Below are 138,996 nucleotides of genomic sequence, written 5' to 3' on the forward strand. Positions count from 1 at the left end.
GATTACAATTTTAATAATATAAAAGTAAACATTTGTTTAATTATTATATTTAATATATTTTATTTATTAACTAATATTAATTTAATTTTCTATTAGTCAGATATATCAAAAAATTTATTTAATAAATAATGTATATGCACTTTACACTACACTTTCTATTGTGCACACTAACACAAACAAGTACTTGACACTGCTTTCTATTACGCACACTAACACAAATAAATATTTTACATTGCACTTTACATTACGCATATTAACACAAAGAAATATTTTACACAACATTTTCCATTGCGCACACTAACACAAACAAGTACTTTACATTCTCTCTCACTTTCCCCAAAGAAAATACTTTTCATTGTAATCCACTTTCCCTCCGTGTGCACTAACCCCTGAACATCAACTTTTCTCCTTAACATCAACTTTAATGAATTTCGGAAAATAAATTTTACAGGAAGAAGAATACTTCACAAGCCCAGCTCTGGTAAACTATTATAAGATCTAATCACAAGATTGCCCCCTTACTATTTCCATCTCTAAACAACAAGCGATTATATGGCATAAAAAATCTTCCGTAAGAACCCTAAAACAAACAGGTTTATCTTTAAATTCGAACTACTATCTGAGGACTATCTTCAAAATACGCAGCTCCATCTTCCTTTTGTGCGTGTTTGACGATTCCTTCTTCTTCTCCTCCCAAACCTTCTGCTATTTGTTTGAGAACAAACTCTTCCACCGCTGTCATCTCCTTTAAAGACTCTTCAAAAGCAGCTACTAACTCCGGATCAAATATGACTCGTTCCTTGCTATTGTTGCGTTTTAACGGAACTGGTAAGCTGAAATTACCGAACTTGGGGGTCATATAATCGCTAGTGGGGTACGTCTGACTCCCAAGGTCGAGCCACTCCCCAAGACTTCCGACGGCAGGTGTACTGGTGCTCGTTGGAATGCTGAGGGAGGTTAGCTCCTTTGCCTTGGCCTTTCTTCCAAAACCTTTCTCCTTTCCGTTCTCGGCAGTACCGTCAGTGCTTCCATCTTCCTGAGCTTGACACGGATGGCCTTCAGATGACACAGCAACACCCAAATCTGCACTGCTCATCTCTTCTTCCTTATGTTCATGTGTATCGTTGACTTCTTGGTTGTCCTTGACTGGAAATATCTTTGTTACTACAGGAATCTCATGTTCTTTGCCTTCTGCTTGAGACCATAGATTGTTTTCCACGAATTTATCATCAAACTCTTGAAGAGTATCAACACTTCTAGAACGGGTATGCCTCCCTCTGTCGTGGGATTGAACCAACGCATCGAATTCTTCCACGGTGTGGAAACTTCTGCAACGCACGTCAAGCCTTGTACTCCGCGTTATTAATCGATCTCCTTCATCTTTCTCTTCTTCAAGGCCCTCCATCAATTCCCAAGCGTTGATTCTCTCGGGTTTGGACGCTTCAAGACATGGCTCTGAATTGGTTTGAAATTCTTGAGGCTGGACTCTTGTTTGAAGCTTCTTCGTCACTGTATCAGCCGTAGAGACGAGAGAGAGGAATTGATCTTCCCCCTTATTAGAGATAAACAGGTCCTCTAGTACTGGGAAACCATTGACCCTCCTCTTGAAGCTCTGTCTGAATTCTTCCTTGAAGCTGCTCGATCTTGTCACAATTTTTGAAGAGATGCATCCCATCCTTGATACTACAAGTATCTGTTACTCGAGACGTTCCAACAAGTTCTGCAGAGAGGAGAACGAAATAGAATGAGATTCATAACTTGTATCATCGCAGACTCTTCAAATCATTAATTATCACGTCGGTCAAGATGATCAGCCAGCATGATGTAAGGAAAGAGGGTCCCATTTTTTACATAATTAAACAAAATAGGTACCTAACATTTCAATAGAATAATCAAAGTACATTTGTATTAATGTGGACGAGAGCCAACAGGGTTGGGCAGACCGACAGAAACTTAAAGATGAGACAAATTCATGGAAGCACACCGCTGGCAGCCTTTATGGTTGCTCTCTCTTTCACGTTACAGAGGTACAGTGGGTGCACGCATTGGTGGGCTATAGATTAGAGACCAAAAGATTGAACGAGGGCGAAGACTTTGACTAACATCCCATACGCCACGAGTTCGGAGGAAACAAGTTAAAAAGGAGAAGGATACGGTGAGATGCACTTAATACGGAACATTCTGTCATCATTTTGATTAGAGCTGCTCGTGTGCCCCGACGGGAATAATTTGCACTCCTTAAACTTTTTTGAATATGAAATCACAACTCTTATTGCATCTGAAACTCGGAAAACATATTGATGGTCCGTGTCCTATTAATGGATCTGGGTGACTCATTTCACCGTCTTGTGTTGCAGAGACAAAAAGCTAAAATTATTCAATACAAACAGTAGTTGGAAAATATAAAGGCGGAAAAGTTCGTGTGAAGAAAGATGTAGAAACAGAGATAATCATGCAGTAGCTTCCATGCATTTAAGAAAAAAAAAAAAACCAAAATCCTGAGATTTTGAAGAAAGCGTTGTCTGTCAACACGAAAAATTCAGAGACGAGAGCGAAAGAGAGATCCATACCACCTCTTATTAATTTAATTGGCTAGTTCCGTTCACGTCTCCTGTAATATCCTTCCGTGTGTTCAGATCAAATTACTGTTCTTCAATCTGAGAAAATGAAGAAGAAAAACCAATTAGCTTCCTAGTACAACAAATCGATCGACCGAGCCACCATTTCTATTCCGCTAAAAACAGCAAAACCAAACGGCACAGGAGTCATCGCAAACCTGTAATCATCAAGAACAACAAAACTAACAATTTTCACTAGGTAACAGAGACAGCTTTGATTACCTCTCGAAAAAGCTTCAGTATTTCATCTCCGCAGAATCCCGAATACAGAAACCAAGCTGCTCTCAATGGCGTACACCGTTATCTTCAGAACATCGGAATGGAAGCCGTGGACGAATTTGAAGTCTGACTTTGAGCACGACTGAAAATTCCTGACTCCATGCCTTACTTCCTCCTCACAGCAGTAGTTAGTCTTCCTGTAGTCCGTAATGCCCAAAATGTTAGCGAAAATTGCAAAATTACCTCATAAATTAGGTATTTTAGGTATGATAAAATAAACCGCTGACGGCGGGAAAGGCGAAATTGTCGTGGGGAGCATTTTATAGGGTCGTTCGCCATGGCTTTTGATCGATCAGGGCCATTGAATAAGATCTGCACGGTGCAGATGAATGAGAACGTGAGGACATTATGCCACGAGATATAAATAAATTCCGTGGAAGCAAGTAATGTCCCTCTGATTTCTCCGCGGGTTTCATGTGACACGTGTATATTAAAAAATATTTCACTAGTTATTTTTATAGTTATTTATTAACATAAATACCCTCCTACATTCAACTACTTACTACGTTTATACATTCGGGCTAAATATGGGCCTATGGCCAGACCTTTGCTGTCACCGTATCCGCCGTCAAGGCGTTATAGCACAACACGTAGCATCGTCACCTTCCGCTTCTTTTTGGCTACTCTCTAGGTCTCGTAGACCTTCTTTTCCTCATTTTACAGAAGGGGTTGCCTGCGAACCGCACGACCTCTTGGAAGGTAAAAGGCTTAACACAGGCTCTCTTGCAGCAATTCGAGGGGGATGAAAGCCATTCTATATAATCCATGGCGTTTTTCTTTAGAGTCATCCATGAAATGCCAAGAGCTTTTCCTCAATCTCCGGTTGCCACCGTTTGTTCTCGTCTTTCTACGAGGTAAACTTTGAATGGCATTTCTCCTGCTTCAGATCTGCAAGTTTGATTGTTTTGAAGTTCGCTCTCATGATAATTTATTTAGGATCGTCTTTGCATTTACGTTCTTCATTCAAAATTCCCTTGGTTTTGATTAAACGTTTGATTAGTACTTTGTACACTTTTTAAGGCTGTTCCAAGCTCGTTTAGATGAACCTGAGCACCGTAGTTTGTTATTTATTTCTCGAATTTTCTTTCATAATACTGTTCAAAATTGGCAATTCGTTGCATTAGTGAATTTAATACATTTAGTGTGATTTGCTAATCAAATATATTTCATTGTCTTTCATACTAAGATTTTGAGTTCTGACAATGAAAGCTCCATTTTCTTTTTGTTCTATTTCTTTTTCTGGAGCAAAGTGAATTTAGCTTAACCATTTGAAGCTACCGGTCCTGGTTTATTACTTTTCTCTTCTTTTTTTGTTTAATGCATTTCTCTATCTTTTTTTTTTTTTAAGCAAATCGAGTTTTTTTTTTCTTTCTGTATCCAGCTCGACTTTGTGATTTTGTTGGTTTGCTTAGTCTTCAGAAAATTATTGCTTTTTATAAGATAGATGCCTGGCTCCCCTGCACTCTCCGTTTTCAAGATCAAAGAAAGTAATGCTCTCGGTTATCTGGTGATTCGAGGAGTTGAGTCCAAAAATAATGATTGAAACATTTTTCCTGTAGAGAACCTTAAAAAAAAATCATTATAGAACTCTGCTGGTGCAAAGAAGTTTGATTGTGAGCTGAGAATCTTGATGTTTTGCAATTGTGCATGACTTGCGTATTTTCTGAAGCATGAAAGTTTAGAATCGTTACAACAACCAATTTGTTAAACCTTCTGTATGGAATAGTCTTTTGAGTGCGGGTGTAGAAACTTTTTGATGAATTTCTGGAGTCAAATCATTGTTGAAAATGATATCTGAGCAAAAACTACAATGCTCTTTTTTTCAGTTTCCTCTGCCACTTATAATTTCTATGGAGGGATTTCATTAGCCTGAAACTGTTGAACATGAACACATCTGAGAGGCCGCTTGTTGTTATTTTATTGACCTAACTTCCTCACACACTGCAAGAGGAGTTTGCTGTGCAAATGATCTCCTTCTTCAATGCTACCAGACCCTCCATCTGTGGCATGGTTGTGAACTGACCATTAAAATTTGTAAAACTCAATGTTTCAATCAGAGGCTTGGGATGTCCAAGAGGATGATTTCAGTGTGTGTTCTATTTACAGTTTGTGCGTTGTACATGGCCATTGTGGCCCATAAAAACCATTAAAAAGAAGTTTTGTGGCCCATAAAACTTATATTTGAAGTGTTTCAAGGTCCAATGTATTTTCATTTAAGCTTCACCTTAGAAGGATCAGTGCAAACTTTAGTTGGTAAAATGAGTGATTGTTAGAAACATAATCAGTTCAAGTGATTTAGTGCCAGTTAGGCAGATTCTACGATTTTGTGTCAAAATATGCAGCAAACTTGATCTCTGGGTGTGGATAATTGGACTAGGGATTTTGTCACTGATAAACATGGGTCTTACCTACTTCAATAATGATTTCCACATTCATTGAGGTTGATGTAATGGGCAGGTTACTCACTTTGTATTTGCATAATCTCTGATTTTGATATTTTATTTTGATCGCTTAATCTTTTTGTCATTTATTTTATTCATCAGCAGTATCTGAAAAACATTTTTGTCTGATTGGCCCTATTTGTGTTAATAACATTGGACATTTTTGTGCAGGTGGTCTTTGATATTTTCCTCTAGTATAGATCATAGCATACCATGCTTCTCTTTGGTACCGATAACAATATTTTCTTCACAATTTTCAACACATGTAACCCCACCACCAACAAGCTATTCTTTAGCTAAGTTGGGCCAAGAACTCTCTACTTCTGTATATTCCCCAGTATCTTTTTTATCGATCCCAAGATCTTATTTATACAAGTGTCCCAGTTCATGGCTCAAATGGCAACATTGTTACTATACAAGCAATGCACGTGTAACTCTGAAAGAAGACAATGACGTTGTTAGATTTTGTATTGATAAACCAGCACCCAATGAAAGAGCTCTACAGAAAGAGAAGAAATTTAAGCGAGCAAAGATGTCCAAGAAGGCGAAGATAAATGAACTAAGATTGTACCGCCTTAAGGCCAAAAAGAAAATGAGGTCTCCAAATCCTGAAGTTAGAATTAGGTACAAACTCGAAAAGGTTGGGTACTTCTGACCTCATTTCTCTTGTGTTGGGCTTATCCATTTCAGTATAATTAAGATGTTTCTGCTACAGGTTAAACGGAAAGAAGAATGGTTAATTGAGAAGCTGAGGAAATTTGAGAATCCCAAACTCCCACAGCAGGTATATGACCCAGAAATTTTGACTGAAGAAGAGAGATTTTTCCTCAAACGTACTGGTGAGAAAAAGAAGAATTATGTACCGGTCGGGAAACGAGGTGTTTTTGGTGGTGTGGTTCTTAACATGCATCTCCATTGGAAGAAACATGAAACTGTGAAGGTTGTTTGTAAGCCATGCAAACCAGGACAAGTTTATCAGTATGCAGACGAACTAGCGAGGCTCAGTAAAGGCATTGTGATAGATATAAAACCTGATAACACGATAATATTCTATCGGGGAAAGAATTATGCACAGCCAGATGTTATGTCACCTCCGGATACCCTATCCAAGGCAAAGGTAACGTATTCATTTTAACTGTTCATTATAACGTATTTTTGGGAATGCTTTTGGGACTCGTGATTTTAACAGCAACTGCCTCTCATTCAGTCTTAAAACAATGTCAAATCAACAAGTGTTTTAGTGGTGTATGTTTCTTCATGCTTGCAGGCCTTGGAGAAGTATAAGTTTGAACAATCCTTGGAGCACACAAGCCAGTTCATTGAGAAGCTGGAAAAAGAGCTGGAAGATTACCACAAGCATGTAGCTCTTTATAAACAGACCAAAGAAGTCTCAACTGAAAAAGCCACTGAGAGACTGTAATGTTACCTCTGTCTTTATGGGTCCGATATCCTTTCCTTTTCAGTTGGGCCCCTGGTGGATAAGTTCATAGTGGCAACCTTGTTGTTATTAGAGCTGCTTGCTTAAATAGGGAAACCTGAAACCTAAAACGAAAACAAAAAAAAAATTGGGAAGTTTATGGATACCAGGGGAACAGCTACCCTGATTCTAACTACACCTGATTAGTGTCTCATTAGTGTCGTAGTTCATTCCTGATTTTGTCTAGGAAATAAGGCATTGGCTTTTTTCCTAGACAAGTTACAATATACAAAGATCTTGTTAGATTTAGGGGTATGACAATTCTGAGGCGGCTTTAGAAGCCCTGGTTTTTTAAGCATGGTTTGTAATTTTAGTATTTTTATTTAATTGGAATTTAAAATTTGAAAAATATGAAGACGCACCCCATTTTCTGAGATAAAATTTAAGGGATCTTATTTGAAGAAACCCTTAAATGCTAAAAAGTAAAATAGAAAAGCCATGAAGGCCTATTTTGCCCATCAAATAATTGAATTAATTAATTAATTAATTTAAAAAATAAATATAAATAATACTTATATATAAGTTTCTTTTCTCCTGAATAATTGACCTCCAAAACTTGTCCTCTCACTACAAATTATCGGTCAGCTATCATGATCTGAGGATCCGGAGGTTTAATGATTAAATTAACGTGTTAAGCAACAAACCCCAAATGAGATAAGCATAATCCACAACCTGAACATTTTCAAAGTCCCCACTAACACAATAAAAAAAATAAAAAAAAAGCAAAATCAAGAGAAAATCATACAATGTGATGGAGAATTACCCTCCTTGAAAATCATTCTCATCATTATCAAGTGCTTTTCTCTCTCACCTTCCAGCTGCACCGTATAAGGCAGCAGACACCTCCTCCACTAGTCACCAGCTGATTTGCTGGTGACTCTCTGCTTTTCCCACTCGAAGCTTCCCAGTCAGCCCCAAGTGTACATGTCATTCACTTTCAGAAAGCAAGTGTAAGTGTGAGCAGCATTAACGCCTTCTGTTCTTCACTTTAAAAGAAAGCCCCAGTGGTCTAGTGGGTGTTTTTTTTCTTCAACCATCTGTTTGGCTTCTAGCTCTCTTCAACTTTTTTTGGGAGGTTTATTTAAATTAAAGCTGTAGCTAATTGGTTTCTTGAGGAATCATGAACAGGTTATTGGGGTTTGCATGTGGCAGAAAGGATTAAAAAGGTTCACTTTTCCTTCATACTGATCAACATCTCCTTTGTTTTTAATTTTTTCAAACGGTGGTGGATTTGTTAATATGTTTTCTGTAGATGTCTGGATGTGGATACCATTTTCCCTGCCAATTGTCTGACTGTAAAATGGAAGATCCATATCATTGCCATTCTATTAAACTATGATAAACGGAAAAGAAGCCTATAATTCCACCTTTCATGGTATGAGAAGTTTCATGAGCTGTGAAAAAGGAAAAGGGTTGCTTTACAAATCCGAGGAAGAAGTCTTCTGTAACACCAACACCAGTTTCATAAAAATGGACTCAGCTTCGGAGATGATATCAGAGATCGGATTGATTTTAACTGTAATTTTTTATATATAAATACGGATGTAAATAGATGAAATGTTCGAATAAAAGAGAGAATTTACCGAAATTTCTACATATTTTCGACTCGTAAACTGAGTTAGTGATAAACGTGTTGATCACGATTCCATGACTCCGACTTGGGGTGAGTTGACTGCAATTTATGAGGGGACGGGTTGAGTTAGGGACAGACTTGCCCATCGTAAGAAACATAAGACAGTAGCTTGGAAAGGAAAATTGTCGTTGAAGAAACTGACATGTTCTGAGGGTCCTACCAAATGATTTGAATTCGATTGATACAGGGCCCACATAACTAACAGGTCAGCAGAATCAGCTAGCAATATTGCCAACATGAAAAAGCCCGGGAAAAGTTCAAAGATAAAAGTCTAAAAGACCAGAATGATGGCCTTTTAAGGGTCCGTAATCAGGGCTGGTCTTTGGTCCAATTTCCAGAGCAAAGTCCAAAGTGTCAAAAAGAGTACACAGATAAAGAGAAAAACCTGCAATTTTTAAGCTTGTTGGCTTGTGGGATTTGGAGCTCTAGCCAACAAGATCTGAGCCAGGGTTCCCCTCCCGATGCCATTTCACTCTGTTCCTTCTGACCGGCCATTGGCTTCTGTGTGGAGTTTGAGAACCTCCATTAAAATAAGCAGTTCAAACGGCAACACATACAACAAAAGTAAACAATCCTACATAAAAGAATGTGAAATACCCACCCATTCACTCTCCCTCATCTCTCTTTCCGATCACTACTTGAATGTATTATAATCTCATTTACAGATCAAACCCATGCAGCAGATTCCCTGTCCCTTGAGTTTACAGCTTGGTTGGATCGTAGAGACAGAGAGAGACACACACAGAGAGGCATGGGTTGTTTCCTGCAAAAAGAGTTCCACTTCTTTCCTGGAAGCAGATGAAGAGATCCAAAAGCAATGTGTGGTTTACGAGTACTCATTTGTACTTTCTGGGTCTTCTTCTGATGAGTCATTGATAATCTGCTTCTGCTATCTGCTTCTGCTGCGACTTTGTTTTTCCCTTCAGTGAACTGAAACCAGTGGAACTCTATCGTCATCCTGTCCTGCTGTACATATTTGATAAATGAGAACCGATTATTTGATTTTAGCAGCAACTTATTTTCTGAAAAAAGAAATAAAGATCCTTTGATATTTTCCGTTTTATCCCTTTTTCTTTGGATACTGGTGTTGTTTCTCTGATCCGATCCATCAATCTATCAGAGGACACTTTCATCTGTCTGATTCTTCCCTTGCATTTATTTGGTGGTGGGTCTTTGCTCTGACCCGCCATTCTTCTACCACTGTCAATTCAAATGTAACGAGAGAACAAAACAAAGTGCAATTGTATTGATTTTCTTTCGCGCAAATGATTTCTGAGAGCCAAGAAGTAGACAAGAGGGTGGGCAGATCACCTCCCCGTGCTTCAAAGAACCCGGTTTTTGCCACACAGAGGAAATGTGAACTTGCCTTCTCCGCAACTTAATCTCTCCTGTTTCCGAATTTCTGAGTATTTGTTTCCATTGGTTTTATTAAAATCCATGGCTGCACCTTCGTTACCAGAATCTCTGCAGGAGCCACCTCCTCAGGAGCTCGACACCCTGACCAAGCCTCTAAAAATAAAAATCGCGAGCTCCAGCGCTTATTCAGGTGAGAAGTCTGCACCCATTTCTCCAGGTTTGTTGTCTCCTCACATAAAACTCTCCCATGAATCACCTGTATACTACTCTCCTTCAATCATCTCTCCTCCGTCCTCTGCCTTCGTCTCGGCATTACAGTCACCTTACATCTCTCCGAGGGCCTCAATTGTACCAGCGCCACCGGACAACCCCACCCCACCTACCCCAATCTCTTACTGTGGCTCCCAGTCCGATGACGTTCCAAGCACATCTTACACCCCCCCACCGGAGAGGCACGATTTCTCTGATGACCCATCTGATCAGAAAGCAAAGTTTGCTACTTGTATTCCAGGTACGGAGGCCGCTCCACCTCGTATATCTTTCTCTTTCCCTGTCCCACGAATTTCCTTCGCCAAAGGCTCGGTTTCTCCTGCATCTAATGCCAAACTCAGAAGCTGTGATGTTTACATAGGCTATCATGGGCAGAGCCTTAGCCTTGTACGTTTCTGTAAATGGCTGAAATCGGAGCTTGAGATTCACGGAATTGCTTCTTTTGTTGCTGCTAGAGCCAAATACTCGGATGCTCAAAGCCATGAGATTGCCGACCGAATCATCTGCTCCGCAACTTTTGGGATCATTGTAGTGACTGCAGCGAGCTTTTTGAACCCTCTGAGTATCGAAGAGATCAGAGTTTTTGCTCAAAAGAAGAATCTTATCCCTCTTCTGTTTGATACCGATCCAAGCGAAATTGCCAAGCTTCTTGATCGTAATTCAGATAACAAGGAATGTAGAGAAGCCATTGACGGATTGATGAAGTGTCAAGAATTCAAGCTGGAAGCCAATGATACGAACTGGAGAAACTGTATATCCAGAGCCGTCGGGATCTTAAAATCGAAACTTGGTAGGAAAAGTTGTGGTGAAAAGGAGTTCGAAGGTTCGGAAGAGATTCCATTTCCAAGAAACAGGTTTTTTGTGGGCAGAGAGAAGGAGCTACTGGAGATTGAATCCTCTTTCTTTGGGTCTAATGACTGCCTGGAAAATGATAATTCATCAAGGAGAGTATCAAATGGTTTTTCGGATGGTTTTGCAGATGAAGACAGTGATACGGATAGGACGCGAGGAAGATACATCAGTTTGGAGATGAGAAAATGCAAAGAGCCAACTTTGGAGGCTTGGATTGATCCAGTAATTGAGCTGAGTAACAAAGGAAGCCCACCGAAGCAGAGGCTGAAACACAAGAAGTCCAAGAGCTACAAAAGCAACTATAACTCGAATGTGGTTTGCATCAGTGGGGATTCAGGCATCGGAAAAACCGAGCTGGCCTTAGAGTTTGCTTACAGATACTCGCAGAGATACAAGATGGTTTTGTGGGTTGGTGGGGAAGCCAGGTACTTCAGGCAGAACATATTAAACTTATCCTTAAATTTGGGATTAGACGTCAGTGCTGAAGCAGAGAAGGAGAGAGGCAGGATCAGAAGCTTTAATGAACAAGAATTTGATGCCTTTCAGAGGGTGAAAAGAGATCTCTTCAGGGATATACCTTACTTGCTCATTATAGACAATCTTGAAACAGAGAAGGAATGGTGGGAAGGGAAGGATTTGCATGATTTGATTCCTAGAAACACAGGGGCGACCCATGTAATTGTTACAACTCGATTAACAAAGGTAATGAACTTCGAACCGACACAGCTCATGCCATTATCTTTAACAGATGCAATGGTTTTGCTCAAGGGAAAGAGGAGGAAGGACTACAACAGTTATGAACTAGATGTTCTCAAAAAATTCGACGAGAGATTGGGACGGATGAGCTTTGGGTTGTGGTTGGTAGGATCCATGCTCTCAGAGCTAGTCATTTCTCCTTCTGCTCTATTCGACGCCATAAGCCGAATCCCAGTCAGTGAAACTGTATGCTCTCTTAATGGTGGCGAGGAGCTTTTCTGCAGAAACAATCCTTTCCTGTTAAAGACTTTGGAGTTCTGCTTTGCAGTTTTGGATCAGATCAATACAAGAAGTAACCTTGCTTTGAGAATGGTACTTGCCGGCGCGTGGTTCGCTCCGGCACCCACCCCGGTGGCTCTCATAGCAGCTGCAGCTAAGAAGATACCGACCAAGGGGAAGGGCTTTGATCAATGGAAAACATTGCTTGCTAAGGCCTTCTGTTCAACCTGTTGTTTGGTACCCCAAGCTCGGAGGAGTGAGTCAGAATCCGCTCTCTTGTTAGTAAAACTAGGCCTAGCAAGAAGAAGTAATCGGCAATCCGGTGGTTGGATCCAATTCCACGAGATCACCCAAATTTTTGCTAAAAGAAAGGGAGGTTTGCCTGCAGCCAAGGCCACAGTTCATAGTGTTGGCAAAACTGGGAATCCAGCAGTGAACTCGGATCACCTCTGGGCCTCTACCTTTCTGGTTTTCGGTTTCAAATCTGAACCCCCACTAGTCCAACTAAAAGCAATTGACATGGTTGTGTTCATAAAAAAGACTGCTCTTCCTTTGGCAATTAGATCATTCATGACATTTTCAAGGTGCAATTCAGCTTTGGAGCTTCTGAAGGTGTGTACTAATGTGCTCGAAGAAGTCGAAAAGTCTTTCGTTTCACAGATACAAGACTGGTGCCATGGGTCACTATGCTGGAAACAAAGATTACAGTCTGCTCACAGGGTGGACGAGTATGTGTGGCAGGATGTTACATTGTTAAAAGCCACCTTGCTTGAAACCAGAGCTAAGCTACTTCTGAGAGGAGGCCATTTCGACAGTGGGGAAGAGCTCTGTAGAACTTGCATTAGTATCAGGACAGTTATGCTTGGTCACAACCATGCTCAGACCCAAGCAGCACAAGAGACACTCGCCAAATTAGTGAGGTTGAGGAGTAAGATTTGAAGTTCTTCCCACGATTAATCATCTGGTCTTATAATTGGGTTTGGAGCGACAAATCGTTCTCTTTACATGCATAGAAACCCTTTCAAATTAAATCTGTAAAATTCCAGTTGCGGAATTGTATACTGTAATCTTACTTGAGGTGAAGGGTAGATACATCATTTCTTTGTTAAGAAGATGATTTTTACAAGCTTTCATCAGTAAGAAAAGGTTCTGGGTGATTGTTGGGGCTCTACAGTCTATACTGCAACGGCTTATTTGTTTCAGTCAAGATGCTGTTTCCCAGAAGTCAAGTGCTTCTGGTTCTCCGTCATGTTTAGTAGTTTTCACTTTTCCCACGTTACTTTCGGCCGTGGCCATCCCTTGGCGTGGCCAAATAGGAGCAGAAAAGCTTTCAGAAACAACAATCAAAGAAACAGTTTGTCGGACTGGGTGGTGTTCGTCTTCTTTTCCTTTACCTGTTCTATTGCTTTCATGGAGGAATGGTTTCAGATGTTAGCAAAATCGAGGAAGTCGTGCACTCGCCAGGCTGCTGACTGCCGAGGCGAATGCGAGCAGAAAGTGATGATTCCATGGCCGTGCCGGCCCTTGGAAGCGCACATCACTGTCCGCATGGACGAGGACTGCGACAAATTGGACCAGCGGCTTGTATTGAATACACACGGAAATAAAAAAGAATAGAAGAACTAAAATATTTATAAATTTATTATAAATAAAAGTCTATAGATAATATTAGAAATTTTGTAAAGGCTCTATGATAAAACCTCCTTGGAAAGGTCCTTATCTTTCATGCACAATGTTAGAAATTTTTGAGAGACAAGGGGAAATAAGGCAAAAAGAAGAAGGGTAGGTGAGAGGGGAATAAGGGAGAAAAGATAAGAAAGAGAAAGAGGGAGAATAAGGGAGAAACGATAAGAAAGAGAGAGGGAGAATAGGGCTAAAGCTCGAGTAAGAGAGGAAAAAAGAGCAAGACAGTAAAAGAAATAAAGGCTTAGGTATACTTGCCCTTGCCAGGTTTCTTTCTTATAATTGCTCAAATACATCAATAGGAGGTTGGCACCTCCTCTCTTTCTTGCTTGGCACCCAAGGCATGTTAAAATTTCCATTTCACCCCTCCAACAGTACATCATAACTCCTAAATTAGCTTCTAATACTACAAAAATTATGAACTCTATCACTTCAACAATAAAAATGCATCAATCAAACCTAAAAAAAGTAATTAGTGAACATTGAAAAAAAAATGGCAAGACCAAACACATTACCCATTTCCACCTTTGTGGAGGAAAGAAATCCAATATCATTCTCTCCATTCTCTCTCGTTTACTCTTATACTACATGTTAAAAGCTCGATTTGCTTATTTTCTCTTGTTTAGATGCCTATGGAAAATGAGAGAGAAAATATAGTTTCTCTTGTTTGGATGCACGTGAGAAATGAAATTTTCTCTTAAGTTTCTTTTTTTTTCTCTCCAAATTCCATCATTTTGTGAGAGAAATTTTATTAACTAAGAAAAAAGGTGATTTTCTCTTATTTTCTTTCTTCCTAATGATTATCTGCTGCCAAAAAAATAAAAAATAACCTTCTCTCTCCTTTTTTGTTATTTTATTTTATTTTCTTTTGGCTCCAAACAGACCCTAATGCTACTGGAAGTGAAAGGAAAATGGTCCCATACATTCAAGTATCCAACATAACTCATTAAATTGGAGCTATTAAGCCACTCAAACTTGACATATTTTGCAGAGCTAGAATAGAGGGCAAGACAACTGCTTAGATGTTCACATATGACGCCAAGTCAGCACATCTGCTCCAGCTAAACTAGATATTGAAGCAACATTTAAACTTAGTAGTGTTCAAAAAGAGTGCTATAAAGAAACTACCAATTGTTACTCAAGATGTTCCTCACAGGCAATGCACAAAAGCAATAAATATTCAGCCATTTCTAATCTGAGATGTTTGGTACATAATGAGTTTGCAATATCCATAAAAAAACACTGATCCACATCAATGGAAAATAGCTCCACTCCATTTGGTCATTGAAGAAGTATAATTATTGACGCCAGTGGAAAACATTTTATACCTATCTGAGTGCTCACATCCACCTGATAAAGTGACGAGTGACAACAATATACTGAAAAAGATAAAAATGTCACTAGGCTTCTCCTTGTAATCCGCTAATGAGATTCTATTACATTTTGCATATTATGCAGTGCAGTTTCAGAATCTAGTCAATGACAATGGCATCTGATTAGTAGTTTAATCCAACCTACACTTACGACTCAACGACCTTATATCCCATAGCATCCAAGTGATCATTGCATTCATAGAACATCCTGCTCTCATCAAGTTTCCCATGCCAAGAAATATACATGGCAAGCATCTTCAAAAGAAAAAAAGGACAAAGAATCATAAGCATTCATTCTCTTTCATTTTCTCCACAATCAGTTTTGAAATTTTTGAGTGTCGCTACCGGCCATTCCCAAACTACAATAAATGCAAGCAAGGATAAGAAAAAACTGCCCAATTAGCACTAATGACAGATTTGGCTAATGCAGCATATGGCATACACCAGAGTGCAGAGTAGTATAGATTTAAATTTGTTGCTTGAGATACCCAAATATAATCCAAATTTACCCATTTTTTGTTCTTTCATAATCTGAAAATCACTTTTGAATTTTGGATAGATCCACTTGCTCATTTTCATTTCCAGTTGAAGGACCAAATTGAACAGAGAAAGAGAACGAGCCAAACACACAAGATCCTCAATGAGGTAACAACTCATGCTCAATTAGAAGTCAGCAAAGTAGGAAACAACTAATTCAGAAAGTCACATTCAGTTACAAGACGGGACTTCCCTTTCCCAGGATAATGCAGGTTTCATGAACTCATCCACGTTGTGTTCAATTTAACATGTTTCTCCAAAGATATCATTGAACTAATGATGTACAAGGATCACTGCTTTCTAACACAAAACGAGTAGCAGCTAAAAAATACATTCAGGAAGAAAGAAGGGAAATACACACTCACACATTACATACAAAGACAGACAAAAGGAAAGAAATGAGACATTAACCTCTACCGAAAGAGTATAGAGAAAGCATCCATGAAAGACAAAAGGAAATAAATGAGACATTAACCTCTACCAAACGAGTATAGAGAAAGCATCCATGAAAGACAAAGATCACATTCCATCTCAGGACCCAAGAGTCTAAAACATCAACCCAATGGGCTCAAATAGAGCGTGACAGGGAACCATAACGCTGAACATTACCTCGTCACAACACCTTACAAGCACAAGGAAGATTATAGTGTGAGATTTCTGATCAGCTTTTAAAATAAAACTAGAAAACTACTTGTAGGAGCAAATTAATCTCCAAAAAAATTTAAATAAAAAAAGAGCACAATGCTAAAAACTGAAGTACTCAGAAGCGAATGCCAAGAGGAGAAAATGCAAGAGAAGGGTATTCTCAGAAGGAAGCAAGAGACAATTGCATGAGTTGATTGCAAGAAAGGAGAAGAGATTACAGAAAGAGAAGTAACTGTTGAAGATTCATTAAGCAAGGGAGAGAGATCCGAGTGCAAGAAAAGGAGTCTTCTTTGGCTTCAACAGAGGTAGAGCAAGGTTTCTTAAAGATTTGTCCGATGAGAGAGGAGAGATTTGAACCCAAAAAAGAGTATTCTTAGGCTTCCATTGTGTTAGCAAAATGGCGCCTTCTCTGACTTCAAATGGAGGTAGGGATAAGGGTCGAGAGAATGAGGAAAGCCCAGTAAAAATTTCTCCATTCTTTAGTTTTCTAATATTTTTTCTCCGAATTCCAGCATTTTAGGAGAGAAAATCCTATAGCATAGAGGGAAAGCTCCTTTCTCTTGTATTTTTTTTCCTGTTTAGGACTCTGTGCTGCCAATCTGTGGAAAATGATTTTCTCTCCTCGTTTTTTTTTCCTATTCTGTGGCTGCCAAACATGCCTGAGGGTGACAGATGTCTAATCACCAACATCTTTCACAAATTGTGTTGAGAAAAATCTCCATGGTAAAACCTTCATATGTATAACCTAAAGAAAAGTTAACAGAAATGGGACAACAGTTGGCAAGTGTGTGCCATCAAGAAGAAAAGGAAGAACACAAGCAAGCAGAATTAACATCTTCCTTTTTCTGACTCTTTGACATCAAACAAACTTCAGTGAAGATATACAACTGTTAGATATATAGGCAATACATAACTCTTTTCTCTAAAATAAAGAAAATATATACTGACGTAAAGCACAACTAGACTACTTCAAGCATACCACCTAAAGAACAACCCATTTTTCTTTTAATCAATTTCTCTAACTTGGAGAAGATGATCTATCGCCCCAACCCAGTACATAAGTTCCAATCAGGCTTTTATCCAATCAAACCTGCAAAAAATTGTCTTTTATTCGTAAAAGAGAACCATGAACAGACATCATTGGAATTCCAGTGCCAACTACTGTAATAAGATTCCTAAAGCAAAGCAGACCAAGTTAAGATCAAGTAGATCAAATTAAACAAAAAGAATCCGCCCAATCTTTACAAAGTTGCCCAAAAAACTGATCATCTTTGCAGAAAAGAGCATAACTGAGCACATGACCTAGCTTGCAGACACCCAGAAAAGCTTAAAGGGTGAAATGGAATTGATTAGAAAAGAAAATGAACTTAAGGCAAATACAAAGGCATAACAACTATTTTCACAAAGTGCTCTCCAACAGGTTATCAGTCAAAAGCATTTTAAAGAACGAACTCTTCACTGGACCAGCCATGAGAGATGCAGCAATGTGATTGACACGATCATGTAGGAGTTTTAAGTGGCATGCAATTGCCTGTTTGTTGAACCTCTTTACGTAATTTAAGCGACAGAGATAACAGTTTGCCTTTGGTACTAAGCTTCCTATTTGCTCTAAAGAATAAAGAGATAAGGCTTGTTGAGACAAGAAGTTGAATGTTCCTGATAGTGCCTTCAGTTTCAGAATTTGGGGGCAGAGAAGGTAGTTGAAGAAAGATTTAAAAGTATGACAACAATAACAGGGACAAATAAACAGTCTTATTTCTCAAGTGGTGAAAAGCATTAGAAGACTGGCTTATTTGCTAGTCATATGTTTGTTTTTATCCAAGAACTTGCTCGAGGGTGACACAAGCTACTCAATACTCTCCTCATAGGAGATTTCAGCAGCTAAAAAGTTTCAAAATTGACAATTAAAATGCTACTCATGAGCAGTAAAAAACAAAAAAAGATGAAATAAAATGGATAATCTGCAAACGAAATAGACCAGATGCTTCCCAAAAGTAGTCAAAATCCATAATCATTTGATGAAAAACCTAATTCATCATACCACAGTATCTATCTCTTCAGTCATATAACTGCTACTTAAACGAAAGTTGCAGTAATTCTGGAAATAATAATTCACAACATCTGCACTCTTTTAAAAATAATTATTTGAATAACCATTAACAGAGTATCTACACTCTACATTAGAGTCCACTTCAAACACTCAGAACACTCAAGGTCCAGATTAAAAGTTGAAACTGCAATACAGTTTGAGAAGGAATAAAATAAAAAATCATCACTCTGTTTGTCCATGGTGAGAAAAATCCAAACTCGCCAATGTCAAGTTCATGAACAAGAAGCGACAACGCTTTCTGTCCTAATTTTCACTAGTCGATAAGCAGCTGCAGACAAAATTCCAACTGTCCGAAGGTGATGTCCAACACACCCTTCATCCCTTAAGTATTATCCAATGACTTGATCTAGATCCATCAAGTAGACCATTCTAATTCACCAGACTCTGCTACATATAGCTGCCAATCTTAACTCCGAGAAACCTTTTCCGATATTCAAGTAATTTCAGAAAGCTTCAACTGAAAATCCATCGGATCAATCCGAAACACACAATTCAAGCCAGCATCATCTCCAAAACAAAGAAATAAACAAAATTCAGCAAAACTTGGGACCGGTTAATCTCCCCAAGCCTAAATCTGTTTTCACGAGATGTCATCGCCACTGAAAAAACCTGGTTGTCCATATGTACGTCTGCCCTAATTCGTATTCCACGTATTACCATTTTGCCCCGGAGCAATCAGACCTCTGGAAACCGCTTCCTGCTCATTCAAAAACAATCCCTCGTCGTTTCTCAGAAACCCATGAACAGCTACAATCAGCCCTCCGATAGCGAGACCACCGGCCAACGTTCCTAAGCTTCCCGTAGACCAAACAGCTAGGACAGAAACCGCTACCAACGCAGCCAGCACAAAGGTATCGGTAACGTGCCGCCCCCACAGGAGAAGAGGATCCTCGCGGAAGAAGTACAAGACGAGCCATAGAAGAAAGATCGCAGAAATAAAGAGAAGAGAGAAAGGCGACTCGAAAAACAGAAGAGAGACGAGGACGCAAGAGAAAGTGAGGACAGCGTAATTTAGACGAAAATGCGAGAGATTATTGAATAAACGGCGTTTGGCAGATGAAAGAGAGGGAGGGGGAGAGAGTTCGGCAACGGCGAAGAATTCCGGCAGAGGACGGAAGAAAGAGAAGGAGGAGGTAAGATTGTGAAGTGAACGGGAAATGACGTCCGCGCCGGCGATCGGTATGGTTGTGTAAGTGGGAGGCGGGCGAGGGGGAGATGGGGTGGCGGAGGCAGGCAGCATTTTGGGGTTTCTGAGGTTGACTAGTTTGACCGGCCGATCCCTGGCAAGCTTGCGAAGAGGTAATGGCGTGTCAGAGGGAACGTACTTAATGTGGGTCCATGCCGAAAGATGCTAAGAAATTATGAGTAGTTTAATAAATTATGTTATTATTATTTTTTAGAATAATAATAATTAAATTCTATATATAACCTGGTTGCCCCGCCCAGGTCATTTGGGTTTTTCTGTTTTCCCAGGTTTTGGTCCGATTGATCGGTTCAACTGCGGACCTGACCCAGAATAAATCATGCACAACGTGTGGGACCGGATTGCACGTGTTCCTTCAGCCAAGGAAGAGTGTTATAATGGTCATTTGACGTAATTTTTTAGAGAATGGGCGGGAACAGTGCCTGTTTAAACAAAACTTGAGAATGCCTAAAACTACTAAAATACTCTTAACTATAAGCTATTTGACGTCATTGAATGATAATTTTAATTGGCATTATGCCATTACAATAGGGCTATTTCAGTCAAGGCATCAGACAGCTCAGATTTACGCCACGTGGAAGGCGTTGTTGCCGTCGAGACGACAGAAACGAAGAATTAGGGATTCCCTTTCCAAATTTGTTGTGACCAATTTCCATTCTCATTAAAGGTGTAAATCAAACAATGACCCCTTACTTGCCTTCTTATTACAGATTTACCTTCCCTTCTTTACTGAACCATCATCTGACCAAGAGTTGACAATCAGGTTTCATCGAGTGGGCCCTATCATAGCTCTAATCGAATATCTGGCCGTTAAAAAATATTATAAATAAGAAAATATACAATAGTCCATAAAAATATTACTGATTCAATTTCGGTCCACAAAGATTTTCTTTCTACAATAATCTCCAATCTCAATCCCATTTGCCGTGCCACGATTTACTCAAAAAGATTTGGGCTTTTCACTTTTGGCATCGCGTGGGCTTTCAATGAGAATCATGTGAAATTATGGGCTGGCAAACAACTTTTGAATCCAAGTCATCAACTATCCTCACCAACCTTCAAATGGCAATTCCGCAATTGTAGCAACAAAAGGAGGTCGCCACTCAGCTGCTACTTCTGCGAAACAAATTAAAGAGTTCGATTTCTCCGCCGTTTTTCCTGGCATTTTCAACAATAAACGAGTTGTGTTCATCCTTTCTCCGGTCCCTCCACTCTCAATTGAAAGGAGGAAATGGCGGATTAGTTTCATTACATTCATTTGCGTCTTAAATTTTGGCATTCAAATGTTTGACAGATTCAGTAACTTGGTTGACTCGTTCGGCTTTCCACCGTTTTCATCAAGTCACTAATTAACGAGCTGGAAGATGTTGATCTTCTAACCCTAGTTTCTTCCTTCCTTCTCGATTTTCTTTCCGGTGAAAATGGCGACTGCGGCTTTCAAATCTAACACAAAGAGAACGCCGATTGGTTCGACGTCTACTGCTGAAGACGCTGGTTCTTCCAATCGAGCTGGACTTCACCGCCGGTCCAGGAGCCTGAGCCGCTATTCCGGGAGGTGTCCACCGCCTGAGCCTGATAGCGAACGCCCTGCGCCCAGGGGCAGGTTTGTAAATACTCTCAGAGGGTCGGGATTCCCTGAGATTAACCTTGATGATCTTGCTGATGAGTTTTTTGCCGCCAAAGAAGATGGTGAGAGGGGTCGGCTGGGTCGCAGAGTCTCCTCCGCGGGACTCAACGGTGATGCTACTGTCAGGAGGAGCAGGTCGGTGTCCCGGAGCCATGGGAAGGGCAACCCTGCTAACATCTTAGCCAATAAAGGCGTTTCTGATACTTACTCACGGAGACGTCGCTCTGTTTCGGTTGCGCGTTACCAGCAGAGTGATTCAGAGGTGCCTGACTTCAGCTCCTACATTTACATTCTCTGTTTTCCGTTTATATTATTTTATTCGTTATGGTTTTCAACTACAAGCAATGGGACGTTCATTTGTGTAACAACGTGCTATTGTTGATCATTGTAGTTATAAAAAATAGGCCAAACTTCTCTGTATCTGATGCGCCATTCACAGGGGGGAGGTTACCAATCTACATGGTCCTTACGAAGTAGTTATTGGTTTTTATTTTCTGTATGTTTATATCTGGAGGGCATCTGAGTTACCAACCTAGAATTAAATTAAATCAATGACGAACTGGAATATAATTCAATGACGAACAATATGAAGTTTGTTTGAGAAAAGGTATAATAAGAGGTTATGATATGAATCCCATTAGAATGTAGAAGTCGTTAGCTGCTTGTGGAGCTAAAATTAAATCATTCTGCTGTTGCCAAAAAATCTACATCCCGATACCATGGCCTATAAACTTTATAAATTGTTATGGCGATTCTCTGCTTTATTCCATCGTAAGTGTTTTGCTACCAATAGCTGTTAACACAGTTGTTAACGAAGAAGACATACAGTACAATTACTATAACTTCTTTTACAAATTTCATATAAAAGTCATTGCTTTGATATTTTTTTACTTGGACAGAGTGACCGGGACCGTTCTCGCGATTCAAGCAATCATGAGAAAATAAAGATTCTTGGTAGCGGAAACTGCCAGAGATCCACAATGGGTAATCAAACAATTCCAAAGTGTGCATTGAGAAGGTCTCTGAGTCAAATAAATCTGTTGCCCTCTCATGATGGATACTCGGTAAGCAAGGTAGTTGTTCTTTTCATGTGGAGTCAGTTTTATTTATTAGAAGATGGCAGATGAATGAATATGAGATATAGACTGGTGAAAATTTGATTTGACCAGCTTCCAGCATTCTCATTCTCATTGTTGATCTCCTTCCATTTTTTCACTTAGATTGATAGATGTTGCAAAAATTACCTGAATCAAGTGCCATTTCTTCAACTTTTTCAGAGCTACTCATCTGCTTTAACTGATGATGAAGCACCAGATGCTTTTCAGAAAAATGGGTATGAAAAGACAATTCGTGCAGTTTATGCTCAGAAGGTTTGTGCTGTCTTTTCAGCTTGCTGAGAAATTTAAGTGATGGTTTGGAAGCTCTGACGCTGGGTCACTATTTCTTTTTGGTAAATTAGTCAGAGCATCCCTGTGGAGAGGCAGTTGGCACAGGTTTGTTTGAAGCAATGAGAAAAGAAGTTAGACATGCTGTCAATGAAATCAGGACAGAGCTTGAAGAAGTATGTTACTGATGCATTTACATGTTGACACTTAGGCTTGATTATCTCATCCCAAGTTTTACTGTGCATCTTGTGATTCTATTGGGAGTTTACTTGTGCATGCATGTAAAGGTAAAATAAAAAGTGAAGTAGTGTTTATTTTCCACTCATTATTGCAGCACTGGTTTCCATAAACTAACTTCTAGGTTGTAACATTGTTATGTTATCATTGTCAGACTTAATTGTTTCATATCACAATATTTATTTTATTTATATGCTAGTTCAGTGCTTGCAGAATATTTAATTTTGGGAATGCTGTAGCGAAGTGGTTGTGTGTGATGCAATAAAGTTTATTGCTAGAATTGTGACTTGTTTGTTGCAATCTCAGTTAAAACCTTAATGTGCTGATTATGGACAAAAGGTGGAAGGGTACAATCTTAATGTGTTCAGGGAGTCTTTTGATATACAGTTTTGCATCATTGTGGCAAAGAGCCATAGGCACTTTGTTTTGGTCAATGAGCATTGAGAGGGCAAATGATAATGATTGTGTTGATTTCTGAAAATTGTTGTCTGTGCCATTTCTTTCTCTAAAAGACTCTCTGGCTCCTTTCATTTTTTTGCTGGAGCTATGATCCATCTTTTTCATTGTCTGACACCCGTGGTGTGTATTCCCAAAATTTCAGGCTATGGTGAAAACAAAACCAACCATATCGATAAATGGAGATAACTTGCAGTCTGATGACTCAGATGTTTCTCTGGCTATCAGTGAGATGAGAAAGAATTATTCCATGAAACTAGAAAAGGTATAGATGGGTTTTGTTTGTTTCATACAATCATATTGTGGCTCAAGGATTCGTATACCCCATAATTTGAATGAAACCACTGTCGATTTGGTACTGCTTACTCTATTCCCTTGATTAATTTTGTTGAATAATAAGCTGAGTCGTTGTCAGTCAAAGAACAAGTCATACCTTGAAATTTTTTAAACTGGTTTTTTGTTTGTAATTTATTGTGTTGCTAAAAACATTTCTGCAACCTGATGATAATATTGAATTCATTTAATTTTCTAGTCCGAGAAGCGTAAGCAGGATCTTTTGGCTGAACTAGCTGCTGAAGAGCAACAAAGTTGTGAGATTTCTAAAATTGTCAGGGAGTTGCTTCCCGAGCCAAGGAAAACACCTGAGAATACATCAAAGGCTAGAAAGGTAATAATATTGTTCGAATTCGGGCACTTGTTGTAACTAGTTTTTTCTATATGATTTCCTGATGTGTGTTTAATAGTTTAATTTTTCATTATGAAAATGGAATTTTGATACTTTCTTTTAATTGCTCATATATTTGGTCAAATATCTGAAAATCTAGTTGCCAAAAACTGAATTCTGTAGTTTGTCTGTGTTTTGATACCAGTACCTTATACTAAAAGGTGGGCATGGTTGACTGCCCAGTGCTCATATCTGATTATTCTTGTTGTTTCAAGAGTTTGGTTTGGTAGAGTATGTAATAGTAAACGAGGTATGGAACATGCTGTGTCTGGAAATAGTTTTGAAAGTTTTCTGGAAAATTTTCTAAGTCAGAATAGTACATTTCTGAGAATGTTCTCTTTAATAGAAAAATATTTTAATCAATCTCCCAAGTAAACTGCTGTTTGAGGATTGAAAGTTTGACAATGTATTGTTATGTTAGCAGAGGAGCAATGACAGAGTGAGAATGTCCAGGAGATTGACTGAAGAGGCAGAGAAGTATTTAGAGGATTTCATCTCAAATGTTGAAGATACTGACTTCTCATCAATCGATGGAGAAAAAAGTGATACAGGTTCAACATTAAGAGGAAGCACAAAGTCAAAGGATCCTTTACGTAGATTTGGGAAAACAGAAATGGGCGAAACTCCAGAACATGCTGGCTCTATACCTGTTGAAATGGATGGGGTCCTTTTGCCTTGGTTGCAGTGGGAAACGAGCAATGATAATACACCTATTGTATGCAAGAGCAAGGATGCGCCTGCGAGTTTAAGGGGCGGCTTGAATGATTCAGTTCAGGTATTTGTCTCTCCCAATCTTATATATGATGTCTTTCACTAAGTCACTACTCGCAACTTCTTCCATAGTGATCATTAAGGTTCTTCTAGTTGGGTTGGACGATGGTATAAATCTGTAGATTAAATTTTAACCACACACTGGAGTTCCTGTCAACCTATTTTATGCTACCTGAACCGAAAAACATTGGCTTATTCTCCGATTCATCCATTTAAGTTCATATAATCTTATTGTCATAAGAATTTTGCATGTAGGACGAGAGCATGGGAGATAGTAATGGTCACTGTTTCACTTCTAGTCTTGGGAGTTGGAGCCCCAATTGTGAAGTCACTTCTGCCGATTCTGGAAACAAGACAAGTTGTAGATTTGCTGGAGGTGTTTCATGCCTAACTCGGCAAATGCCAAGTGGACAAAGAGGTTCGTCGTTCAACTTCAATGAATACATGAATCTCCAAGGAGCAGATGATCTTCTTTTTGAGAAGTTCAGGCAAAGAAGTAGAATAGATTATGGTGGTCTCATCCTCTGCGCAAGAACATTTCTCTAGCCTTCTTAATCACTCTTTTTATACTTTTAGGTATATTGTAGCTTGTAAATAGAGACACTTGGGGTTGAAATATTCCTCAAAATATATCTAATTCAAAGTTTAACTCAATCATTTACAAGTTCACAGACAGTTCATCAATCATCTAATATTACTTCATTTATTACCTTTCCATGAATGATTTTTTTTAGTTTTCTTAAAATTTTATAATAGCTTAACGTTACCTTTCCATGAATCGATCATCTACTCTCTTTTTTTTTTTTTTTCTATTTGGGTCGCTATAATTTGTGGTCATCCTGAGATGAGATGGTTCAATCAGACATCGCCTGACTTCATAGCTAGAAATCTAATTAGCAATAACCAATGTTTATCATCATAATAATCATTATAGATCGTAGTAGCATATTTGATGGGATTCACTCTATTATTGGTTTGGTTTAAGTTAACTCAAACTCCTAACTAAATTAATAAGAAAAAAATCAAAACCCAGTGGATCATTCTACTCTGGACGCTTTGGCTACTGAACATTAAATTGGTCCACCCGATTAGATGGCTAATGGGAAAAAGAAAAAAAAAAACCTTCATTGGAACACAGATTCTCTGTGTTTCCAGAAACAGAGAGCTCCAAACAGAAACAATAAGGTTCTATGCTCCCCTCCCCTTTCCGAATGCTGGTTAGCATTGTTTGATGGAAACAAAGCCAACATTGTTCGCCCTCATTGAAGATAGGGAAGGAAAAAAATGAAGGTGAAAGTGGTTTTAGAAAGATATTGGTCTCAAAATCTTATTTTTACCAAGTTTTAGTGATAATAAATATTTAAAACTAACCAAATGTTTTCAATGAAGTTTGAACAAGTTTTGAAGCTTAATTTATGCCCCAAAAGTAGAAAGAACAGGAGCTCAAACAAGTTTAAAAAGTGTTGAAGCAGAAAGGTATCTAAATGAAAGTCGATCAAACAAGCTTTAAGCATTTGAACAAAATTTAGAAGTAAAAAAGCTCTGGAATAAATAAGGTTTCTGGAACATAAGAGTTTCAGAGCAAAAGTTGTCTGAACAAAGTAGAAAGAGAGCACAAACTTTCTAGAATGTAAAAGTTGTTCAAACAAGATTGTTCTGACACACAAAGCTGATTCTTAGACTTCGATTTGGGTTTTATTATTCTCTAACCTACCCTTGTGTTTAGCAGTTCAAACTTTACATTTTAAATATTTTTTATAGAATTTTTCATCCAATATTATGGGGTTTCATGGAAAGCAAAAAATATTTCATTTTTTTTTTTTCTAGGGGTTCCAAATAGACCCTATGACATTTGGGCCTCCTTGATCTCTAAGGAGATTGATTGTGTTTTATCCCTAGCCATTTACCTGTAGATCAAGGAAAATGATTTTTAGGCAAGATGGAATGTTGGAGTTGTGTTTACTATAATAGGACTACATTTTTTAATATGACAACTACTCTGTTACCTCTCAAAGAAGGATATCATTAGGATTTTGTTATAAACACCTTAGGATCAGCTAATAAAATAGTCAAATGAAAGTTGGGGGCTTCCAGTCTCATACAAGCCACATATCTCCAAGGAATATCAGGGTCCTCTAGAAATACTACTGGCCTACATTGCATCTCTTCATCAGTGTACTCAAAACCCAAACCACAAGATCCCTTATCCAATGAATCTAGGCATGTGTCATCACCTAGTTGGCCAGGTTTATCAAATCTCATCTCTAGAAGAGCCACCTCATATCTCTCTCAGATTTTCTCGGACCCACTCCCTTCCTTCAGACCATATTTCACCAGTTTTTTTCAGAGATTTTCTCCATTCTAACAGACTCAGAAGTCAGTGACACGACACGAAGTAAAGAAAACATATCAAATGGCAGCAACACAGGCTCTTGTATCGGTCGCTTCTAGCAGCTCTTCAATGGAGGCAGGACGCCAACTTTTAGGAGGGAGACCTCTTCAAACAGCACCCTCTAGATTCGTTGGATCACCCAGAAGATCTTCTTTTGCTGTCAGGGCTGCTGCCACTCCTCCCGTAAAGGTCAGTTCCAAAAACCCACTTCGAGGTTTGCCTCTTTTGAATTAATTTGCCTTTGATAATTGATCCGAGGCATCACTCATTGATTCCAAGCCATGACATGAATCTCTTGCATATTTCTCTGGGTTTACATGAAATCTTGTTTTCTCTCAGCAAGGAGCAGACAGACAACTCTGGTTCGCATCGAAACAGAGCCTTTCATATTTGGATGGAACGTAAGTCCAGAACACCTCTGTTTAATTAATAAACATTGGAAAACCTTCTTCTTAAAGATTTGTTCCCTGTGTGTAGTCTTCCAGGCGACTACGGGTTCGATCCGCTAGGCCTGTCGGACCCAGAAGGAACCGGAGGCTTCATCGAACCGAAATGGCTGGCCTACGGTGAAGTCATCAACGGCCGATACGCCATGCTCGGAGCCGTCGGCGCAATCGCACCTGAAATTTTTGGCAAACTGGGTCTCATTCCCGCGGAAACCGCACTCCCCTGGTTCAGGACCGGCGTCATCCCCCCAGCCGGCACATACAACTACTGGGCCGACCCGTACACTCTCTTCGTCTTTGAGATGGCTTTGATGGGCTTCGCCGAGCACAGAAGGTTTCAGGACTGGGCCAATCCAGGATCCATGGGTAAACAATACTTCCTGGGACTAGAGAAGGGCCTTGGTGGATCGGGAGACCCAGCATACCCAGGCGGACCGTTCTTCAACCCTCTAGGGTTTGGTAAAGATGAGAAATCCTTCAAGGATTTGAAGCTTAAGGAGGTTAAGAACGGGAGGTTGGCCATGTTAGCCATCTTGGGTTACTTTGTGCAAGGGCTGGTTACAGGGGTTGGACCCTTCCAGAATCTGTTGGACCACTTGGCTGACCCTGTCAACAACAATGTCTTGACCAGCCTCAAATTCCACTGAGCTTTGCCGTGTCATTTGTTTAATTCCCTTCTCTACTGTAACATGTTGTGAAGATAAGCATAATTTTGGGTATTTACCTGTATGACATGTTAAGACTCATGAGACTTCAGATTTTTAATTGATACTCCTCTCAGACAGATTTGGTTCAGCAGCTTAATCAAGGCCTGCATCTCAAAGTAGAAAATGAAAATTCAAACTCTCTATAAATTAATAAGTGACTGATAATTTTCAATATATAGGATGTGTGGAAGAAGAATAAAAAGTTTGGTGCTAATTAAGTACAAGAACATAATCTTTTTAACCAAGATTATGTAAGATTATGCTAACAATCCCCTCATACATGGACTTTCACAAAGCGCCAAGACAGGGATGAGATTCCCCTAATGCACCAGCCTGGTAGTAAAATGAAAGGGTTACCAGGTTAAGGGTCCTCTGCCCCTCATTCTTCGTGTTTTTACAAATTTACAAGAGTTGAATCTGTTCGAGAAATGAGGCAGAGGGAGGGGAGCCTAAAAAATCTACACAGCATCAGATAAGAAGGGTTGTCAATTGCTTGAATTCTATCTCAATCTCCCCCAATCATGTAACTTCTAGGCGTCCATTTGATTTTTCTTGCAAAAATTCAAAATGCTTTCGTGTAAAACAGAAGGTTGAAGCTCAAAGATGATTTCCCATGATCCAAGTTTCTAATAAATTTCCATTATTCGGGACGAAAGAACAATTTCAACCTGAATTCAGATAAGACAATGTTATCAAACGCTAAAATAATGAACTATCATATGAAAGACATAAAAACATTTACCTCCGTCATTCTTTTCAATTTTTCCCATCTGCGGTGGATCCGCAGATAAGAGAGATCGATCAGCCAATTGCCAGATTCAGCATGAACCGAATCATCTTTTGTGATCATCATTGACACAGTTCCGTTGAAAGCAATCCTATTCTCAGATCCAAAATGCTGAAATTCAAATCCAATCTATTTGAAAATTTGAACGAACCTTACTTAGAATCCAATCCTAAATGTTCTCTTATAATCGTTCCCCCAAAACTACGTCCCCGAATCAAAAACAGAATATTTTCCTTAAATCTGTAAGAAATTTTCTCAAAAACTCCGGCGGATCCGTATTCTTTAGATGTTTTTGAGAATTGTTTCGTTCCATACCTTCGCATCTGACGGGCCCCGGCCGCGGGAACAGCTGTCGAGACAGCTCGTACGTTACGATTTACAGAGAGCGAAGGAACCCGAGCGCAGAGGACGACAGTCGACAGCGAAGGAACCAGGCCAGATGATTAATATCTCGACCCTGACCGGAAAGAGAGGAAATCCGACGGCCAGGATTCCATACACGAATCGCCAAGCCAAGGCTCACAGTACGAATTCCTCAAATGACGTGGGAGACTATAATTAGTCCACGTAAGTTATACTTCTTCCATAGAGTTACGGGGCTGTCGACCTTTTTTCATGCAACACACATTCCACAAGCCGATGACAAAAGGGGAAAAGAAAGAAGAGAGACACAGAGATAATGAAGATCCAACGGCAGGTGTTGCTTTATATTCATAATGGAGATCCAACGGCTATTTTTTCCTCTTCTTTTGACCAGCGTCGTCACCTTCTGTCTTTGCCTCTGCGAAATCATTCTGGGGGACTCATTTTTCAAACTCCCACCATCTATTTCACAGTCTTACTTGTCTTTTAGACTTCAGAGTTCAAGAATTTACTTTCGACCAAGCCGTCGCTTTGTTTTTCGTTTTTTTCACTTCTGTCTTCAGACATCTCTCCTCTCTTTTCTCTTCTCTCTTTCTATTGTCGCCTTTACTTCATTCTTGATGTTCTCTTCTTCTGCAGTGCCGTAACGGCTACATTTCAGGACTGTAACTCACGGACGGCTTTTCGTAGTGGATTTACAGGCTTTAAAGCTTGATGGGTTCTTGTCATCCTCGCCAGCTGATGCCCCTACTTGCTCGTCAACCATTTCATCTTTCAGATTTATCTGGTCCCATGATTTTCTGCACCACTACAGACGCTGTTTCATGGGTGAAGTTCACTGAGAATTGCAGAATTACTGAGTTTTTGCCATTCATAGCTCCTGGGTTTTACTCCCGGACAAGATTGATCAAGTGCTACGCCAGCTTGGGTTCTTGTCATAACTGATACAGCTTTTTTTGTTTTTTTTTTTTGTGCAAAAAACCAATAATACGTACCAACTTTTTTCACGAGGACTCAAGAAAATTTGTTTGGGGTGGCGATGCAATAAAACTCTTCCTATCTAAAAAGCTTCGCACAAGCTTGTTTCAAGAAATGATAGCATAGAATATACTCATCAGTAAGGAATTTCAATCGCATTGACGAATCTATGGTCCAGAATGTGTGGTTAGAATTCGCGGTATCTAGCCGATAAAAGCTTGCTCAATCTGTGTTATCGTATCGATCAATTTTATGGGAAATAACTGATGATCGAAATCGCTCGTATATTATCATGCCTTCCAAGAACACAAGTGACCAGAAAGGAACGCGTCCTCTTTCGTTGCATGCATGGTGGAGATACAGCAGGACAACCAAACTCGTACTGACGGGTTTCTCATTTCAGACCAGTTCAATCTCTTGAACAAGGACAGATTTTGCAAGATGACTTTCGCAAAAATATATATATATATACATAACGTGACCACCAATTTAAAAGCTTTCACTTTTGTACATTTGAGAGAAGGAAGTTTATATATATGTATTGAATGTTTCAATGGCCAGAGCTCTAAAGTCTAAACTGAAGACAGTAACTTCGCTGTAAAATAGAAAATCAGATGAGATATAAGAAAGAAAATGCTCCCAGTAAAAGATTGATCAGATTCATAAATTATTGAAGAGTCCACAAAACAAGCTTCTTACAGCCGCAACTTTTTTGCTGACACCAGCCTCAAAACTCTATGAATCTGATAGAGATTTCAGTACTTCAAAACAAATACGATCTCTGCTCAAAAACTGCAAGTACGATTAAAATTTTCACCTGCTCCATCTCTGTCAAAATGTTTCGTTCTTCCGAGAACCATTTTACAGTTTAGTTCTAAGCACAATCTTTCAAAGTTCACCAGTCATTTCCCAATAGAAAGGCCCTAACCTTTCTGGTTTGCAAGTTCAAAGAGCTACCAGATTTAAGATATACAACTGAACTGACACTTCAGCCTGTTTCCCCATGCATTTCCATTATTTCGTCGACTTGGGGCTAGAAGTATAATAAACTGTTGAGTTTAAATAACCTGTGGAGGAAAGTAGGAAAGGGCTCTGTGGAAAGACACCTGAGCCTTCAGGGTTACCTCGCATTGTAGATGTAGCATTGGCTCTGGGACAAGACATTAAAAAGCTCGGCTTAGGCCCAGACGGTTCCCTTAAGAAAGTGTCCTGCATCGAGTAAGAAGAAAATGCCTTTGCTGGCCTTGAATTACAGTTGGAAGCTGAAGGTGACAAAATGGCTCCCAAACCCAGCTGGGAACCTGCAGGTCCTGCACTCATTCTTGGATCTGGTTCAAGTTCAGGGGAGTCATCAATGACAATAACTTCTCTACTGGATCTGGTAACTTGATGAAGAGCACTTCTCTCAACATTGTATGCAAACCCAGATTGAGAGCTGAACCTTCTACTCATTCTCTTCTGCTGAGCCAAAGAATCACAGTTAGCCTTAGATCCATAAGCAAGAGCAGGCCCCGCAAAACTGCCTACCCACATCTCCTGAGGCGGTGCAGGTAGCTCCTGAGAGCTGTTATGACCTCTAAAACTGCTTGAAAGACCAGTACTGACATTTGATGATAAACTGCACGTATCCTGGCCATAGACCACTGAACCATCTGCAGACTGGTGGTATAGTGCAGAACTGTCTTGATTTAAAGCACTGCCAGTAGAAAACCCAAGAAGAGTCAGATATTTTGCATTTGGATGATCTGTCATAGTACCAAGAGAGGACTTCTGGAGCTGTACAGGCTCATCTTCATCCCTGTTAACCACCATTAAGTTCTTTCCCATTAACCTCAGGACTGGACTAGATGTTGATTGAGAAAGCAACTGAGATGATGAGGGACTAGCTAAACCAAAATCACCACAATTATAAAATTTCCTGGAAGTATCCAAATGCAACTTATTAGTAGCCAAGGGAGATTCACGGGTTGGAGAATTGATTTTTGAACTTGGGAATGAGGCAACAGGAGAAGCAATTTCTGGCCTATTATTGTTGATACCCAAAATCATTTGTTTTCCTTTTGGGATAACGCCTGACGCGGAGGTGCTTTGCCTAAAGAACTGTGATTCTGGATGCACGCGAGAATTATTCTCCTTCCTCGAGCAACAACATGGCTGATCATCTGAAATCTTTTTAAGATCATTGCTTGATGCGATTGTAATTTTCAGATTATCCCTATCAATATTCATACTTCTTTCTACTCCACCTATGTTAGAAGAGAACAGCATTGTAGAACTGCGGATCATATCAACAGCTTCTACAAGTTCAGCAGTACCATCTGAGCAGCTTCCACTTACCTTATCCTGAACAGGTGGGGGTGATATGGATCTTGGTCTGCAACTGGGAGAGTCTGTTGAAGTTGCAGAAACTGCAGATGGAGAAGGATCTCTAGGCTTCTCAGTATCTTGAGTGGACTGCACATTTCTTGCTGCAAACAAAGAGTTTCCATGCAGAACCTCATAACCCATATCCTCAAAACTTGGTAAACACAATTCTGATCCTTGAATGGGCATAGCATCACTATCACAGCCTGTGTTTTGCGCTTCAGAGAGAGAGCCTTCATCCACTCCATGATCCAATTCTGCCGTCTGAGAACTTATACCTGTACCATAATCATGGGAATGCATCTCTTTCTGCCCATAATATCTCTGAGTGTTGTGGTCAACCGAAATAGCAGACCCAGAAGCTGCAACCGTAAGTACATTCCCAAGCAAGTGAGTTGAATCAGATTGCATAACTGAATGATTGGCTGATCCATCATCCCCAGACATTTCAGAGTCACAAGGGGCATCTGCACAAGCTGTCTCAACAGGAAACACTGGAGAGGCATCCTCACCCACCATGGCCTCTTCAGCTAATGATGCTGAGTGATCAGATTCGAATGAAAGAGAACCACCAGCTTCAGAGTCAAGTTTTTCGGGGCCAGAAAACGCTGATGAACCCTCTGGAGTACTTGCAACAATCTTGTCTCCGTCAGATGTTTCAGCGAAGAGCTCTTCTACCTCACGCTCCTTAACATTCTCCAAATGAGACAATTTATTAGTATTGTGCATCTTGTTAAGTCTTTTGGGTCGAGATCCCATTAGTTCATCTGCAGGAGGTGGCCTCATTTGGTGACCCCTTTGATCCATAAATTTATCTTTACAGGACTTCTTAAAGGCTTGTTTCTTTTCATTCCATTTGTTTGCTTTGATTGGTGGAGATGATTTTCCTAATAAATCAGACTTCCTTAAGCTTGAAATTCTCCGTGTGTTTAATGAGAAATGATGATCCTCAACATTTGCATCAACCTCAACTCCTTTGCTCCTAGGAGATGATACATAATTTCCAGGAGATCTTGCTAATTTTGGTATACTACGATCAGCAATTGAAGGACCTTTCGTTGACACATCAACATCACTCTCAGGTGAAGGATGAGACGTTCCTTCCTCACCATCCACTACAATTGATGAACCTAGAAGGGTCTCTTCTCTCCTGCTTTTAGGATAAGACAATGAATTCTCAGGCCTCCTTGAAAGTCTCAGAATATGACTTCTTTGAATTGAAGAATGATTGCTCTCATGCAATGGATCCCGAGGCATTGGACCTTTCTCACTAGACTTTTTTGAGAGACCCGTTCTTTTGGAACACACCCATTGCCTTAGACTTCCAGGAGGTCCCGTAGCTTGTTCTGGGTCTCGGGCTTTAAGCAATTGAAATAAAGATTCACGCTTCTCTTGATTCTTTGCCTGATGATTTTCTGTTGCTTTAAGAATCTGATAATCAAGATGCGTTCCCCAAACTTAATATCTTGACAAAAAGAGTAAATCTACCAGAATAATGGATAATTACGCTGGCAACATGTCTAAGAAACGACATGCTTCTGTCTATCAATTGAAAAAAAAAAATATCAAAGAGAAAAAAAAAAAAATCTTTGAATAGATAATCACATACCTCGCCCTTATACAGCTTCATCGAGCAGAATTTCTTGCTCTGGGACTTTGTCTTGAAAGTTTTAGAACCTCTGAAACCAGGTAGCCTCTTCTTGCCAGCAGGAATATTCCGATCATCCACCACAACTGGAGTTTGTGTATCATTAAATCTCGAAAGTATTCGAATTTTTGTACCACTCGAATCCACATAGACTGCACTGTCGTTCTCGTCATCACAGAAATCAGTCGGGCCCCACCGTGGTCTTTTGTTCTCATGACAAGTCTCTCCATTGGGTGCTGCTGAGCTAGAATCAGTAGCCCTGGTCAACCCATTTCTCCTTTCAAGCTCCTCCAATGTGCAGCGTGGGGCAGTTGCACAGATATCCACCATGGATCTCTTCTTCCTGGGTTTCACCTTATGAGGTTTATTAAATTTAGTCACCACCCGTTGCCCTGTTGATTCTTCTGAGAGGCACTGATCAATATGAGCATTCAAAGTGGTGTTCGATGTGGATGAGAAAGTTTTACAAACAGGGCAAAGTTTTAACGCCATGGGGTCCACTACGGAGCAAGAATTTGAGATTATCTCTTCTGTCCGGCTCGACTCCGAAACACCCCCCAACTTTACAATCAGCCGTCGCTTATTTTCCTGTGGCTCAGAAGAATTTCGTGACTTCTCAGAAAGAATTACTGGATTATCGGATTTTTTGTTGATTTCGGGTACTAAACAAGAAAGTCTATTGGTGCAAATGGAGTTAAATTCAGCTTGAGCATGAGCAGCAACTGTTATTGTGCTCTCTTCTTCCCCACCTGCCTCAGATAAACCCGAGGATTTTGATAATTTACCCGATTTTCCATCACCTTGATTATCTTCCTGTAGAAACGGAGAATGCTCTTTATCTGAATTTTCTAAAACCCAAGGATCAGAAGATTTGGCTTCGATATTATCAACTCTGGAATCCAAAAAATTGTTGGCATCTTTATCACCGTCCAAATCAACTTCAGTTGAAGCTCTCTCCTCGCCTTCTGTGCTAAGGATCAGTTGATCAGACTCTGAGGGTGTACCGGAAGACTGACCTCTTACGGAATCAGGAGGTTCAAATGGTGGCAGTAATTCTTTTACGCCATGCTTCAGGCAAAGCTGTAGAAACCGAGGAGGAAATGGCCAATTCGTTCCTATATCCTTGCTCCGTGAAGTGAAAACATAGTTCCTGCATATGCAACAACGCAAACAGATAAAATTAGAAGGAGTATCATAAACATCCGTCGATTGAATGATACAAAACTTTTATAGAATTACAGAACTCTCAACGGACTGATAAGACCGAGTTTATATCGTATGCAGAAACGCATAAAAGAAATCGATTCAGCTAACATGGCTTTAAAAAAGTCTCCTCCGTGCTCCTCAAATTAGAAGTACCCACAAAAATTATTCAACTCGGTATTATCAGTCTTAACTCGCGAAATCTGTCTTATATCAGGAGATGGTTGAAGATAATTTTTAACTTCTTGGCCTTAAATCTTGTAAATCTGACCCACATCTCCCGCAGATGACATGAAATGATAAGGGAGGTAAAAGCTGAAAGAAAGAAACATCTCCAGAACACTGCTAAGATATGCAACGAAACCACCTCCGATAACTCCCATCATCCGCACAGAAAGAAAATCAACAATAGTTTTTTATCAGGTTGAAGAAACTACAACGTATCTGCTGAGGGAGAAAAAATGAAAAAGGATAAGATCAATAGCAGGGAAAAAGAGTCGATTACAGATGGGTGATCTCCATCTACCCACTTTGATTCAAAGATGTGACCTTTATCAGTAAAAGCTTACATATGTAAGCTCCTATATGTGAGTAGATAGATTGAAGAGTCGAAAAATATATTACCTTATAGAGAAAAGTCCTGGTTTTTCCGGATCTGCCTCCTGTAAGGCAAATTTCTCAGTAGCTCTTTCATCACCTTTCAATCCAGAAATGTTGTAAGAACATGAGGGATCTGGAAGGTTTTCAACGGATAACATCTGAGAGAGGCTTCTCCTTTTTTGTTTTGTTATTCTCAACAGTCCCAAGAGCTTTACTGCAATTGGGCCTGACCTTATACTTGGTCTCCAGCATAACCAAAGGCCACAGAATCCAACCCAATCTAAAAGAACAAGGTTAGACCTTTAATCAAGTTGATTTTGATCCCTGCAGGTAATCGAAAGGAATATCATAAATTCTTAAAACCCAAAGAAAAGAAACTAGCTCCTACAACATTATTTTATGTAAACATAAACACGAGATATGTTCATGGATATAGATCAAACGCATGATATCCACAACAACGGACCGGGAAGAAGAGATTTAATCAGGCTTCCCCGGTGTTATTTTATGTGGAAATCAAAGGTAGAAAGTAAAGGGGGAAAAACGATCGCCAAATACCAGCGTATGAGACCTGAAGCAGAGAGAGGAAAAAGTTCATATCAAATAAAACGTGGAAAGAAAGATCAGACTTCTGAGAGAACTAAAGGAAAGGGAAAGCATGCAATGAAATCTTACGGAGAGAAGAAAGAAAGCAAACTACGCAAGAAGGAAATCGCAAGGCAAAGACGAGATGTCATACATCGGAAGTCCGGTCAGAGAAAATCGACGGAGAAACTCTCCAATAGATGGAAAGAAAAAGCTAAAGATCAAGCCCAGAGAGTTTTAGGGAGAGGAACGACGCTTATGTGAAAACGAAAAGTCATATGCCATCTTCCATGCCTTCCAAGAAGGGTATTGACAGCTAACTCTGACAGAAACGAAGCGAAGAAGTTGAATTTCAAAAACTTGGCGTTATCGCAAACAAATCTGACCAGGACCCAAAACCAGATATACGGGGAAAACACTCAGGAGAGTCACGGAAGAAGCAGATTCGAGCAAGAAAAAGCTTTCGTTAAGAAAACTCACTAGCTGAAGTCCGATAAAGCCCAGATAAAGGGGCGGAAACAATTACAAAATCTAGACAAGAATCCCATAGAAAACCAGAGATATTATCGCAAATCCATCAGACACCTCGACCAAGTCCCCAGCCCAAAAAGGAAGGACCGGAAAAATCGAAAAAAAATGTAAATGAAAAAAGAAAAGGAAAACCCAGATGTTAAAGACATAAAATCATACAAACCTCTCCCTCCGAAGCATATTTCCCCTGGGTTTACCAAAGAAAGCAGGAAAAATGAGCAGAAACGGCGAATTCCACGGACGACAAAGGACAGAGAAGTAGAAAAGAAAACAAGAAAGAAACGCGGCACCGGGGAGAAAGGAGAAGAGAGAGAGAGTCGGTCTCCACCTACAGTGGGAAAAATAGCACCACCCCCACACACATCAAAGGCATCTGGTTCTCGCTCCACCAAAAGCAGTTTGTACAAATACAGGAACCTCCGGGAGGAGAGAGAAAGAGATGCAAGGGTTTTATCCAGAGACCTGTCCTATCCTATACCTACTCTAAGAGCCTTTTCCTGAAGATTTCACGAAGTGTGGAAAAGAAAAAAGAAAAAGTATAATATTTTGCCCCTGCTTTTCCGTGAAACTTCCTCACTGCCATCATCTGTTAGAAATTTTACTAAAAGACAACATCGTTTTTTAGGTAGACCAGGTTAGCCTCAATTTCCCCTAAAACTATCTCACTCGCTTCGCATTCCGGTCATCGGGTCGCGTTTTACGAGGAACATAACCCAACACGATTAAAAAACCCAGTTTGGGATTTTTAAAGCCCAAAAACAAAACCACAACCGAACCGAACTCATCCTATATAAACATATAAAACAAGGTTAAGACGGTGTGGGCACGTATTTGGTTTAAGTAAGTCAAGGTTTATAGGAATGCAGTGGGAATGACTCAATCAGAGTTAGGTTTGGTGATTCGTGTTTTTTGGGATTCAAGTTTTAGGGTTAGGGATCAGGTTCGGGTTCAAATGGTAAACCCGACCCGCCTCATGCTCACCCCTACCTACCCTCCTTATAAATTTATTAGTGTAGAAAAGTTTTTCGATAATACAAGCACTTGCACAAATTGATTTATAAATAAGACCTCATATATATGAGGGTATTATAGTCATTCTAAAATTACAAAATAAACTCTCTACCAAAAAATTAATAGGAAAGGTCACAATCGTCCTTTCAAAATCGAAGGCGAGTAAAGGGTACTTCCGGAATTAAAAGTATCGAAAAGCCTCAATGTCTACATACATCGATACATGAATATATAAAAAAAAAAAAACCGAAATATTTTAATATTTCCCTACATTTGACAGCTTTTAATATATTAATCCGATTGGCTTTGTCCCCGCTTAAACTATTTTCCGTCGCATCCCTCCACTAATGCAAACCTTTTCTTTCCGCACTCTCCCAGCGTTCTCGAAAAGTTAAAATAATCCACCAATTTTCCTCAAATTTCAAAAACTCGATAATTGGATTTCCCTGTGCAATTTCCCAACCACGTCAGCACGGTTTGAAAAAAGCGACGCCCTTTTGGTTAGAGACTCGACTTTTCAGGATTCGGATTTCCACGACTCCCCTCTTTACCTTCAACGAAACAGACACGTCCTACGTCCATGTCCTCCCCATTACGACGAGGGCCCCCCCCCCTCCCTCAAAACATTAAAGCTAACCTGCTACGAAATGACCAAAAAGGCCATGGCAACAGCGCCGACGATATTTTGGTCGAAACGAGTGGTGGGTGTTATTCAAACGCGCAGGCCAGACTTGGGTTTAGAACTTGTATTAAATTATAATTGATAAAAGGATAATATTATATAATATCAAGTTATATCGTAATAAATGTGGGAACTGACCTTATAATAATCTAATATTTTTAATATAAATAAAATATAAATTATTAATAAAAAATGATGGTAAAAGATTCAGTAATTAGAAAATCACATTAGTTAATTACAATATTTTGGGTCAATAGTCTTTTCTAAATCTACATGCCTTTCTCGTAAATTAAAAGGACAGGATTCTTATAGAAAATCAATTGAATCATATTTTATGTTAAAATATATGTTTACTTTAAATTAATTTTATATAATAAATTCCCTTTTTATTTATATAAATTTCTTATTTTTAATATTATATTTAATGACTATTTTATGAGTGAGAATTTAGACATTGTAAAATTAATAATTTGATTAACATTTGGATATTATAAAAGTAAGGATTTTTTTAATCATATTATTTTTATATATTTAATTAAATAATTAATCTTATTTTTATTTATTTATTTAAAGCAAGTTAAAATATGTTTTTGTTGATTTAAAATATATGTTAGATGGGTTATTAACTCGACCAATGAGTCCAAGCCATTATTGATGGTTCTGGTACTTCGGTAATAACAAAAAATATCTTTTACATGAAAGTAATTTGACTCGGCGAAGAGCAACGGGACCCACTCATGATCTTATAGTTTTAACAGTTACGATTAATATAATTTGGTGGGTTTCGTGTGCTCGATGTTCGGTGGCTTAACATTTCCAAAGTAATAATCATTAACGCTAAAAACTCAATTAAATTAAGTATTTAACTTTAAATAGCGGCCATCCATCGCCTTCGTCCTCCTCCTCCTCTCTTGTCCTTATCCCCCCGTTGTGTCTCTTCACTTGGAAACGCGCGCGAAAGAGCCCACTAGATGAAAGCGCACGTGCTACGATTCCCAGACGGGCCCACGACACGTCATCAAGAGAAGGCGACAGGACGCGTGGTTCGATGAGATGGCCGTGCACAGCCAATCGCCACGTGTCAGGTTCGGGGACTTTCCAGCTCTCTGATTATAATAGAACGACGTTTTGAGATTCTTTGAGTGGAAAAATAACGGCGTTTGGAGAGAATCGGGTCAGAGGTAGAAAGTTTGACCGTCAGGATCGCGTAAATTAGAGAGAAAAAATACGGTATTAAATGAAAAAATACGGTAGAGCGTCGACTTTTTCCTGTCATATCAGGTTGGAAGTAAAAAGTAAAGAGAACATAATGATTGTGAGATTTGAATGTACTCTGACAGTACAGCCCAAGAATAAAAAGAGTAATTTCTAGAGAAAAAAGATGAATTGGTCCGAAATGACAACAAATGTTACAACTAATAGTTTTGCTTAGACACATTCAAAAGTGGACAATGACACGTAACGTGCCGATGTGGGGGGGAGTTCGGTTGCATTACCCTTCGTAGATGGCCCCTTCTCTTCATAGAAGTGATGATGACTTGTAGCCACTTTCGATTGCTGTGGTTGGATCCCATGGTCAGGATTGTTTTTACATTTTCCGTTCTCTTCATGGGCCCACGTCCTGATTGACAAAAATGACAATACCAACAATTGGATCGACGATCATGAATAAAGCTTTTAAAAAAGGCACACTAGCTTGTCCCCACAAATTGGTACAATTTTTTTGGCTTCTAGAGGCTACAGCTGTCAAACTGTGGGCCATCATGGGCCCGGACGATACTTTTTCATAGTAAGACTATGAATATTAAACATTACTCGTATTGTCGTGTCCGTTCCTTTTCTTGGTTTTTTGCCATTTTAAAAAGGAAGGCCCATTAGTTTGGCCCATGCTTTATTTTATTTGATTACCCACTTTTGTCCTCTCTCCCTTACTTGTAAGTTAATTAATCAATTCACTCTTTTACCTCAAAACCCGGAGAAAAAGTCCCATTGTTTCGGGTTTGAGAATGGAGTAAACAGGATTACTATTAGATGTAACCACAGTTTTTGCATTGATTGAGAGTAGCATTTATATATACCAAAAGGGAAGATAATCACTTATCAAGATAATATCTTAATGAGATCGTACCCAATAACCACGAATTTGAGTAAAAAGTGAGAGACTTGAATTTGGGAGGAGATTTGTAGTGAGAGTTTTCGATGGACAGTGTTTGGAACTATCGATGTACCCAAAGAGAACATACCTAATAAAGACGAATTTGAGCCAAGAGGGAGATATTGAATTTGGGGAGGGATTTGTAGTGAGGGTTTTCGGTAGACAGGGTTTGGAACCATCAATGTACCCGAGGAGATCATATCTTATAAGGACAAATTTGAGGAAAAAATGAGGAGTTTGAATTTGGAGAGAGATTTGCAGTGAGCTGGAATTGAAGATGACGTCGGGCAATAAGAGAGGAGTCAGTCGGACGAGGGGCGAGGCAAAGACATGAATTGTTGGAAGTGAACAAACAAAAAAATTAGAAGAAGGTAGATGTAGAGGATTAATCAATATGCTCTGATACCATATAAGATATTGATCTGAACTACATATTTGCATTGATTGAGAGTGATATTTATATGCAATTTACAACAGAAAAGATAAATATAATCATGAAAATCTTATCTCCTAAACAGAAGGGAAAATAATCCCTTATCTCATGTGTGTTTGCATAAACGGCTCAAATAATTATATCCTCAACGAGTGGCAAGTGGCAGTCATTACTTCACTAATTTAGTTTCACTTCATTACCATGTATGCTCTTTACCTTCCTATAAGCTTGCAAATGTTAACAAGCAAGAATCACGATCTATTATTTTGACAACATAACTAAGGAAAAGACGGAGAAGAACAATACCCATTGCTAGCATGGGACTTCTCTTTTCTGAGTAGAGTTTCTCATCAGTTGATTGACTGAGAATGCCTTCAAGCTAGGTGCTCGTTTAAACTAATTGTAGTACTTCTCCTCGCTTATTGACGTCAATGACCTTTTTTCTTTTGGAATACTTTTTTATTCTCCATTTTATTTGGTCTTAACACACCGATCGATTCAGCTCCTTCTACTCCTAGACTCGCTTTAGGATTTTAGGCTTGAAAATTGAACTTTGATGGTAGCCGTCAATTCTTACATGTGGACACTACCCACAGGCCGACTGTATAAATGGAGCTTCTCCGATTCAAAGAATGCGACATGGACATGATACCAATCCTCTACAAGAATCTCCCCTACACGTCGAATCTCTCCTCCTATTCTTGGTGCATGCGAGATTCTCCTAAAAATTTTTAAAGGAATTTTATTATATTATCCAATTTTTAAAAATAATAACATAAATAACCAAATTTTCAACTTAATATTATAAATACCCAACTTTGACTGGTCAACTTTGTATGTGTACAGTCAAATATGACAAGTAAACTTTGACAACTTACATGGTGACACGTCAACACCCAAAGAGTATAATATCACCTGCCAAGTCATCTGAGAACCATATTATCCTCCACGTAAGTCTCCACGTCATTTTAATTTTTTTCTCATATTTTCTTTTCACGATTGATTTAAGTTTTGGAGAGTAGTGAATCCGACGATGGAGATGATGATGGGACGCCGAGACGGCTACGACGCTCATCGACACCCGCCGGCGGCGAATCCAATTCTCGAGTTTTCCACGTCGTAGGCAACTCTGAAGGTTTGTTGCTGCCGGTTTCCTATTATGGACACGAGTCCGGTGGCCCCGGCGAACGCTAAGCAAGTGACGCCCCCGTCGACGTCGATCATTGTGTTCCGAGGGGTTAGCTTCATCTCCGCTCCGCCCTCGAACACCAGCCGCACCTCCGGGACCACCATTGTCCTCGCCGTTCCTGCGAAACAGGTGTCCAGGATAGAGAACGGCTCCGCTTGCCTGTACCTCCCCATCGCCTTCACGAACGCCTTCTGGAACGCGGAGTAGACGGCCGCCGACAGACGGGTAATGACTGTGCCGGAGTCGATGATCGTCGGGGTACGCGTATATACGGCTGTCGACAGCGGTAGGGCTTTACCAGCTACGGTTATACGGGCAAAACGTATAAAATACAGCGTCTTCTCTCGCGGTTGCGTGTACATAGGGGTGAATCTGTAGAGTGATGGATTGAAGCCAAGCTTTCCGATCGACAAAGACCCCGATGACGTCTCAGTAGGTAGACAGTATGAAAATACGCTACCGTATGTCGAGCTCAGTTGACCCAGCAGAGAGAGCCTGTTGCGAGCAAGACCGATCAGGCCGGCTGTTTGGCCGAACAAACCTTGATTGTCCTGTCCGCACCCGTATACGAATCCCCGTAAAGCCAGTGTAGAAGATACATTCAACGTATCTCGGCTGAGATAGCCCACGGAGAACGAAGTGTCGCCGTAGCTGGCTGCGTATATGCATGTATTCTTTTTACTGCAAGCAGGAGCGTTGAGTGTGGCTGCTTGCAGGCTCGAACACTCGAGACTTCCACACTGTAAAGATTTGTAGGTGCGAGACTGTGAAGGATTAAATCTGGGTCCGATCTGGGAGTGGCAGAAGACTTTGCAGGGCTCGCACTGGACCCAGTTGAGGGAGCTGCCCGTGTCCGCCACCATGATGAAGGATTTCGGGGGAGTGCCCAACCCGAGCTCGACGACGTAGTTGCCGATCCCCAACGATTCACCGGGAGTCAGGGGGACGTTGACGGACTCCGGCTGCAGATCGCTGGAGTTGGGTTTGGTGGATTTGGTTAGACGGCTGTGAGTTAGCCTGTAATCCAAGTTTTTGATCCGAGCTTCGTCGCGTTTGAGAATATCGGAGATCGCTGGCGGCGGCAAGGTGACCGGTGAGCATGGACCGTGAACATGATGAAGGGTGAGATGAATGCCGGAACTGTTGAAGATTTGCAAATCTGCAAAAACGGAAAAAAAAAAACTTGATAGAATCATGCGATAATGCGTGGATGTATAACGCCTATATACGCAGTATTTTAAGTCCATACAGAGCCTAAAATAAAAGAAGGTTGTCTGTGAGAACAGCTTTTTTAAAAGGCAGCTTCAGGATTTGAAATGCAAAAGTGAGCTTTTATCTTCTGCTTGTCTAAGCTGCTGCTCTCAAATCAGAAGATAGAAAGGAGAAGATGATCACGCATCTCTTCAAAAATATAAAAAACTTGCAATTAACAAAAACTTATCCACCCAACTACTAAAATTGAGGACTAAAAATGGAAGAATATAACAGAAAAAGTTGGCAGTAGAGAGAAGCAAAAAGGTCGAGAAGTATACCTTGCCGAGCGGAGCATGACTTCTGGGAAGTATTATTATCTAGAAGAGGAGATGCTGTTCTCAGAAGAAACGAGAACAGAAGGATGAAAAACAACTCCATTGTAGAATCCGACTGCGGAGTTGTCCTATATGAAATGTATTTATATAGAGACGATTAAGCCACTTCCTTGCTTGAGAAATCAAACTAATTAGAGCAGTAATTCACCACGAGTCTGAAAATTTCAGTTCTTCGATCAGAGCAAGGCAATGATATCTTTTCAAAGAGTAAAAACTACCCAATTAACTGCTCTTCTTTATTATTAATAATTTTTTTCTGAACTGATAGAGGGAATGTGCCGCACTGGAAGTAATAACTGCGTCTACTTTATCAAAAAGCAAGATATATATATATATATAGGCAGACAGTTCAAGTGATTTAATTGTAGCGCCTACTGCTTAGAGAAGGATCTCAGTAAAAGAAGTATTTATCAGGCCAACTGCATCTGACTGCTTTTAGCTAGAAACAAAGCAAAGGAGCAACTGACCTTTCTTCTTCTCCTTCTTCTTTCCCCCCACCCCCCCCCAAACAATAAGTAAAGATTTTCATCTGAAAACAACAAAATAGACTTTTTCCTTAAAAAAATGGAATGGAATTGAAATATTCCTTTGTTGTAAGGCACTCTTGATCCCCACTTCTTCCTAGAGAATTGATGGGTTCCATTGATGGGGGGGGGGGGGGGGGGGGGATTCTCGATTAACCTCTAAATTTGTAATTTTATGGAAGATCCAAAATAATAAACTAATTCCCTAAATGATAATCTAAGGTCCTTAACCTGATAGTGTGCACTATAAGTGGCGAGTGAAAGTGAAGTAATTCACTTTTACTCATTCTTAAGTAAAAGGAGAGAAATCTTTCTCTAACGCTAGTGAATTCACTTTCACTCGCACGCACACTCGATCTCTCACTCTTGTTCTACTCATTCTGCCTTCTCACTCTTGCATTTGGAAATAATAAAATTAATTATTTTTATTTTATATATTTAATTATTATTTTTATTAAATTTTAAATTATTAATTAAGTTAAACAAGTTTAAATTTATCTTAGTTAATTAAAAGAATTGTTAAATAAAATTATTTGATCAAAATTAAATCTATCAAAATAATTTTATATAATAAATACTCTTTTTAAATATAATTTTACATTTTAATATTATATTTTATTTCTATTTTAAGAGTGAGAATTTAGATATTAAAATAGTAGCAATTTTATTAAGTATTTGGATATTATAAAAGTAAGTATTTGTTTGATCATTTTTTTATATTTAACTAAATAAATAATTATTTACTTAATTTATTATTTATTAATTTAAAACAAGTAAAAAATTATTTTAGATTAGTAGCAAAAATATCTAAAATAAAAGTTAAAACTATTAAAGTAAATTTATATTAAAAATACCCTTTTTTATTTATATAAATTCCTTATTTTTAATATTGTATTTTATGATTATTTTAAGAGTGAGAATTTAGATATTACAAAAGTAATAATTTGATTAAGTATTTGGATATTAAAAATAAGGATTTATTAATCATTTTATTTTTATATATTTAAATAAATAAATAATCTTAAAATACTTTTTATTAATTAATTAATTTAAAACAAGTAAAAATTTATTTTAGCTTAGTAGCAAAAATATCTAAAATAAAAGTTAAAACTATTAAAGTAAATTTATATTAAAAATACCCTTTTTTATTTATATAAATTCCTTATTTTTAATATTGTATTTTATGATTATTTTAAGAGTGAGAATTTAGATATTACAAAAGTAATAATTTGATTAAGTATTTGGATATTAAAAATAAGGATTTATTAATCATTTTATTTTTATATATTTAAATACATAAATAATCTTAAATTACTTTTTATTAATTAATTAATTTAAATCAAGTTAAAATATATTTTAGTTTAGTTAAATAAAACTATCTTATAATATTATATCTATAAAAGTAATTTTATATAATAAAATACCATTTTTTTTACATAAATTTATGATTTTTAATATTATATTTAACAAATATTTTAAGAGTGAGAATTTAGATATTATAAAAGTACAGTTATTATTTATTATTTATTAATTCAGATAAGTTAAAATTTATCTTAACTTATTTATAGAAAAGTTAAATAAAAATATTTTATAAAAATTAAATCTCTTAAAATATTTTATTAATAAATTTCTAATATACTTTCCACTATACTTTCCATTGCGCATACTAATATAGAAAAATAATTCACTTTCGCTACATTCAAAAGAAGAATCCAACTTTAACAGAGCTTATAATTAGGCCTCCACCCAAAATTGTAATTAATATATGAAAGGAAATGTGCTCTAACTCAATGGCCTGCATTCTCATTCCTTCAGACCGCACAGCCGTCCTGAAGTACCCCGGAAACTGTTCATATTACGGAAAAACACAGAACTGGCAAGGAAAAGTCATCCCATCAAGAATGGCAGTTGGCTATTGCTTTATCTCATTGATGATTTAATTTGATGTTATCAACAACGCCAGTGAGAGTGTAGACTCTTTAAATATTTTCAATATTTGGTTTGATTGGAGTCATATAAATGAAAAAAAAGTGGAGAGTTGTGATGTACAAGACACTGATTGTCCATGGATGGAACTATTTCAACAGAAACTGACCCACTGCCAAAGGTCCTGATTACATCGCAAACATTTTCAGGTTTTTCTATTCTGGACGATAAAGTTAACAAACGATGATAATACTTGAGAGAAAATGGAGTTTTTCGGTGGTTAGGAAATGGTAGTGCACGTGAAATGTTTCCACCATAATAATTTGAAGCAAAGAGTAAGTTGATTCGAGCAAGATATTCTATTCCCAGAAACAACACCAGAATTTCACACGCAGGCTAAAATTTGGAAACAGCAGAGCAGTGACTCCATGAATTTGTAGAATAGTCAAAAGAAATTTAATAATAAAAGTATTAGTTTGGCCTTGGGGGTGTTTTAGTGGGATCACAGAAAGCATAATTTCAGTTGATTAAAGAGCATGAATGTTGTCGAGGATTTCAGTAATGGCGCAATTGAATGTAGCTGGTGGGAGTTTGAAGGATTCTACTTACCCTGACTTTGGAAACGTCCCAGTGAAGAAATCCTGAATGAAAAACATCAAGGCCAGCCCTGTAAACTACTTTCAATCGTTTTCTTCTGCTTTTCCTATTTAATGAGTCAATCATACCCTTTTATCTTAAATGAAGGCCACTGGTGTTATTTCAATCTTACGGCTAGCAGCCAAAATATTTAAAAGCTACTGAACCAATCTAACCATCTAATGCAGACCAGCAAATCCTTCTACGATCATAAAAGTATTTGAACTATGTGGGCTTTACCAGCGAAAACCAGATCAAAACGTTGATTACAGTATAAAACGTGTTTCAATCAACATTCTTGTTTTTACTTGCTAAAAAAACATGGTAAGATTCGAGTTCTAAAGCTCTGCATTGTTACAGAACCTCATCTTCCTATTAACTCAATCATGGAAGAACCCACTACCAGAAACTCAAGAGGGCATTTAGCAAAAGATTAAATGGAGTGCAGATCAATTATGGTAGGAAAATCAACAATCACAAGTAAAAATAAGTGGTATACTCATACATGAAGCTGAAATAGGTAAAACATTTGTAATGAGAACATGTTGTGACAATGTACATACGACCATCAATTACCAGAAAGTTTAATGCTGCCGGCTACTTAGAAAGATTTTCCATAGTCCTGATTAGATTGGTCCCAGACGCCCAGAAAACCTATAAAATACCATTTCCAGCAGTTAGCGACATGGTACAAACTTTTGAGAAAAACAACAATAAATGAAAATCTTTTGCACCGAAAAAAAATAAAAAAACGATGAAACATACTGTTTCCAAGAATTGCGTCATATGTGGTTGCAAATATTTTGAAGAGAACTCAGAGATCCATACAGAAATATCAGGCAACAGTCACTAGGATATTAGCTCATTGTCTAAGAGCATACTTGTCCAAGAATAGCTACACACGCTGGTGCACATGAAATTTGAAAACACAGTTTGCTTTCATTATAATTCCCCATTTCCATCGGAAAAATGGATCAGCAGCAGCTTGACACTTTGTTCATAGATATGAGATGATGAACCTTACGAGATTAGAGTTGCCGTTGACTCTCTGTTACAAAAAAAAAAACTGTCTCCTTGGACTCTCATGGAAGTAGCACTAGAATTAAAGACAAACTAGCTGCTCAAGAGCATTCTTGTCCAAGAATAGCTACCATGCTGCTGGTGCGCATGAAATTCAAACATTGGCCCTGCTATACATCCCCTTGTTCCATTTGAAAATGAATCAAACATTTCCAGACACCGTACACAAACATGAGATGATGAAACCTATGAGATTAGAGTTCCTCTCAACACTCATATAAAGAAGTATGTTGTTTGCTCCAGAAATCCATGGACTCTCAAGGAAAGCAGCACATATATGAGGACAGACTAGCTGACAGTCACTTTCTGTCCTCCACTTTACATACTTACAACACGGATGAATTTCTAAATGAGATATGTTCTGTAAAATCAAAATATGTTTTGTAAGGATCTTGCAGATCAGATGTAGTCCATGTACACCTTTCTGTGATTTGTGGACTATGAAATGAGACACTAGTAGATAAGCAGGTACCTGACCAGTAAAATCTCAATATTCAGAACGTGGCTCCTCCAATAGAGCAACAGAGATGAACACCCAAACTGAAGTATATGAAAAGTAAACATAGAAAGAAATTCAAGAAATGACACCAAAAGCTAAAAAAAGGGGAGGTTGGGGTTGTAACAGATGAAGAGTTTGGAAATACCCAATATCCACAAAGAAAAACATTCAGTAAAGGTCCCATGTTTGATGTAGAACAAACAACAATAATAACAGTAAAGTAAATATGAGCCTTACTTATTGGTATTTCGCCAAGAGAGAGATAAATTGGATCATCCACACCTCCAGGGATCACCTGAAAAATATGAACCCAAGAAACATTTGATCACTCACTTAGTAGTAGACATTGTAAAAGAACCATTCCCAAGACTAACTCTTTTAAGTCATACAAAATTAACGAAGAAAGATCTGAAAAAAATCTATGCTAAAATTGAACCAACCAAGAACATAGTTGAATACATGCACCATAAAAAATATTGTGAAACCAACAGAGTAATCACAGTAGCGATCCAAAAGAATATCTGGGTCAGTCTGCAGGTAATACCTCTTGATTGTGAAGAGTCATATCAGTCTGTAAGTCATTAATATTAGCAGAAACTGATGAACAACCAGACATATCATTTCCTAGTAATTCCGATATTGCATAGCCATAGCTGTCTGGCATATTGGAGAGATCAACAGGGTTTTCTGTGTGGGTAAGAAAATTTTCCAAGTTTGAATATATAGTCTCAGATCTGCAATCACAAAGTGGAATTCAAATAAACATAAATCATTTTCACAAGAATTTACAAGAACAAAAGGGAAATATGTTAGTTAAATGTAAAATCAAAACTCAAAATCACAAATAAGCTAATTAATTAAAGGAAAAAGCACTAGGATATAAATATGAACTCACTTCCGTGCTGCAGTATCAAAGACCTTCTCAGGTTCATCATCATCCGGCACATCAACTACTACAACCTCTTTACATTCACTTGAACGCCCGTCATAGCCAGTAGCATTATTGAACCTATTACTTATTGACAAACCAACATCTATTGATACTTCCTTCTGAAGTCCCAGGGTAGATTGAACATCAGAAACATGTCCTATGACAGCATCATTAGGATTGTCCATCATCTCGGAAGATTCTGTAAGGTTAAGATCGCATATTTTAAATGAATTGGGTAAGTGCTGCTTCTCTTCCTTAGATTCCATATTGGGCTGACAACTGCCTTCTGGAAATAAAGCCACTTCAACCAAAGGTTTTTTATCAATTGCATTAGTCATTCCATCACCATGCAGGTCCCTGTCTAGTGACTCTATTGGCTTTGCTCTCACATTGTGCAGATGGTAATACTCATCACAGTCTGAATCCCACTCCCTGGGTCTTTTGGCTCCCCCCTCTTGGGTGACTAAAGATTGACCAAAACTTCCTTCATCACTTGTAATTACCATTGATCTGCTTCTTCCAAATACTGGAGCACCCTGGCCCAATTCATGTTGGTGCATGAAAGAAGACCGATCAGAGAATGACTGTGACTTTGCCCATCTTTCTCTTTCTTGAACAAATATGGTTTCAAGATCCGCTGGCTCATCAGCGGATGGGATAGATGGAACAGATAAGTCAGATGTGAGGCTCTTTGAATTATTAGGTGTTTGGTTCGTGAGTGAATCACTTGAAGAGCCTTCAACAAAAGTTTCTTCCGCTGGCACTTGTGACTCCCTTGCAGGAGTAGTGTCAGGTATGTTGTTCTTCTCTCCCTTAGTTGAATCCTCATCAACCTTCAAGACTCTAGGAGTCAATGAGGAGCGGGTCTTAGTGGGAACTTTTCCAAAGCTACACAAGCTTAACAAATCTCTACCACCTTTTTTAACTAGATCAACCTCAGTTGAGTCTGTCACCTTATCAAATTCTGCTGAATTATCCTGCTTTGCCAATTCCACAGAAACAGTCTCCTTCACCAAATCCATTTCTTCACTTTTTTCATTCATTTTGTCCTCACAATTGCTGTCCTCCACTTCGCCAGTCTCCAAATTTAAGCCTCCTGAATCTTCAAGCCCCTTTTTGGAATCCATATCCATCTGAAGGGGCACTTCATTAGTCCTACTAGAGGAATTTTCCTTGGAATCTGCATCGGGGGGGAATTCATGAGTGTCCAACTCAGATTCTGAATCAGCTGGAGTTTCACTTTTTGAACGAAGCTCTTCTGCTGCAATTCTTGGGGCACTACTACCAGCATTCAAATTGCCTCTTCTATCTGCTTGGTGCCCACTAACATAACTGCTTTCAGTCTCTTGAGTATCTGAAAATCCTCTTGATTTGTCTAGCCAAGACTCACTCCTTCCATTCTCTCTACCCCAGTCCGAACCATAACCTCTAAAAGACCCCAACTTTCTCCTTCCTCTCCCATGGCCTCTGACCCCTGTTGAAGTGAACTCGTCAATAAACCTTTTTCTGCTGGGACTGATGTCCGGAACAACATTTCCAAGCCGAGACAAAACCGAAGCCCTACCATCTGATTGGGGTAAAGTTTCTCGGTCCTGTCCTCTGTACTCCTGGAAATTACCATTCTGCAATTCATTCGGAAGCAAGTGAGGAGACAACAGTCCTTGTGAAACCAAGTACTCTGCCGCAAGGCGACCAGCTTCCATGAATATATCCCCCTTGCGAGGTGGCTGGGGTGGTGGAGATGGAGAGTAAGGCTTTGGTGGGCCCCGTCCATAACCCCTGTTAAAGCTTCTGTAATCCGAAGTATACAATCCGTGCCCTCGCATTGAGCCTTCAGGAGAGATACGGGTGGAAGATAAGCCAATCGCCACAGAATTTGACCGAACTGAATCACCGGGACTGCGATGCCTGGAGTGCATTTTTTTGCCCAAACTAGCACTATTAGTATTAGCTACAATTGTATCGAATCCCGATGATATCGGAGACTCTAGAACGACGAAATAAAATTCCTCTCTTGTTGGTGGTTAACTCGAATATATCTCATCAAAACCCCAGCTGACAATCTTCCAGCGACTGCAACTCACAAACCCAAATGTGTTTCAAGAAAATCACAAAATCTTGAATTTACCAAAAAGCCCTCAGATTTTCAACTGGACCACCAACACCTCGTTCCAGTTCGTAGAAACCCTTGTTTTGGCGAAGGAAAAACTCGTATTCAAGCTCGGTCTGTCGCTCTGTTTTTCTAAAAAACGATATAAGCCTAGGAACAAGCAGAACAACCAGCAAAAAACCCTTTTGTCCTTCCTCGCCAAAGAAAAACAAATATTCCAACTTTGCCAAGAAACCTAGACAAATTTCTAGGTCAGTAGAGTTTCAGAAAGTATTTGGAGGTATCACATGAAAGACCCAGGGGGGAATCCATCACCCTTTCTTTCCCATATATCCTAGGGTCTTAATTCCAGATCGCCAAAAATCATACCTTGTCAAAACTGCAGAGGAAAAGAGGCGCCAATTAAGGGATTTATAGCTAAAACACAGTCCAATTTCTTCGAGTGAATCGACGAATTTTGCGTCCTTAAGAGGCGAGAATCCGATTGGCGAAACCAATATCGATTCTCCTTCCGTCTTAGGGATTCTCGTATCTACTTTTTCTCTCTTCTCCGGTTCCACGCTCTCGAACCTAAAGGTGTAAAATTAGTTCGCTCAAGAGCCGAGGTAAATTATCCATTTTGCACCTAATCGCGATTCGCTGATCTCCGCGAGTCCCGACCCTACCGGACCTTAAAAAAGAGGTTGTCGTCCGAGTCCGACTCATAGTGTCACAACCCATCCAATGAACGAGACATGTTCGTATTTGAACCAAGATCTAAATCAACTTGAGTGACCAATTGGGCGTCGACAGCGAAGGGCACGTCCACAGGAACGAATCCACAATGTGTGGCCACGGTCTCCTTAACAAGTAGCACGATGAAGGGATATGTGTCGACACTGTCCATAACAAACCATTTTTTATAAACTAATTAAAACAAACAAATTGCAACGTCCAAGGCTCCATTAGTGATCAGACCCAATTCTGCAATTAAAGACAACGAAGTTGTCCAATGACTCAGATTCCACTGAACCGGTTGGTCAACGGTTCACTATAATCCGACCAACTCGTGCATCACCAATAATCTTGGGAAATATTTTTATTTTTATTTTCACTATTATTCATGTAAATTTATTGATCTATTATTATTATTTTTTTAAAAAATTCTAATCAAAGCGGGTCCCGCTATACCCTATGTGAGAGCGATGCCGATGGTCCACACCACCCATCGAAGAAGTGCCCACGACGCACCACCGCTCTTCTGTTGCTTCGTCGAACATCGGCCCATGCCTGGGGTGTCGCCGATTTTTTATGCGAAAAAAGTTAAAAAAACAATCTCGTAAAGACGAAACTCCATTTTATTTCCTTTTTTTTCCTCATTCTGAGCGGGAAGAAGATCTTGAGAGTTGAGATCCTCTTTAGATCCCTATCGGATCTTCTTTCTGTGGGTCCTTGTTAACTCGCTCTCGTCGAGGCTTTCCCTAGAATTGCCTGCGGAACCTTTGTGTCATCATTTTGTTGCGTTCATCATTTTCATTTGATCGTTGTATTCTCATTTGTTCAGGGAGGAGGATTTGCTTTGGTGTGTATGGATTTGTAGGGTGTAGTTAGGGAGTGGATTATGTCTGGAGGCGAATTTAGCGACCACAAACATCTTTTGGGTTCTAACTCGTCGAATTTGGAGCCTGATTTGGATGTCCCGGGATCGAGGAAGAAAGGAGTCATCACTGACCTGTTGAAGCAATTGGATCGGGGCTTGTCCAGCCGCAGGCTGAGCCGCAAGCATTTGGAGGGGGATAACGAGGCATTTGACCGTTCCCCTGATGCACTTGGCGAAGGGGCACCGCCTGAATGGGCGTTGTTGCTCATAGGATGTCTCCTGGGGCTGGCAACCGGGCTCTGCGTTGCCGCATTTAACAAAGGGGTGGGTATCCTAGGAGCATTTGTGTTTTTAGTCTCTATATGTTCAATAGCTTTCATTCTTTTTTGAAATTTGTGTCATTTCTGATTGGAAAATGTGTGCTAAGGTTTATTTCTGGAGATCAGTAGTTGAATACTTTAGTTGATTAAAAAGAAAGAGTTTTTAGTGTATTCAATGTTTTATTTTTAATATTGAGAATTTATTGTTTAATTAGAAAGTGATGAGGATAATAACTTCATATAATAGGTCATGGCGATCATCCTAGAAATAGGGCTACCGATTTGCTGACTCTATGTTCAAATCCCCAGCTTAATAGCTGCGACTGACCCTCTTAATTCTTTTCCATCTTTTGAACCAATATCTGCTAAATACCTGTTTCCAAATATATCAGTCAATAAAATTTTTGGAATGAGATCTTTATGCTATTGGGATATACATTATTGGTTTCTTACGTAATAATAGTCTGACTGACGCATCGAGTGTAAGGTACGAAAAAACTTACTGCGACCTTTGTAATGCTGGTGTGTTGATTTACTCAACGTCATCCCTTTTGTTGCTTTGTAAAGGGTAGAGAGTACATGGATACCACTGCCACGAGTTAGTTTGCCACGTTTGGGTTATGTCACTGTCAGTTCTAGGATTTTGAAGAAGGTTCCCTGCTCTAACTAACCTCAAAAGTTACTTTTATAGGGGCTTTGCTTCACATGTCTTTTGTGGTTTTGGATTAGAGTTCAAACCCATATAATTCTGTGTCATGATCATGTTAAATAAAGGGTTGTCACTAGTGTTTGGTATTTTCCAGTGATTCTGGTTGATGAAAAACTTATAGGTCTGTTCCAATTATTTATCCACTGCTTGGCCCGATTTCTTACATAGACGCTCCTTGGTGTTCACAATGTTCACATGAAAGGAGTATCTGATGCAGTGCCTGATATAGTATGGTGATAAGTGATTCACACATAAGTGCTTTCTTTTGTTTTTTAACTGATATTTTTCTCACTTTAGTCTGATCAAGTTCAACAGTGCCTTTGACTAATAAGTTTCTATTTTCCAGACGTTGTATGAGCATATTTGCTTACTATTATGATGAATATGGATAAAATATTTAATTTTATGCTGATTTTGTTTCTATATGTAGGTCCATGTAATACACGAATGGGCATGGGCAGGTACACCAAACGAGGGTGCTGCTTGGCTACGTTTGCAACGATTGGCTGATACATGGCACAGAATACTCTTGATACCTGTCACAGGAGGAGTGGTTGTTGGCATGATGCATGGGTTACTTGAGATCTTTGACCAAATAAAGCAGCCAAGAACATCTCAAAGGCAAAACTTTGATTTGGTTGGTGGAGTCTTCCCTGCAATTAAGGCCATTCAGGCCGCTGTAACTTTAGGTACTGGTTGTTCTTTAGGTCCTGAGGGACCTAGTGTGGATATTGGCAAATCTTGTGCCTATGGGTGCCTAGAAATGTTGGAAAACAACCGGGAAAGAAAGATAGCACTTGTTGCAGCAGGTGCAGCTGCTGGCATTGCTTCAGGTTTGCATTTACTTCAATACTACGGCATGTGAAATTTAACTGTTTAATGATTAGTACTCTTTGAGATGAATATCACCTTGTTTTCTTAATTTTTTAATTTTCAATGAAAATTTTAGGGTTCAATGCGGCAGTTGCGGGTTGTTTTTTTGCCATTGAAACAGTACTAAGGCCACTTCGAGCAGAAAATTCACCTCCATTTACAACTGCAATGATAATCCTGGCATCCGTAATTTCATCTACAGTTTCAACTGTTATACTTGGAGAGAGGCCGGCGTTTACAGTGCCCACGTATGAACTGAAATCTGCTGCTGGTATTTTATCTTATTCAAACTCATTTGATATTATTAAACAGTCGACTTGAAAGCTCAAATCCTCCTGATCATTCTTTTGCTTCCCCCTCCCAAATAAAAAAAAATAAATGGGACTGTATCCTAATGTGAAAAATAGTTTATTAAACAAAATGGATGAGGGATAGCACTATTGTTCTCTTAACACATGGAATTTGTTGCTCCTGGGCCCTTGGCAGTTGATATGAAGCAAGAGGTTGCACACCTTCTGTGTCCACCTAAACATAGGGATCCAACGGGTTGGTTTGTGGTTCGGTTTTTGAAAACCTGACACAACCCACTTCCCTGACCTGTCACTCTCTCCCCAGTCCACCCTGTGATGACGTTCGCGTTTCAACTCGTCCCTGCCCCCACCCTCATAATATGATGTGGAGATGGCTACCCTCCCTCATCTTTCTTCTCCTCTTTGTCTCAGATAGGCTTCCTTACTCTTTACATGAGTTCTCTTTGACTGCAGTGACAGATTCTCTGCCAAGCTGAGAGATGCTCCCTCCACTCTGTGGTCCGCTATCCCCTTGGGGTCAGTGCAACCTGCCCCCACCCTGCACTGGAGTGGGAGTTGTCCAGCTGACACCATTCCCACCCCATGGGTTGAGATGGCATCCCTGTCCTTTGAGCATGGAGTGGTACTGCAGTTTTATTGTTTAACCCACACCTCTGCTATCCCTATGTAAAAATGCTACTAATCTAGAACCCCTAGGCATCTATAAGGTATATTAGTCAGCATTATAAGGCTGATATGCAAAGTTACCAAATTAACTGTGTTTAACTTATTAACCACTTTACTATTTTTTTTTGTTCATTTCTCTTTTGTTGTCCATTGAAGTAGTGCATAGAAACTTTAGTTCCTGGTTGTATTGATCTATGGGCCCACTGAATTAGGTTATATGCTGACTAATTTTCTAATTTAAACCTATCTTGAGGACTTTGGTGAAGGTGGAGATGCAGAGTCATCATATATATTCAAGCAATTGATCTGTCGCAATCTCGTAGATTTCTGAGTGCTACTTGCGTTTTTATTAGGCACTATTGGAGCAAGCTTAAATGCACGGAGTAGCCAATGTACTATTGAAGCTTCTCTTTTTCAAAAAAATAAAACGAGAAGCTTATTCCATATTCTAATGCATCCTGGTCATGCTTTCCATTTCCTAACTTCTCTTCTTATGACTATAAACTTATGTTATAATGTATGTTCTATAATGAAGGTAGTATCTTCATTCTCGTGATCATGCATTTATTTCTCTTTTATGCTTGACTAGAAAATTTCTCTTTTAATCTCCTGAGAATAGACATTTGAGTTGCACCTGGCATCTGTGGTTTGATAGACCTTGATTCTTTAATCTATTTTAATTTGTTCTCATTTTTGTTTCTCCTTAGGTTTTGGATAATACACATTTAAATCAACTAAAATTATAAATTTCTGTCATATCTGTAAGTATTCTTTTGTGCTTTGGTGATATAGTTTTATATTATATATAATATATTTCTGAAAAGAAAAATTGACCAAGAGGTTTTTTGTGATTCCCATGGCATTTTGTAAGATTGTCAAAAATGCTTGGTATCAAGCAAAATGTTGACAACGTTTGATTTTAGAATTTCAAAACAAAAACTTTGTATTGAATTCAACTATCTTGCAGAATTTGAGGTTGTCTTGATCCTCATGGCATTTGAATTTTTTTTTTTTAAATGCTTGGTATGCAACAAAATTCTCTTTCAGAATCTTGGGACAAGTTAACCTACTTATAAATCCCAATCAGAAAAAAAGGAAAGAAAAATCTATAACCTTGCAGCTACAAGTGGATGCTATCCTGAAAGTCAAATCCAGTGGAAGGAGTAGAAATTAAATATGATATTAGAGGAGTAAGTGAAGATGTTTGTGAAGGGATCTTAACACTAAAAGTTTTTTCTTGGTTGCAATATGAACTTTGAGCACCCTGGTTCTGTTGTCAATTGGTGGATATTTGTTTGATGATGCTGTTGGATTTTGTTTGCAGAATTGCCTCTATATCTTATACTAGGTATGCTGTGCGGAGTTGTCAGTGTCGCTTTCACTCGATTGGTAACTTGGTTTACAAAGGCATTTGACTTCATAAAGGAAAAGTTTGGCCTTCCAGCTGTTGTCTGTCCTGCTTTAGGTGGTCTGGGAGCAGGAGTTATTGCTTTAAGATATCCTGGTATACTTTACTGGGGATTCACAAATGTTGAAGAAATCCTTCACACAGGTAAAAGTGCTTCGGCACCTGGAATTTGGCTATTGACTCAATTAGCTGGTGCAAAAGTTGTTGCTACGGCTCTTTGTAAGGGATCTGGACTTGTGGGCGGTCTTTATGCGCCAAGTTTGATGATTGGTGCTGCAGTTGGTGCTGTATTTGGTGGTTCAGCTGCAGAAATAATCAATTCAGCTATTCCAGGAAATGCTGCTGTTGCACAGCCTCAAGCATATGCTTTGGTAAACACTTTATTTACTTTTCATTTTTCTTAATAGTAAACAATTATTTTTTGTCATGAATATTGTTTTTCTGTAATTGTTGATATTTCCACACAGGTCGGTATGGCTGCAACATTAGCTTCTGTTTGTTCAGTGCCATTGACATCTGTGCTACTTCTGTTTGAGCTTACAAAAGATTACAGAATCTTGCTTCCTCTCATGGTGAGCTTTCTGAACAGTGTTTTAATTTCAGTACATTATGCATGTAATGAAATTTATGTCAAGTCAGGCAATGAGTTACAATGGAATAGATCTTTTTATACCAAATAGGGTATAGGTTTTAATGTGAAACATTATGTTGCATAGTTCTCTTTGCTCTCTGAGTATTGATAGAAGGCCTTTGATGTTGATTTGTTAATAAGGACATAATTGAGCAGACGTTGTCTTTGTTTTATTATGTAATATTATGTATTCGGAATGAAATGCATTATTTCAAAGAATTTTGATTAGCACATTATGATATGTGAATTATCTGTGGGTAAGTTTGATTCGTAGTCATTTCTTCTGTGTGGCTAAGCGGCAAAAAAATTGTTGGTGTTGAGACAGGGGGCTGTTGGATTAGCTATATGGGTTCCCTCTGTAACTAATCAATCCAAGGAGACTGAGCTATCTGATACAAGGGCACTGGGACGGGCATATTCTTCTCTTTCAATAGATGAAGACAAAGGTGGATCTACTTGGAAGAGATCTGATGATGGAAACAATGTTGAACTCTCAGCTGTGGAGAATATTATTCATGACGACTCAGTTCTGGATGACTTAAAGGTTCAGTTTTACTTTCCTTCAAAATATATAAGTTGTTTCTTATTCTTTTGTCTTTTGTGAAATCATTTTTTATTTTGTGTGAATCTGTAGTTGTTAGTGAGGTGATTTGACTGTACATTTAATTAAAAAAAGAAAAGGATTGATTCATTTACCTATCAGTTAGCATCTGGTAAATGTCTTCTTATCTTCTGACTTTCTTGCTATATGTTCTAATTCTGTCTATTGCTCTGATCCTCCCCGTTTCAGGTTTCTTATTCCATGTCAAAAAACTACATCAAAGTATTGCCAACTGTAAATCTTAAAGAGGCAATGCAACTTATGTTTGATAGCCAACAAAATTGTGTTCTTGTGGTTAACATTGATGGACTTCTTGAAGGTATCCTTACTCTAGGTGACATCAAACGGGGTTTGTCCAAGATGTCTGTTGATGCTTCTAATGGGGATTCAGCAAATTTGGATGTATGAATTTTTTTCAGTTCTTTGCAAATTACTCTAAAATACTGGATTGTGTTCATTATGTCTTAATAGATATTTTGTTTTTTCTCTTAGAAAAAAAATGCTTACTTGATTAAGACATTTATTTATTTTTGTCTCCTTTATGATTGTGTGTGGATGTCTTTACTTCTAACATTAGGTATCCTCTGTTGTAGAAATGATCTGTTGTTATAACTGAAGCATATCAGTCACTGCAATCTTTTATTCAAGAGAAGATTATTTGAAATTGATGTTCTGTTTGTGATATGAGCATCTTCTATAACTTTCTTGAACCATAGATCACCTAAGCTTCTATAGCGTGAAACTAGGTCTTTGTTTTATTGTGGTAAATCGAATAAGAATATATTTGGTGACTTGTGATATTAAATATATTCAGGCCTTTTCTTGTCTTCCTTGTCCCTATCTCCCTCTGTTATTTTCAAAACAGTATCCTTTTTATCTTTCCTAATCAACATTTTATTTAAATGCTGTATTTTGTCATGATTCTATTTGGAGCTTCTTTGCCCAAGTTCTGTGAAGAAACACTCAGTGCCCCTTCTCTTGTTGTCTAATTGTATCTTCTTCTCTACTGTCATTGTTAAAAATATATACTGATCTATGGGAATTTATCACAGGTGAATGGTTGTGTTGTTTCTTCAGTCTGTACTCGGGGAATACAGTATCGAGGGAATGAGCGGGGCCTTTTAACTTGTTATCCAGACACAGATTTGACTACTGCAAAGGAGCTAATTGAGGCAAAAGGAGTCAAGCAGTTGCCTGTGGTGAGGCGTGGTGGGGATCCCTTGAAAGAGCGAAAGCGGAGAGTTGTTGCTCTTCTTCATTATGATTCTATCTGGCACTGTCTGAGGTAAGGATTGTTTCCAATCGCTTGGTCATTAGACTATTTCTTTGCCTAACTATGTTGTTGAGACAGTGGTGGGGAAACCAGTATGCCCATCGGGCCCAAAGACCCACCAATTACAGTTTAAATTAGTTTTATAATTATTTTTATTTTTAGATTATCTTTCCTGATTTTACTGGATTCGATCGATCTTATCTATTTTGAATTTTAAATTTTAAATTTATTTTTAGTATATCTTTCCTGATTTTACTGGATTTGATCAGATAATGATCTTATCTATTTTTGAATTTTAAATTTCAATTTTAGTTATTTATAGGCTGTAACGAAAGTGGTTTTGATGATGAATTATTAAAATCTTCCTGTTTCTGGTCTCTCCTTCTCTCCCTCTCCTTTCTTCTTCTTCTTTCCTTCTTCTTTCTTCTCTATTCTTATTCTTCTAAATTATTCTTCTCAATTGTCCTATTTCTCAATCCAAATTCTCTTTTTTTCCTCTCTGTTGTTTTCCTTTATCTTTCTAATTGAAGCAATTAACCAACATCCGATATGACAATTACAATTCTCGACTCGTCCTGCATCAGACAGAGACCATGATTTTAGAACTTTTGCAACTATCAAAGAGTAACAAATTCACCCAGATTGCCATTGTTATGTAAAAAAAAAAGATTTAATTTTTGAAACTTTTGAATGCGAGATAATAACTGTAAGGGGGATGGGAGTGGGACTGCTTAGTGTCTCATCCATTTTGAAGTTACGTTCTTCTATAGGTCCAGTCTGGTTTTCTGTTGCTTTTGATCTTCCTATTGTAGAAGTTTGTAAGGAACTTTAATTCCTTATCTTAAAAGTAAGGAGTTTAATCTAAACGGTTTTGCTTCCCATATATGGTTGGCTTTTCTTGAACCTTGCTGATGCTGAACATTTTGATTCATGCTTATGAAACATAAAGCTGAATATTTGATTATTGGGGACGCAGTTAATTTCCTTGTGTGTATCAGGAATACAACAGATCCACCGCTAAGCTTCTGTAATCTAAATTAAGTTTCATTAAGATTGCTATTCCTCAACAATGTCTGTGCCCTGCCAAAAATGGGAACTGCAATATTTGTTGTGCAGGTTTCTTGAGGTTTAATCTATGTTTGATTTAACTAGCTGATATTTAGCGATTGGTTTTACCTCCAGATTAATGTCAATCACCCTCATTAAAGAAGACATCCTAAACTTGAGATTGATGTGCTCCAATCATTCAGTAGTGTCTTGTTATTTACATTCGTTTTAGTTCTTAATCTTCAAAGGGTCTTGAGTTCTAGATATTATGCTCTTGTCTGTCTCTGTTTTTTGCCTCTTGTAAGTAATGGTTCAATTACATCTAGGCAATCTGTTACTATTACAGTTACAAAGTTAGTTGGTTTCTGTTTCAGAGGCCTCTCAACCATCTTTCTTGTGCAGACAGGAGATGGATCGCCGCAATTCTGTTATGCACATGAATGAACCAGAGCTACAGGAAATCACTGTAAATGGTCACTGAATTGATGGGCTGCTTGATCGACATTGTTGGAGAGGCCATTGCCTGATATACTGTTTTGGCGTACCCGTAGGTGTTAGTCAGGACCCTTCAGTGTTTACTGGCAGCTTGCTCGACTCTCTCAGATGTCTCTACATGACAAACAGAGTCCAATGTTTGTGCTGGACGATTCCCTCTCTCATCAGAGGCTTAGTCCCTACAACTAAGACGGCATCTGTATTCATGTAATTTTTCATCTCGGCCAACTTCCAAGTGCCCGTAAGGAGAGACTGAGAGTTGGAAGATGATTTTGGCCAAGATAAACAGCATTCCGTAGAGTTCCTCGATTGATTCAATATATTTCTCCTCCTCGGTTGGCGTCTTATATGAGAAATGACCGGGGAAGATTTTGGTTGACGTTCAACGTTACAATTGTATAATATACATCATGATCATGTCTTATTGGATTCGGATATCACAGGAGAAGATTCTTTGTACCTTTTGGTTTAATGAGAATGACAAGGAAAACATTTTGGTGCTTAGCGTTGTCACTCGTCTTTTGCTCTGAAGGAGCTTTTCGTTGTTGCAATTTCATTGAGTTTCTTATTAGCAGCAACGGTTAACCTTTTGCAAAAGCTCCTACAGAGCTTTTAGTCGTTGCAATGCTTTCTTGAATCGATACGAATTCCTCCATGCTCATGTCTTTTACCATCCTAATTCAAAACTCAGTAGCTATGGTTGCTTGCTTCCAACAAAAATAAAGAAATCGATAAAAAAATGGGAGTCACTTACAGGGCTAACCGCATTCTTTAGTTCAGCTTTGGCTTCAAGTTTCAGTACAAAGATCGAGGGAATGAAATGCTGAGCCTGTAATGAGCTTTTGTTGCCGAAGCTGTCTGTGGTTCTCTCCAGCAGAAGATCCAATCTGGGTCTGAAGTTGGATATCTCATTCTTCAAAACCAGAGGATTTCATGGCAGGAATTTCGAAATCCGTCTGCTTCGTTTAGAAGACCTGACCCCGAGTGAGTGACGATATAGGAAGACAGCGGAGAGCGATAGATAGAAGAGTAAACAAGGAGTGAAAGTGAATTCACTGTCACTTGCACCAACAGGACTAAGAAGTCATATTCCCTTTGGATTTTCATTTTCTAAGCTTTTGGTTGATTCGAATTTTAGAGCCCGGCAAACTCAGGCCAACCACCGCTAATTCGATGAGATCTTTATCTAGAATATCGTATCAAGCATACCTTTTGGATCGATTCGTAGATCAACCAGAGAAGACTGAGAATAATCTTTTAAGAAAACCCATTTTGTTATGTAGTTAAGTAAATCTTGGCTGAGTTCCTTTAGGCGATTACTTGATCCACAGCAAAGTCAACGATAGCGGGTCTGCATCCTTGTGAATAGAAGAAACAGAGGATGCTCTTGTCACTGCTTAGAAATCGACTCTGCGCCTCGCTTCACAGCAGCGGCAGATTCTATAGCGACGTCAGTAAGCTACACCCGGAGACCGCGGTTTTTAGTTTTGGAGATGGTAGCAATGGCGCCCTTGGGCTGACCTTCTCATTTGGAGGCGACGCCTATGAGCCCACGCAGGTTCCTGGCCTTCCTCCAAATATATCCAATATCGGGGTCGGTCATTATCATTCTCTTGCTGTTACGAGCGAAGGAGAAGTGTGGGCGTGGGGAAGAAATGAGGAAGGTCAGCTGGGGAGGGGCGCGAGGGCTCCAAGGTGAGATTCTGATCCCATTCTATCTACTTGAGTTTCTCCTGTTACTACTTTTTTTTTTTTACTTCTGGAACTCATGTACATCATCTTTATGCTGAAAGGTAGGAACCTGTTCCAACTAACATTTTCGATTCCGTTCAAGGTGTTTACATTCTGTGTTTAACCAAAGGTTGTTTTACTTTGCTTCGAATTTCTGGAGATGTGCTGCTTTTTTGTTGTTGAAGGACAGTTTCGATTCGTCCCTGTTTTTCCCTTATGTGGTGCTTTCAGTCAGCTTTTTCTTTCACAACCCTTTCAGAAACCCGTAGTTTGGTGCTGTAAATAAATGTGAACAATTTGTTCAATTTGGTGATAATTTAAGTTGGTAACCATTTGTGATTTGTCTTTCGACAATTATCACGAATGTAGTGTCTTTTTCTTTTCCGATTCCGCATGTGCATGTGTTCTAAGGGAAACTGTTGTGTAGAATAACTGGTTAAGGCTTGTTTTGAACGAAGTTTGGAATTTTTTCTGTAGGCATAAAACATCTCTTTCTTTATCTTATTCAGCTGGTTTTGCTGGGTAGGATGTGGGTAGAAATCGCTCGTGTTCTAAACCCATTTACTGGAATGTGTGTTTTTCGTGGGAGGCCAATTGTTTAATCTATACTAGGATGCCGTCCTCTGAAGAAGAGCTTCTTCTGGGCATTAGTGTAGGTTTACCTTTAAAAAAGTGTTTTTGCTGGTGAAGCTTTCTCCGGAAGGAATAGTATTGAAGCTTTTCCTTTGGGAAACTGTGTATTTTTCTAAACACCATTGCCCTCTTGGTCTAATCTGAACCCAAACTCCCGATGACTATTTCAGATTGGTATATTTATCTTTAATTTGACTTAGCAACAGAGTGTAGTTTGCTAGTTGGTGCTCACTGCTTTCATGATGTGTGTGCATGAATTTTAACTATTATTATTTTCTTATTACATCCATAGATGTCTATTATTACAAGTATCAGAATTATTTGAGAATTCTGATGGTGTTTACTTTTATCTCAGCAATGAAACTCTGATTTTATCTTTGAATGGATCAAAGGTTATTATCATTACCTTTCTTGAAATAACTGACATAAGGGGCATGTCAAGTTGACTGCAAGAACTAACTGTAATCTTGGACTATGTAGTATCTGAAGATGAGATTGTTTCCCCTTGGTGGATTTCTTTCTTAGATTGTTGTGATATGGTTACTGCCAGAGATTCTTGGAACCAACCAACAAGGGTAGAAGGCCTGGAACGAGTAAGAGTGAGAGCTGCATTTGCATCTGGTGTTGCTTCAATGGCCATTGATGACAATGGTTCTTTGTGGGTCTGGGGGAAATCCAAGAGGGGCCAGCTTGGTCTTGGAAAAGGTATTACTGAGGCTAGGACACCTACAAGGGTGGAAGCACTTGCTGGTGAAGAGATAGTTAAGGTATTTCTTACCTTGTTTTACCTTACGAAGAATGAGCAAAGGGTTTGGTGCTTGAATGGCTCTATAATCTGCAAAAGGTTGTGGCCAGTCAAAAAAAGCTTCTGATTGTATATTTAACAATTTCAGTTTCAACTTTCAAGCTAATTGATGGAACCGGGAGAGCAAGAATTGAGGCATACTAATATTAAAATTGAGCAGTCTTTTTGAATGAATAAGACAAAGATCAAAGGAAGAAGAGAAAACAGTTTGATGAATTTTAATTTTCTACACTGGTTTATAGTGGCATAAAGAGTTTTATGAAGATTAAATAAAATACAGACAATGTGAACAACATTTATGCTAATTTTTCTAATGTGTTCTTAACTCTCTCCATTTCTCTCTCTATACTTTAAAGGTCTAAAAATTGAAGTAAAATAATGTAAACCCAGGGATGCACAATCATATCCATTAAATAAGGTCCGGGCCTCATTTTGATCCCTGCACAAGAACTTCTTTTGGATATTTTGGCAGATCTTAAGGCAGAAATAAGTTTTTTGGCTTAGCTTGCATGAGTATAACTGCTAATGAAGACATTTTCTATAAGGCAGCTGGTTTAGGTGACTGTTGCAATTTATATAAAAGATAGTAATACTTTTCAAGAAAAACATTAAAGATAGTAATAATTGTTAATGATAATGGCAAATGTACTGTTTTTATATTGTTTTTACATTTTAGCTTTTTAAGGCTTACGGATCTTAAGAGTGAACTCATGCTAAATACTCCACAACACTAATATAAGACATCTTACCTTCGTTGCTTGATGGTTTGGTAATTTAGGACCATTGATAGTTTGTCTTGCAAATAAACTATCATTTCTTACATTTGTTTTCCTCATATATGGCTTCTCAGTTGCCAGCCCCAGTTCCAAGGAAAATTGCCTCCTGTTTTTTAACTTCTCTTCTCAGGTTCCTTGCCTGACAATTTGATTCATGTTAAATTTGGATGGCAATTCTATCTGTCTTGTTGTGCTCTGTTTGCTGTTATCACTTTCTCAAAGAAAAAAAAAAACCGTCTTGTGTATAAACAGGTGTCACTTGGATGGGGTCATGCTCTTGCACAAACTGTCGATGGCAAACTAATTGGCTGGGGTTATGCAGCAGCAGGAAGGTTGGGACAATTAGGCAAAGCTTTGGAAGCTTCCAATCTATCTAATTCTATTTCCCCTCTATCTCCTAAGAAATCCTGTTCGACACTGGAAGATGCGGAGAACCTAGTCTTGCATCAAATAGAGAGAGAGAAACATATGCCTATTATATGGGGTCCATGTCTTGTTCAAGAACTCCATGCTCACAAAGTTATAGATGTTGCTTGTGGCCTGGATCATTCTACTGTCCTTTGTGGTGAGTGTCTTCTATACTATCAATCACTTACATTCGTTCTGGCTTCAAGCCCGTGTTTTTGCCACACTGTTTCAGGTGACAGAGTCCTATTGAGTGGTGGAGACAACAGCTATGGCCAGTTGGGTAGAATTGTGGGGGGTTCGGATCTTCTCCCTGTGCACACAGACTTACCCGTGGCATCCGTGTCAGCGGGCCTTGGTCATTGCCTAGCAATTTGTCAGGTTGCAGGGGAGGCAAAGCGGGTGATCTCTTGGGGATGGAACTGCAGTTCACAGCTTGGGCGTCAGGGGCCTGAAAATCGTCCACAGTTAGTTGAGGGCCTTGCTGGGGAGACTCCACTCTCAGTATCTTGTGGGAGAGTACATTCGTTGGTTCTCACTTCAAAGAAAGAAATTTGGACCTGGGGTAGTGGCAAGAATGGCAGGTTGGGGTTAGGAAGCTCAGGTGATGAAGCAGAACCTACTCTCGTGGAAAGTTTAGCCGGCTGGGAAATTCTGCAGGCGGTGTCGGGTTTTGACCATACACTAGTGCTTGTCGCCAAATAACTTGAACGGGCACGAAACATTTTTTATTTGCTCTTCCGAGTATTGCAAATAATTTAAGTCTTTACACCCTTGTCATAAGAATCAACAAAATCTTTTCATAAAAACCTTGTATAGAAGTAAGGTCAGTGAAAATTTCAAAACAGATACAGCACTAAAATAAGCCTGTTATTTACATCTGTCCTAGAGGCAATCTGCTCATGAGTTGATGATAAACAGATGATCCGGTTGAGACTGGGTGACTGGGTTCTGATATAGGCTCTTCCTTTGGTTCTCCTTTGGGCATCATCATAAATCCCATCTCATTCATTCTTCTTTGCTGCTGCTGTCCAAAGAAAGAATGGTGGATGGGCAGATCCGGCATCTTTGCTTGAACTGGAGCACCTAAACCGCCTATAGCTAAGTTCGCCATTGCTGGCTGACCCATTCCGAATGAAAAATTTGACGATGGCCGAAGTGGCTGTCTTCCTGGGAAGCTAAATGTGCCTAGGGCTGACCTATCAAACCCATGGATCTGGGATGGCTCTGGTCTGGAGACATAGGAAGGAGCGGTTTGTGCAGGTCCCACGCTTGTTGTTCCAGAGTGAACATGGCTACTATTCCTTGCTGCTGGCACATCATGATTGTGTTTACCCTCGTATGTGGTGATCACTGATTTGAGGTCATGTGATGCCCTCTCGACATGCTTCCTGACAGTGCAGCCAGCATTCGTGCACTTGTAGTAACTCCTGGTTTGGGAAAAACAAACAAATCAGCCAACAAACAGACTAGCAGCAGAAGACTGCTACACCTAGCTAACATTCTCTGTGTTGAACGATACAAGATGACAGCAAATTGAGATGATTCTGATCCCAATCAAATCTCATGGCATGCCGGGAAAGCAGACAGTAAGATTAGGTATCATAGTGAAACAACCTTGGATTTGGATTTCCCTTGACAACTTTCTGTCCATACTTGCGCCAGCGGTACCCATCATCAAGAATATCAACTTCACTAGTCGTTTGAACCACTACTCTTGGTTCGCGAATTGCTCTTGAGCTTCCATTCATCTCTGTCACACAATTATCAATCTTCCTGCAATGTTCGGCATTCACAGTGAGTACATGTATTAAACATGAGAAATTTATCAGTCTGTAATTCAAGTCACCAAACCTACCGTCTCTTGGACTCTGATTCATCCCCCTCATCGTCGTAGCCTAATGATACACTTCCATGTGTGCCCCGGTCATCCTCATCATCGTCATTAGATATTGCGGACGAGACATCTATGGCATCTGTGGTGTCAATTCGGGTTCCATTATGTGCTACTGCAGATGTAGCGGGCTCACTAAACTCAGTGGGTATAGATGCAGAGGATGCTGTCTCCATGCTATTGTGCAACCAGTTTGATGCACCAATAAGTTTGACACGCTGTGCACTACCCCATCTGGATTGTTGTTCTCCATCTAGCCCAGTTTGTGCCCCCTGTTGTTCACTGTTATTCTCCATGTCCTGCGGCAGCTGGGGAGACCCAATGCTGGACCGGCGATTTGGTGACGGTTTGGGGTGATTATGTGCTCCTTTATAAATGATTTCAGTTATATGGCCCTCGTGGGAGCGCTCAACCTTCTTCTTGACTTGACAATTCAGATGCGTGCATTTGTAATAGCTGCGTGGAAATTCACTGCCTTTCACTTGCTTCTGCCCATACTTCCTCCAATTATATCCATCCTCAGAGGGGGCACCGACAACCATTGAAGTAATCTCTCCCCTCTGTTCTCCTTCACCATCGTCTTGATCATCAGGTGGTGAAGATTGCTCACCATGGTTACTAAGAGGTTCTGATACCTTATGATCGGATACCATATTACCTTTAGAATCTTTTCCAATAGTTGATGGAGTAAAGTTTTGCTGAGGTTGGAGTTCTTGTGGCCCATGACAGTGAACTTGTACGTTTTCAAGGACCTGAGTTGCAACTGAGCGCTCAGAGTGAGCTGAGACTTCAATATTGGGCAAAGACTGAGGATGGTTGGTGAGACCTGCTAGCTGAGGCAGTTCAAAATCTTGAGTAGACTGGAAACACTTGTGAAGAAAAAAAGCCAGTACTATTCTCTCAATGCATAATCGTTTCTTGATAAACGTATGAAACTTGACAAGCTAAATGTCCAGCTAAGAAATCCACTGCGAGCTAACAATTCATTTCTTGAAATTTCAGAATGTAAGAAAAATATTAGAATTAAGGAAATTACTTTGTTTCCCAAACTTGCAAAGTATGAGGAACTCAATTCCACATGAGGCTTGAACGTAAAGTGTGTTGCATCTCTGCCTTCAAAGCTGTGATCGTTCTCTGTAACAGGAGACATCCCGATAGGGATTGAGCTCTTCTCACCATATTCTAGAAAGGCAAGTTTCCCAGTGGTTGGAGATTGTTGAGCCTGCAAAAATGATGGGTTGCAAATTAAGACAAGAAAGCACAGATACGAAGAAAGGATAAAATTACTCAGATGAAAAAAAATGAAAAACAAGTATGACGAGTAGCCACCAAGAACAGGTAAGTTGTCTCTACGAAAATTCATGTTATTCTCTCAAAGTTAAAACACTATTTTAACAACAGCCATTTGGGCATGAAATATAACAAAGCTTATGACGATATAGGCCAATCTTACCAGTGAATTTGAAAGGAACACAGGAGAATCTAAAAGAGTAGTTGGACTGAGACCAGGAGGAATTGTTAGGTACGGGGACCGGGTTTCTGGGGGTGTAGAAGGCAAATTGGAACTCCTAATTCTGGCTGTATTTATCTTAGGAGCATTAAACCCTGCTCTGGCTGCCATTCTCTCAGCAAGGCCGCCTTTTGGACTTGGTCTCTGACCAGAAGATACATTTGGTTCCAACAGATGATCACAAGATGCTCCAGCACCAAGTTCATCTTCTTTATCAAAATTGGTTGAACCTTCACGACTTCCAAATCCCTGTGGAGGACCCTGGTTCGCGTTATCTGTTACGACATCAGCAAATGATCTGGGGCAGAAATCGTCACTTAAAAGGGACGAGAAGAAGGTCCTTGGACTGGGGTTTGGAGGAGCCCATTCTCCAACCACAGCTGCGTTGTCGTCCATTCCAGCCAGGGCAGTTCAGGTCTTCTCTAACTTGGACAAATTTTCTTGGATCCCTCACTCGTTGGGATAGATCGGATCCTGAAAGATTTTAAATGAAACTCATAAACTCAAAATCCCATTAAGATAGCAGACGTTTGAAAATTCTCAAATCGATTCCAGGCCATGTTGATCACAGAAGTCGAATGCGGAGAAATTAGAAAATAGAAAACTCGAAAGATGGAAAACTAGGAAATTCATAAAAGCCACTTGTAATCATCACTCGACGAAATAACTCAGCTCCAAAATCAGCTGAAAAAGGGACATTTACAGGAAGAACGTGCGCATTACGCAACATAAGATTAATAATAAGAACAAAAACGAGGTCCGGGAAAAGCGATCACAGTTCAAAAGATGTTTGGGGGGGACCACCTGTGTGATCGAGAAGTTGAAAAATATACAGAAGCCATCGGAGAAGAACAGAGAAAAAACAGAGAGAGAGAAAGTATGAGCTGAAAAGGATGCAGGCTGATCCAGTGTCCTCTCGGGAACATAATTAGAGAAGTTCACAACTCGCCAAATAGAAAACTTTCCCACTGCTAACCTAAATCATAACATATCACCTGATATGCAAGAAACAACGAGACATAGCAAAAAGTGAATCATTTATATACCTTTAAACCAAATGCCAACATAGATCCAGGTTTCTCTCGTTGTTCCGCACGTAAGCCGGTCCTCCAAGTCGGTCCCTCTCAGGTTTTTTGCGGTGCGGCCAGACTCAGAATTCTATTCTACCTGAGAAATCAGGCATCCATTAAGCAAGCAGAATTCAAATCCAAGCCCGTCGAAATCATAAAATGTAAGTGAAAAAACACCGACTTCCATGAATGTGAGAAAAAAAAATGATCTGAAAAAATGCATAAAATGAAAATCACCGAGTCTCCGTTTTTCTGCCGGAAAAAAAGTAAAAAGAGAAAAAGAAGCAGACAACAAATATCCTCAAACAGCTGATCGTCTACACGGGAAAAAAACAAATCATTCCAAAAAATAAGGAAGCAAGCACGCAATCCAGATATTCCAACGAAACTCGATCACCAAGCCAGAGTTCCGTATCCATCGAAACCCATCACTCCAATTGTGCAGACAGCAGGACAACCCTCTAGCCCAGAAAAAAGGAAAAGAAAACATCCAATCCATTTTTTTAAAGTTAAAAACCCAAGACAAATTCATATCCCAATGATTCGATTGAAATGAGCGAATGTACACCAATGATTAAAGGTGTTTCAGAAGCAGAGCCGGCCCTAGAGAAAACGGAAAGAACAAGACCTGACCCAGAACAGACTGGATTTCCTTTTAGAATATCAACAGCAGAGGAAACACTGTCCCCCTTCTGCCAATTATTTCCCGCTCTGCTGCTTGACAGGAGAAATTAAATTGAAAGAGAAGGTGAATGAAGAGAGAGAGAGAGAGAGAGAGAGAGGTGGGATGAGGGGAAGAGGTCTAGAGAGAGAAAGCAGGGTCGTTTGACCGCGACCCAAAGTGGGGTGGAGTCGTTGGAGGAGGGCTCATATGGGCAGCTGTTCTTATCCTCAGTTTTTCTTGCCTTTTTCTGGCCGATTCATGTCGGTCTGCCACATGGCAATATCTTGTCAGGACGCCAATCATGATTAGTTTTTGTTTCACAATCTCAACACGTGGATGATCGGATCACCTCTTCATTTTTATTAATCGGAAGTAATTGAATCCACCGCCAAAAAGCGGTTCCTAAAACTATGATTAATTAGGAACAAGGACAACCGCATTTTTTTAACATTACATTTCTATTAATTATTTATTAAAGTCTTAATTAATCAAATCGTTAAAAAGCAAGGTGTGCCCTGCCTCTCTTTTCATTGTGCTTGTTTCAATGCAATTTATTACAAGATGATGCCCCCCATGACTTTTTTGTTCCCAGTTATGATTATTATCCGATCAATTCCCGGCTACTTAAAAACCTCTTAAACCCATAACATGCCCTAGAAGAAAATAATCCGCCGGACATTACGCTTTTGTGATATAATTTTGTACCACACTCACCGTAACTTTCCTCTCTTCAAGTCAACAAGTTTGATGATTCCCACACTAATCTTCGCCACTTCGGGTGTTTAATTAGGAAGATTTTAGCAGATTTGCACAGTTAGCTCTAATTTAGTTGCATTAATGATGCTTCATACATATTCGTACAAATTAACTACATTTTTATTCTAACTGTCTAAATTCCTCAATTAAACAGCTGAAGTTATCATATTCACATGATTCTGATCTTTGTACCCACAATTGAGCATATGCACATACCGGTACCGGTGCATGATATAACTATATCTTCCTCAGATGCTTAACCTTGAAGGCTTTGTTTCTTAATACAAATACTTAAATCTAATCCTAATCTTCCGATTCCAAACGAATAAACAATTGAAGTAGCCCTAATCTCTACTTCAATCCGATTAATCTTCCTACCCAGACGTTAGAAGAATCAAACATATTTTAATCCGTTCAATATCAGGCCGTGCCTCCGATTCTCGCCACAAAAACCGTATCATAAGAATCCCTGGATCACTTACAGCGTAATCAGCCATTGCACCGAATATTATCGAACACTTTGTCTGCAATCGACATGAGATGCAGAATTCGATCGTTCCTGTTCAGTCGACAAGTTCGAGAATCCGTACGAGGACTATAAAGATCAGGTAGTTATTGTCCGATTAAGATCCGAGTTTTTGTGAGAGGGACGGTGTGGAGACAGGTCGAATTAATGGGGGAAATAAAGAGTTGTTGGAAGGTTGATGGATTGAGATACTTGCAGACGCGTTATTTTGATGAAAGAGAGGAGGGAGCACGAAGTACCTGTCGCTAGCGAGGCCGAAGACTCGGGGGAATCTGAGGAGATTTTGTACTTGAGTGATTGCTCGTCATGTGACTGCTGTATCTCTCCTTGTACAAAAGACCGGTCAAGGCTGTTCGTCTTCGGCATCTTTAGTTTGCAGAGAATCAGACGCCAGATCCGTCACAGAAAACACTTTTTTTATGGTTGATCCCGGTGCAGAATGGACGAGCCGACCATCTTCTGAGGAAATCAATCAGATCTGCAAAAATTTCTGCAGAATAGAAAGGAAGTTTTTGACGTCTGACGTCTGGGAGAGACTCGAGTTTTCAACAGTCCAAAATTGATCCACCAAACAAAGACTGGTTAGGTTTAATATTGTCGTTGAGAATTTAATTTGAGTAATACAGGAGGAGCTACCTTCTAGAGTAGAGAATATTTATATTTCGTAACTACCTGGTTAATCCGCTGCAGAAAATCGTCAAGAAAGGAAGACGCTGAAAGAATCTATATTATATGTTCAAAAGAGGTTGACGACCCTGTCAAGCGTCAAGAAGACGGACTCTTCTCTTCTATTTGTTGAATCCAAATCGAAAGCTCAGGTAAGCGGAATACCACTATTTCTGTCTTTGCTTAAGATTAACAACAAGCCTGTAGTCCCTGAGAAGTGGAGAGAACAGACAAATGTGTTATAATCATTTGTTCTTTCAATATTACATTAATGAATTAAAGACAAATAAAAATAAATAAATTAAATTAAAACATCATGTAATTAATTTAAAAATTAAATTAAATTAAGCAACAAATAGAACAATTAGATGATAGTTAGAACATAATATAATATGTAAAAATAAAATTATATAAATTTAATTGTATATTAATGATATAAATTTATCCATAAACTATGTAAAAAACAAATTACATTTTTTTAACACATTCTTTCTATTACCATTACATGTACCAAATAATTCATGTATCATACATCTCCCAACTGTTTCATATATTCTTTTGTCAATGTCAATAATGCACTAACTCTTTAGCATATCAATTTTTTTTAATGGCGGTTTCCTAATTAAAGCTTCACATATATTTTGAGCACATTCTTTCTATCATGCATGACAATTTACAATTAAGTGTACCACATAGTTCATGTATCATACATCTCACAATTGTTTCATATATTTTTTTGCCAATGTCAATAATATAATGAGTGTGTAGCAATTTTTCTCTCATATCTTGCATTTTTACTTCCAATGTTGAAGTTTGAATACTTCTTCCATGGGAGACAAACTTGTGTGACATTTTACAAAGATATGTCATTCATATTTAATTGTGATGTACTATTTTGGTCAGTTTTTCTTCTTTACCTCAAATTATTGCACATGATGTTGTACTAAAAACCAATTCGGTATACTTTAACAAATGTTTTATTTGTCTATTATTTTGAGTAGTTATCTTGAAGGTTGAAGATATTGTAAACCGTTTTTATGAGAAACGGTTTTCTCATTAACGTGGTCTCAAACTTCCGGCAGTTGCAACTCCCTCGGTAACACGAAGCCATGAATAACCTTGATGGGAGGTTGGCTTCGGTTAAGATATATTTTTCGGTCCCCTGTCTCGTCACTCTAATTCCCCTTCAGTTGAGCCATCGCCGTGAGTGCTCAGAGATCGGAAGCGCCGAGAAAACAGAGAGAAGGAATTTGAAGCGTATGGAAGGAGGTACGATTTATCTTCTGTTTAATTTATAATAAATTTCATTTTGATATTAGAAATTCATGTTTAAGGCTTACAGTTGGTTTAGGGTTTAGTTGTTTAAGGCTTATCAGAGCAGACCTCCGATCCAGCGTTTCGATTCCGAGAGACTGTTTTGTTTTCGGTCTCTGTTATGTTTTTTTTTAAAAAAAAACCAATTCTGCGCTCACTGCTTGTGGGTGTCGGGGCTCTGGCATGGGCGACAACAAGCATCGAGCATGACGCCGGCACCGGCGACCATTCCGCACGATTGTTGGCGTCGACGATTTATAGAACGCCGACGGAGGCTGTCGCAATACGCTCTCTGTGAGCTCACTGCAGCGACTATCTCATGACGCCTGAGAGCGTCGGAGACGCAGCGCCGACGTCGGAGACAATTCCGACCTATTTTTCGGCGTCGACGACTTGAAAGAACGCCGGCGAAACGCCGGGCGAACATTTTTCTGCACGCGGCTGGAGGTTGAAGACGACCTCCAGTGTGCAGAATCATGTTAATTAAAATCATAAGGTATTTCTGAGTTGGCTCGGGATGAGTCTTCGGCGACTCAGGTCGGGTTGACTCAAAAAAAAAAAAAAAAGTTAGAGTCGTCTCGGACGAGTTGAGTTTGTTGGCCGTTCTTGAACCGAGCTGACTTGGTGCATAAATTGGATTTGCGCCGGTGGGATTCGAACCCGCGTACGATGGGAAAATTACTTGCGCCAGTGACCATTAGGCCATTGGGCATCTGCTGTTCAGTATATAGGAACGTTTACATTTATTTCCTGTTACAATTTTTTAATGTTATTTTTTGGCATATATGTAAATGCATGAAATTAAAGTTATGCATAATATTATAGTTTTTAATTATGCATATCTTATGAGCATATTTGGTGCATAATGATAACATGTTAGTGTAAGTTACAATTATGCAATTCATGTTATTCTCATATATTTATGAGATTTAATGTCTAGTGATCCATATAATTTTTATTAATTAGAGAGTAGCCACAACATCTTTAACTTAATAAAAATTATATATTATGATTAGGATCACATAAAGAATATTAGACATTAATTGTAACTAATTTTATTTGATATAATAAATTTTATCCCACATGAATTTTTATTATATTTGAGTTTATTAGTTAGGATAAAATATCAAGTTATTCATAATTTACCCACATGGATTATGAATTCATAAATAATTTGATAGTTTTATCATAAAGAAAAAATTATAAATTAATTGTAATTAATTATACTTAATATAATAAATTTTATCCCATAGGAAATTTTTATTATATTTGAGTATATTAATTAGGATATAATATCAAATTATTCATAATTTACCCACAGGAATTATGAATTCATAAATAATTTGATAGTTTTATCATCAAGTTTACTCATAAAGAATCTTGAATCTATTTGAATTAAAAACATTTAGCCCACATGCAATGTTTTTTATGTCAGTTGATTTGATTTTTAAGCATGATTTACATTGGTAAAGCATGATATTTTATTCAGGCCTCAATTTTAACATCGGCATGTAATTTGTAATTTTATGCAGTTGTACAACCTGCACATTTATCTGATTTTCGTTGTGATATCCCTGATCTTAAGGGAGATAACTATAAGGTCTGGAAAGAGAGAATACTTCTTCATTTAGGGTGGATGGACATAGATTATGCTATTAGGAAAGACGAACCACCCGTAATTACTGATACCAGCACTGCAGTTGCAATTACACTTTATGAACGATGGGAGCGATCTAATCGCCTCAGTGTAATGTTCATTAAGACTAAAATTGCTGCTGGTATTCGTGGTTTTGTTGAGCAGTATGAAAATGTCAAAGACTTGCTGAAAGTCATTGATGTTCAATTTGTCACTTCAGATAAGGCATTAGCAAGCACCCTAATCATGAAGTTCTCATCCCTAAAGCACACCAGTATGAGAGGTGTGCGTGAGCACATCATGCAAATGAGGGATATTGCGGCTCAATTAAAAAATCTTGAGGTTGATATGTCAGAATCTTTCATGGTGCATTACATTCTGAATTCCCTTTCGCACCAATATGGATCCTTCAAAATCTCGTACAACACACATAAAGATAAATGTTCAGTTAATGAACTTTTGACCATGTGTGTTCAAGAGGAAGGGAGACTGGTGATGGAACAAGGAGAAAATGTCATGATGGCAACACATGGAAAGGGCAAGTATCAAGCAAACAAAAAGGGAAGGGTAAAGTATCCCCCCAAGCTGGTATTAAGAAAGATTCCAAGTGTTTTTTCTGTAAAAAGAAGGGACACATGAAGAAGGAATGTGCCAAGTTTCAGAAATGGCTTGCTGACAAAGGTACACCAACCTCTTTTGTTTGTTATGAATCTAATATGGTTAATGTCAATAATTACACTTGGTGGATTGATTCTGGATCAACAATCCACATCTCGAATTCCTTGCAGGGTTTGCAAAACCTAAGGAAACCAGTGGGAAGTGAGCATCACATTTTCTCAGGAGATCAGATGAGCTCACATGTGGAAGCCATAGGAACTTGCTATTTAACTTTAAGTAGTGGCTTTGTTTTAAAATTAGAAAAGACTTTTTATGTTCCAAATTTCTCCAGAAATTTGATTTCAGTTTCAAGGCTTGTACCTTATGGATGTTCTTTTAACTTTTCATACTCATTTTCAGTTTATATTATAAGTCTGATTGTGTTGGAAATGGTACATTGTCTGATGGTCTTTATAGCATTAATTTACAAAACAATGCCACTTACGGTTCAATGCATGTTCACACTGGTAATAAAAGAAGTGTTATTCATGAGGATTTCTCTACATTATGGCACCGGAGATTAGGTCATATATCCATATATAGAATTAAAAGATTAGTGAATGAAGGGGTACTTAATACTCTGGATTTTACTGATTTTGAGACTTGTGTCGACTGCATTAAGGGAAAGCAGACTAACAAGTCAAAGAAAGGTGCCAATAGGAGTTCAACCATATTAGAGATCATACATACTGATATATATAGTCCAGACATATACTCACATGGTCAGAAATACTTCATCTCTTTTATAAATGATTCCTCATGATACATGTATCTCTACATGCTTTATAACAAGAATGAAACATTAGACGCCTTTAAGATCTTTAAGGCTGAAGTAGAGACACAATGCGGTAAGCAAATTAAGATCGTGAGATCAGATAGAGGTGGAGAATACTATGGTAGATACATTGAGAATGGACAAGCACCTGGGCCATTTGCAAAGTTTCTTCAGGAACATGAGATTGTTGCCCAATATACCATGCCTGGTTCTCCAGACCAAAATGGTGTAGCAGAAAGAAGAAACCGAACATTATTAGGCATGGTGCGGAGTATGCTTAGCAACTCCAATCTTCCTAGATCCTTATGGCCTGAAGCACTTAAGACGGCAGTGTATATATTAAACCGAGTTCTAACCAAGGCTGTTCCAAAAACGCCATTTGAATTATGGAAAGGTTGGAAACCGAGTTTGCGACATATGCGCGTTTGGGGATGCCCGTCTAAAGTGAGAATTTATAATCCACAAGAGAAGAAGTTGGACCCAAAGACCATTAGTGGGTATTTCATAGGATATGCTAAAAGGTCTAAAGGTTACAAATTTTATTGTCCATCTCACAACACTAGGATTGTGGAATTAAGAAATACAAAATTTCTTGAAAATAACTTGATCAGTGGGAGGAATCCAACTCGAAACATAGTTTTTGAGAAGGATTATTCATAATCTCAACCTTCTACCTCAAGTGATAGATTGGATATTGTTCACAACACCCCTCAAGTACAAACTGGTGTTGAACAACCAATCATTGAAGTTCCACAAATTGCTGACAACATTCCAGTAGATCAAGTTCTTCAAGAGTTGCCAAACACTTTTGAACAACTAGTTGAACCACATACTTCTCAGGAAAATGATGGTTCTACATTAAGAAGATCTACTAGACTCAGGAGATCAGCAATTCCTGATGATTATATTGTGTATCTGCAAGAATCTGACATTGGAACCGCAAATGATCCCATGTATTTTTCAGAAGCCATGAGTTGCAAAGAATCAGAATTATGGTACAATGCCATGAAGGAAGAGATGAATTCTATGAAGAGTAATGACGTCTGGGATCTTGTTGAGTTGCCTAGTGGATTTAAAGCCATTGGATGTAAATGGGTCTTTAAAACAAAGAAAGACTCATTAGGCAACATTGAGCGATACAAAGCAAGACTCGTTGCTAAGGGATTCACTCAGAAAGAAGGAATCGATTACAAGGAAACTTTTTCTCCTGTATCTAAGAAAGATTCCTTGCGCATAATTTTGGCATTAGTAGCCCATTTTGACTTAGAGTTGCAACAAATGGATGTGAAAACGACATTTCTCAATGGAGATCTACAGGAGGAGGTTTACATGAAACAACCTGAAGGATTCCCCTCTAGTGATGGTGACCAATTGGTTTGCAAGTTAAAAAAGTCAATATATGGATTAAAACAAGCATCCCGCCAATGGTATTTGAAATTCCATAATGTAATTTTTTCATTCGGGTTTGTAGAAAACATTATAGATCAATGTATATACCAGAAGGTCAGTGGGAGTAAAATCTGTTTTCTTCTTTTATATGTGGATGACATTTTGCTAGCAACCAATAATAAGGGTTTTCTACATGAGGTGAAACAATTTCTCTCTAACAATTTTGATATGAAGGATATGGGTGAGGCATCTTATGTTATTGGCATTAAGATTCATAGAGACAGATTTCGAGGTATCTTAGGTCTGTCTCAAGAAACCTGTATTAATACAGTGTTAGAGAGATTTTAGATGAAAAGTTGTTCACCAAGTGTAGCTCCCATTGTGAAGGGTGATAGGTTCAATTTGAACCAATGCCTGAAGAACGACCTTGAAAGGGAACAAATGAAGGACATTCCATATGCTTCTGCTGTCGGAAGCCTAATGTATGTTCAAGTTTGCACAAGACCTGATCTTGCATTTGCTGTTGGGATGTTGGGGCGATATCAAAGTAATCCCGGGTTAGACCACTGGAGAGCTGCAAAGAAAGTCATGAGGTACCTTCAAGGAACCAAAGACTACATGCTGATGTATAGGCGGACGAACAATTTAGAAGTCATTGGTTACTCTGATTCTGACTTTGCTGGTTGTGTTGATTCCCACAAATCAACATCAGGATACATTTTCTTGTTGGCCAGTGGAACAATATCATGGAGGAGTGCCAAACAGACTTTGACCGCCACGTCGACTATGGAAGTCGAGTTAGTTTCCTGTTTTGAGACTACTTCACATGGTGTATGGCTTAAGAGTTTCATTTCTGGGCTTAGAATTATGGATTCTATCTCTAGGCCATTAAGAATATATTGCGATAATTCAGTTGTTGTTTTTATGGCTAAGAACAACAAAAGTGGAAGTCGAAGTAAACACATCGACATAAAGTATTTGGCCATACGAGAACGTGTTAAAGAAAAGAAAATCGTCATTGAGCACGTCAGCATTGACTTAATGATCGCAGATCCTTTGACTAAGGGCATGCCACTGTTTAAATTGAAGGATCATGTTGTGAATATGGGACTTGGTTCCATTATGTAAATTTTTTCATTGTATGAACAATGTTATTTCAGTGAAATTCTTAATTAATGTGATGTTTTTCTCATATTTATGTGCACTTTAATTGTGAAAAAATTCATCTGTGTTAGACCAAGAGTAAACATAGGGTTGATTCATAAAGTATAAGTAATACATACATAGTAATACATGGAAGATAATACTCATCATTAGAGGACCTATCGCCATGATTCATGTATTTATTACTTAAATTCAGATTATCGATGGGTTTAAGATTATATTAGAAGTTTGGACCAAGTGGGAGAATGTAAACCGTTTTTATGAAAAACGGTTTTCTCATTAACGTGGTCTCAAACTTCTGGCAGTTGCAACTCCTTCGGTAACACGAAGCCATGAATAACCTTGATGGGAGGTTGGCTTCGGTTAAGATATGTTTTTCGGTCCCCTATCTCGTCACTCTAATTCCGCTTCAGTTGAGCCATCGCCGTGAGTGCTCAGAGATCGGAAGCGTCGAGAAAACATAGAGAAGGTATTTGAAGCATATGGAAAGAGGTACGATTTATCTTCCATTTAATTTATAATGAATTTCATTTTGATATTAGAAATTCATGTTTAAGGCTTACAGATATGACACTTACACTTGTTAAATTCTTGTATCTGATGTAATTCCAACTGTTATTGGCTATAACAATGATTCTAGGAGGATTAGTGTATCATATTGATGCTTAAGCTTCTCATATGGTCATTGTTGTTACTTTCTGATCATAATAGGGCGAAATGAACAACATAATTTTGTTCAAAGATCGAAGATTGAGATTTTTAATGGTTGTGCATACAAGGAAGCTTATAGTTGAAAATATGACTCATTCCTTGAACTCCTAAGATTTCTTTTGGAATAGTTACTCCAACACCAAAGAGTGCAAGCTGGTTTGTTCATGAAAACGGTATAACTTCCTCTTCTTCCCTTTTCTCAGTTTCTGCAGAAACTGAACCAAAGAAAAATGCTTTTAAGATCATTTTCAGACTGCTGAACCTAATATAAGTCTATGTGCACACAACGACCTTGATTATTAATCTTAAGCAAGGTCACTTAATGAACGGCACAGAATCAGGTTGGGTCCTTGTTTCAGGATGTGGTTCACCCGGAATTAGACAGAGGACAACCTTGTCCTCACAGGACGCATTAGGTGAAGTTCAGAAGGTAAGAGAAGAGGATTAGCTAAAACGGATGCTCTAGCCTTGCAAGAGATCACACAGGTATTTATGGATGTGAGAAGAAATCTATTATGGAGGTAATTCTTTCGGAATGAAGAACAAAAAATCTCTGTCAATAAGAAAGGCCTCGACAGCCCTCATCAGAAACTACAGCTCCCTACGTTTAGGAATTCTGAAAGAATGCCTTACAGGTATCCTGTTCTTGAGATAAGTGCCAAGTCTGGCCAGAATGAGAGATTTTCACGAAGGGTCTTAGAACAAAGAGATAGACAGACTGTTAGTTTCCTGCAAATCGATCCAACTTAAATTAATTTATTTCTAATTCTGTTAGCTTGTTAAACTTAAATTTTTATAATCAGAAATTTATTCGTCTTTGCTCTCCGTTTTTTTATTTTTATATGTAATGATAGTTGATCAGTCATGTCTATTGATTTTTTGTTTGAAGTTACAATAATACTGAAACCATAATGGGAAATTTGACAATCTTATGAATGAATTAATTCTCATTTTTTTAGTGATTCTGTTTATATGACAGAATTCTCTGTCAATCAGGTAGGTTGGAAAGAGATCAATGGCCCCTCTATTATGTTTTCGCAATGGTTGAGAGCAATCCCTGAGCCTGGTGGCTCCTCCCTTGGCCGCAAAAGAAAAAGGGAGAAAATCTTATCAGGCTCAGACCTGTCCATCCTCCTCAGCCAACGAGCCAAAAAACTTCCTTCTCTCCCTATGCCAATACGTTCGCCCATCTGCAATCACTTCCCTCTCCTTCTCTTCCTCTCTCCAGCTTCTCTCCGCTCCTCCCTTTCTCTCTCAGCTTTCTCCTTTCCTCTAGTGTTGAAGCTCTTCTGATCTTCCTCCATGAGCGACAACTTTTAATGAGGGAAGCATCACGAGGGGCGTACAAGGTTTCCTCCTACATAGTGGCAAAAACCTTGGTTTTCATCCCCTTCTTGCTCGTAGTAGCCCTGTTTTTGGCCTCCCAGTATATTGGCTCGTAGGCCTGAATCCATCCATCATTGCCTTTACCTTCTTCGTCATAATAGTGTGGCTTATCGTACTAATGGCAAGCTCCTTGGTCCTCTTCCTCAGCTCCGTTTCTCCCGACTTCATATCAAGAAACTCGCTTATCTGTATGGTTCTGGGAGCTCTCTTCCTTTTCTCCGGCTACTTCATCCCCAAAGAGAACATTCCCAAGTACTAGATTTTCATGTGTTGGGTCTCTTTGTACAAGTACCCTTTGGATTGCCTACTCATAAACGATTATTGGAGCTTGAGAAGGCAATGCTTATCAAGACACCACGGACCCGATTCCTGAGTGTCTACTAACGGGAAGAGACGTGCTTCGAAGTAGAGGACTAGAGGAGGAGGGGAGGTGGACGAATACTGGGATCATACTGTTATTTTTAGTAGGTGGGGTCCAGCCCATGAGTGGGCCCCACCACTAATCTTGCGAGAGAAAAACAGTGCGCGAGAGAGAAACAGAAAGGGTTTTTCGCCGTGAGCGAAAAACAGTGCCATGAGCGAGAAACAGTACCGTCAGCGAGAAGAGAAAGGGGTTCAACCGAGAGGAGAAAGAGAAGAGAAAAAAGAAAAGAGGAGAAAAGAAAGGAAGGAAAGAAAGAAGGTTTTCGAAGCTTTTCCAAAGTCGTCTTTTTCTTACATCCTTATTTTGGTGAAATCTCCATATCCGGTGATCTCTAACCTCTATTTATTTCGTTATCTCTCAATTAGTGTGAATGAGTTTGAATTAGAAACTTGTTTTCTCTCATGATTTTTGTAAACCTCAAGTTTTGGGCAAACTTGAGAGAAATTGATATTGTAAGCCCATATTTAATAGTGGAAGATTATTCGGATTTACCCCGTGGTTTTTTCCCTTCACATTGACGGGTTTTTCCACGTAAAAATCTTGTGTTGTGGTTGTATGATTAAGTTTGGTTGTTAGAGCTTCCATATAGAGCATTTGATAGTTTGATTGAGTGTGCTTATTTGTGCTTCCCATAACAAGTGGTATCAGAGCATTTGGTTATTTGGGGTATTTTTTTTCCAATGGAGAGTTCAAATGCAGCTAATAGAATGGTTGGTTTGAATGGAGAAAATTGGATAATATGGAAAACAAAGATGGAAGACTATTTGTATTGCAAAGACTTGTATGCACCCATTAAAGGAGAAAAACCTGAAAATATTTCAGATGAAGAATGGAAGAAACTTGATAGAAAAGCAGTTGGACATATCCGACAGTGGGTGGATGATAGTATTTTTCACCATGTCTCAAGTGAAACTTCAGCCAAATCATTATGGGAAAAATTAGAGGATTTATATGAGAGAAAGACAACTGGAAATAAAGCTTTCCTCATAAGGAAGCTTGTGAATTTGAAGTACAATGACAATAGTTCCATTGCACAACATCTCAATGAAATAAAGAGCATGGTAATCAATTGACAGCCATGAAGATGATTCTTGATGATGAGCTCCAAGCCCTTATATTATTGAGTTCTCTACCAGATAGTTGGGAAACCTTAGTGGTGTCTTTGAGCAACTCCGCTCCGGATGGAATTGTGAGTATGAGTCTTGTCACTAGCAGTTTGTTGAATGAAGAGACAAGAAGAAAATCATTAGGTTCTTCTCACTCTCAAGCATTGGTGTTTGAAAAGAGAGGTAGAAGCAAAAGTAGAAAACCTCAAGAGAGGAAAATCTAGAGGAAAGTCAAAGTCAAGAAGGGACATATCAAGAGTGAGTGTCGGTTTCTCAAGAAAGCACAAAAGGAGGAAAATATAGTGCCAAAGAAAAAGAGAATGAAAAAGATGAAAACACAATAGTGTTGGATAATGAAGTTGCCATTATGACTTGTGATGTAGATTCTCTTTTAGCAAGTGATTTTGAAACAAGTATTGTTGATAGTGGTGCTTCCTTCCATGCTACTCCTCATGCAGAGTATTTTTCTATATTTCAATCAGGTGATTATGGAACAGTGAAAATGGGAAACACAGGTTTTTCGAAAGTTAAAGGAAAGGGGGACATAGTCATCAAAACTAACCTCGAGTGCAAGATGATTCTTCGAGATGTAAGGTATGTCCCAAATCTTCGCTTTAACATAATCTCTGCAGGCATATTAGATGAAGAGGGATTTGAGAGTCGTTTTGTTAATGGCAAGTGGAAGCTTTGCAAGGGATCACTTATACTAGCAAAAGGAATCAAGTCATGTACTCTTTACAAAACTGAAGTAGAAGTCATTAATGAAGGCTTGACTGCAACCCTAGAAGCAAACTCATCAAATTTATTGCATAAGAGACTTGGACATATGAGTGAGAAAGGGTTAGAGATTCTAGCAAAGAAGGACCTTTTACCTAAAGGTATGAAAATTTCTCCTTGTGATGATTGTTTGTTTGGTAAATAACATAGACTTACCTTTGCTAGAAATGCTCACAAGAAAGATATAAAGATTCTTGATCTTGTTTATTCTGATGTATGCTCCATGGATGTTAAGTCTCTTGGTGGTGCAGAGTATTTTGTTACTTTTATAGATGATGCTTCCACGAAGGTTTGAGTCTACACTATGAAATTCAAATGGGAAGTTTTTGATATATTTTTCTAAGGTTTCATACCATGGTTGAAAGGGAGACAGGTAAACAAATTAAATGCTTACGTAGTGATAATGGTGGTGAATATACTTCTAGAGCATTTAAAGATTATTGTTCAAAACTTGGAATTAGGCATGAGTTGACAGTTCCAATGACCCCTCAACACAATGGTGTACCTGAAAGGATGAATCACACCATTGTGGAAAGAGTAAGGTGTATGCTTTCTACAGCTAAATTACCTAAATCCTATTGGGGGGAAGCTGTGAGGACTGCAGTTTATTTGATAAATTTGTCAACCTCTTACCCTTTGGGAGAGGATATTCCTCAGAGAGTATGGAAAGGAAAAGACATTTCTTATTCCCATTTGCATGTATTTGATTGTAAAGTTTTTATGCATGTACCCAAAGAAAACAGGTCAAAGCTTGATGTGAAATCTATTCCATGTGTATTTGTTGGATATGGAGATCATGAATTCGGATACAGATTATGGGATCCTAAGAATAGGAAGTTGTATAGAAGTAGAGATGTGGTCTTTCATGAAGACAAAACCATTGAAGACCTTGAAAAAGTTGAGAAAAGTCAAAGTACTCCAGATATTACCTCATTCTTGCCTCCTGTGTCCCTTCCTACACCAGTTATTGAAGAAAGTCCAGAATCTCATGAAGAGGATGATGTTATCCATAAAGATGTGACTCTTAATGATGCTGAATTGGGGGAGCAACTAAATGAATCCTCTCAAGAAGTTGAAGAAGAAGAAACTCCTATTGAATAACCGGTGGCTGAACTTGAATTGAGAAGATCTCAAAGAGGTAAAATTCCTTCTCAGAAATATCCTTCTAATGAGTTTATTACTCTTACTGATGCAGGTGAATCTGAAAATTTTCAAGAAGCTCTGAAAGATAAGAACAAGAATATGTGGTTGAAAGCTATGAAAGAGGAGATAAACTCTTTGCATAAGAACCACACTTTTGAGTTGGTGACATTGCCGAAGGGTTGAAAAAGGATCTCAACAAGTCCTTTGATATGAAGGACTTAGGTGCAGCCAAACAAATTTTGGGCATGAGGATTTCTCATGATAGAAAGGAGAAGAAAATTTGGTTATCACAACATAAGTACATTGAGAGGATTCTTGAGAGGTTCAACATGAAAGATGCAAAACCGTTGGTGTTGTGAGTAGATTTCTTGCAAATCCAGGGAAAGAACATTGGGCTGCTGTTAAGTGAATTCTCAGGTACCTCAAAGGGTCTAGCAAATTGTGTTTGTATTTTGGTGGTTCAAAACTTATATTAGAAGGTTTTACAGATGCAGATTGGGCAGGTGACATAGATGGGAGAAAGTCTACGTCAGGTTACTTGTTTACTTTTGCAGGGGGAGCCATCTCTTGGCAATCTAAACTTCAAAAATGCATTGCTCTCTCTACAACAGAGGTTGAATACATTGCAGCAACTGAAGCTAGTAAAGAAATGTTGTGGTTGAAGAGGTTGATGGGTGAGATAGGCTTCAAACAAAAGAGGTATGGAATTCATTGTGATAGTCAAAGTGCTTTGGACTTGAGTAAGAATGTTATTTTTCATAGTAGGACAAAACACATTGATTTGAGGTATCACTGGATTAGAGATGTGTTGGAAAATGATATGTTATCACTTGTGAAGATCCATATCGATAAAAACCCATCAAATATGATGACAAAAGTGGTGACCAAGGAAAAACATAAGTTGTGCACTAGTCTAGCCGGTATGGAAGATTGTGGTGAGCCCTCCTCATGGTTTGGAGGGGGAGATTGTTATTTTTAGTAGGTGGGGTCCAGCCCATGAGTGGGCCCCACCACTAATCTCTTTCATGTGAAAGAGATAAAGTAACAGAAACAAAAAGAGGGTTTTGGCCGTGCGATAGAAACAGAGTGAGAGAGGAACCAATGCGAGAGAAAAATAGTGCGGGAGAGAGAAACAGAAAGGGTTTTTCGCCGTGAGCGAGAAACAGTGCCGTCAGCGAGAAGAGAAAGGGGTTCGACCGAGAGGAGAAAAGAGGAGAAAAGAAAGGAAGGAAAGAAAGAAGGTTTTCGAAGCTTTTCCAAAATCGTCTTTTTCTTACATCCTTATTTTGGTGAAATCTCCATATCCGGTGATCTCTAACCTCTATTTATTTCGTTATCTCTCAATTAGTGTGAATGAGTTTGAATTAGAAACTTGTTTTCTCTCATGATTTTTGTAAACCTCAAGTTTTGGGCAAACTTGAGAGAAATTGATATTGTAAGCCCATATTTAATAGTGGAAGATTATTCGGATTTGCCTCGTGGTTTTTTCCCTTCACATTGAAGGGTTTTTCCACGTAAAAATCTTGTGTTGTGGTTGTATGATTGAGTTTGGTTGTTAGAGCTTCCATATAGAGCATTTGATAGTTTGATTGAGTGTGCTTATTTGTGCTTCCCATAACACATACTAGATTTCTTCTTGTTTATCATGTGCTCTATTAGATTATACTACCTGGAAAAGCTTCTAGAACTATGCTTTGAGAGAGATGAAGAGAACAATTTTTTGAACTGAGGACTCGAGTTGGGGAATGGAAGGTTAACGGAAGTTCAAGATCATTTTCATAAAGGTTGCTAGTGTACTGGCCCAAAAACACAAGATCAGTTCTTAGTACTATTCGAATTAGATCAATCTAATGAAAAGGCTAAGCTTCTCAATGCTACAACACCTCGAACACTTTTCCCCATGGTTGAAAAATCAGAAACGAATGAAGTCATGGGTGAGAAGGCAAAAAATTGACCAAATACTTTTCCACTTCGTGAATTGAACAAAATTTTTATTTTATTTTCTTTTTCTTTTTCATTTTCCTTGTGCAACCCAAACAAGAGAAATCGTGTTTCTCTTTTGTTTTTATTTGCCATTGGCATCCAAACAAGAGAAAAGAAACATTTTTTTGTCTTTTTGTCTTTTTTTTTCTTTTTTCTTTTTTCTTTCTTTCTTTTTTTTTCTTTTCTAGGGGTTCCAAACAGACCCTAACTGATGCAACCAATTTGACGAGAATAGATAGAAAATTGTGGTGAGAGGGTAAAATTTTGACCAAATACTTTTCCAACTTGGTGAATTGAATAAATTTTTTTTTTTTTTCCTTGTGCATCAAAACAAGAGAAATTCTCTTTTGTTTTCTCTTATTTACCACTGACATCCAAAGAAGAAAAAAAAAACTTTTTTTTTCTTTTCTAGGGGTTCCAAATAGACCCTAAATGATGCAACCAATTTGACAAGAATAGATAGAAAATTGTGGTGAGAGGGCAAAATTTTGACCAATTACTTTTCCAACTTGGTGAATTGAATATTTTTTTTTTCATTTTCCTTGTGCATCCAAACAAGAGAAAAGAAACCTCTTTTTTTTTTTTTTTCTTTTCTTTTCTTGTGGTTCCAAACAAACCCTAACTGATGCAACCAATCTGACAAGAATAGATAGAAAATTGTGGTCAATCATCATAAAATTAACTTTTCCAAATACAAGGATAACACTTTAGATCTGCAACATAATTGAGTTAGGTGACTAAGAAATTTGGATGATGAACTTAGTAGAATAGCCAACCTCTTTGGACTTCAGATGAGGCAAACCACATAAACTGCTTCATTTGTAGATCAATATTCTACGAAACTAGAACCCAAAAATTTGGGCCCTTTGTCCTATATAGTTTAACCACTTGATCCAAGTAGGTTGATATCTTATCTTATACAAATACGAGACATATCAGTGAAGATTGAAGTCGTCAGTCTAATCCAAGTAGCCCTGGTTCGTGCCATGAACAAAATCGTACTATATCAGCATCATTTTGCCGTCACCAAACGTAACTGTTGCCTATTCTCATCTCTTCAGAGTTCAATCAATTTTATCGGTTTGAATCATATAATATTTAATTGAGGCAAGATTCACTTAGGTTACCTACAAGGAACTTGGTAAGAAATGTCCAGTTGTTTAATGTGCCTTGGCTGTGGAAATCTACGTTTTTCAAAAGGAGAATACTTTAATACCCGAGTCACTTTAGATTACTTTCCAGTTCCCCACTAGACCAGCAACATAATTGACTTGGGTTAGAAAAGAAAAAAAGATTAAAAAACTGATAATGATTCACTACTCCACTCAGAGCTGTTACATTTGGATTTTAGCAGACTTGTGGACGTCCCTTTTTGTTTTCTTTCGATTAAAGCATGCTTTGAGATCATTCTTTATGATTTCTCTTTACCTCACCCCGTTCCTAAGATCATGTAATCCTCATAATCCTTCGACACTTGGATAATTCAATTTTGTTTTTTAAAAAATCCTGCTTCAGCTTTTCATGCAAAACCAATTGAGACCAGTTGAAGCGGGCAATCCAGGGATAGATTCTACAGCTTGCCTGAACTAGTCCAACTCCGTCTCTCTCATCGCTTTCGTTATCAGATTCACGTGAAATTACCAGAGCCAGTTCAACCCGAGCTGCCATTTTTGGCTTCGAGTAGCGTAATTCCAACTTCATACGAATCAGGATACTTCGAACGTCGTCTTCACTGTCTGCATTTCCAACCCCACAAAACGAATCCGAATTTTCGGATAGAATCCATTGACGATCTCTTCCCTGTAAACACTGTTCATGTTTTTCTCCCTCTTCTGTTGGGTTCGATTCGTTTCACGTCTTGTCTCTCTGTAAAAATTCCAACTCCCGAATCTCCGGTTCCCCTTTATTGACCGCTAAGTCTAGAGACAAGAGCGGCTGCTTATGTCCGGCACGGCGACGCTCCCTTCCCCGGCCTGAGATTTGCGTCTCACGTGCACCTGTCGTTTCTCACCACATTTATTCAACTGATACCAACCCCTCTTTTTTCCTTCAATCATGTCGCATCGCCACCAAACACTCTCAGCCGATTGACGGCGATTGCTCTCCCCTTTTTTAGTTTTCCAATTGAAAGCTCCTTCATCATACTCTTATTAATATCGATTATCATAATGATGAGGATTTGGTTGATTATTATTGATTTCGAAATGTAACTGCGATTATTTAACTTCCGCGATTTCGCCACATTCAATGGTCGGCATTTTTAAAAACTTACGGAACGCGTACGTCTTTGGTGCTGTGGGTTGCTGATATGAGATCTGGTAGAGTCCTGTAATTAGTGTCCGTCTTCTTAATTGGAAGGTTTCTTCAGTTAAACCCAACTTAGAACTCAAGCTCCACTCCATTTGGTCTACTTTTGAGATGTCAAAAGTAAGAAGAAGACGTGAACACTAAGCAAGGAGGCGAAAGAAGTGTAAATGAGAAAGTAAGATTGGATGTCAACAAATAACAGAGACAGAGCCTTCTTTTTGTCTTAGTTATCATCTCTCTGTTACCTTCTCTACAGCTCTGTGTGTGATATATACAGTAATACATAATGTATCAGAACTAAAATAATTTCAAATGTGGGATCTACCAAATCTGCGACGAAAACAAAACCGTAATCTATCTCATCCAAACATGGAACCGACTAGCAAAACTGTCACAAATTAAGGCTCCTTCTCTCTGGTTTCATCGAAGACGTGATCGTTTAAAGAGAACCCATCGAGTATATCGCTCTCAGAATCAATCTGAAGCTCTTTAAACATTGCCATTACTTGAATCATGGTTGGCCGCCGCAGGGGTCGGTCGTCCAGGCACTCGGATGCAATCTGTAGGTACTGGTACAGCTCTGCCTCCCCAGAGTCGCTGCCTGTGAGCTCTGGGTCGAATATCTCACTGGCTCTCTTCTCTCTCACTAGCTGCTTGGCCCATCCGACCAGGTTATTATCCCCGAACTCGTTTGGGTCTATGGGTCTCTTACCAGAGAGAAGCTCTAATAATACAACTCCGTAACTGTAAACATCACCCTTTGTAGTGCATCGGAAGCTCTGGTAGTATTCAGGTGGAACATATCCTGGAGTTCCGGCAAGAGTACTTACACTTAAATGAGTATCAAGTGCATTCATCAACCGGGCCATACCGAAATCAGAAACCCTTGCTTCCAGATTTTCATCCAGAAGAACGTTGCTCGATTTCATGTCTCTGTGTATGATGTGAGGTATGCAGCTATGGTGAAGAAAGGCCAGTCCTCTGGCTGACCCAATTGAAATCTTCTTCCTTGCAGCCCAATCCAGCTTTGAACCACCGCCCTTAACGTTTCTGTCATGGAGTACCATCTCCAAGCTTCCCCATTTCATGTATTCGTATACTAACAGTCTTTCTTCCCCAATCTTGCAATATCCCAGTAATGGAACAAGGTTTCGGTGTTTGATCTTGCCAATGGTTTCCATTTCGGCTGTGAATTCTCGATCACCCTGACCCGTTACTCTCACCAGCTTCTTGATGGCTACTGTACACCCATCTTTTAGACGGGCCTTGTACACCTCGCCGAATCCGCCCGAGCCAATCAGGCTATCTGCGCTGAAACCGTTCGTCGCTTCCAGGAGGTGGGCAAATGTAAGCTTCCTCAGTGGCTTCTCGAACGTGGCCACGTTAATGCTTAAGGGTTCAAGAACTCCAGAAAGCTTCCAACTGTTGCTTCCAGATGTGGGGAGGCACTCTACGTACTGCTCTCTCTGTTCTTCGGTTTTCTGGTTCTTCCTCATTTTAAAGAGAGTTAAGGACAGTGCAAAGATCAAGAGCATTGCGACGGAAAGGCCGATGACAACACTCCCCGCCATTGACTGTTTCTTCCTCTTTGAGTTCATATCAGTCCGGTTCCTTGCTGAAGAACCACAGGCGGGTAGAGGAACCCCACAAAGGCCGGAGTTGTTTTCGTATCTTGATGCCGGGAAAGTCGTCAATTGGCCGGAAGAAGGAATGGGACCAGTGAGATTGTTGTTGGAGACGTCAAGGTCACTCAGAAAGGTTAGACCTCCCAGTGAGCCCGGCACAAACCCTTCCAGATTGTTGTGAGAAAGATCGAGAACTCCAACCTCCTTAATGCCTCCAAAACTGTCGGGGATTTGACCAGTAAGTCTGTTATGTCCCAGATTCAGGACTTGAAGATAATACATGGAACCATAGCTATCAGGAATTGTTCCGGAGAGTGAATTGTAGGAGAGGTCCAGGTAGATCATACTGCCATTGTTGCTCGTGAATGTATATACTGTAGTCCCAGAGTATATTCTAGTGGAAGGGCAGGAATGCACCATCGGAAATGTGGAGAGCCTCTCCGTTCTGATTCCCTCGAATTCAAGAAGTCCCCCAGCTCCACGACAAGCAGTCCCACCCTCGTTTCGCACGAAAGCAAACTGTTTGCCAGACACCACACCGGGGACGATTCGACCAGCCTGAACCGCAAGTGCCGCCGGCACCGGGCCGGACAGCTTGTTGCTATTGAGATCGAGCCAAATGAGATTTTTGCATTTTCCAAGGGCCGTGGGGATCTCTCCGGTGATCGAGTTGTTGCCCAATTGTAAAATTGCGAGGTTCTGTAGTCTCTCGAACCCAGCCGGGATTTCTCCAGACAGACGATTGTTCGAAAGAGAGACCCAGATGAGGTTCAAGCAACTTGTGAGTGTGGGAGGAATGATCCCAGATATCATATTGTTGTTCAGAATCAAGCTCTGTAATTTTCCTCGATGGGAGCAGAGGCTTTCTGGGATTTCACCGGCTAAACGGTTAGCCCAAAGAACCAGATCCAGAAGCTCGGGGAGTGACCATACTTCCAGAGGAATCGAACCATCCAAATCATTAAGGCTGAGATCGATGGTTTGGAGATTCTTGCAGTTTCGAAGCTCCAATGAGACGGAGCCGGAAAGGAGATTATTTGCCAGAAGTAATCTGCGCAGAGAAGTTAAAGAAGAGCAGAAGCCAGACGGAATGTTACCAGTAAGTTCATTGGAGCTGAGATTGATGACTTCCAGGTTCGTGCAATTGGACAGTGACAGAGGAATCGAACCCGTGATGTTGTTGAAGGGAACATACAGCTCTTTCAGATTGGACATGGTACTAACAACTGAATGAAGAAAATTACCGGAAAGCCGATTGTCCCCCAGGTCCAATACCAGCAAAGAAGAGCATCCCGCGAATGTCGAAGGAATTACACCTGATAATTTGTTACTGGACAGATCAAGCACCTGGAGGGTCCCGCAAGTCCGGCCCAGTTCCGGCGGAATCTCTCCGGAGAACTCGTTTTTCGCCAGATGCAGTCGCTGTAAATTTTTAAAACCGCCAAGCATAAGAGGAATCTCGACACCGATAAAGTTTCGACTGATGTCCAGTTTCTCGAGTCCCTGGCAATTGGCTAAGCTCGCTGGAAACCCCTGCCCGGCAAGACTGTTGGAGGACAAATCAATGACCGTCAGGTTTCCACATTCCCCGAAATCTATCTTCGAAAATTCACCGGTGAAGTTGTTGTGAGAAAGGTCAAGATGCTCCAGCGAAACGGATAGACGAGAGACCAAACCTGCCGGAATATTCCCTGAGAACAAATTGTAAGAAAGATCAAAAACTGAGAGTTTCACACAAGAAGACGCTGAGATTGCCTCCAATTCCCCGCCGAATTTGTTATCGGAGAAATTTAACAGATTCAAATTCTGGCAGTGCGACAGGGAGTACTGCAACAATCCACTGTCCGAAAGCCGATTTCGGGAGAGATCGAGCTGTAGGAGCGAAGGACCGATTAAAAAATGGCCTCCCGGAATAAAATTGCGAGACATATTGAGCGAGACCAAGTGCGTGCAGTGACGAAAGAGCGATTCTGCAATTTCTTCAGAGAAATCGTTTGATGAAAGGTCAAGCGTCTCAAGGTTGCATGTCACAGAAGCTCCAGACAGGTTCCCATAAAACGAATTTCCCCTGAGATTGACTGCTTTGAGACTCTCCATAGCCATAAGGGTGTCAATCTGCAAACGCCCGACTAAGCCGGCTCCGGTGAGATCTATTTTCACCACTCGGCCACCGAAGCAGGTCACTCCAATCCAAGAACATGCGTTAGAAGAATTCGAGTTGCGGTTCCAGTTTCCCAGTACATTCTTTGGATCTCGTTCTATGGAGCGCTTAAACGAAACTAGGACCGTCATGTCATCGCCTGACGAGACTTGTGCAGCGGACAGAAAAAGCAGCAGCAGCAACAAACTCAAAAGTCGCATCTCTTTCGAGCTCACCATCTTCACCTCCCGTTCTCTTCGACCTCTCGAGCTGCAAAAAACGAATTTTTTCTTCTCCTTCAATCAGTGTATTTCACCTCTACATTTCGGAGCCTTCAATTGGAAACGGAGTCTCCGGCTCTGTGAGTCAAACGCCATCAAACCAGGAATCAAATATCCCCACATGACTGAACTCAATAAACTAACTGAAAGAACAAGTTCATGAACCAGATGAACTTTGACGAACAAACCTCAAAAACTTGTGTCTGAAACTCTTCTCATTTCTTCTAGCTCGCTATCAAACACCTCACAAGACCGAAACATCTATCCGAAATTAGAATAAGACTCCACCCAAATCCCTATCTTCTCTTCAGGCTACCGATTTCGTTTTCCCGATCGATTCGCTTTGCCTATTTTGAACGTGAGACGACTCACCAAGATCTCCAGGCCGGAGACTTTTTCCCTCTATTTTTTGATAATCGACAAACTCTTCCGACCTTTTATACAAATTCTCAGTCCACGAACCAGACTGTACGGAACTGAAGCTGGGCAGCAAAAGAGAAGTAAGTTTTTTATAGTATGAAAGAGAGAAGAGGAAGGAAGAAGAGGAAGGCGGAGGAGAATACAATACCGACAAGTTGCAGGGAGAAGTGGCCGGAAAATCGAAATTTATTTTTAATCCTTTAAACCTGTTGTACTTATTTTATACCAGATATTTATCAAATTTCGGGTCTGGTCAAACTCGCGATTTGATTCTTCGAGGCTGCCTTTTTGGCTTTCTCTTTCCTTTCATCTTTACCCTTTATTTTTTATATTTTTTTCCTGACCTTATCAATTTTCTTTTGCGTGGCGTGGGTTTTATAAAAAAATTTTGCTTCGTTCCGCTCCGACACTCGCCTTGGCCCATGGACTCTCTTCCCCAAATAATTACAGAAATACCCTGGGAACTTCTCTTCTCCTTCGAGTATAAATATTTTTTTTATTATAAAAGGACGACGAAGTAATTTACAAATTATTCTCAGGGGTACTTTGGAGATTAGGGTCAAAAGTGAGGGAGGGCGGAAGGGCTTTCCCACGTTTGTCTCCACACTAGAGTCTTGGATTCCTGGGTGAGGCGCCCACAGATTCCCCCTCGAGGGGTAATTCGGTCATAATAAACAATATTCGCTAGAAAACGGCCGGAATCCTCGCAAGGGAACGTCCGTCCTTTTGCCTTGATCCGCACGGGCGCCTCATTTCTGTCGTCTTCGCCGTGTCTGACGCTCCTCCGCTTACAAAATTTCCCAAATGCCCCAACCCGGTTGACGTCAGCATTTGGTGAGACGTGGACCCGCCCGTGCATAAATACTTACACGTGCACGTAAACGAGCTGGAAATATTGACTTGGAGACGTAAGAGAATGGTAATCTGGTAATTTCGTAGGATGAAGCAAATGTGGGACCCGGGAGGGAGCGAGATTCATCGTGCCACTCGTGTGCAAGTCGGGCACAATTAACGAATCTTGTCGTCGAGTACACGTTATTCAGGCGAGTGTGTTTAATAGGTGACGAGACAGTCCGTGAAGGAGAATGAAAAGGGGGCGTTAGGGCATGACGTGCTTCACGAATCGCCGGCTAATAAGCCAGTATCATCATAAGCCCTCGATGTCCGAATTTATCGAGTGAAGTGCGAATAAGGCTTGAGAGAATGGTCGAACCCCAAGACCCGTGAGTCCAGCACTCCTACGTACGTGTGCTTAATCCCACGTGCATGAAACACGTAGTGACCGGCCTCGACTGCCCAACCATGCATTGGCCGTAGGAAAAGTTCCTTTAATCCCCGTCTTGGTCCGCTTAATTAATATTAAACTTAAATCTATAAAGGTATTTAATTAACAACGTCGCCTTAACCCATGAGTTTGTTTCCGATTTGGTAGACAAGAGTGTGGGTGGAAGATGATTCCTTGGCTGTCCATGTATTTTGGGCTACGTGAGGCTTCTCTAGAAAACATGGATGGAGCATGGCCAAGGGGTTCATAGATTGAAGGGCCTTTTTGTCATGTTGCAGCTCCTCATACATTTTTTTATCTAAGTAATTGAATTTTGGACATGAATGTCTTTCAACAATGTAAATTGCCTTGCTTTACCAAGTTTTTTTTTTTTTTTTTACAAAATATAAATTTATTATTTTTTAAAAAGGTAAATATTATTCTATTGCAAAAAAATAAAATAATTACGATATAATATTAGGGTTATGAATGTGCCTATGTTTGAAGTTGTCCAAACTGGCTCATAAAATGTTCAAGCTCAGCTCGAAAAAAGTTTGGTTCAGTTCAGTTTTTACTCGAGTTCGGTTAGTGTTCAAACTTGAAATAAGGGTCCTAGAGTATAACAAGTCAAATTAGAAAATTTTCAAACTTGATTTATTAGTTCGTGAGTCAATTCATTAGCATAGGCTTTCTTACAAAAATATCATTTACTCTAATTAATTTTATCAATTCCCTCTTTCATTGGTTGATAATTACTTTTATTTACCTCAAAGACGATCGATAATTCAACCCTTTTGGGTTGCCAATGGAATGAACACTACTGATGGAGGTATTTGCTCTTTCTTTTAGGTTTATTAAGTTGGTTTTTATACATTAGTATGTTCCGTTGCAAGTTTTAGATTCCTCTACGATAGCTTATAGTTCAATTATACTAAATTCATTACAATATTCTCTTTATTTATTTTATAATTTTTTTATAATTTTAAATATAAATTAGAGCTAGAACCCTCCACGAACTCAAATGCTGAGTTGGCTTGGCTAGATGCCACCCTTATCCATGGTAGTACTTAGCTACTTCCTAATGGCAATAATAAACTAAAAAAAAAACTGTTTTTATCTAGTTTTCTTACTAGAGCATCATTTTTAGGGTCCACATTTGAACTACAATTCAGCTGTCACTTAAATATAATAAATAATTTGATTATTTACATCAAAGCGGGACCCACAAGAGCCCTTAATGAAAACCGTCCACTTAACCGGATTGGACCGAATCATTCTCTTTTTCCATCTTGTCCAAGAAAAGAAAGTTGCGGTAAAAGAGTAAAAAACAGTCCCCTTTAATGATTCAGTTGATGAGTTTTAGCTTAGTTATGACGATTAGATTACGGAGGCGGACCTTTTGTTTTTCCTGATGAGGATCTAAACGGGATACGTGGGTTGACTACCGGGGTTCGATTGATTGCAAGGGGACGTCGCGCTTAATCGCTTCATGCACCCACCTGCTGGGCCCACGATTCGGACGGTCCGGATTACGGCTTTATCTCTTCCAGTTGTATTTATGTGTTGGGGCACGTCGTTGCTTTGATGAAACGGACGGCTCAACACCACCAACGCAGATTATTAAAGGTGACGCTGCAGTCTCCCTGTCTCTTCCAAAGAGGACACCTTTTGACCGGGCCGACTTCATTGACATATCCATAATCTGGGTATATGGTGTCGGTGAGGCCCCATTAGCTGGTACTGTCCCACCATCGTCTTTATCATTGGTCCCACAAAACGAGAATCATTTTCAAGAATTCAAACGGTTGTGATTTGCCTCTATTTTGTATTTATAATTATATAAAACTGTCTGATTCAGAACAAGAATGATAACAATGGTTAATTGCTCCAATTAGGGGTGGCATCGAGCCGAGCCGAGCCCAGAACTTGCTTATGTTTGAGCCGAGCTCTGTCTCGAGCCTAAAATTGTTATCGAACTCGAGCCCAAAAATTTTAACCGAGCTCAAATTTTCAAAAAATATATATCAAATAAATTATATATAAAATTATACATACATTTTACATAAAATTGGACATGACCTCTACATAAAATTAGGCATAACCTATATATATATAATACATGTATAAGATTGAGGCATAACCTCTTCTTAAAATTGAGTATAATCTATGTATATAATACCTGTATAAAATTTGGCATAACCTTTACTTAAAATTGGGCATAATCAATATACATAATACCTGCATAAATACTCCATAAATACTCCATAAACACTCCATAAAATTATCTATACATTCCATAAAATAGTATAAACACTTCATACACTGCATAATATTATAAATAAACTTCATACAATAATCAAACACAACAAAATTAAATTAAATATCACTATCAATTTACAATATCTCAAATAAAAACGATAAATCCATTATAAAATTACAAACTATAATTTTTTCTCTTAATGCTAGAAAATAATATACGTTCCTGCATGAGCAAAATCTCCACCTATGACAAAAACAAAAAAATTAAATTAGTTATTGTCAGATAAAAAAATACTCTTCCACTACTAGTTACTTAATGTCGTTAAAATTATTAAAATTACCATGATGAGAGAAACATAAAAAATCATGTAGCTGGTAGCATTATCTCTACACTCTTCTTCTCAGGCTGTAATCATAAAAAATAAAAAAAAAAACTAAAAAATATACTAAAAAATATCACAATAAAGAATTGATCAAAGAAATTCACCTTTTGATTTTTCTTTACACCATGAAGAACCCGAATTCAATCACTGCCACAAATCAAAGCTTGAACTGTACTTGGTGCAAAGGAAGAACGATATGAGTCTATAACTCTACCACCAGCACTAAATGTAGACTCTGAAGCTATTGTGGATATGGGAATTACAAGGATGTCTGCTGCCATCTTAGATAATACCCGAAATTTCATATGATTCACTTTCCACCATTCTAAAACATCAAAATCATATTGTGAAGTTTCCTCACAACTATATACACCTTCTTCAAGATAAATTTCCAATTCTGACCTTGGTGAATTAACTACATCCTTTTGTTTCATATAACTCATCAACTTTGACCAACTTGAACTTGATGAAGGCCTACGACTTGTGGAAACACCCATAGAGCTACTAGTACTTGAAACAATCTCTTCATTTCTAATATCCACATTATATAAGGATACATATTAATCGTAGATCTCATATACGATGCGTCGAACTAAATTTATATTCATTGTAGCTTCCTCCTTGGAATATATCAATGGAAAACACATTTCGATCAACTTTAATTTGACCCTTGGATCCAAAACTGAAGCAACAACCATCAATAAATTGCATTCACCCCAATACTTCTCAAATTTCTCTTTCATTCTACTAACCATTGTCCTAATGAAAATATTTTCATTTGTAGAATGAAAATCCAGAACTTCTTTTACCCTATATACGTCACTAAGGTACAAATTAGAAGTAGGGTAGTCACTCCCAGAAATTATATTAGTAACTGCATTAAAAACTTCTAAAATCTCACACACCATGTCAACCTTTTCTCATTCATCAAAACTTGGCAAACAATCATATGTTGGTTCTCTAACTTTAAATCTAGAGAATGCATCTTTGAATTTTAATGCAGAAGACAACATGTCATAAGTGGAGTTCCAATGAGTTGAACAATCAATAACCAACCTCTTTTCACCAAGTTCTAATTGTTGTACAATTTCAGAAAAAGTACGAAGTCTAGTCTCAGACAGATTTATGAATTTGACACTTTCACGCACATTATCAATGATATCTTTAATCTGAACAAGACCATCTTGGACTAATAAGTTCAAAATATGAGCACAACAACGCACATGAAACAACTTTCCACCACACACCAAATTTTTTTTCCTTGAAAAATCTTGTTTCAAAACTCTGATACAAACATCATTATATGCAGCATTATCAACTGAAATACAAAAAACTTTATTTTTGATCTCCCACTCTTTCAAACACTTGTAAATAGCATCTGCTATATCAACGCCACGACAAGGAGGAGGAACATGCACAAAACTCAAGACTCGTTTTTGTAGCTTCCAATTACTGTCAATAAAATGCCCAGTAATAACCATGTATTCAATTTTTTGATTTTGAGACTTCCAAAGATTCGTGGTAAGACTAATCTTGTTAATATCTTTTAACAAAATTTTCAATTTCTTTTTCTCTGCCTCATACACCTCCATACACTCCTTCTTAATAGTCTTACGGGATATTTTCTCATAATTCATATTTGCCATCTTCATTACAAAATTAAATCCCTCCTCTTCTACTATCATGAATGGATGCTCATGCATAAGAATCCAATGAGCAATGAGTACTCTCATTTTAGCTTGATCATATTTTCCTCCAAAATCCATAAAAGGAAGTCCAGATGGACTCTGATCAACATTAGACCCGCTCCCACTGGTTGAAAGTTTAAGGTTTTTTGCTTTCTCATTGCCACTTTTCTACTAGTGCAACGTTTCAAACGTTGACTCATATGTGTGGTCACTGCACTACTAATAACACTCAAATTGATTTTACAATGAACACACTGAGCCTTTTTTGTACCATTAAGTGATACTTCTTTGAATTCCAACCACACATGAGACTTTTTTTGTCTTTTTGAAGTATGAGTAGAATCACCTTCATCCTCATTTATGGTAATTTCATCTAGGCCCACTTCTATGACAGAGGGTAGTGACTCTGGTGGAATTGAGTCACTATTTATAGCCACACTAGAACTAGTGTTAATTATTGATGTCAATTGAGGAGGTGTTGACAATCTTACTTGTTGAAACCAGTAGCGCTAAAACCTCGAGGCTCTAGTGAGAGGCGCAACAGGACCTTATACAAGGATTGGCCCGAGCGATACAAATACGGTTCCACACTCCCCCGCACAGGGAATACCCGTGAAAATTCGGTGGCCAAATTCACGGCCTTCGGGGGGGAGCGGGATTTGAACTCGGGACCAACCTGCTCTGATACCATGTTGAAACCAGTTGCGCTAAAACTTCGAGGCATTAGTGAGATGCGCAACAGGACCTTTTACAAGGACTGACCCGAGCGATACAAATACGGTTTCACATTACTTCTATAAAAAAATAAAATTACAAATTAAAAACATAAAGAAAAGAAAGTTATCCGAACAACAAAGATCCTACACATAATTTAAGATACTTGTTTATTCTTAGAGGAAGGTATGTGACATTGTGACAATCGGGAATGACCCTTGTCATTCAATGCAGCAGGGTCTCTTTGAGCCAGTAGCCCTGCACCCAATATTTCCAGTCCAATATACCGATCATTTTTTTATATATAAATTTAAAAACTTCTAAGATAAGGAAATAAACACACAAACATTCTCTTCTAATATTTTGATGAAATTCAACCTCAATACCAAGAAATTAATGATAAAAATGAAAAAAAAAATCAGTACTTACAGAACCTGAAAATGTGTTTGCCGTTCAGAGATATCTCCAAAAGTCTTTTCAAGAATGAAGGAGTACTGCTGAAACAAAGCAAGAGTTAGAAATTTTGTAAGGTTAAGTCGGCGACAAAAAAAAAAAAAACATTAAATAAATTTTTTACCTCCCGTCGGACCGTCGCTTTAAGAACTTCGGATGAAGAAATTGAAGAGGAAGGATAAAAATCGATTGTAAAAAAGAGAGATAATTTACATCCGTCTATATCTAACGTATCAATTCAACGAAATATGAACATTTGACAAGGTTTAGGCATCATATATCATCCAATGAGTAAATTTAAGACATCAAAGGTTCACACACAAGATCTCAATTTCCAAAAGATAGAAAAGGAACTATCAAATCACTTTTGCTAATACATCAAGCCATATAATATTTTAGAACAACAGCAGATATAAGTTCAATGAGAATTAAGAAAGAAGGACAAAAACTAACTTTTTTTTATTATTTTTTATAATAAAGAGAAGTTGGATGCAATTAAGAAAGCTCCTGATTCCATTAACTATAATAGAGTATTATTGAACAGAATATGTTATTAACACTCAAAATCATGAAATAAAATTCTATTGCTAAAATATATCTAAGTAACAATTTGAATACCATTGTTGTTTATTGCTGAAATGTATGATAAACGTACAAAATTTTATAAGAGGTCAGACACCTAAAAATAAAAAGGCAAAAAAGAAACAAGATCCCACAACATAAAAATATTTGAAAATCTAGAATAATAACTTCATTTATGAAGAACAATGGAATTTGAGCAAAAAAATCATTGACAACCAACCAACTATTTTCCAAACATTATAGCACTAAGTCATTCTGAGATATACAAAAACATAACAAATGACAAGGTGGGAGATTTTTCTCTCCCACCCTTCCTTTCCTTCTTGAATGTCATAGCTCAGTATGAAGTTTCCTAGCTCTCAGCCAGCTAGAATGCAATTGATGGCACACTCAAGCAAAAAAAAAAAAAAAAAAATGAAAAAAAATTAAGAGAATAAAATAGGTCAACCTTATACCATCTGTATAAAATGATATTCTTACCTTCTACCCTTAAATCAAGAACTCATCGTTTCAAAAAAGCAAACAGTATCAACACTCAAAATCATGAAATAAAATTCATACCAGTTTTCTTCCAATGATTTCTTCCCGAGTGTACTTTGAACTATCAGCTGCAAATAACGAAAAAAAAAAAAAAAACTGAGGAAAAGAACATTTGCTTACAGAAACAGAGTGTTTAACGTTCGGATATCCAAAAAGACTTCCAAGAATGAAGGAGCACTGTTGAGAAACGAAGCGAGAGTTAGAGATTTTTTAGGTTAGCTCGGCCACGAAAAAAAAACCAGAAAGATTAAATAAAAATCTTACCTCCTTCCGTCGGACCGTCGATTTCGTCTCGTTGGCGAGGAAAAACTTTGGATGAAAAAATCGAAGAAGAAGAAGATAAAGAAATCGTAGAGGAAGAAGAGACAGAAATCGCTGAGGAAAAAATCGAGGAATCGAAAAGGGAGAGGGAGAACGAGGGATTTGAAGACCAAATCCCCCATTTCCCCTAAATACCTGTCGACGGACAGTGATTTCCGCAAGAAATCATGCTGAAACGGCATGAAAATGGCAGAGTGAGGTATGGGTTTTGCAGGCGAAACGAAGAGAGGTTTCCCGAATCGAAGGAGGTCTCCCGAATCGCTCGTTATATTAACGAGTCGGCTCGCGAGCCAACAAGCCGAATCGGGCTCTACTCGAGCTCAACTCGTTAATATAAACAAGCTCGAAATATAACGCTTCAAACCAAACCGAAACCGAGCTGAATTCGATTGAGCAGCTCACGAGCCGGCTCAGTTCGAAGCCACCCTAAGCTCCAATGAGCCCCGGTTCTCTCAGCACATGCCACTCTTCAGTATTTACTACCAGGTAAAGAAAGGTATTGTACATCGTTTTCGATTTCCTATTATAGTGTAACATGCTCATTCTAATTTCTTGCACAAGGAATTTTACATTGAACATCAAAGCATTTCCCAGAAATTTTCAGCGTTAAATAAAGATATCCGTAATCTGCTGATACACATTTCATTCGAGAACCAAGCATACACAAATCAAATGAAGATTTCCGGCGGGATGTATCATTTGTGAAAAGAGAACTTCGGCTGCAACGACCAAACCATTCCCTGATTGACGAGTCTTTTCTGAGCTTGGTTCAGAAAGAAAAAAAAACGAGAGAAAACAACAATGTTTTAAATAAAAGCTGTACGGCCTCCCCTCCTAGTATGCTTGTCGTACGTGGTATTAAACTTATCAACCAACTCGTTCATTGTACTGCAAAGATAGTAAAGATTGTTAGAATATCTCTATACCAAAGAATAACTAGACTCCCAGTAACATTTTGGTTTAGAGCAGTTGTATGACTAGGATAAAGGAGTTCTTCCAATTAAGATGAACCTTAAATTATTACGTGTAATCTCTAAATATTGTCCCATTAGATACTAAAATACCAAACACAGCCATAGTACTTCCAAATAGCGGCCTCATGATTAAGATTTAATGGAGAAAAGTGTAGTCTCGCTGCTACTTATGGCTAAAGAACAGTTAAATATTAGGTCAATAACCATATTGCCCTTGAATCGATTTCTAAAATAACTGACAATCTTCAAAATAATAATAATAATAATTAAATGACATTTTATTAAAATTTCTTATTATAAAAAAATAAATTGTATTGGATAGAGGGAGAGGCCCTTCCTACCAATTCCTGTCAAACAAACATCTGGAGGTTAGGGGAGGCTCTCTGCTGCAAAGAACCTCCCCTGATCTCCTTTCCACTCATCACATAGTTCTCTTATGCCAGGAACTTCGAGGCATGGGGCAGAGCCCTTCCTGCACCATCCCAACAGTTCTCTTCGGATAAGATAAGGCCACTCCAAAAAACACTCGTCCAGAGGAAACAGAAACGATAGGGGAAGGCAGGCTACCCTATGTAAACACTAGAGAGAGAGTGCCGGTCTTCCTCACCCCTCTTTTCAAGCCTACCTGCCTTCATATCTCGCAGCAGGTGAGACAAGGGAAGGTGGGCAAAGTTTTTATTTAAAATAATAATTAATATTTTTTAAAATAAATAGTTTTAAACAGTTTCAGTTAAAAAACATTATGGGCGCCATTTGGAAATAGGCCTTACGTGAAATAAAACATCCAAGAGGTATTTTAGAAAGACAGCATCCAAGAGGGCCATATTTGAAAACTATCAAATTATTCATCTCCATCGAGGGTGTGTTGATGTGTCAGTGAGTCAGTGTGTGTTTTGCCCACAAGAATATCAAAGTGAGAAGGATGAATGGACTTACCTTGAGCAGTTGGTGAACATGGCAAGGTAAGTTATCAAGACTGTATCATTGTACTCCTACAAGGCAAAAATGACACATACTACAGTCAGCGGATTGCACAAACGAAAATTTAGAACAACAGATGCATAAATCATATTTATCAAAACAGAGCACTTTAAGATATGGCTCTTTTGTGATTGTGAATGCAGCATACATAATATGATTGTCAAACTGTTCACAAAATGAAAAAGAAACTAGGTTCAATCTAATACGAAATATTAAAGAATCACCTCAAGGTGACCTATTTCCTCTTCCACAGAGGCATGAAGTAGAATTTCAGTATTTTTCCTTCTGTAGCCATTTCACACATGGAGAAAAACGATGAACCACCAAAATAAGAGATAATTGATTTCTTGAGATAAAGACCACCTCTAAGTCAAATATCTTACTTGACCACAAAAAAGCTTCAAATGAGGTCTACTTTTGCCTTTAAAAATCAAGTTAATTTTTTTTTAAAGGCGACGATAAATAGTGATCCAATAAGAAAGCTCCCAAAGGAAAAGAGTACAATGGGAAGAAAAACGATATGAGAAATAAACTCAGCTCAAGAGACAAAAGAGAAAAAAAAAAAAACTCATGGGAGATAGTGAAGCACTAGCAAACTGTTGCTGGATGGCTTGCTCCCTAGCCCATGCATCAGCCAAGCTAAGCTATTGGCACTCCTAAGAGTGTGCATAACTATGTCACATTTGAATTTTTACAGATATCTTCAATCTTGTCAAAGTACAACAACAAGCAGTCCAACAGGCTTCCTTTAAAAAAAAAATAAAAAAATTTCAGTTTGGCTTTTGTTACTCTAAAGAAACATTACATGAAGGGGATGTATCAGTCCACCTATTACTACAGATGAGCTGGAAACACCCTCCTTAACCAAAATAGCTGCCTCTTTATTGGCAGCCCTTAACTTGAACTGACAAGATACGTCAAACCAGTAAGCATTTTTTCCACAGGGCCAAGAAATGACAACAGCCAAGTCTCCTTCCATAATAATGGGGCAAAAGTTAAATATAACATGACCATGATGTGCACAAGTAGCTGATACTAGTAAAAGAACAGTATTTAAAAATGACCATGACTAAAGATTTTGATTCATCCTGCCAATGGCTAAAACAATTGAAAGCATTTACTTAATCCTTGGCCACAGACTTCTGCTTATTAAGTTTTGTTTTTTAACCCCCTCTCTCTCTCTCTCTCTCTCTCTCTCTCTAAGGATACAAAATCAGAGAATGATTAAAGTAAATACGGTTTAAGATGGATATATCAATTATAAAGGAGTTCTGCAAAAACTAATGCCATTTCATTCTCTGAACCCATGATTGTTTTAGGTATATTAAATATTAAGGTAGCTGGAAGACAGATAAATGGAGAAAAAGAGCCAGGCAATGGACAATAGACAATAGTGTTGTCAAACGCATCATTCATGGTGGCCAAATGCTTTAAACAGGATTATGAAAGATAAATTTCAGTAGGAGTTTTGCAAGAACTAATGCTATTTCATGCTCAGAACCCATGATTGATTTAGTTATATTAAATATTAAGCTAGTTGGAAGACAGAATAAATGGAGAAATAGAACCGGACAATGGACAACAGACATTAGTGTTGTCAAAAGCATCATGGTGGTCACATGCTTTAAACAGGTTAATGAAAGATAAACTGCAGTAGTTAGACTCTATGTTCGTGGGACTGTCCTTGTACAACCAGTTTCAGCCAATGCTTCATTTGATGGTAAACAAAAAATGCAGTTCAAGTGTACTATGGTATACATGGCCCATGTACATGCTACCTCGCTTCCGGTGCCATATCTAAACCACATCATTGTGTTTCTGTAACTATGAAAGAACAGAACTCACCATCAAGAAATCATCTTGGAATTTTACTGATTCGATAGCTGGCAATCTTCTTAAAAGACTTGAGACCTGCCTCAGCAATGAGTTGTCACAGGGGATATCACCTGAATTTTGAACAGAAGTAATCTTGTCAGGATTAATCAAGTAACTTATAAGAGCATGCTTTTATTATGCAAAGTAAACATTGACAAGGTTAACACTAAAGAGCAAGTTGACATATGAAATAGATTCCAAATTTCATTGCACATAGCACTATCATAACTACTGGATTCATAACACAATTGGGATAGGACGAGTAAAAAATACCAAAATGTGGATGCACAATCTAGAGTGATCGCTTTCATCATGTAGACCATTTGAGAACAAAAAAGATACCTCTTTGCATTGAGAGAAGGTATTGGTGAAGTACTCTGATCCTGCTGTTCAACATTTTGATGGGACTGTATGTACCAGTAAGATGCGCAGCCACTGTAGTCAGAAGCATGTTTCCTTTAGTTTTACTTCTTCTCAGTATTTATTATTACTAATCAAGAATTCAATATAGAGAAGCCAACTGTCAATGGTAACATAACAAAAAGGAGTATAATGAAACAGATAAAGAAAAAAAAAACCCACATTGAGTAGCAGCAGAACCTCCATCAGATGGCTTTAGATGAGCAACATGGTCGACTGAGATTCTTTCAGCCTCCACTGTCTTCACAGAAAGAAATGAGTATTTTAGAGTATTTCGCCTTCCTTGAAAGGTTGAAGTGGGTAAAGAAAAGAAAGAAAAAGGACAAACCTCAATAGTGTAGTTTGATCTAACAAAAATTAGTTGAGGAATCCCATCTATGACATGCAACTCTGGAGTCGAAATGTTACACACCAATATGACAATTAAAACCATGGTTAGTCAAAATAATAGAGGAAACCCACAAAATGATCAATCAAGGAGAATCAAAACATTGCATGGATACAGGAAGATCTCCAGTAGATCCTAGTCTTTCAAAAGTATATAATTTTCTGGCTAGTGCCATAAAAAGGAAAAACCAATCATAAACAAATTTTCAAAGAAACCCACAAAATGATAAACCAAAGAATGTGAATATTTGCATTGAGACAGGAAGGTCTCCAGTGGATCCTAGTCTTTGAAAGTGAAAATTTTTCTAGCTAGTGCCATCGAAAATCCTCTGTAAGCCACAAAACTGCAAAGGTTTTACTTTATTGAAGCCACATACATATAGTTGAGTATTATTGACATTACTCTAATGATAAATAGGCCAAATCAAAAATTTGAAAGTACAGTTGTCATCACATGAAAATTTGAGCAAGTTAAGCTTTTTTTCCTTTCTGTTGTAATGATGGTTAGAATACCCCAAGACCTCCCATTACAAGACAACCCAATTTAAAAATTAAGCCAAAAGTTCAATCCATGTATTTAGGCTCTTTTGCAAGGGTGGAAACAAGTCTAGCCCAAGTAAAAGCTTTTGTGCAAGCTCAACTCGAGCCCAAATAACCAGCCTCATACTTGAGTTGGAGCTCAATCGCATGATACATTAGGGGGGGTTAGTGCACATGACTCAGGACATGATCTTCATGCGCATTACGCAGTTCATGTCTTGGTGTCGTTAGGGAGCGCCGAAATTCATGTCATGTACATGAACATACATGACTCAGGAGTTCATGTCCCAAGAGTAAACGGCGGAAAGTGCTTTCCGCCCGATTTTGAGAATCATCTACATGACTCTCGGGCTGTCTCTCGGGGCTCTCTCTGCCGCACACCCTCTCTGCCATTTCATTCCCGCAGCCCTCTCTCGTTCTCTGCTCCCTCTCTCGTTCTCTGCTCTCTCTCTCGTCTCCATCGTCCCTCTCCAGTCTCCCTCCGTTGCTATCTCGGACTCGCTCTCCCTCTGAACCTCCTGCTTGATATTGACATTTGGGCTTCGATTTTTTTAATTTCTACTTCGATTCATCATCAATTTCCCCATTCGGCTTTGATTTCAGCTATCAGCTTCGGTTTAACAACCATCCTCCCTCTCCTCTCCCTCTTGACCTCCGTCGCAGAGCACGGGAGGTCGAGCATCTGTTGCAGAGCTTCTCGGCCTCCCTCTCTTCTCCCTCTCGGCGTACCGTCGGAGCGCCGCCTCTATCGGCATTGCCCGCCGCCGTCGCCGGTCGTCGCCTTTGCCTACTAGCCCGTCCCCGTCGCCATCGCCATCGCCGTTGCCCGCTGGCTCGCCGCTGAGGAAGACGAAGATGTTTAATTTTTCCTAAGTTAGGAAAAATTAAACTATTTTCATAAAAATCATTAATTTATAATTTTTATTTATAAAATAATTATTTTTATTTTAAAATTACTAAATTAAAATAGTGATTTAATAGTCATAATTAAAATATTGTTAAAATAAATATTTGATAAATTATTTTGGCATAATTATCCGATTGCTATAGTTAATTAAACCAATGGTTTTAAATTTTGTGATAATATATTATTAATTAATAATACATAAAATATATTATGTACAAATATATAGTGTGTTAAAGTTATGATTCGATCAATTTTTTCTCTTAAATTATTCATTTTTAGGTTAAAGTATATCATATGTTATTAATAAATTAATAACTCAACGTATTACTTTCGTTTTTTTTATTTATAACGTTATTTATTTATTATTTGTAATTAATCATATACGTATTTCATTGGCTCATGTAATTACCATATTAATGCACAAAAAAATATCTAATTCAATTAATAAATATATTAATATATTTAATTATACATTAAATAACTTATTCGTGTAGTAACAATGGTTGTTTTACCTAATTTGGGGTTTAAGGATTATGTTGTAATTAAGTGCACTGTAAAGGTTTAGAGATTCTCTTATTTTTTATGTTTTTCTCATGTTGGGGCACTAACACTGGAAACTATTTTCCAGTGCACATGAAGTCGTCAACACTAACACCAAGTGCGAAGATGATCTTCATGTACATGACTGACATGATCTTCATGTTGGACATGAACTTGAACTTGAAAAATCTATTTGGGGGACTAACCCCCCCTTAGGCTCAAGCTTGGATCAACTATAAAAATCATGACTCAGCTTGACCTCTTAGTTTAGCCTTTTATACATGTTAAGAATAGTCCCACATGGATTAGAGAGAACAAATATGTTGAGTTCATTAATTGGGAAAGAGGTTTCTTAAGATGGCTAGTCATTTTGGGATAGGCCTTGGACCCAACTTTACATGATACCAGAGCAGGTACTCATATGTGGGCCTCTACCCAAATTATCCACATGTAAGAGCCCAGAGGGCCTACACGTGAGGGGGAGTGTTAAGAATAGTCCCACATGGATTAGTGAGAACAAATATGTTGGGTTTATTGGTTGGAAAAGAGGTTTCTTAAGATGGCTAGTCATTTTGGGATAGGCCTTGGACCCAACTTCACATGGTATCAGAGCCAGATTCTTGTATGTGGGCCTCCACCTAAATTATCCACATGTAAGAGCTCAGAGGGCCTACACATGCGGGGGAGTATTAAGGAATAATCCCACATGGATTAGTGAAAACAAATATGTTGAGTTTATTAGTTGAAAAAGAGGTTTCCTAAGATGACTAGTCATTTTGGGATGGGCCTTGGACCCAACTTCACAATACAAAAAGGCATTTTTGTTAAAAAGCCATCTAGCCGAGCAAGGCAACGTTCAGGCTCAGCTCTTGCTCCAGTGAGAACTGAGCTAAGCCGGCTCTTGCGTGGATGACAACTAAGCTGAGTTGACTCTAACCACCCCCACTCTTTTGCCACTTGAGCCTGCAAAAGGTCTTTGTACACCATGTTTGCATTTGCAACACGTATTACACCTGTCTATGCATCCCAATATCCGAGGAACCTTGACTTTACAAAGGCTTTGACGTGAATCACTTAATTATGAAAACCAAATTACAAAACCTGGTGCCTACAACAAATTTGTCATTCTATCCCTTTTGCCAGCATCAATAGTATTCACTTATTCAAATTTTAAGCAATGACAATTGAAAAGAGGGGTATGATGCACATGAGTGATGTTCTAAACCACACGAAAAATCACAATTAGGGGATGTTTACATTACATATTATGTGAGGAGTACGTACCACTTTCATAGATGGTAACTGGAAGATCCTTTTGAGCATGGTTAATTGAAGGATTTAATAGAACATAAACTGGGCTTTCATTTATATCCATCAACTGTTCACGAAACAACAACAGAGGATATTTTATAATCAGCAGATGTTCATCAGACTAAAAGATACCTTTGTTATTTTCCCTTTATGCTAAGACAACAAAGCAAATACTATCACACAGACAACAAAAATCAGTCAGCTGAAAAGGAATATTTAAAGTCATTTGATAGATAATAGTCATCAAGCTGTGTGAACTTGTATTGAAGAACTTGAGGGAGCGTCTCTGTCCCTTAAACAAGAAAAACAAAGACATTCCAGCAGGAACACTTAAAATGTGTTGTAATAAAGCCACAACTTAGGAGTTGGTGTGGACACAGTACTCTAAATAGAAAGTGTTTCTGCAAGATAAATGTGAAGAGCTAGATAAAAAATTGAGAAGACTTTAACTCCCAAAAAAAGCAGCCTGAAGATCAATAGCATTGCTGAGAAAGTAGCTTCCACTTCAAATGGGGTTTAAGTACTTTTTCTTTCATATTAATCCGACAAATGCAAGTTTAATTCTTACATGGAAAGTGACATGTTAGTGATTAGACTTCTGCCAACAGCCAACAGGATTATTGAGTTATCTTGTTCTTGCCCAATAAGCCTATTAGTGTCAAGTAGAAAGGGCATCCGAGAGGATCAATAAGTGAAGGACAAAACAGTCAACTTGGACAGGAAAAAGACTGCAGGATTAATTGCCATAAATTTCGACCTCTCTTTCATTTTAATTACAAATTTTGACCTTAATTTCCTATACCTAATTCCTTCCAATTTAGGTTCTAAACCCTAAGATAATACCATAACAATTGTTTATAGGTTCCTGCCCAACTGAACCACAACTTCTTTTTTAAGTCCAAATTTGAAGGATACTTAGTAATCTTCATAACGGAGTATAAATTTAGTCTTAGGGAAGCTTTTTGCTCTATACTGCATCTGTCTCCCGGGTCAAATCAAGAAAACCAATTTTTTTTCAATAAACAAGAAATCTGATTCTTACTCGGCTCATTTTGTTAATCAAACCAAATGGTTCAGTTTCTCATGCATCAAGGGAGAATAATGAGTTCATGAATTCCCCACCTAATATGGTCCCTTTTGAGCAATCCTTGCTTCTATCTAACTTATTTACATCCTTATTCAGCAAAAGTACCTCACTTAGAAATGAGAGTTGAACTGCCAATCAAGGAATACCCCCACCACAACAAAGAACCATTATGTACAACCACTTAGGATAAGGAAAGCAACTAGCAGTAACAAGCTCTCTGGCATTGAATTACTAAATAGTCGATCATCCCCCTATAGTACACATTAAATCACATACATATCATTTTTGCAACCACCGTTCTCATAACCCCATAACAACATGCTAAATACCACTACCAAAAAAGTGTTTCTTTATTATATACTTAAACAATGCAGTCACAAAAAGTAAAAAATTTGCATTCCTCAAGATGAATGGAAAACTCTGTCACATTTAAGATTCTAAAATTTCTCCTTCCCACTGAAGAGCTAAAAATATTGAAGCCTTTTGAAGGGAATCAGCATACACTCTAAATCAAGGAATTATTTGAGAATTCAAGTCAACCTTAACAGCTAATTTATTCCTCTTCAACATGTTACAAAGATGTCTTACTGTGGAACTAAGGCTTAAGAGGTAAAGGGTTTGGGGAGTTGTAGAGGGGTGGAAATCTGCAAAGATTCAAGGTTCCTACAATTCTATGCTCAAAAGTATCAACTTGACTAGACTAAAGGCAACAAACATAACTTTTCTTTTCTTTTTTTGAAAAAGAAAAAGAACATAACTGTGCGTCCATATTATAACTATATTTGAACTTACAGCTTTATGAATCTGCATATCTGATTCCTGAGCATCGCTTCCAGTTGAATACCAGCCAAGTATATAAAAATTTGGAAAAACCTTCTTATCTGGTTCATGTGACAGAAAATTAGAAAAATTACACATAAAAAACCAGATTTTCCCTAAAACTACGAATTGATGAGGCAGCAAAACAAAGGAAATTACAAGGCAGTAGCAAGGGTGTTCCAGCCACCGAGTAGGCAGTCACCAGTCTACATAAAAGAAGATATTGCATGTAGAAGCGGCAACGGATTTAAGGCCAACCAAAAGACAAATCCAACTGGAGTTAATGATGATTCGGGAAAAAGTCGAGAAAGCAACAAATATCTGGAAAAGCACATAGATTCCAAATATAATTTTCACCAAAACATCCATCGGTTAATAACTCAATAATTTAAATCTCACGATGTACAGGTCTCAACGAAAATGCCGGCCATCGGTGGGCTGGACAATGAGGACCTTTATACGAAGCAATTTGATGTCATAGCCCACAATTTAGACTGCACCTAATACTTCCTTTACGTGAAACCAGCGTTCCAATAAAAAAACTAGGAGGAGGCCAGTTAAAAAAAAAAGAAAGGAAAAGACATATGAGGAGAAGCGAAAGAAATTGTATATGTCTTAACTAGGGCATGATATGACTCCAAAGACACATGCAACATTCATAGAAGTCACAAGAACAGGGACACAACAAAGGTTTGTCAGGATGGAGGTGAAGTGGGAATCCTTACAGAGCTCCTGCTTTTTCAAGATATAGGATCGATCAAGAGAGTCGGTAACAGGGTCATAGAGGAGCTCGAAGCTGTTAAATATTTCAACTGTCCGCCCTCTTTGGACACCGATCACGCACCCAAAAACCCTAGGTGGAGGCGATGCCGATGGCGAGGCAACCCCATTGTTAAGGTGCGCCTGCTGCGATTTCACGCGTGTATAGTGGTCGGAGATGTTAACGATCACCAGCGGGTGGAGCTTGAATGTCAGTCCACTGCTCGAAGACGAAGACATGCCTGCTTCTCTCTACAAGGAGAAGCAATGGGGAAGTGCAGAGAAATAATATAAACAAACGAAGAGAGAGGGAGGAAGAGAGAAAGTGAATTCTCCGCTCCTAGGCAACAAAAAAATTGTTGCTTCCTCCACTCTTTCCGTTGATCTCCAGGGTGCCAAATGCTGATCAATAGCTTCAGAGAAAGGTCGGGTTCCTCGAGCCTTTTCTTTCAGACTCTCGAACGAGGCACGTGGATCTCGCCGGCCTGGGAACATAATCCGAAAATGGGTTTACCTGCATACCCCAAAACATATGCCAAAATTACCTTTAATTAATGTCACAGCTTTAACAGGGTAGACACGGGTTAGGGTAAAGAGGAAATCCACCCGAATCCACCTTATTTTAGCCCAACTGTGCTTCACCTTAAGGTCCTGTTAGTGCACGTATTAGAGGAAAAAGAGCCAGTGCATCCCCATCTCGAACCCACCTTATAAAATTTAAAGTTCTCTACACTCCTGCCTGGCTGCCCCATGCTATTTATGGTAATCTCTCCAATTAGTTTTGACTTTTGATCGGATATACTACCCTAACCCGGAAGCGTCCTCCGGGTTGAGTACCGGTTCGATGCACGAGTGTTGTCAATAGCGTCGTCTCCTGCACAACAGGACAGACTCAGAGATCGACTCTGCAGTAGAATTACTAATCGAACGCTATGAAATTCTAGCGTCGTCTCCTGAACGGCAGGACACAATGAGAAGAGATCGTATCTGTAGTTGATTAGAAATCGAACGCTGGCAAATTCTGGCGTTGGACTTTCAGGACGCGAGAACAGATAAAAGGCGCGAGTTGGCTCGAAGCCCAACAAGGCGGCAGCTGCTCTGCTTGTCGTCACCATTTACCTCTGAATAACTGAAAATTCAAAACGGAAGAGAATTTATTTTTCCTTGGCACAGAGGTTTCCTTGTTTTGATCAAATCAATCAGTGGGAGAGGAAGCAGGAGAAGACATGGCCATGAGAGACCTCGTAACAGGTGGAGCCGCCTGTTCGGTTCCGGGTGCTTCATCTTCTTCTAATCCCCTCGGAACCTTCGCAAACTCCGTCTTGGGATCCGCATCAAAAACCCAGGTGTGTCTCTTGTTCACTTGTTCCTTGTTATTTTTTTCATGTGCAAATTTACTTGAACCGAGAAACATGATGCTTCGGTACTATGAGTTTCTGAGTTCTGTACTATTATGTGATGGTCTGAGGAGTTTCTGATGCTAAATTTAGACTTGTTGGTTCCTTGTGTGGCTCTGGTTCGGGACTCAAACTGCGGTTTTCGTGATCATGTGATAAAAGAAATCATCTCATTGAGTGTTTTCATGAGGACTGCAAAGGATGGAATAGGTTAAACTTAAAAATACCTTTGACAAATTTCTTCTCTCTATCGAAATCACGTCTCAACTCTAACTCTGAACCCTAAGAAATTTAAGTTCGTGGGATTGAATTGAGGGAATTATACCGTGTCTTGCCGTAGTTCTGATCGCCAATCGCATATGGGACCTTTCTTCGGTTAATTACATATTATTCGTACGTCTTTTTTCAGTCTTTCTAATTTAACCTTTTTTTCCTCTCTCTACCTCTCGCTGTGTTTCATGTTGCTTAAGTGCAGTGGAAGTTCACTGGTGGTTATTGCTCATGCTGTGTCGAGACTTTCAATTATTGAGTAATTTAATTTGATTCTGCACTCGCTACTATCCTGTTTTTCTTACTTTATTCCTTTATTCCAGTTCTGTTAATATGGATTTGATTTACTGGAAGCCTCAATTCTGTTTGTTAATGCTTGTGGCAGCACTTATGATTTATACTGGAAATTACTCTTCTTATTTTGTTGATTTCAGTTAGATTAGTGTTTGTTTGCTCTAGAACCCATTGTGTGGAGATAATTTATCTACTCAATCAGCTTTACCATTTTAAGCAGGGAGTTTTCCGGGAGCTACCTGTGGTGGGACCTTCACTGCATGATAGTACTTCAGATTTCAGGCCCATAGATCCCTTGACGAACATTCCAGGTTCTGAGGCAGAGCAGCAGACACATGCCCAAAGCTCTGAATTTTTACAAAGAGTCCGTGCTCCCAACTATGGAGATTTCGAGAGTGTCTGGGATGACTTTCATCAGCCACCATCCATTCATCCTTCTCTCACTCAAGGAATACAAAGTCAACCATCGTTTGATGAGTTTGATCAAATTTTTAGTCAGGGTGTCGGTTTCCCCAGCCTACCTACTTTGGATGGTATTTTTAATCGCTTGCCATGTTTTGTAAAACCTCATTTCAAAAGTTTTAGATTTAACCTCTCCAATTTTTTTTTTCTTGCAGGGCCACCTCAGAGAGTGCTATCTAGTTTCTTACACTCCTTTGTAAACAGTGATCGTAGCAGTGTTCCATTTCAACCTGCATCACTTCCAGTTTTGGGATTGTCAGAAGATGATAAACAACGAATAGTTAACCGTAGCACCATTTTGTCGCGCCAAATTTTTGCACATAGAAGTCAAGATTTTATTGATGCTCAGGTATTTCATATTTCATTAACAACTTCTCTGTAGGTAATGGACGCTTGTAAGTTTCAAAATCCTATGTGTGAAAAGAATTCTGAAATTAGTTGTTTTCCTTGCAATAACTGTTGATTATTCCTTTTTCTTTCTGCTCCTTGTTTTCCAAATTCAGTTGCAATATGGTGCCTGTTATATATTTTTTGTTTTGATTTGTATCTCTCAGGTAAAAGCCTTGCTGCATTCCTTGGATATTGATAGTAATTTTCAAATGAAAGGACATTTACGTGGGAAATCCCCAGAGAATGAAGAGTACTGGAATGAGACCCAAGGTGCTGTGCAACCTGCTGCTCCTCATGCTGTAGATCACTGGATTACTGAATATAATCAGCATGGACCACATGAGAATGCTGACTCTTGGGCTGAAGCATTCCAACAGCAACATGGTGCTAATGGATGGGCATCTGAATTTGAGCAGGTTCAATTTGTTCCCTGATGGATAAGTTTTACATGTGATATATCCTGTGTCATTGCCATGTTTTAAATAGTTATATATTTTGTGCATGGATATGTCAGAATAGTCAAACCTGCAGCACCTTCAAATGCTGACAATGTACTAAAAAAAAGCTCTTACATGAAATTTTGCAGATAGGATTCATTGTACTTTTGTTTTCTTTTTATTTTTTTCTTTGACAGTTGGGTTTCAATGTATTGGCCAAACTACATCAGGTTTTGAAGTATCCTTGTGTCACAAAGTTGGAGGATTACCAACAGATGTGATGCAGGCGTTTTAAAATCCAGTTTCTTTTCCAAACTGAAGTATGGGCAATATAATTGATGTTACCACAATTGTGGAATTAAGGGATCCTTATAAAACGGTTCTGATTTCATTAACATTGTCTGAAGAGCAAATAGTAGACTGAATTGAGTTGCCATAATATTTATTAAATGATGCTTTACCCTCAATTCATGTTATTGAGGGGTATTCTGTAACTTTGAAAGTTAAACTATTACCTAAAGTAGATGACAGTGATCTAGAGAAGCTATACTTAAGAGCCCGTTTCTGACAAAACTTTCTCTCTTTTCTCTCTTTTCCACATCTGGCATCTCTTTCTTCCAAACTCTAGTCTCTTGACTCACAGGTTGACATAACTCTCTATTTTCTCTCTCTTTGCTCTAACAACAGTTATGGGACCCTAAGAGAATTTCTATCATTTAAGTTGTCAAAACCAGATTGTAATCTGTCCATTAGCCGGTCTTGGAAGCTCAGGAGAAGTAGATATAATATTTTAGAAGTCCAGGCTATCAAAGAAACTGTACTTTGCATGTCGCTAATTTTGAGATGGAACCATACAGCGTCCTTTTTCCAAAGTGATTATGGGATAAGTCAGACTGAATCACCTTCTCTCACGTGGTTTGGCTTGAAGCAACCAATTGAGAAAAGGAAATTAAAAATTGCAGTTTGTGGATGTGCCTTTTAATCTGCAAACATTACAACACATCCTAACTTGCATATCAATCAATTATGATTCGACCTGCTGTCAGCTTGTTTAAATGAAAAGCCTATGGCTAAATTATTTCTCATACTTTAAGCATTTGGTATTTAGGTGTCGGAGCTACTCCTTTTTATGCACTATATCCATTTGCTTGTGTGCTATGTACTATGTATATATGGTCAAGTAGGTGTTTTAGATATAGTAAGTGACATTCTTTTGTTGGTCCATCTACAGGAACAATCTCAAATTGCATCAATGGGTCAGCTGAGGGGTGTGAACATGTCAAACTTAGTGATGGAACAGAGTCATATGCTTGCTGAGTCATTATCTAAAAATAATGACCCAAAATTTAAGGTTTGAATTGACTAGTTAAGTTTTTTGTGGGCTTCCAAACTGTACTTGCTATTGCCATGGAATGACTGGTTGAATCATTATGTCTATACCATGGGCAATAGAGTTTTGATGAAAGACTGATTGCATTAGCTCATTCCTCAAAGATATGGAGTCCAGTTGGAAACAATCTCTTAACCTTACAATCTTACTGGTGTTAAAAGTAACAGGCTTTGTCCATGGTCATCATACATTTTTAAAAAAAATTGCTGTGCTGTCATAATTTGGGGCCTGATGTGTCAATCTTAATGTGTTTCTGAAAATGGAATTTCAGACTCATGTTGAAATATTGGACCAGTATGTTTCTAACTGGTAAAACATTTCTGGTCCTCAATCACACCTATTCCAGAACATGATTTTATACCTGATTTTAGCCCACATCATTTGCATGCCTTGGTATCCGAAATTTGAACTTAATTAAGCTAATGAAATTGTATACTCAATTAGTGGAGAAGGGTTTCTTTATTTTAAACAATCTCATAAGGAGGTACAGTTTTAAAGTACTATCTGACTTCCTTAACGATCATTTGTGCAATAATTCAAAAAGTGTGACATTAATCTTCATTCTTTGATACAGAACTCAAAGTTTCTTCAATTTGTCTCAAAGATGAGTCGGGGTGAACTTATTGTTGACGATAATCAAATCAAGCCAGCAGGGGTAGAAAATGATTGGGTTGATCAGTATTCACGTGAGAATGTATGTTTAAACTTGGTTCTTGTAACCCAATAAAGAAGTCGGTTTTGCTTATGATATCTAACTATTTTGGTTGCTTTTTAGTCCGCTTTTGGAGGAAGTGCTTGGGCAGATGAGTTCACTAATGAGCAGCTACATCATGGGCCTGCTGATGAGCCATGGGTTGATGAGTTCTCTAAGTTGCACCTTCAAGACTGGGGAGAAGAATTTGTACAGCAGGGCAATGAGGGAACTCTGGGGCGTGGTGAAGTGGACAAGTGGGTGGACAAGTAAGTTATGCAAAATTTGAGTAAATTAATGTGGGATATTTATCTCAATAAAAGGAGAAGTGTTTGATCAACCACAAAAAGCATAAGAAAAGTAATAGCATTGGCAGCATCTTCTTGGTGCATGTATTACACTACATTTAAGTGTTGATATTTTAGTCATAAATTTGTAATGCTTATGACCCTCTATGACAGTTTTCTTGATGAAGTGTGGTCTGCGAACCGAGGATCAGATTCTTCGAAGACACTGTATATTTTCTCTGATATGAACCCTTACGTGGGCCATCCTGATCCATTAAAAGAAGGGCAAGAACTCTTCCGTGAGGGGCTTTTAAGTGAAGCAGTACTTGCTTTAGAGGCTGAAGTCTTGAAGAATCCTGAGAATGCTGAAGGTTGGAGGCTGCTTGGTATTACACATGCTGAAAATGATGATGATCAACAGGTAATTCTCCATTGTTGTCTGAAGTATTGTGCTGTTAAAAATTCAGATACTTTTTATCCCTTTGCTTGTTTGTAATATGTCAAACAATTCTGGTAGTTTTTGTAACAAATGATTGCAATTTTGCTGTAGGCTATTGCTTCGATGAAGCGAGCACATGAAGTAGATCCCACAAACCTGGAAGTGCTTCTTGCTCTTGGAGTCAGTCATACTAATGGTTGGTTCCTGCATTTGCTTGCAAGTTCGGGTTCTTGTTTCAGGATAGTTTGCTTAGGCAACTCCAGTTCTCCTAAACTCTTGTATTCACAACATTTAGCTAGCCACCTTCTAAACCTCAGCAATTTTTAAGTTTTCTAGAGTGTGTGTTTGCGAGTGATTTGTCTTACTATGCTCTTAAGAATGTAGGAATTAGTTTTTGCTTCAGTCCTTGTTTATAGTTTTAAGATTGGCATCAAATTGACCTTCTTTGAGGACTCACAGAATTGGAGCAAGCAGCAGCATTGAAGTATCTATATGGATGGCTTCAGCATCACCCTAAATATGGGACAATTGTGCCACCCGAGCAACCTGAGAATCCTCTGTATTATCCAGATGTAAGAGAAAATCCCATTTTCTTTTTGTTGTCCAAACTTCTTTTTGCAGGATTTGATCAAAATTGAACTCAAACAATCTTATTTAGAATAGAGCAGCCTCTAAGAACAAATATAAGTTTCATAATGTTTGGTCAATATGTTGTCTTTGTCAGATGAAAATGGTCATGTCTGATCCATGTTGTCAAGAGGAAGGCAAAGAAAATGCCTATGTTAGCCTTCAACATTGAAGAGTCCGCTTTAGGACATTCAATTATAAGGGAAAAAATATGCTTTGAACTTCCACAATTCGAAACAGAATTTCCAATGTCCTTTTGATTCATAAAAATATGTTAAACTTGCCAAACTCATATCTTTCATAGGAGAAATATCTGTGTCTAGAACTGGAGAGACCCAAGATCGTCTCTATAGCTGCATCCATCTGTGCAGTCCCTAACTCCATGCCTATCACACACATACACATTTTTCAAATTACCAAATTAGTTACCTCCATATCCTGTCAGTCTGTTCTTTTCAATTTGCTGCCCACACATTAGCAGCCTTCTGATCAGCCTTTGGAGATATATAAATGCCAGTAGTTCTTGATTGTGCCACTAACGTGCGTGCACACACACACACACACACACACAAAATGTATTAAATGCTTGAAGTTCTGATTTGCAGGTTGTTAGACTGTTTAACGAAGCTGCACAGATGTCACCTGAGGATGCAGATGTCCATATTGTACTTGGGGTATTATTCAACTTGTCAAGAGAATATGACAAAGCTATTTCATCCTTCAAGACTGCATTACAGCTCAGATCACACGATTATTCTCTATGGAACAAGCTTGGTGCAACACAAGCAAACAGTGTTCAAAGTGCTGATGCCATACTGGCTTATCAACGGGTATTCATTCTCTTTCCATGTATATGAAACATCTGGCTTAGTCAGTGTCACCTGTGATTATTTGATTGGTGCATTGTAGACAAGTCTTCTCTATGGTATTTTAGCTTTTATTTTTTCTTTCACTTGACGATTTAGCCTTATTTTCTTTCTTTCATATTTCTTGATCCTCTGTTCTAAACACAAAATCTTAATCCCCAAATATCTATAATCTGTGCTTTGAATGAGCAGCAGATTCTTTTCCAGTGTTTTATGTTATTGTTTATGGTGTTGTAGGCATTAGATTTGAAACCAAACTACGTACGAGCATGGGCAAATATGGGTATCAGTTATGCAAACCAGGTTTGTTGTACTGATTTTTTTCAGTTCATGTTTTTAACATAGCATCTCATGAGTAACACTGATGCATCCGTTGTATGGTTTTGCATGGTATAGCTTTTGTCTCTACTTGCCAAGACTTAATTTGTCTATAAAAAATTGACATGCTTCCTTATTTTACATTTAATTTATTCAGGAAGGGTCAGGTCTCCACCTAGTCATATTTAAAAGAGGCATTTTCCCATTATGATAAGATATATTGATTCCTTACATATATGTTAATTTCAGGGCATGCATGAAGAATCGATTCGGTACTATGTGAGAGCACTTGCAATGAATCCCAAAGCAGATAATGCCTGGCATTATTTAAAAATTTCTCTTAGGTACGTGCCCTGAATTTTGAGGATCTCTTCTGTACTCTTAGAATGTTAATATATCAACAAAAAGTACCAGACAATGCCTCCCCTCTTACCCTCCATACCTTCTCTGCAGGCATGCTTCTCGAAATGACATGTTTGAAGCCTGTGACTCTCGGAATCTTGATCTTCTTCAGAAAGAATTTTCACTTTGATGTGATCATCTGTATATATTTATTTCTACACATCGATAAAGGGCGAGGGGGTCCCTTCTTTCATTTGTTCTTTCCTCGCGTATTACGGATTCCTTACCATTTTTTGATTCCCTTCAGGACTGAAACCCTATGCCTCTAACCCTCTCTCCTAGGGTTTCAGTTTTTTTTTTTTTTTCAAATGGAATGTTGCTTTCAGAACTGTGAAGTGACCGAGGTGACGAACAGTTCTCGTCTATGCTTGAGTTGGATTGCATTGTTTTCTACTTCCGTTTTCTTCTTCTTGGGTAGCGCTTATACTAAACAAAAGGAATAATAACAAAGACTAGCTCACTCTTTCTTTTGTCAAAATTCTGAGAAGAAAGAAAAGTTTGAATGCTTTTACAATGTAGGTATTCTGAGGAGAGATTCTTTTGTTTTTCTGAGGAATCATCATCCATCACTGCCCATGCAGCCATCGGAAATGTAATTAATGTTTTTACAGTAACTTTCACCCGAACGTTAGTCGTTTCTGGTTGAGAGAGGAGAATTAAAGGTCTATTTTATCTCCCACTGATCTCCTCTTTCCGTCGTGTAATCGAAACCCAAAAAACGATTCAAGAATCTGGATTTTTTTCCCTGTTATCTTTCTCTTTCTTTCTCCTTCTCTTTTGAGAGAGTAACTGAGGAAGAGGAAACCTCTGACCATGACAAGGTTTCTCCACTCTCTCTCTTTCTGTCTCTAAATCATTTTGTCTGGATTGTATATTGATGGATGCTGTACGAGAGAGAAGGAGAGATTGCACAAAAATAAATACAAAATGGTCTCTGATTTCCTTCTCTCGCACGGCCCTGCCCTATCACTCCAGTTGTGATCATCCCTGCAGCCCTATACCGTACTCCCTTTTATTATATCCTCATAAAATCCCCCTCCACACAACTATCCTCTTTCTCACTTTCAAGTTTCACTACTCTGCAATCTGCAACCCTTCTTTCTTCCATACAACCCCTACTATCCCCTTTAGTCAGTCTATGATAGTCTAGTGTTGGGTACCTACTTGCACCCTCTCCACACAAACCTTTCATCTCTCCGAGGAAAAGAAATCCCTTCTATTCCATTCTTTTAGATAATGTGTATTTGATGGAATATGTACCAAAAAAAATGTCTTTTTTGACAAGATCTATCACAAATGATAACTTTTTGATTTTATACATTTCTAGGGTCCATTGTTACCATGTAAGCTTTTTGTTACAGTGACCTAGCCAACTGCCAACATCCACAGCTGTGAACTAGGACCTTGTCGCCAGTGGTACATCACCTCTACCTAGCCCTATTATCAAGTTTTAAATGCAAGTCAAGGATTGAGGAACTGTGAGGCTTCTACTATTTCCCTTCTCAATCCCTTTCTGCCTTACATCTTGGACACTTCCCATCAACCCCTTTTGGTACTGTTGGACTTGTGGGAACAAAACATATGGAAGGATGATAGGGTACCAAGAGATGGGGTTTAGGGTTTAAAGGCTTCCCATGTTGTTTCAATAGGCAAGAACAAGATGCCCTTCTCCTCCAGTTGCAAGTTAGATGCTCCTCATCGTCGGCCAGCAACTACTAAACATTGAATGAACAAGACATGCATCAGAAATGGAGATGGAGGGGCACTCTTTTTATGCTCTTTCAGAAGTCATTCTTGTTTCTCGTTTCCTTTAGATGCCTCCATCAGCTGCAGAAAGCCAGAAACTGTTCCAATAGTTGTGGTACTTTGCCCACATGTCGTTCAACTTTTGGATGGGACCAAAGAAAGAAACATGAGTGAACAGGGTTTTATAGCCTTAGATCCTGAGGAAATGAAGAATGAGAAGATATATTTCTGGACCTTTTAAGGAAAAGTGAGAACAAACATGGGAATGATTCCTTAAACCAATGAGAATTATTATCATGACAGCCTTTTTGTTGACCTAATACTGAGGATAACGTTAGTTAAGTAATTGTCCCAGTGCTTGTTTTCTGAAGGAACTGACTGAGCTGAGGTATCTTTTTTTTTCTCTTTATTCATTAACATAATATATAGCTCCAACAGATGAAGAAAGAGCAATTCATAAATTAGCTACTGTTTAAGCTTTAAGTTTTTCCTCGTTTTAGTTTCTTTCTTTATATGATCTTTATAGCATCGAGTAAGGGTCTTTTCCAAATCAATTTTATACTTTTTCAAGTAGAAGATTAAATAAAGAGAACAATTCTGAGGAATACTGTTGTCACTAGTGATTCAAAAGAGGGGAAATCACCATTTCTGCAATGGTAGTTTTAACTTATGAGACTAACCAACCAGTGATCAAGGCCTTATAATGCCAAAATTCCATTTGTTATATTGTAAGTACCCTCAGAACTTTCTTCTTCTTTCCGCCATTGATGTCACAAATGCAAGTATATGTTCTTTAGTCACTAAGTATCGAGGGAACTGCAAAGAGAACGAAGAACGATCGAAGATTATTTCACACCAAAGCTAAACGTTTGATTCCTTTTATTGGAACTGAAGCCACAAGAAAAGAAAACATTTTTCTTTGGTTTCTCCTAGGAACAAGCCTTTGAGAGGATCGCACATGAGTTTCTCTCTCTCCCGTAAAAGCTTTTCTGGAGCGAACTGGAAACGTGAAATCGAGACAACCAGTTCACTGAATCATCTCAGCCAAAGGTCTGTTTTCAATGATTATGGAAATAAACCCAGACATAAATAGAGAATCTCAATATCCAGATCCGGACTTATTACAGACCCAGCCCATCATTGTAATAATTGCCTGAGGGATCAGAAGTTGTGTTTAGGCCAATCAAACTGGAAGAGAGAAGGTAAGATACCCTCAATAAAAGCAAAACCAAACTACAAGTCATCTCTCTCTCAATAAATGCACCCCTCCGTCCTTCTTTCTCGCCTTCCCTCTCAGCAGATTTGCAGACCTCAGTTCAGTTCACCCACCGTAGCTCGTTAGCTTTTACTTGCTGTGGGCGTTAGGTTTCGTGTGTCATGTTAGAGCCATTCTCTCTTGTCTCTTGTCGATGTCAGTCAATAGATGCAAATTGCAAAACTGCAATAAGAAAGAAAGGAGATGGGGAGAGACAGATCCTCCCTTCGGCACATCACCGCTGTAAAAAAAAAAAAAAAAATTCTGTCCCCGCGGCATCTTCTTATGTTTCCACACTTTTTTCTTTTTATCCCACTTCATTTAGCGGAGAACATTGCCGATCTGGATCTGCCGTGTACTAATGTTTTGAACTTAAAACACCCGATCAGCCTCCTATATGAGGACTAATATTACGATACTGGCAAAGGAATTTACAGACAATTAATACGAAGCTTGTTAAAACAAAGTCCGAGTATCGTTCTTCTTTAATGGAGGAAAAAAACAAAATGGTGATCGTTCGGTTTCCGTTTGATTGCACAAGGAAGCGTCTAACTGCTCTCACCAGCAAAAAGTAGTTCCTGAACGGAGCTAACATATGGAGTAGTTTTTTATTCAGTACACCGAAATGCTTTTACGAAGAGTGAGTTCAGGAAGACAGGAGCAAGGAATCATGCAGACATGAGAGATCCCAAGCAGAGTGGATTCCGAAAGGGATGATTTGCAGGAGCAGGCAAGGTGGGCAAGAAGAACCCTAATCGAGAGTTTTGATGGTTTTGCCGAGGGGACAAAGGGCAGAAATTAATGTGATAGATAGGGCAGTGTCAAAGACAGCAGCAGGCATATACGGGCATATGGTGCAGAAAACAAGAAGGCTCCTGCTACGAGTATAGAAGCAAAGAGACAAAGGAATATTTACAAATAAGGTGGCTTTTTTTAGCATACCAGAAGAGAAACCGATCTCTGATATTGAAATTTATTATATCCAGTCCCTTTTTTGCTTCCAGTCGTAGTGGTGAACAAAGGTGATTATTTAAAGCTATCCTCAAAACTACTCATACGGTTACAAGGAAAAAGAAACAAATTGCCAAGCAGGAAAAGCCATGGAAACGAGAAGGGAGATGATTATATAATGTAGTGAAGCACCCATTAGCATAAATTAGAGAAAGAAAGCGAGAAAAAAGAAAGCAAAAGACAGACAAGACCATGAAAGAGATAATAGTTTTGGTCCATTCATGGAACATATGAATTAAATATTTAACAGCAGAGTCTCGCTGCCTTTAGAAAGGCAGAACAGGAAATCTTTAAGAAATTACAAGGAGTCCTATAGGAGGAGGAAAATTTAAATAAAAAAACAGTAGCGAAGAACTGGTGCAACAACCCTTACTAATAAAACATTTTAGTTTCATTTCCCATCCAACAAGAAAACTTGAAAGAAGTGAAGGTTCGCAAGAATGATGAAGGGTGGAGACAAATAGCTGTTACAACTTCCAAAAATTTGCATGCAACGTACATTTGCAGGATCCATGCATGCATACCGGGGAAGGAGGAGAGAGATGGCTGAAATTAGGGTTAGGGTTTGAGAGTGGCCAGGCAATAATATCAAGAATCTTCTCTTTTCTTTGGGGGGCTTTTGTGGCAATCTCAAATTGAACTGGCACGAGAAGAACGAATAAACGCAGGAGGGTACTAGCGATCAAGTAAATCAGAGTTAGGGCTCCGCTGATGCTTATGGGTTCTGTTGTGGGGTTTGTTTGCCAATCTCAAAAAGGGAAACCAGAAAAATGAAAATATTGGAGGGGAGATGAAGACGAAACAGGGCTTTAGTTCCATGAAGAGACCGAGAAGAGGGCTTTGTTTTGCCAACCTAGGAACAAGGAATCGCTGAGTAGCTGAAGCTGATATCCCTCCGACGGGTAGTGCAGCCTGAGCAGCAGCTTGGCTTGCGACAAGGCGAAAGGGCTTAGTGGGACGTTGGAGAAGCCGGAGCTCCGCAGAATCTCAGCCCATCTTTCAAACCTCTCATGTTTTTCCCGCCTCTCGTTTCCTTCGGCAGCAATGATATCGATAACCTCTCTTCCCAACCATATCTGCTCCACGGAGAGCCTCTCCCTGCTGGTGGGCGGCAAAGTAGCTTCAAGTGAATAAAAAATAGCTGAGTAGTGCTCTAAAGCCTCCATGAATCTCTGCAAGAAAACAGGGTGGTTGTGGTTAGCTTCCCTCTCAGCGACAGTCACAACTTTTGGATTCAAGGACTTGATTGCCCTCAGGAAGAGTAGCACATCTCTAGTGTCATCACGAAGAAGCTCATGGAGGTAAAGAACACAGTTCACGGCCAGGGCTTCCCCAGGAACGATGGTCACGGCGGAGGACAGTTGGATGTGGAGGTCCTCGGTGTGAAGATGAAGTGGGTGGAACTGGAAATTTAGGCCAAGGGATCGAGCGAATATCTGAAGGCGGTCACCGGTACGGCGAAGGGTTTCTAAATCGTGGCCTACCCCAGTGATCCGGATGGAGGGGGGCGGGTTGGACGGCTCTCCTCTCTCGGCTATGGCCTGCATTAATGGCGGCCATTGCACCCCTTGCATTGTGTCCAAGTCTAGAATATGGATGGTTTGGTGGCCATCGATCGCCTCCAGGATGGCCTGATTGGCGGTCAGGTGGCAGAATCTGATAAAAGGGGTGATCTGGTTGAGGTAGAGATAAGACGTCTGAAGGGCTTCATTGTTGGTCACGGAAAGGGACGACGATGATGTTGACGAAGAAGAAGACAGCAGATTGTGGAAAGTGACGCGGTTGAGCCTTATAGAGAGAGCTCTTGCGAATTGGTGGACTAATCGGTCCGTGGAGTCCCCACAAGGCGAGGAGCTGCTGGAGAGGAGTGAGATGACCCTAGCAGCGGCCGCGTAATCAGACTGCGATATCAGCTCGGCGCAGCTGCTGAGTAGTTGCCGCATGTGGTTGGCCGGCGGCACGAAGCTGTGGGCTCTGTGGCGGAGATGATGGTAGTAGTGATCTGGATCTTCTTCCTCTTCATGGGAATTTAAAGAACCAAGCATTTGAGTCTGGAGAGGTGGAAGATTGGAGGAGAGTCTGGATAACCCACAGCGAAAGAGGAGGATGGGATGTATGTGGAGTGAAGGCACAAAAACATGTGGAGAAATCGGGAAGTTAGCATTCCTTGGCTTTTAATAGAACATCTGAGAATGCAGCTTCTGTGACAGGACATCATCTGCCAAATACAGGGAGGGGGGACTGAGCGTGATAGTGGTTGTAGGAGTGGCAGCTCATGTATGTAAACACTATTCAGTATTCAGTGATCAGTATCCACCACCGCCTCTCTCTGTCTCTCTCTTGAATTTCTGGGCGGAGATTTTAGAGGGTTTTTAGCATTCATGTCTTCCCTTGTCTTATCTATTCTTTTTTTTTTTTTTGGACTTCGTTGCCCTCAGCCTGCCCTGCCTTGGAGTTTGGAAGAAGTGGATCTTGATATTGTATTTCTTCTTTTCTGAAAAAAAAAAATACTTGAGAAAGAAGTGAAAGGCAGAAGAATCTAAAGAGCTGAAAGGATTGGATGTGCGACCGTATTGGCTTAATCAGTGGAATGATGTGGGTAGGGGCTGTCTCAGGAGGGAGGAGGGAAGGCCAGGTTGAGTGTTTGTTTGGGATGATGAATTAAAATAAAGAGGCAAGAAAACATGAAACAGAGACAGAGGATATGAAAAGCTAAAAGAAAATAATAATAGAAGATCCTCTTCATGGACCAAAACCGGTAAGAAAAGGCTAGGAAGATCCAATTTTTGCAGCAGTTGGAGAATTTTGATAGGTGCTTCACACGCAAAGCCTTCAAATGGTTGAATAGAGACTACACAGACCCGCCACGGCCCTAACTCCGGCCATCCTTGTTTGTCTCCTTGTAGGATTTTTTCATTGATTTCTTTCAGAATTCAGGCAACTTCCTTGCAGTTGCCTCTCTCGTTGTCAGGGAAGAAAAGACTGTTAGAACAAGTAATCACGCTTCTCTTTTCTCTGTTAAAAGCTCTTCCTTCTCCTTTTCTCTCTCTCATAATACACCAGCCTACCCCTCGCACCTCCGGGCGTGGCTTCGTCTTTCTTTAAGCGACATGAGTATCAACAACACGAACAACTAGAACAGTTCCAACTCGATCGTCTCAATCCATCCTTTCTTTTTGTTCACTCACATCAATGCAAAAATGAGGTATCTGTGTACAATCCATTAGCAAACAAATGGAATATTGCAGACTTAAGGGGAGAAGCCATTTTTAGCTATTGGGATATTTCAGACCCGGTTGTGGAAATCAGTAGAGGATCAAACAGAGAGATGTCTTAAGATCCCATGCCCTTCTGTACAAGAGACGGAATTATGGCAGCTTCAAACAGACAACTTCCTTTCTCTCTCTTTTGAAAATTTAATGATCTCTTCTCCGCTTTTAATTGAGGTTCTCCGATCCCTGGAACTACTGAAAGCTCTTCGTAACGTGTGGAGATCAAAGACCTCCGTTAAAGTGCAAAGGAATCTCTTCTCTCTCTTCCCCCCATCCCTGAACAGTACCAAGGAAAAGAAATTAAAAGGACTGAAGGGGTTGATGGGAACACGCAGCAACAAACAAGAGAAAAAATCACAAAATCTGTAAAAGAAAAAAGGAGAATAATCGTAGCAAGGCCCTGTGAAGATGAAAAAGAAAAAGCTGCTCTTGGTGTTTTACCTATCACATTAAATTCACGATTTGACGTGATCAAAAGTCCACCCTTTCACGGAGAATCTTCCGCCCTTTGTTGGGTATTTATCTCCCAAATCCCAAGCCTGTCATCTCTCCCACACACTCCACCACTTTGCATCGCCTACGCTTGCCCCTTCCGTCCATCGTCTCCTCACTCTTCTTATCACTTCATCCTTCCCAACCCAGAAAAAAACCGCCTAGAGGGAGATAGTGTTAAATAAGCGCATGAACAGAAAGGATTTTCAGCAGAAGCGCTCAGTGGAGTTCAAGGCAGGTAAAGAAAACACACTCGAGAGCTTAGAACCTGTATTGTAATATATTATAGCCAACAGAAACAGAACTAAACCACAGAGCATAAAAGAACAAAATTTAAAAAAATCTCGCACTTCGTGTTATTCCCTATCTAAATCTCCTACAGTCCAAATGGCAAAGGAATGAACTGCTCCAACCCACTCCTTCGTAGATAGAAGAAAAAAAAAAAAGATGGGGTTGCACTGGAACATTTGTCAGGTTTGACATTAATATAATATCAAAAAGATTTAAAAATGCAGTAAAAACAACAAGTAATGAAAGCAGCAAAAGAAGACCCACATGGATCTATAAAGGAAATTCACAAAGCAGCCATGAATGACTGCAACTACCAAACCAAATGTTATCTGATGAAAAACGATGACAGGAGAACTCAGATGAATTTTGAGAGGGCAACCATAGATTATTAAAAAAATTTAAAATGAGAAAAAAGAAAGTTAAAAAGAAATCAGATGTATCTTGCAAGGAAACCCAATCTCCCTGTGCTTTCTTTTCTTCTGCTCTCTTCTGTGACAGATCGCTGCAGTACTGCATTTTTTATTTCTCTCAATGAAAACCAACCTCCGCCACTCTCACAACTCTCAAAATAAGACGCTCTCCGTGATCATTCGCATTGCATCCAACGAATCAAATCTCTCTCGACACGTCTGTAATTACTTGTAGGAAAACCATGGTACTTTTTTCCCCTCTTCCGGTGCCGAAAGCCGGAATCCTTTACGAAACCACAAAAGCAAACCTAAGATGCTCTGTACAAAGACAAGTCGTGAGAATTATTCTCTTCAGAACTCATACATGTATGAAGTACAAATGGCTGTAGTATTCGGCCTGTAGATGAAAATCCAAAAGTAATAAGGACGTCGATTTCCACTTTTTCCCATTTCGCTCCAGTCACGACCTAAAAGAAACATGTCTCGCTGTCAAAAGACTGTCATTCTTCCTCAGCCCCACGTGCACCTCCCTGCAGCAAATCACAGGCAATAAAGAAGACGCCATATCTCTACGAGACCCTCCTGCAAATATCTTCCCAAACAGTACCCAGGAAAATTCTGGACGCTCATTTATTCCTTTCTGATTAGGTTTGCTATGAACAACTTAGACAAAATTCTAATAAACTTACTGTTCTCAGTTGTTATTCTCTTAATGAGCCAGAGCCATCTAATCAACATAAAGTCCTGGGTACACACACTCGCTTGACATTAATTGAGCTACGAACTTTTCTTCAACCTTTCACAGTTCAACCCCACGACTTACAGAGCCAAGGGAGAGAGGGAGAATGATGTGTACGCAATAAAGCTGAGGGGAACCCAGCTTAATATGAGAAAAAGCAGAGAGAATATGAAAATTAAAATTCTGAAACCTGAAGAATGACGGAAACAAAACAAAACAAAAACATAAAAAAAAAGGGGTACACGAAAGAGATGACAAGCGATTGATTGCTGTCTCCGTGTTGTTATTATTATTACCATTCTCAATCCCATGCCCTCCCCTATTCTTCCTTTGTCTTGTATTGCTTGTACTATGTTCCTCACGTCCTCTGTGAAGAAAAAACAGAAGGAACCCGAGTCAAATGATATTGCTGAAATTTGCCTCCATTTTCTTCAAAGTTTAGTCACGGTGACAGATCTACATGAAGAGGATCTGCTGACTATACATGGTGAAAGTAAAAGACCAGTGTGAGACGCACCTATAAGGGACGCTCGTGAGGGCCAGTCAGGCAGGCTACCCTACCAGGGGGGACGGTCTTTCGGAATTCTACCCACGATACGAAATTTGGCGATACGTCAAGTTCGTACCACTCAAATGATAAGGTGATACCTTTCGGTGATGATTTCCATATTAAATCTGAGAGTGGCACCAAAATAGCATCCACACACAAGCGTGCAGGAACATTCTTCACTTTGATTACTTTGCAAACTTGGGCTGATTATAAAACAAATGAACTAAACCCTCGTTAGCAATCAAACACCAGAGTTTAATCATGTTGAACTTTTTTTTCTCATGAGAAAAAAAAAGCCAAGTATCTTTCTATTATTCCCCCCGAAAGTAAAAGGCTCTCAACAACACCCTTAAAAGAAGAAAAAAAAGGAAAAGTGTTCCCAACAAAGAGTGGTTTTAACGTTGGCTATTGCTAGATGCTAAACTCTCAAGTGATAATCTAATTTGTGCAGAGACAAGTGAAGTTTTTGGAAAGAAGATGCTTAGAATGTACTTGAGGAGTGGCCTTCAAACAGGTTAATCTGCCTCTACTGAACTCTCTCTCTCTCTCTCTCTAAATAGATTTTCATTAAAAAGTGTAAAGTATGTGTTGATAATGAAATGTTATCCAGATCTAGGTTGACAATGGACAGAAAGGAAGGATTACCCAGAAAAAAAGGTTATAATAAGAAGAGCATGAGGTGAGAGTGACATCCCGCCTTGGACATGTTTCCTTCTGCTTTGAGTGAATTTGTTCTTTAGCATCCCACTCACTTGTATTCTAATGAAAAAATGTCAATAATGGAAAAGTATTTCTAAAACAGAAAGAAGTCACCCTTTCCACTTGTTTAGTATCCTTCTTCACTAATCTGTTCTTTTCTCATTCCTTCCAACCCACTGGGGAACCCTTTAGCACGCCTAAGAGCCTGCACAAAGCAGCTGGACTGCATCCTCTCCGCTGAGCAAGTGGTTCCTTTTGCATTGTAGAAGATTAGTTGAGAGATGGATCGAGAGAACTTTAACAAAGAGAGGCTAAAAAATGGTTCTAACAACCTATCTTGGATTATTCATAGAGGGACGTTGTCATGAGATGGTTTTTGTACATTAAATACGAAAAGGCGATGTTGCTGAGAATCAAAAATGATGGTGCCCGCCTCACTCTTTCATATATTTCTTTCCCTAAGATTCCCCAGTCTTCCTCATATTGGAGGACGTCAAGCATCATCAACAAATTCCTTCTATAGAGCACATCACCTTCAACCACTTAAAAAGTACGCCTTTCAGCGTCCAGCAAGGTAATAAGTATCCCCTACAATCATAAAAAGAGAGGCATCTTCGATTGATTCCCTTTTACATCTTTCTGCAGATGAATGTTAATGCCTGGAATAATCAACAATTGAAAGAATAATAGAAGAAATACTGAGGCTTTGTAATCTACAAACAATTTACAAACAGCTCGCAAAAGAATAAACTTGATTAACTACAAATTCGACTCATTGTGAAAAGCATCCCCTTCATCTAAGCGACCCTGCAAATAGTAACTCCTGCTGTGAACACTCCCTCCTTTTTCTGTTCCATGCACACCTGCAAATAGTTGCAATCTCCCATGCATCAGCTTCTGAAGCTTTTTTCAACCGCTTCCACTTCCGTTCCTCATGCAGCTCAACATCAAGTTTCATTTCGCGTGAGCAGGCTGCCTTCTCCTCAGCTGTAAGCTTTGGGACTCCTGGGTGCTTATGGCAGGAAATGCCCCATCTCGCCTCTTCATTTTCATGAACCTGGTTGTCATGATCACGCTCTCGACGAGGACTTCTCCTTCTTTCATCTTCCTCCCTGCAACTAGAACCAGATCTAGCCTCATGGTTTTCATGAATCTGGCGGTCCTGAAAACTCTCCATGAGGACTTCCTTTCCTCCCATCATCATCCCTTCTACTAAATGTTCTTCCTGCCTAGTACTGTATTTCAGAGTAATGTGTATCATGGATGGGCTTGCGGTGATGATCAACATTTTTATGGTGATTTCCCTTTCACCTATCTTCCTTCTGTTCTGATTTCTGTCTCCAGATGAGTACTTTTACTACTTTCTCGGTCTTGATGATTTTTATGTCTTCCATCTTCATCCTTTTGTATGTCGCTTGTCTTTCAATATCTCCTTCTAAGCCAGATTCTTCAGATGAGCATTTATTCTGATGCTTACTATAATCGCCCCCTTTATGATTTCCTTGTCAACCATCATTCCCATCCTTCACACTAGTACGACCAGCTAAATTGGATTGACCTGTGAAGTTATGCTGGTCATGCTTTGACTTCTTATGAATATCGTCCTCTGGCTGACTTTTGAATCTTTTTCATCCTCATAGTCACTACAGTGCCTTTCTGCATCTGACTAGCTCACTGAGGACTACTTCTCATCCTTTTGACTTCCTCTGAAAGTCACTTTCATGACGAGCTCTTTGTCTTCTGTCTTCCTCCTCATAGCGCCTTCCTATCTTTTCCTCCTTTTGCTTCTTCTTTGCTGCAGCCTGCAAACATAACCCATGCCTCAGCCCAATGCACTCTTCCACCCCAATAAAACATAGTTCATACAGTCACATCTGCACACTAATTGACAAGAAAAAAGATACCAAAGAAGAAGAGGAAACCTACAGATATTTGAATCATAGCCATCTGAACAGGGCTGTTCTTAACCCAAGCAAGGGCCTCCTGCTCCCTTTGTCTAATCAAGAGCAGGGGGTCTCAATGAAGCATTCTCCATCATTAGCAGATTGGGGCTTATTCTCAACTAACGCACCAGATACCAATGATTGCTGCACAACAAATAGTGTATATGCCAAAATGATTCATGATTAGTACAAGAATAACATAAACAGGGCGACCTATAAGAAAACGAAAAACTTTCATCCTTTACATTAAATTTTACTAAAAGATCAAGTCCAAAGAGCAGAAGGATGACAAGAAGAACATTAAGGGAAAGAAATTCATGTAAGGGTGTGCATTAACGATTTCCAGATTCAAAAGCTAAATTTGGGCACCAACTGCAAATTGATCAAAACACCACAATCTAGAGATGGTAGTGTGGCCTCTAATGCTGAAAATCAAAGAGGTGACACCCATAGAAAAATATCAGCATGCAAGGAAAATACCACTTTCACGTATGTACAGTTGTATGTGAAACACAATATCTCATGGAACTAAAAAATAGGCATAGGCCCATAGCAGTCTTCAATCTCAGCTTGACCAGTGCAGGGGTAACTTGAAAGATGATAGAGACCTATATCCATACAATAGCCTGCTATCAAGATAGCTTTGGACTTTTTTCTCTCTTAGGAGGTCACCCATTACTATAGCAGTGTCAAGGTTGGCATCTAAAAGCCGCCTAAAAGATCTCAAACAAGAGAACATCAGCCAAATCATTAGTATCTGTGTCACGAAAGTTTACAAAGCAGAAGGGTGTTAAAAACACTCAGTTTGATGCCTTCTTTGCAGAGACAAAAAACACCTTCAGATTTTGAGGATGACAAAGGAATAAGCAATAATGACAATGTATTAAATGGCAAGAAACATCTAAGAGATGGAACTAAAACCATCAATACATGGATGGCATGAAGGATGGCAGCATAGCCATTTCAATTATAAATGGTACATTTTCTCAATCTTTAGTTTTTCTCGAATGAAAGAAAAACTTATACCTCTGTTAGCATGTCCGAAATTGGTGTTCAAACCAGAAACTATAGCACTAAGATCAATTTGGATAACCAAGTAAAAAATGAATCTCAAAAAAGGCCTGCAATAAGCCCACATCTTGCCTAAATTTAAGTGACCCAATTCATGGAAAAACAGACTTTAAAAAAAAAATTGAATATGCTCCCTATTGTCTGAAGGGTTCCAAGTCCAAATCTGACCAATTAAAAATAATTTTGAACAAGATCTAGACACTAGTGGTGGGTCCCCCGAATTTGACTTGATTTCAGACATATGTGAGGATACAAATTCATTTAAGCAGCAGTGGTAATAGATCACTGGTGGTAAGTTTGTGCATATGATTTTCTCAATTACTTGCTGAAGTTTTACTCACATCTTGTTTTTATGAATGACATTATTACTCTTTTCCCTTTTTTGGAAAAGGTGAAATATATTAAGAGCAAATAGGTAAAAGCAAAGAAATATAATCAGAAAAAGAAAAGTACTGGGTGGGGTTGACCAGAACAACAAGACGATGATGGTACCCAACATTGGCTAGCTTATCTGCCAAGGCCATCAACAGACTTGTTGATATGCAACCAAATATGAACAATTTTTTTTGAGAGATTATAGATATGGAAAAAGGAGTTATAAAATGCCTCCTATGAGGCTTGAGAAGGTTCTTGCACAGCTAAAAATAGCCTCAGAATTGCCTTCCACCTCAAGAGGCTCCAAGAAGTGCTCATGAGATAGCTTAAGCTCTCTCCATTTTTTATTTTTATTTTTTGAGATCAATGAGACATCATCAGCAAAGCTCCAAAAAAGGAGAAATTACATAAAAAGAAGAGAAAACAAAAAAAACAAAATAAAACAAAAAGTACAATAAAATGGGAAAGGTATTGATAAAAAGAAGATATTGCCTAGAAGCACCCTCCCTAGCCAAAGAGTCAGCCACTCCATTACCACTTCTAGAAGTGTGACACCAAGAGATAGACTGAAGGAAGATAAGTCAAAAGATTTCATCCAGTACATTAAAAAATCTCCCTGAAGGAATTTTCTTCACCAAAGCCCAACTAATTACAACCAAGGAATCTCCTTTTACTACAGGGGGGTGCAGAGAAATTAACTGAATATAATCTAAGGCCCAGAAGGACTCTTAATTCTGCCATTATGGAATCACACAAGCCATAATTAGCTTAAGCTCTCTTCCCACTTTATATAAAATAATTTTTCATGATTTGTAATTATAACTACAGAGATTATGTATTAGCTTTAATATTAAGTTATCTTTATCTTATCTTTTCCTTTTGTTGGCATAGCTTGAATGATTTATCCATGTCCAAAGAAAAATTCCATGTTTTAAATCATTGTTTGAATAAAGCAGCCTAATTCGAATCTAATCTAAATGCAGCCCAGATCCATTGTTGACAGGCTTGGACATGCTCAGTATTGTTCAAAAGAGAGGACTATCAGAATACCACCCATCGAAAAACAAATCTGAACAATATCTGGACACAGGGGTATCCAGCCAAGATCCAACCCATTCCAGGCCTATATATGACTGTAGAAGTAGTCTAAGATTTCTACAATCTGAAAGGGATACGAATATTCAGCTTCTCATGACCTGACATGCAGGTTCAAGAGTTATTACATTTAACAAGTCATGAGTCTATTCTCACATCAAGGATATCATAGCTTGTGGCCTTTGTTATCATGAACCCCACACCAAGCTTTGTCGTCCCATATCTAACATACCAAACTTCTGAAAAAGATTGACCTCCCTGCCTCTCGATTACTTTCTTTTGTTTTCACTCACTAGCACACTTCATCTTTTGAAACTAAAGATCAGAGGAATTCAACTTAGCTCGCAACTTATAACTATCCAAATGACACAAGAGGTAACACTATAAAACTCCCCCAGAGTGGCCGTTGAACCAAATTAAAAGGCTTCAGTCAACCAAGTTTCAAAAACAAAAATATAACCTTCTTCCCTCTCTTGACCTCTATTGTGTATTTAATTCTTTGAAAAGAAGCCTAGAAGTGTTTTGAACCTACAGGTCTTACAAAACGGAAAACATATAAATAGGTTCAAGACAAATGAAAGACAGAATCTCAGAAAAAGAAAAAGAAAAATAAAAACACTTGATCTATGTTAGACGGTTATTTCGTTCTCAGACCCATTCGATTGTGTTGGAGCATACATCGTGTGCTGAGGGCAGAGTGGAGGAAGAGATACTGAGGTAGCGGGAATAAGAGACGAAGAAAGGCCGAGGAGAGAAGAAGGCAGAAAGATAGATGGAAGTTGCATTGATCAGCATTGAATTAATCTGATCATTGATTGGAAGCGTGTTAATGGGGGGGAAGGATCTCTTTGAAAAACGTACAAAAACATGTACTTTGTATGAAACAGAAAGCATGAAAGATGAAAACTAACATAGAATGAAAACACGAATACAGAAAACCAGAAACAAATGGAAGAAAGTGAAGCAGCAAAGCTGGAAAAAGTCGAGCAGAACGAGCATGAGTAGCTGATATGCCCAATGAACAGCAAGTTTGCTGTTTCAGAAACACCAAAGAGAAGAAAAAATATTATAAATGGAGGAAAAATATGAGGGTTGAGCAGTGAATACGAGCAGATCATCGACATAAATGAAAAAAAAAAAAAAAAAGGAAAAGGAAATCTATACATCCCTGATATGCCCAAAAAACTGCAAGCTTTAGAGACATCAGAGCAGAAGAGAAACGATTACAAATATAAAAAAAAGGAATAAAAAACGTATAATACCTGATATGCCCAAAAAAACAGCAAAGCTTTTGAATCATCAGAGCAGAAGAAAAAAGATTAAAAATAGAAAAAGAGAATTAGGACGAAGCAGAGACGAAAAAAGGATGTTAAAGCATAATAACTAAGAAACATAGCATATAGAAACCAAAGCATGCATAGTGTTCCGACAGAGACGCAGATCAGAAGCGAAAGCATTTTACTACACAAAGATGAAAAGACGAATGAAATCAGCAACCAAAACTAAATCAACAGGCAGAAAAAACTCTATCAGGGAACAGAACAGAAATAAGGGACAGAAAAAAATTACCTGATGGATGCTGCACAAGACTGAAAAATGCAGGAGAAATCTTGCAGATATAGAGCTCTCGAAGCAGAGACCGAGCGTTTCTGTTTATCGAAAAAGGAAGTCTTTGAAAAACAGAAAGCTGGAAAGTGCAAATTTCGGTCAGAGGTGGGAGGATGTCTAGCCGATGTCTCTCTGTTTTCATTATCTTATCTGCTCTGAAACGGAGAGAAGAATTTTATGAGAAGTGTTTCGATTTTCCCTTAATTTTATAGCTCCCATCTTCCAAGTCCCATTTCCATGGAGGCGTAAAGGCTGAGAACGCATCGATATCAATCACAATACTAACAGATTTAATATTCTTCCATTAAATCCTCGCCCTGCTACCTCAACCCCAACCCAATCTCCGCCACCGTAACCTTTTGTCCTACCCGTCCCTGAATCGGCCCATGGCCTAATTTATTATTTATTTATCACTATAAAATATTAAAAATATATATTTACGTAAAAATTATTGTGCTGTATAAACAAAAAATATAAATGTTTTCTAAAAAATTAAGAAAATTACTCTCTCTCTCTCTCTCTCTCTCTCTCTCTCTCTCTCTCTCTCTCTCTCTCTCTCTCTCTCTATATATATATATATATATATATATATATATTTAAATTACAATTATATATGCCTTATATAAACAGGTATTACGGTTAAGTCCAGTTGATAACTCGTTTTTTTGTGAAGGTCCAAAAACCGTTTTGGTTGGACTTCCATAGATACTGATCCCGTGGAAGCTGCTAAAGAACTGGGATGATAATTTGTCATCA

General features: G+C 38.9%; 16 protein-coding genes and 2 long non-coding RNA genes across 24 annotated transcripts; 7 read left to right on the top strand and 11 right to left on the bottom strand.

Annotated features, from left to right (window-relative positions):
• Positions 1-601: 601 nt before the first annotated feature.
• Positions 602-1,675, bottom strand: LOC137940833 (uncharacterized). Its single transcript, XM_068785957.1, has one exon. The coding sequence runs from the start codon at positions 1,673-1,675 to the stop codon at positions 602-604; it is 1,074 nt and encodes a 357-aa protein (XP_068642058.1).
• Positions 1,676-3,476: 1,801 nt separating this feature from the next.
• Positions 3,477-7,098, top strand: LOC137941822 (uncharacterized CRM domain-containing protein At3g25440, chloroplastic). Its single transcript, XM_068787411.1, has 4 exons — positions 3,477-3,751; positions 5,510-5,978; positions 6,054-6,455; positions 6,606-7,098. Exons 1-4 carry the CDS (start codon positions 3,663-3,665, stop codon positions 6,756-6,758), a joined length of 1,113 nt encoding a protein of 370 aa, XP_068643512.1. The 5' UTR covers positions 3,477-3,662; the 3' UTR covers positions 6,759-7,098.
• A 2,787-nt stretch (positions 7,099-9,885) lies between these two features.
• Positions 9,886-12,904, top strand: LOC137940834 (uncharacterized). Its single transcript, XM_068785958.1, has one exon. It carries the CDS (start codon positions 9,886-9,888, stop codon positions 12,838-12,840), a length of 2,955 nt encoding a protein of 984 aa, XP_068642059.1. The 3' UTR covers positions 12,841-12,904.
• A 5,359-nt stretch (positions 12,905-18,263) lies between these two features.
• On the bottom strand, positions 18,264-19,526 carry LOC137942013 (PRA1 family protein G2). The gene has a single exon (XM_068787675.1). It carries the CDS (start codon positions 19,487-19,489, stop codon positions 18,884-18,886), a length of 606 nt encoding a protein of 201 aa, XP_068643776.1. The 5' UTR covers positions 19,490-19,526; the 3' UTR covers positions 18,264-18,883.
• A 1,017-nt stretch (positions 19,527-20,543) lies between these two features.
• LOC137941698 (uncharacterized) lies at positions 20,544-25,368 on the top strand. 3 transcript variants are annotated; one of them, XM_068787221.1, is made up of 8 exons: positions 20,544-21,342; positions 21,980-22,153; positions 22,358-22,450; positions 22,540-22,641; positions 23,304-23,423; positions 23,691-23,825; positions 24,307-24,657; positions 24,909-25,368. In XM_068787221.1, exons 1-8 carry the CDS (start codon positions 20,875-20,877, stop codon positions 25,197-25,199), a joined length of 1,734 nt encoding a protein of 577 aa, XP_068643322.1. In that variant the 5' UTR covers positions 20,544-20,874; the 3' UTR covers positions 25,200-25,368. The 3 variants fall into 3 exon arrangements, with proteins under 3 accessions (XP_068643322.1, XP_068643323.1, XP_068643324.1); XM_068787222.1 differs by having other exon boundaries at positions 21,980-22,144; XM_068787223.1 differs by lacking the exon at positions 22,540-22,641.
• Positions 25,369-27,028: 1,660 nt separating this feature from the next.
• Positions 27,029-28,295, top strand: LOC137941875 (chlorophyll a-b binding protein 8, chloroplastic-like). Its single transcript, XM_068787484.1, has 3 exons — positions 27,029-27,234; positions 27,385-27,446; positions 27,523-28,295. The coding sequence occupies exons 1-3, from the start codon at positions 27,067-27,069 to the stop codon at positions 28,136-28,138; spliced, it is 846 nt and encodes a 281-aa protein (XP_068643585.1). The 5' UTR covers positions 27,029-27,066; the 3' UTR covers positions 28,139-28,295.
• A 105-nt stretch (positions 28,296-28,400) lies between these two features.
• On the bottom strand, positions 28,401-29,381 carry LOC137941877 (uncharacterized). The gene is made up of 3 exons (XR_011110447.1): positions 29,301-29,381; positions 28,941-29,096; positions 28,401-28,866 (listed from the first exon to the last, which is right to left on the bottom strand). It is a non-coding gene; the product is annotated as an uncharacterized lncRNA (long non-coding RNA).
• A 1,513-nt stretch (positions 29,382-30,894) lies between these two features.
• On the bottom strand, positions 30,895-37,690 carry LOC137941848 (uncharacterized). 2 transcript variants are annotated; one of them, XM_068787447.1, is made up of 4 exons: positions 37,586-37,690; positions 36,166-36,465; positions 34,300-35,488; positions 30,895-34,121 (listed from the first exon to the last, which is right to left on the bottom strand). In XM_068787447.1, exons 2-4 carry the CDS (start codon positions 36,297-36,299, stop codon positions 31,341-31,343), a joined length of 4,104 nt encoding a protein of 1,367 aa, XP_068643548.1. In that variant the 5' UTR covers positions 36,300-36,465; positions 37,586-37,690; the 3' UTR covers positions 30,895-31,340. The 2 variants fall into 2 exon arrangements, with proteins under 2 accessions (XP_068643548.1, XP_068643547.1); XM_068787446.1 differs by having other exon boundaries at positions 37,421-37,690.
• Positions 37,691-42,328: 4,638 nt separating this feature from the next.
• Positions 42,329-44,359, bottom strand: LOC137940836 (aspartyl protease family protein At5g10770-like). Its single transcript, XM_068785959.1, has 2 exons — positions 44,260-44,359; positions 42,329-43,886 (listed from the first exon to the last, which is right to left on the bottom strand). The coding sequence occupies exons 1-2, from the start codon at positions 44,357-44,359 to the stop codon at positions 42,610-42,612; spliced, it is 1,377 nt and encodes a 458-aa protein (XP_068642060.1). The 3' UTR covers positions 42,329-42,609.
• A 3,464-nt stretch (positions 44,360-47,823) lies between these two features.
• On the bottom strand, positions 47,824-52,578 carry LOC137941791 (uncharacterized protein At4g26450-like). Its single transcript, XM_068787373.1, has 4 exons — positions 49,877-52,578; positions 49,526-49,715; positions 49,219-49,276; positions 47,824-48,056 (listed from the first exon to the last, which is right to left on the bottom strand). Exons 1-4 carry the CDS (start codon positions 51,829-51,831, stop codon positions 48,004-48,006), a joined length of 2,256 nt encoding a protein of 751 aa, XP_068643474.1. The 5' UTR covers positions 51,832-52,578; the 3' UTR covers positions 47,824-48,003.
• A 721-nt stretch (positions 52,579-53,299) lies between these two features.
• LOC137940472 (chloride channel protein CLC-f-like) lies at positions 53,300-62,436 on the top strand. The gene is made up of 9 exons (XM_068785553.1): positions 53,300-53,925; positions 55,061-55,463; positions 55,580-55,774; positions 57,805-58,259; positions 58,356-58,460; positions 58,845-59,063; positions 59,310-59,522; positions 60,173-60,405; positions 61,843-62,436. Exons 1-9 carry the CDS (start codon positions 53,623-53,625, stop codon positions 61,919-61,921), a joined length of 2,205 nt encoding a protein of 734 aa, XP_068641654.1. The 5' UTR covers positions 53,300-53,622; the 3' UTR covers positions 61,922-62,436.
• Positions 62,437-62,723: 287 nt separating this feature from the next.
• On the top strand, positions 62,724-67,026 carry LOC137940273 (ultraviolet-B receptor UVR8). Its single transcript, XM_068785228.1, has 4 exons — positions 62,724-63,630; positions 64,850-65,066; positions 66,133-66,445; positions 66,521-67,026. The coding sequence occupies exons 1-4, from the start codon at positions 63,317-63,319 to the stop codon at positions 66,988-66,990; spliced, it is 1,314 nt and encodes a 437-aa protein (XP_068641329.1). The 5' UTR covers positions 62,724-63,316; the 3' UTR covers positions 66,991-67,026.
• A 39-nt stretch (positions 67,027-67,065) lies between these two features.
• On the bottom strand, positions 67,066-71,579 carry LOC137940272 (probable WRKY transcription factor 2). Of its 4 annotated transcripts, none has more exons than XM_068785225.1 (7): positions 71,393-71,579; positions 70,736-70,856; positions 69,633-70,163; positions 69,216-69,401; positions 68,144-69,012; positions 67,903-68,061; positions 67,066-67,715 (listed from the first exon to the last, which is right to left on the bottom strand). In XM_068785225.1, exons 3-7 carry the CDS (start codon positions 70,083-70,085, stop codon positions 67,160-67,162), a joined length of 2,223 nt encoding a protein of 740 aa, XP_068641326.1. In that variant the 5' UTR covers positions 70,086-70,163; positions 70,736-70,856; positions 71,393-71,579; the 3' UTR covers positions 67,066-67,159. The 4 variants fall into 4 exon arrangements, with proteins under 4 accessions (XP_068641326.1, XP_068641325.1, XP_068641328.1 ...); XM_068785224.1 differs by having other exon boundaries at positions 71,388-71,579; XM_068785227.1 differs by lacking the exon at positions 71,393-71,579 and adding an exon at positions 71,149-71,337.
• An 18,745-nt stretch (positions 71,580-90,324) lies between these two features.
• On the bottom strand, positions 90,325-94,771 carry LOC137941694 (receptor-like protein kinase BRI1-like 3). Its single transcript, XM_068787217.1, has 2 exons — positions 94,378-94,771; positions 90,325-94,267 (listed from the first exon to the last, which is right to left on the bottom strand). Exon 2 carries the CDS (start codon positions 94,145-94,147, stop codon positions 90,542-90,544), a length of 3,606 nt encoding a protein of 1,201 aa, XP_068643318.1. The 5' UTR covers positions 94,148-94,267; positions 94,378-94,771; the 3' UTR covers positions 90,325-90,541.
• An 8,585-nt stretch (positions 94,772-103,356) lies between these two features.
• Positions 103,357-113,883, bottom strand: LOC137941478 (COP9 signalosome complex subunit 6-like). The gene is made up of 9 exons (XM_068786917.1): positions 113,380-113,883; positions 112,628-112,716; positions 110,722-110,815; positions 107,392-107,453; positions 107,226-107,304; positions 106,986-107,078; positions 106,614-106,714; positions 104,724-104,779; positions 103,357-103,701 (listed from the first exon to the last, which is right to left on the bottom strand). Exons 1-9 carry the CDS (start codon positions 113,651-113,653, stop codon positions 103,620-103,622), a joined length of 930 nt encoding a protein of 309 aa, XP_068643018.1. The 5' UTR covers positions 113,654-113,883; the 3' UTR covers positions 103,357-103,619.
• Positions 113,884-114,341: 458 nt separating this feature from the next.
• On the top strand, positions 114,342-122,076 carry LOC137941262 (peroxisome biogenesis protein 5-like). Its single transcript, XM_068786592.1, has 14 exons — positions 114,342-114,759; positions 115,595-115,907; positions 115,992-116,185; positions 116,391-116,642; positions 117,895-118,014; positions 118,628-118,747; positions 118,829-119,013; positions 119,206-119,452; positions 119,582-119,666; positions 119,930-120,042; positions 120,703-120,927; positions 121,201-121,266; positions 121,531-121,625; positions 121,735-122,076. Exons 1-14 carry the CDS (start codon positions 114,640-114,642, stop codon positions 121,811-121,813), a joined length of 2,214 nt encoding a protein of 737 aa, XP_068642693.1. The 5' UTR covers positions 114,342-114,639; the 3' UTR covers positions 121,814-122,076.
• A 4,428-nt stretch (positions 122,077-126,504) lies between these two features.
• On the bottom strand, positions 126,505-127,743 carry LOC137939996 (scarecrow-like protein 18). Its single transcript, XM_068784888.1, has one exon. The coding sequence runs from the start codon at positions 127,738-127,740 to the stop codon at positions 126,505-126,507; it is 1,236 nt and encodes a 411-aa protein (XP_068640989.1). The 5' UTR covers positions 127,741-127,743.
• A 5,035-nt stretch (positions 127,744-132,778) lies between these two features.
• LOC137942033 (uncharacterized) lies at positions 132,779-138,570 on the bottom strand. Its single transcript, XR_011110466.1, has 3 exons — positions 138,202-138,570; positions 134,075-134,235; positions 132,779-133,950 (listed from the first exon to the last, which is right to left on the bottom strand). It is a non-coding gene; the product is annotated as an uncharacterized lncRNA (long non-coding RNA).
• Positions 138,571-138,996: the final 426 nt, after the last annotated feature.

This window comes from Aristolochia californica, unplaced genomic scaffold (assembly GCF_029961685.1).
Source record: "Aristolochia californica isolate CCGP_79_NKW_82.1479 unplaced genomic scaffold, dmAriCali1.0.hap1 SCAF_9, whole genome shotgun sequence".
In the NCBI taxonomy this organism is placed as follows: Eukaryota; Viridiplantae; Streptophyta; class Magnoliopsida; order Piperales; family Aristolochiaceae; genus Aristolochia; species Aristolochia californica.

Excerpts from the sequence above, each read along its gene's own strand:
- LOC137940833 (XM_068785957.1), bottom strand. The coding sequence starts at position 1,675 with ATGGGATGCATCTCTTCAAAAATTGTGACAAGATCGAGCAGCTTCAAG.
- LOC137941822 (XM_068787411.1), top strand. The coding sequence starts at position 3,663 with ATGGCGTTTTTCTTTAGAGTCATCCATGAAATGCCAAGAGCTTTTCCT. Across the intron at positions 5,979-6,053 it reads TTAGGTACAAACTCGAAAAG|GTTAAACGGAAAGAAGAATG; the intron begins GTTGGGTACTTC and ends TTTCTGCTACAG. Across the intron at positions 6,456-6,605 it reads ATACCCTATCCAAGGCAAAG|GCCTTGGAGAAGTATAAGTT; the intron begins GTAACGTATTCA and ends TCATGCTTGCAG.
- LOC137940834 (XM_068785958.1), top strand. The coding sequence starts at position 9,886 with ATGGCTGCACCTTCGTTACCAGAATCTCTGCAGGAGCCACCTCCTCAG.
- LOC137942013 (XM_068787675.1), bottom strand. The coding sequence starts at position 19,489 with ATGCTGCCTGCCTCCGCCACCCCATCTCCCCCTCGCCCGCCTCCCACT.
- LOC137941698 (XM_068787221.1), top strand. The coding sequence starts at position 20,875 with ATGGCGACTGCGGCTTTCAAATCTAACACAAAGAGAACGCCGATTGGT. Across the intron at positions 21,343-21,979 it reads ACCAGCAGAGTGATTCAGAG|AGTGACCGGGACCGTTCTCG; the intron begins GTGCCTGACTTC and ends TTACTTGGACAG. Across the intron at positions 22,154-22,357 it reads ATGGATACTCGGTAAGCAAG|AGCTACTCATCTGCTTTAAC; the intron begins GTAGTTGTTCTT and ends CAACTTTTTCAG.
- LOC137941875 (XM_068787484.1), top strand. The coding sequence starts at position 27,067 with ATGGCAGCAACACAGGCTCTTGTATCGGTCGCTTCTAGCAGCTCTTCA. Across the intron at positions 27,235-27,384 it reads CTGCCACTCCTCCCGTAAAG|CAAGGAGCAGACAGACAACT; the intron begins GTCAGTTCCAAA and ends GTTTTCTCTCAG. Across the intron at positions 27,447-27,522 it reads CTTTCATATTTGGATGGAAC|TCTTCCAGGCGACTACGGGT; the intron begins GTAAGTCCAGAA and ends CCCTGTGTGTAG.
- LOC137941848 (XM_068787447.1), bottom strand. The coding sequence starts at position 36,299 with ATGTTATCCGTTGAAAACCTTCCAGATCCCTCATGTTCTTACAACATT. Across the intron at positions 35,489-36,165 it reads CCAGGACTTTTCTCTATAAG|GAACTATGTTTTCACTTCAC; the intron begins GTAATATATTTT and ends TTGCATATGCAG. Across the intron at positions 34,122-34,299 it reads TGAAGCTGTATAAGGGCGAG|ATTCTTAAAGCAACAGAAAA; the intron begins GTATGTGATTAT and ends CTTGATTATCAG.
- LOC137940836 (XM_068785959.1), bottom strand. The coding sequence starts at position 44,359 with ATGGAGTTGTTTTTCATCCTTCTGTTCTCGTTTCTTCTGAGAACAGCA. Across the intron at positions 43,887-44,259 it reads GTCATGCTCCGCTCGGCAAG|ATTTGCAAATCTTCAACAGT; the intron begins GTATACTTCTCG and ends CCGTTTTTGCAG.
- LOC137941791 (XM_068787373.1), bottom strand. The coding sequence starts at position 51,831 with ATGCACTCCAGGCATCGCAGTCCCGGTGATTCAGTTCGGTCAAATTCT. Across the intron at positions 49,277-49,525 it reads TGACTCTTCACAATCAAGAG|GTGATCCCTGGAGGTGTGGA; the intron begins GTATTACCTGCA and ends CATATTTTTCAG. Across the intron at positions 48,057-49,218 it reads TCTTGGCGAAATACCAATAA|GTTTTCTGGGCGTCTGGGAC; the intron begins GTAAGGCTCATA and ends GGTATTTTATAG.
- LOC137940472 (XM_068785553.1), top strand. The coding sequence starts at position 53,623 with ATGTCTGGAGGCGAATTTAGCGACCACAAACATCTTTTGGGTTCTAAC. Across the intron at positions 55,775-57,804 it reads TGAACTGAAATCTGCTGCTG|AATTGCCTCTATATCTTATA; the intron begins GTATTTTATCTT and ends TTTTGTTTGCAG. Across the intron at positions 60,406-61,842 it reads TCTATCTGGCACTGTCTGAG|ACAGGAGATGGATCGCCGCA; the intron begins GTAAGGATTGTT and ends TTTCTTGTGCAG.
- LOC137940273 (XM_068785228.1), top strand. The coding sequence starts at position 63,317 with ATGCTCTTGTCACTGCTTAGAAATCGACTCTGCGCCTCGCTTCACAGC. Across the intron at positions 65,067-66,132 it reads CTGGTGAAGAGATAGTTAAG|GTGTCACTTGGATGGGGTCA; the intron begins GTATTTCTTACC and ends GTGTATAAACAG. Across the intron at positions 66,446-66,520 it reads TCATTCTACTGTCCTTTGTG|GTGACAGAGTCCTATTGAGT; the intron begins GTGAGTGTCTTC and ends ACACTGTTTCAG.
- LOC137940272 (XM_068785225.1), bottom strand. The coding sequence starts at position 70,085 with ATGGACGACAACGCAGCTGTGGTTGGAGAATGGGCTCCTCCAAACCCC. Across the intron at positions 69,402-69,632 it reads TGTTCCTTTCAAATTCACTG|GCTCAACAATCTCCAACCAC; the intron begins GTAAGATTGGCC and ends TCATTTTTGCAG. Across the intron at positions 67,716-67,902 it reads AAGGGAAATCCAAATCCAAG|GAGTTACTACAAGTGCACGA; the intron begins GTTGTTTCACTA and ends TTCCCAAACCAG.
- LOC137941694 (XM_068787217.1), bottom strand. The coding sequence starts at position 94,147 with ATGGTGAGCTCGAAAGAGATGCGACTTTTGAGTTTGTTGCTGCTGCTG.
- LOC137941478 (XM_068786917.1), bottom strand. The coding sequence starts at position 113,653 with ATGTCTTCGTCTTCGAGCAGTGGACTGACATTCAAGCTCCACCCGCTG. Across the intron at positions 107,305-107,391 it reads GATCAAACTACACTATTGAG|ACAGTGGAGGCTGAAAGAAT; the intron begins GTTTGTCCTTTT and ends CTTTCTGTGAAG. Across the intron at positions 106,715-106,985 it reads CCTTCTCTCAATGCAAAGAG|GTGATATCCCCTGTGACAAC; the intron begins GTATCTTTTTTG and ends TTCAAAATTCAG.
- LOC137941262 (XM_068786592.1), top strand. The coding sequence starts at position 114,640 with ATGGCCATGAGAGACCTCGTAACAGGTGGAGCCGCCTGTTCGGTTCCG. Across the intron at positions 114,760-115,594 it reads GATCCGCATCAAAAACCCAG|GGAGTTTTCCGGGAGCTACC; the intron begins GTGTGTCTCTTG and ends CATTTTAAGCAG. Across the intron at positions 116,186-116,390 it reads AAGATTTTATTGATGCTCAG|GTAAAAGCCTTGCTGCATTC; the intron begins GTATTTCATATT and ends TGTATCTCTCAG.
- LOC137939996 (XM_068784888.1), bottom strand. The coding sequence starts at position 127,740 with ATGCTTGGTTCTTTAAATTCCCATGAAGAGGAAGAAGATCCAGATCAC.